General features: G+C 38.5%; 3 protein-coding genes and 1 long non-coding RNA gene across 7 annotated transcripts; 3 read left to right on the forward strand and 1 right to left on the reverse strand.

Annotated features, from left to right (window-relative positions):
• Positions 1–14,263: 14,263 nt before the first annotated feature.
• On the reverse strand, positions 14,264–38,175 carry LOC139940905 (corticotropin-releasing factor receptor 1-like). The gene is made up of 12 exons (XM_071937296.1): positions 37,755–38,175; positions 21,773–21,929; positions 20,946–21,068; positions 20,397–20,470; positions 19,031–19,113; positions 18,435–18,564; positions 17,591–17,753; positions 17,267–17,330; positions 16,506–16,584; positions 15,774–15,874; positions 15,265–15,460; positions 14,264–14,599 (listed from the first exon to the last, which is right to left on the reverse strand). The coding sequence occupies exons 1-12, from the start codon at positions 37,758–37,760 to the stop codon at positions 14,264–14,266; spliced, it is 1,512 nt and encodes a 503-aa protein (XP_071793397.1). The 5' UTR covers positions 37,761–38,175.
• A 20,862-nt stretch (positions 38,176–59,037) lies between these two features.
• On the forward strand, positions 59,038–87,066 carry LOC139940404 (BTB/POZ domain-containing protein 16-like). Of its 3 annotated transcripts, none has more exons than XM_071936635.1 (15): positions 59,038–59,226; positions 67,658–67,933; positions 70,625–70,691; positions 71,902–72,058; positions 73,120–73,297; positions 73,616–73,719; positions 74,491–74,838; positions 77,413–77,527; positions 78,142–78,211; positions 79,616–79,678; positions 80,686–80,753; positions 82,211–82,330; positions 82,824–83,076; positions 84,151–84,252; positions 85,164–87,066. In XM_071936635.1, the coding sequence occupies exons 2-15, from the start codon at positions 67,806–67,808 to the stop codon at positions 85,419–85,421; spliced, it is 2,031 nt and encodes a 676-aa protein (XP_071792736.1). In that variant the 5' UTR covers positions 59,038–59,226; positions 67,658–67,805; the 3' UTR covers positions 85,422–87,066. The 3 variants fall into 3 exon arrangements, with proteins under 3 accessions (XP_071792736.1, XP_071792734.1, XP_071792735.1); XM_071936633.1 differs by lacking the exon at positions 59,038–59,226 and adding an exon at positions 67,283–67,441; XM_071936634.1 differs by lacking the exon at positions 59,038–59,226 and adding an exon at positions 67,283–67,437.
• Positions 87,067–88,017: 951 nt separating this feature from the next.
• LOC139940402 (uncharacterized) lies at positions 88,018–103,585 on the forward strand. 2 transcript variants are annotated; one of them, XM_071936632.1, is made up of 17 exons: positions 88,018–88,368; positions 89,008–89,123; positions 89,523–89,657; positions 90,509–90,692; positions 91,158–91,480; positions 91,830–92,911; positions 93,647–93,820; positions 94,342–94,400; positions 95,023–95,105; positions 95,942–96,237; positions 96,860–97,010; positions 98,384–98,657; positions 99,490–99,745; positions 100,638–100,841; positions 101,407–101,495; positions 101,681–101,758; positions 102,195–103,585. In XM_071936632.1, exons 1-17 carry the CDS (start codon positions 88,130–88,132, stop codon positions 102,418–102,420), a joined length of 3,969 nt encoding a protein of 1,322 aa, XP_071792733.1. In that variant the 5' UTR covers positions 88,018–88,129; the 3' UTR covers positions 102,421–103,585. The 2 variants fall into 2 exon arrangements, with proteins under 2 accessions (XP_071792733.1, XP_071792732.1); XM_071936631.1 differs by having other exon boundaries at positions 95,020–95,105; positions 102,195–103,584.
• A 1,591-nt stretch (positions 103,586–105,176) lies between these two features.
• On the forward strand, positions 105,177–118,742 carry LOC139940997 (uncharacterized). The gene is made up of 6 exons (XR_011786519.1): positions 105,177–105,279; positions 107,507–107,615; positions 108,952–109,087; positions 110,696–110,820; positions 111,385–111,662; positions 112,254–118,742. It is a non-coding gene; the product is annotated as an uncharacterized lncRNA (long non-coding RNA).
• The last annotated feature ends 3,154 nt before the right edge of the window (positions 118,743–121,896 follow it).

Below are 121,896 nucleotides of genomic sequence, written 5' to 3' on the forward strand. Positions count from 1 at the left end.
TAGACGCCTGGTACCCTGCGATTCGTTAGCCCCACCGACCACCCAGGTGTGCGAACAACACACAAGGACCTCGTAATATTACTCACGCTATTTAGATATGGAATTCATATATCAGTCCAAATCACACAGTGGTTGCAGACCCAAGACGTGTTAGGGAATTAATAGCATTGTTTGACGTATGAAAGTTGTTGACCTTCTGTTTTGTTCGTCCACAAGACGACACTTCCGATTTCATTTCGAAACAATTCAAATATATTGTAAAGAGAAATGTGTTATACTCAGTATTTTCCCGGGTTCTGTGAATAAAGAAATCACAGGCATATTATAATAGATTTTGAATTAATGCATCGGGGATAAAGAATATTAATTTGGTATTACCCTTACTCAGTACTTTCCCGAGTTATGTGGAAAAACAACAATAACTTGTCTGTGATTTGGAGTGGCCGTCCGGCCTTGTGATGTTACGCGGCTTTGTACATTTTCTTTTGTTCCACTTTGATAATTGCATCAGATTTTGTTATTTACTTTTTATAGATTAAATTATTTATTTATTGCTTGTATATTTGTTTGTTTTAACTATTGTTAATTTTTGTATTACTTGGTTGTTGTTTTTGTTGTTGTTGTTTTTTTTTTTTGGGGGGGGGGATTTAAATGTGTCACATAATATTAGAAGTTGCCAGGGAAAACTTATGGTAATTTGTGTTATGTCAGCGCTACTGCTTAGACCATGACCAAGTTTCATGAGAAATGTTTCCGTCTTCTTTATTTACCTACTTGAGAGAAAGTACTATCACACCAACAGTAAGTTTCGTATTCCTCTATCCCGGCATCAATCCAACGTATTGCCGATCCTCATCATTTATAAATCATCATTTCTTTGAAGAGAAACTTTATTAAGGATCTCATGTTTTCGCAGACATCAAATTATAGATTTCTCATTAAGATAAAATAATGAACGGAATGAAATGCAATACGACAACCTCTTAAAGAGTAGAGAGCCCCGCGCTGACAGCTTGGTTATTTATTATTTTTTACATGACACTCGTCAAGCGTACAGATGTGTCTCATGAAATCACATCGTTGCTTAAATTACCGTCAGTAATTGGACTGGGGATGCTGTTAGCGGTAGAAGGATACTCAAGGTTGGTCTTTCCATCAAATCTTGAGCCGCTCCGTCCATGCTCAGACGTACCCTTCCCTATTGACAAACAACCTCCACATTTAGTATTGCTGATATAATATATCACAAAGAGGGACTCATTTTCCATTGTAGATGGGTAGCACATGACGTCATTAAAGGTGCTGGGGTCGATTTCACAAAGAGTTAGGACTAGTCCTTATTTAGGACTAGTCCTATAGGAGATATACAAATTGCATGGATAGTCCGAAGTTAGGACGAGTAACTGGTCCTAACTCGAGATAAAACTAGTCCTAATTCTTTGTGAAATCCACCCCTGGACACGTTTGGTAATTGTCAAAGACCACCAGTATTCTCACTTGGTGGTTTATCTGAATAAAGGCCTATGTGCATACATACAAGTAACAAATATGTGAATATGTGGACTTCATTGGTCATTTGGTTGCACGAATTTGTGTGCTTTCAGATGCCTAAAAAGGGATTTGAACCTGTCGGCCTACTGGCAAGAGTATCAATTAAAACTGGACATATGGTGTTTGCGGACAAACACAAAGCTGTCCCGTGTACTCTTGCTTTGGTTAAGCGCGTATGACATTTGAAGTGGTTCTGACCTCGTGATAATAGACCCTTCATCTTTAATACTCCCTTGTTGTGGATTGTAACGTGAGGTCGAGACTTGTAATTTGTCCCACTTCTGTAATTAAGGACTCTATCGGTTGGAAAATGAGTGCATCGCGTAAATAAATTTGTCCTGGTGCAAGATCACATGTGACCCCCCCCCCCCCCCCCTTTGTAAGAAAAGCTACAGGGTTGTTAATTTTTGGGACAATTTCTTTCAATCTGAAAGCTCACTTAAAAAGTTTATCCTTCAGAGAAATATTTCCGTCTGTACTTCTGTCAAAGTCAAGGACGTGGAAACCCAAGACCCACAAATTCCCGATTCTTATTTCGATTGTTGCTATCGAAATAAGCCATCAGTGTTCCCAAACACATTGTGTTTCACAGCAAGACTCCAAACGCACCATAATGCCCCCGCAGATATGGGTGCACATAAATCAGTGTTATAACATAAACCTAGACCAAAGGTTGGCTGTGTGATGTCTTTATCAATTCATGGTTCCTTGTAAAAACTCTCTTTCCTCCCATGGTTGTATGGATGTGTTGATTGGCAATAGGAATTAATTCACTCTTTCAATATCCAATCATGTATTTTCCTCTTTAACGCTGTATATACAAAGAACACAGGTGCGTGAGTGTCTATTCTGCTAATGAAGAACTTGAGATATAATCATGTAAAAAAATACTCGTTTAACTACAGCGGTAGGTTGAAATGAGTGGATTGTCAAAATGAGGAAGATATCAAAAGATGTGGGATTAGAGATATGCCATCATCTCTTTAGCACCTTCTCCCTCTTCAGTCATCTTTCAAGACAAGTGGACTGATGGAGGAAGAGACAGACCGGGGGTGAGGAGATGGGGTGGGGTTATGGACTATGACAAGAAAGGAACTAAGGACATCGCTTTGTGAGCCCATCACAAGATGTTGGATTAGAGATGTGCCATCGTCTTCTCATCACCTTCTCTCTCTTCAGTCCTCTTTCAAGACGGGTGGAACGAAAGAGACAGACTATTGGGGGGGGGGTTGAGGAGAGAATGAGAGAGAGTGTAGACTATGATAAGAAAGGAAAGGAGGACATCTCTTAGCAAGCCGACGTGTCAGGTCGTTAAAACGGCCTGGTGCGCTAGATGTCCCGTCTGTAGTCAGGCCAAGCCTTGTAATTAGCTGTTTAATTGGCGCCCCTACCCCACACCAGCCAAACTCCTTTATAAATCCTCCCGATTCAAACTCAACTCATCCCTGTAATAAATGAAGAAGACAAAATCCAACCTCAATAAAAAAAAGTACCAGATAGAAAAAAAACCTGCTGTATTTATCTAGATAAGGTAAGATTCGAGTTAATCAAACTTGATTACACTTCATTAGATCGAATGAAATCCGTCTGATGATTCGTCAGCGCGACCGTGGAATGAGATTGTCTCCCCGGAGGACCGGTAGGTGTTAACAGCCAAGTCCGGAGTGGGTAGCAGAATTTTTTACTGGACTGGCATTTACCAAAAGGTTTTTGTTTATCCAACTAATTTTCATAAGGACCCCGGTTCTTATATTATTTAGAAGTAGGTCAAGCAATTGCAAAAGTTACGGGGGAGAGAAAAGTGACTATTTAAGTCATCCAAAATAAGTGTTAAAAAAAAGAAGAGCTGTTCGGACCCAACTCATAAAGCTGCTTAAGCTATAGAGTTACCAGCCAAACTACAGTGTCACAAATACAAATTGTGACTGGTAATACGCTAATTTCTGCTTAGCAGACAATATAGTAAAGCAATAATGCGACTGGTATTCTGCTCATTTATGCTTAGCAGACAAGAGTGTGAAGCAATATTTTCTGCTTAAGCAACTCTATGAAATTGTGCCCTGGTGTTTATTTCGCAAGTAGATACGAGAATGATGCGGTTATCATTGGGATTTTATTGTGATAAATCTGGCGGATATAGAGTGGGTAAAGAAAGAGTAAGGGAGAGTGTAAAGTAGACAAAGTCAAGCTTCATCAAGAATTCATGAGGCGAAGATTGCTCGCCATCCGGCGGGGTTAACGCTCCCCATCCAGCGGTGGGGAAAGACGATACGGCAAGACCCATCGGGCAAGGATTCTCCGTGCCGCGAGAGAAGCAAAGAGAAAAGGGGGCCGGGAGGAGATGTGTACAGCCGGCTGTGGACAGATAGCTACGCTCGCTACGAAACCCCCTCGTCTCCATTACCCGATCTAATCCCATCGTTCATGAGCCAGAGAACCCGAAGATAGAAGTTGATCACACTTAATCTGTCAACAGTTTATCAGGCCGCAAACTTCAGTTTTTAACTATGCTGACGTTTATGACTCTGGCTGGATTTTTTTCCCCCTCGGTCTTCCTCCCTTTCTAGCACCGCCCGTTATCCAAATGTTTAGGAGATTGCAAATCTATTGGGAAATTGATACGGGGAACAAAGCAAGGCGAGTTAAGAGATATGAATAAAATGAGTTAAATGCAGTCAGCTGCACGTGTTGAGTGAGTTTGGGACTTCTCAATTTGGTTTTAGATGGAGTGGGGGGTTATATTTTAAACAAACATTCGATGAATAATCCACAAAACGGGACAAGTTATGGCTACACTCAATAACTGCAGGTGACAATGAACCACAGTGATAATCTCCTCTTGAGAGAAGTATAGTGGTGCTGGAGATGAATCAGAGATAAGAAAAGATTTGACGTTTCGAGCTGCGCAGTCTAGGTGTCTTCAGGAAAAATGTAACCAATGGTCGTATAAGTGATGTTTGAAGCTTTGCATGGTGTGAAGGATAAGAATAATTAAACTATAAATAATAGTAAACTTGCGAGTTGAACAATTTTTGTATAATGAGTGTTGGCTCTGAAAAGAGCCGGTTTGGTCTCGACGGTTCGAACTTCAGGATCCTAATAAATTGTTAGCATCCAATTAATTTTAGCTGCGCTTCTTTGTATTCCTTGTTATAATACGACCATCATAATTATAGAATAACCTCTCGTCAGTTCTGTAATGTATACGGGCCATGTTGCACTTGTTCGCCAATGCTGGACCATCAATCACACAGTAACCGCCTCTTCAGTTTCTATACCCAAGTCCAAAGCGACTCAATAAAAAAAACGCGAGTGTCGGCTCTTGACTGCACTATTTTAAACACCTCGTGTGACAGGCCGAATTAGTCCCGTCTTTTAAAGCTGTCTGTGTTTCAATTTGTATATAACTCGAGTTCTTTAACCTCGATGATTGGTCACTACATGCGTCATTATACTATGAGAAAATGCAACAATGTCTTTGTTTGAAAACCTAATTACCCAAAATTATATTTGTAGCTATGTAGAATTCTTTTGTTTTACCCTAACACCGGTGTTTGTAAGCACTGTACAGAATATAGTTTTACTCTGGCGAGTTCTGTGTAGAACAAATCACAGGCATATACCAGGTGGGGTTCGAACCCACGACCCTTGCAATTCTAGAGCAGTGTATTATACCCACTAGACCACCTGGATTGCCGGTATAGAGGCCCATCATTTTAGCATCGGGTAGGCCTGCCCAAACGATTTAAAGACAGTGGACACTATTGGTAATTGTCAAAGACCAGGCTTCTCACCTATAGTGTATCTTAACATATGCATAAAATAACAAACCTGTGGAAATTTGAGCTCAATTGGTCGTCGAAGTTGTGAGATAATAATGAAAGAAAAAATACCCTTGTCACACGAAGTTGTGTGCTTTCAAATGCTTGATTTCGAGACCTCAAGTTCTAAATCTGAGGTCTCGAAATCAAATTCGTGGACAATTACTTCTTCCTCGAAAACTGCTTTACTTCAGAGGGTGCCGTTTCTCACAATGTTATATACTACCAACCTCTCCTCATTGCTTGTTACCAAGTAAGGTTTTATGGCAATAATTATTTTGAGTAGTTACCAATAGTGTCCACTGCCTTTAACACATGTTTTCCTTTCTTCAGGCTCGTCCAACTAACGATGGGGAAGGATTCCGATTATGGCTTTTAAATATAATAAATACAATCTTAAAAATACAGTGGGTTGATGTTCCCGGAAAATAATTCTTCTGATTGTTTGTGTACACTTGATGTGAGGAGGACATTTGCGGAATGGTAAACAAAAACACAGGAAAACAAAGTGCTACCTTGACGGTCGGGTGGTAACTGAGCATTCGTTCATGCGAGTTTGATGGAGTAGAAACAGTACTGTTTGTATGCAAGTTCGCCCCTAAATGCATCTATATGCACAAGAGCCATATGTTCACAATCGTGATGCAATTTCTTTCAGAGACTGCCCCTTTAAAGACGAGCCCGTCTGAGTGACTCTAAGTGACAAAAGCTGACAGTAAACCATAACCGAGTCATGTGGCTAATTAAACCGCTAAATCAGTAACGTTAGATAGATGTATATTACGGCAACTGCTGTGTGATTTATATGGAACTAAAATTTAAAGGTATTATATATATTCTTGTTTCCTATATAGATTTCAAATCACCACAAATTTCGTTTGGCTGTCATTTAAATGGGGGAAAACACCGACAAATTCATATAAACCGATATTTGTTTGCAGCCTACAGCGATTTGGCAAGTCTCTAAGAACTTAGTGCTTGTAAATCCCCCCCCCCCTCTCCCCCAAGGCCTGGAATTTGATCATTCAGAGGGCACGGCTGTTTTCATTTTGCAGGGGCACTTCCATTGGAATATCTTAAATTCTGGCTGGGCAACAGAGACCATGGCCTCCGTGGTCTTATTTTTATTCCAGGCCTTTCCGTTACAACTGACAGTTTAAAAAAAAAACATATTAGCCTTTTCAGAATCTTGCTTTTGACTCCGGATCCGGCTTGGGTCCGTTATCATTGTTGAGACAGTGTACTTATACGGTGTTTCCGGCATCAAACCCGGAACTTTTCCAAGCTCCGGTTCCGAGCTCCATCATTAGAGGGTTAATGTACATAAGATGATCGATGTTGAAACGCTTCAATAGAGAGGCACAGTCCGAAAAAAATCTTGCGATAAAGATTTCTCTTGAAAACTCAAGAAACCCTCACCCCATCCATTTCAACAGTTTGTGGTCACTGCCTCATCTCCAAAATGTGCAGAACCTAGTTGTGTTTCATGTGTTAAGTTCGAAAAAATCTTAAAATAAAGATTGAACATGAAAAGGCAAGACACCCCCCCCCCCCCCCAAACCGGTTTGTGGGGTACCACACGGGGCGCCCAAACACTTACAGCTTAAAACATCACCAGTGTTCGATTTCATAGCAAGTTATAAATCACTTTGATTCGGTGAAATCATAAGTGGAGGGGGTAAAACAAAATTCACGTGACCAAACTGGATGCCCAATCGCTGACGGATAACGTAAACAAACAAAACTAGAGGAATTCCTCGTTATTGTAAATAATATAAAAGTGGGCTTGGACTTGGCGTGCCGACCCCCGGTAGAAAACTCGTTATTCCTCCACGGTCTAAATTGGGACAAACGCGACGGCCCGGGGTGCACATCTGTGACACGGCGGGTAGTAAATAAGGCCCCAGTGGGCTGAAATTTGTGTTAGCGACTTCGGCAAATCGCTTGAAGTACCGCAGTGATGACATTATTTGTAGTCTATCTGTTGATTTTGGAGTGTTGCGCTGTTAAATGAGCACTATTCTGTGTTTACCTTGTCCATCAATCTATCGCATTTCACTCCCAAACTGAACTATAAAAGTAACGTGGAAGATCGCGGTGTCAGAAAGATACTGTATCGATTTCAGAAAGCTACTTATTGAGAAAAGACTTTTGCCTAAATTTTTCTGCTAAGCAAAGCTAAGCAAGATAGCGTTTACATTGTGAACACGTAAAATGATAGGGTTTTTTTCTGGTAAGCACAATTTGGTTGTACTTAGCTTCTTGTGTACTTTAAAGCAGCTCATGAAATTGGACCCTTATCGCTCACACGTATACTTCAAAACTTTTTGCTTGCGAAAAAAACATTGGTTAGCTCAGTGTCTAAAAATGTCTTGATCTTCCCCCAAATCTCGCGTACAGGCTTCGTGACCAGGCTTCTGTCCCCGCCCCTCGGCTATGTACTAAACTTCCTACCCCTAGTAGCCTAAAACTCATCTGGTATCATTCCAATGTCCTCCATACCCATCTTATCTCTTAGCTTGGAATCTAGGTTTGCTGTCTGCCCCTCCCCTCCCCCGTCTCTCTGTTTTTCCTTGTTTTCCCTTCGCACTTTTCAATTATACTGTATACTATTATTAGTACTGACAGTTTGGTCTTGTGGACGTCTTTGGTAAAAGGTTCATGTTTGATTACCCAGTCTCTAACATTGAGTGCTTTACGGAAAAGCCGCACCTACAGAGACGCCCGTTTGTGTACTCAGAGCGCGTTGATGCATTCCCTATAATCGCCGTACCATCCCCAACCTAAAACCATATCCCTTTCCCTAAAGCTATCCCTTTCCTTTTTGAATTTGTCATCTAATAATCAACCCTGGTTCTTATTTTGCTCGCCTCGGGGCCCCTACCACCCTTCTTGCGTATTACTTCACCCCCTTCCCCTCTTCTTAGCAGTCAGAAGGTGCTGCCTCAATCACTGCACATTATTTCACGGCAGCTGGAGCGTGACCCGGACTCACTCAGTCGAGACCGGCGAGGGGAAGATCTCATCATTCCTTCCGGTCGGCCGGGCCTCTCGCGTGTGGCGACAGCGGCCCCCGCTGCCGCACCGGGCTGCCGGCCGGCCGGCGTGCCGTGTGTACCCCATTATACGGTGCCGAGTAAACTCACCAAGAAAGAGAAAAAAAACGGACTCTTAAGTGGAACAGGCTTACGGGGACACTAATTGCCAGTGGGGCGATACGGTGATGTGTTAAGCATCTCCTGTTGTACTTGAAGCGAATGGCCCGAAGTGACAAGTTTCACGTTGGATGGGAACAAACCAAAACCGCTCCCTGTTTTTTTTTCTTTATAATTTCCTTAGCTCAGAGGCATCAGCCCGTATCGTCATGAATACTGATTAGGATAAAATAACCTTTTTCAGATGTGATAAGGACATTTTTCAGACGGATGTGATCTTTGGAGTAGGGAAAAGGGGGGGGGGGGGAAGATAAACTCCAACCATCTGTGCAGCTGCGGTCTTTATTTACGGATACTGTAACAACTTTTAAATTACCGAATTGACACATATTAAATCATCCAACGGAGAATTTACAAACTCCAGCATTTCCCCAGATTCATGGTATGAAGAAATTCAGTAAAAGGTAAATTTCGAAATAATTTGTATAAAATTGATATTTCGTTTTGCATCTTTGAACTGCATATTGTACACCATTATTTTGTTTAGGAAGTTGGTAATTAGGGTTCAAACATTAACAACGAATTGAATAATATATAGGTTAAGAAGATGTTTAAAAATGGTTGTTTGATTTGAAAAGCGTTACTGATAGTAACGTCTCTCAGATTGTGTATATCATTTACGGATTATTTGTCCGGGCGTGGACATTTAAAGGCAGTGGACACTATTGGTAATTACTCAAAATAATTATTGCCGTAAAACATTTTTGTTGTGGACGAGCAATGGGGAGAGGTTGATGGTATTAAACATTGTGAGAAACGGATCTCTCTGAAGTGCCATCGTTTTCGAGAAAGAAGTAGTTTTCCACGAATTTGATTTCAATACCTCAGATTTAGAACTTGAGGTCTCGACATCAACCATCTATACGCACACAACTTCGTGTGACAAGGGTGTTTTTTCTTTCATTATTATCTCGCAACTTCGATGACCGATTACCTCAAGTTTTTACAGGTTTGTTATTTTATGCATATGTTTGGATACACCAACTGTGAAGGCTAGTCTTTGACAATAACCAATAGTGTCCACTGCCTTTAATAGTGTGGAAGAGAACGAGTCCTTGCTATATGGTTAAACCCATGGCATACGGTTTCTGGTTCACTTAGAAAGCACCCCTGTAGACATGTTTCCTCGGGCTTGCAAGATTCAGTGATTATCTTCACGTCTGGTGCATTCTTGGTTTCATTACGAGAAACATATCATGATAATAAAAAGAAAAGAAATACATTTCAAATAAAATCGAACTTACATAAACTATTCGCCTTTGATGAAACCCTAGTCCCTGAAGACTGTTACACAGACTGCCCAATAGCAATGTTTGTAATTTGTTTTATAAATAAGTTATGGATCTCAATCTCACTTACACAATTTGCATGATTGGAAACACCTACAGTAAATCAATAGTCTCCCCACAGACCGTAAAACAATTTGAATCTATCCGTACACAGCTTTCAACAAGTAATACACATCAAAACACATCGTCAGCGACTCGAGTCACGTCTAGAGATGCTTCCGTCTATTCGTTGCAGCCTAACTTATCGCCCTGTATATAATTGAAATGAAAAACCCATTACGGGAAACAATCAAACAATCATTTGAAATTCACAGCATGGTCATCAGCGAAAATGAAACAAGTTGTTAGAAACACTCGGGTATCAATTTTCAAGTGGTGATCATCGGCTGTGTTTCCCCCTGACGTGTACACGGGTCATTTGCTGCGTGGGCCAGGCAGCGATCAAGTGCTACATTGACACCACACTAACGGAGCGGACAGTGTGAAACTCGTTTGCAGAAACCCATTTTCACAGGGATTTTTTGTTGTCTGATACTTTGGAGAAAATTAGTCCGGCTGGCTTAGAGGGTCCCCAATGAATTTGAATTGTACACTTGCTGCTATCAGTATGTATGTATTCATAGGTTTTTCTTCATGTATTCAATAATAACAGCCATTTACAGTGTCATAGTTTGTGGTTAATGCCAGTTGTTTTGGGCTTTTGCACTTTCTTATGACGATACTTTTTATACGGAGCTCAAATAGTGCCATAGCAGTTATCCGGGAAATGAGATAGTTTACCTCATGAATTAACTTCATCCAGTTTTCTTGGTGATACACATTATCAGAACAAATCGACTTATTCAATTTTGTTGAAAATATTGACTAGTGGCGAGAATATTATAGTTTGTCAGTGTAACATCGAACCTGCAAATGCGTTTACATGCTGGAAATACGGTACATCTGCGGCGTTCCTCATTATTGTTTTGACTCACGATCGCATATGACGTTAACAATATGGCACGTTTACCTTTGCCAATACTGTCTAATATCTTTAGCGTACAAATCCACCCACATTCAGTGGAATAAATTTCCTATTCTATTTTTCTGGTAGGCAAACTGGAATGCTACTTGAGTAGTTTGAGGAGCAGACAATGCAGAGAGAGCCATAGTGGTTGCCAGTGGGAGCAAAAACTCTTGCCCACCTCATCAATCTGGTAAGCTTAAAAAAATCAATTCTTCTCTGGGTCGATTTTTACCACCAACCAAGGATTTCTTCTTCTTGTTGGTATTCGTCTGTTTAACGTTGGTGGCGCTGTTGGCTGTACAGCTTAACGCTTTACTTATAGGCCCCTTCCGAATCCACGGCTTCGGATTCGGCTTCAAGCTCCGTTCTCTCGCCTGGGGCACTGTGCAGTGTGTACATACAGTGTACGCAAAGCAAAACAACCGCACGGCCAAAATAGCCTGAGCCGAATCTGGAGCCGAAGCCGTGGTTTCGAACAGGGCCATAGACTGGTCCCCTGTATTGGAATCATTGATTTCATTGGACAAACACGAGTGATGTAAGCTTTACATTTCTGTGTTTTGATTGGTCCAAGGTGATGTTTAGCAGCTGCCCTATCGGTCGTCTGCATCATGCAGCATGCATTATGGGTGCGTTCGTTTAACTTCCCTGGGTCACCCCCGGTCTGCCCCGGTGCGTTCGAATAGCTTTTGACGTCATTCCAGGGGCTCACCCACGTCAGCCCCCAGTGCCCTGCTTGTGGAGTGGATCACTTGGGGGCTGGCCCCAGGTAAACGACGTCACTACGAGAGCGGTGAGTGGTCGTTCTTTTAGCTCTTGTCAGGGGGTCACCCGAGTGAGCACCGCAGGGTAGACCCAGGGAAGCTAACGAACGCACCCTTGTGAAATGAATATAGGTGAAAGATGAGTATGTACGGGGGTTGACGTATAGGCTCTCAACGTCAGATCTCTGGCGAAATTTGCGAACCTCGAAATGTGACCTTTCGATGGTCAGGCAGGATGGTGTTGCTATGTTGATGATTGAGGGCGCTATTTAAAAGACACCACCACTGCGTAGAAACCACAGACATAAAGAACCTATATTTAAACGCAGTCCTCTATCAACTAAACCTGAATATTTATAAAAAGTTTTGGCCCCATAAAAAAATGGGGTTGTATAAAAACAAACTGTGTATTAACTTCTTAAGAAGGAGAGCACAAGTGAAATTAGTTTTCCTTTAATAGTTTTATTTAAACAACCACTATTCTCTGCATAAATACTTTGGTTAAAACCTTGACAATTTATCTTTAAATAACCGTTAAGTGTAACCTGTACAAGTATGGTTATCAAATACATTATGTTGTACTACAATAACAGAAGTTATAAAGTTTAGTGATCTACACCATTAAACGCAAAAAAATAACAGTATATTTGGATAACGATCTAATACAAAAGAACTTATTTAAGGTCAAATTAATACCCTTTTTTAAGAGTACATTCATTTGTATATGTACCACTCAAACAATACAAATATTGGATCAGTCTGAATGTATTGTGTTATTAAGTTAAATGAGAGGCCTGAGATATTAACATTTGGGTAGGAGTCCCCTAACCCATGTCCAAAACTGCCAATACCCCCTATCCCCCTCCGACGAATTATAAATAATGTTCAGTCTGTGAACGTTGTTAACAAACCCTTTATGTTACAGCAAACTTTTATAACCAAATCCTTCATAACAGAATTCTGTAGGTCGTAACATCAATCCAAGTATAGTTTTAAAAGTGTCTCTTGAAATGAGATCATGTATTGTAACAAAGACTCTGCAATGATACTTAAGGTTGTAGGTTCAAATCTTATCAGAGTAGTCTTTGAATTATTGACTTGCGGGAAAACAAATTACAGTGCGCATCCCACTAACACATTAATAAGTTGTGGACATGTTGGTAATTGGCTTCGAACCGGTCTCTAGTCATCAGGCACGCTCGCTTGTCAAGCGGTTTTACACACCTGCTCTAGAATGTGGGGTCGTGGGTTCGAATCCAACTCAAGTAATTTGCCTTCGGGTTTTGTTTCCCACGAAGGACTCGGGGCGGCACTGCGGCACTGTGTTTACAGTTTGAATCCCACCCAAGTAGTTTGTTTTCGGACTTTTTCCGGTAGGTTTCGGGAAAGCACTGTGTTTACAGTTCGAATCCCATCGAAGTAGTTTGTTTTCGGACTTTTTCCGGTAGGTCTCGGGAAAGCACTGTGTTTACAGTTCGAATCCCATCGAAGTAGTTTGTTTTCGGACTTTTTCCGGTAGGTCTCGGGAAAGCATTGTGTATAGTAGTTCGAATCCCACTCAAGTTGTTTGCCTTTGGAATTTTTTTTCCCATGAGTCCCGGAAAGCACTGTGTAGGCTATACTTCTTATAAAACAGCTAAATTATACATATAATTATCAGAAACAATTAAATAATGTATTGTGCAAATGATCTAAACTTTCGAAGTTAAACTTTATGTTATTCATATCACCCTAAACTTCCATTATTAAATAATTAATGATATTAATTGCTAATAACAAATGGCGCATTGTTCTAAAATAAACTTTGCAAACAGTGCGAGCAACGCAGTGTGGAAAGTCTGAAATATATACATAAGACAACCATTAAAAAAAACATAATATGGATTTATTATATAAAAATATATTTGGTATTGATTATATACATTTGTGGGACACCTGGCTTTGTAGTGGTATAACTGACCGGTTATAAATTTAAAATTATGACTCCAATAAACAGAAGACATGGGGTATTTTGTACTCTTCCTAGCTTAATGCATGTGCACAACATAGTTTGAACTATCTACCTCGAAACAAAATATACACTTCCAATGTCAATATATATTCACACTAATATTCGTAGTTATAATGATCATCGTAGTGTGATCATTCCCAGGTTGGGAGAAGTCCTCCTCGGGCAATTTACATTCCCTTTCTATTACTTTTCATTCTATGTTTCCGTCTAATACAAAACAAGTTGCAAAAATCCAGGCCATCTCTGGCAGGCGAGATACTGCATTGGCGTTTAGGAAAGGCTTACATTTTGTGTTATAATCGCCACATTAATTCAAGAGTCATAAAATAAATGGCCAAGTTCTTAGATGTGCACCCTTCTTATTTATCAAGAGTTGATAACAATCAGACAGTGTACTCTCCAATTAGTGTTTCTTCCCTTGAGTTGTGTACAAATTGTGCTGGTTTGGCAGGAAATTCTGTCCCCCATACGTCGAACTGTGCACAAACTTCTTCTGATAGCGCCCTCTTTTGAACCACCCCATGTTAATTAATGTTAATTAAAAACCTGTCTTTAGGGGCCCAGTCTATCTACGCCCCCCCCCCCCCCCCGATGGCATCACGCCCTCTACACGTCTTGGGGCTCGTTGGTACTCAGCCTGGCGTACCCGCGTATACTCCCGTACGACTCTCCCGCAGCCAACGGCACTTGGTTCTCCATGATGACGCACATCTCCCTCTGCTGTGATTGGTTGACGTTAGAGTTGACGTCAGAGGATAGCGTCGCCTCGATCTCGTTGCCGTTTTTGACGGGACGCTTCCCGCAACTGTCGCTGGAAGAGTGTGACTTGCTGTGCCGCGGTGTGGCGTTCTTGCTGGAGCTACGGGATGACAAACGGACGGAGTATTTCATGGAAGACTTGTATCTCCATTGTCGGTGACGATTCTTCAGAGCTCGTCTCACCTAAAATGGAATTAAGCACGCATAATCATGTAAATTTTATACATCTTTATATCAAAGTGTATACCAATCTAAAAAAATAAAAAATAAAAAAATAAAACATTCAACTACGACCCTCTGAAAGTATTAGCGAACAAAGTAAACCCTTGACACAGCAAAACAATAACTAGGCACTGCAAATTATTTTAAACCTCGATAAACCCTAAGATTTTGTAAAATCATACTATAAACATCAGTAACCCTGTAAGCATTTACTGTCAATATAAAACCATGGTAAACCCTTTAAGGACAATTCAAAATACTATGCAAATAATATAAGGAATTGTCAACATTAGCCAACCCTGTAAGCGTAATGGTAGCAACAGCGAAACCTAATCAGGTAAGAACTACGAGGCTAAGTACTAGTGTACCATGTTAGCATAAACCCTGCAAGAATTGGTAAACCAAAACATGGTAAGCCGTGCAAGCATTGGTAAACCCTAAGCTTTGGTCAACACTGCAATCATTGGTAATCCATGTTATCATTGGTACACCTTGTAACGTATTGGTAAACCGTGCAATCTTTCGGCGTAAAACCCAACCCAAAAAACATGCAAACATTAGTAAACAATTAGAATGTACACTGCAAACATTAACAAGCACTCATTACTAAACCATGCTGTCCGTACCTGATCACATACCTCAGCATTGCAGAAGACATAGAATGTACTGACAGCCAGACCCTGCACGGAGGATATCATGGTGCTGAAGAAAGACACCACGTACATTAACTTGTACGGTGGCTCGAAGACGAAGAGTATCATTGGAAGTGGGTAGTAAACACCTAGGAGTAGGATTAGCACAAAAGTTGACTTCGCTGTCCGCCTATGTAAAAAAACAAAATTGTGTTTTGGACAGAAAACACACCAGAAACAACAATATGGAACGGCGATAATATACAGTGGTATTATCAATCGTCCTTCAGATGGGAAGTAAAGCAGTTGGTCCCGTGTGTTGTGTTGTGTTACGCACGTAAAAGAACCCAGTGAACTTATCGAAAAGAAAAGGGGGTTCGCTCGTGTACGCGCCACCCAAAACTCTCAACTAATGAGGGGGCTTCCGATCATTTGATCATCTCGATTGTTCTGTATTGTGACTTCTTATGCAAGGAGTCTTTAAGTTCAACACAATTTCTTACCATGATTTCTTAGTGGACTCCGATATGCCCGTTCGGACGTCGTCAGCCTGAAGCTTGAGCCAAAGTATCCGCATGACAACGATAACAACAACGTAATTAATCTGAAAAAGTCAGACAGACACAAAATTCACTCTCAAAATATTTACTTCTTGTTAATTTGTGTTTTAATAGAATGTTAAATTTGCATCGGGGATATAAAGAATATTAATTTTTGCTTTCTACCCATATACACCGATGTATGTAGCACTGTATACTCAGTACTTTCCCGAGTCCTGTGAATGTGAAACAAATCACAGGCATTTTACTCGGGTGGGATTCGAACCCACGACCATTTGTGTTTTGTTTGGTAAAAACTCGGGCTGTGACGTTGCAAAAGAAAAGTCTTCTGGACCCAATTTCATGGTTCTGCTCATCGTGAGCACAGAATCGGCGCTTACGGAAGCATGGAATCCTGTGCTTACGGCAAGCGTATTTCACGGGTTAGCGGCGAATTTTGGCTACTGCGCGTGCGTACTCCACGTTACTAGGCATTCTACGCTTACAAGGCTAGCACAGAAATTCGGCGCTTGCACGTAAACGGGGAATCGTGATCGTAAGCTAGGAATTCGGCGGTAAGCATAACCATGAAATTCTATACCATTTCAATAGATCTTGTAACGTATAAGAAGCCATACCTCCTTTGTCAAAATCAATAAGAAACGCTTCTCAACAACATGTACAGTGTTATCTTACCAGAAGAGCTAAGAATATGGGCCCAATAATACAGATGTAGTTTTCGATCGCTCCATTGCTAATCTGTAGCATAAAAGTTCTGTAAAAAAAAAAAAAAGCAAATAAGAGTGGAAGTTTTTGTTAAATAAGAAACTTTCGTAGGTTTCGTTGTTTATATTGTGCTATTCATGAGGAACAGGTTTAAAAAAGAAACACTAATTCTAATCGATAGTTATTTTTGTTCTCTGTTGTTTAAAAACGCAAAAATCGCAACAACAACAACTTGTAATTAAAGCAAATCACTTTTTTTTTCTTTTCTTTTTTTGTAAAGTCAAGGGCATTAAAAAGTTTCAGGGGACAGAAAAAAATCGTAAGAAAAAAAACGTGAAGATCACAGGTTTATATAAAACTTGTACACGGTCTAATGGTGATGATATTAGAAAACATCCCTTGAAATAATTTTGTCCGAAATGTCACATTTGATGAGAAAAAAAGTTAAAATAATTTCCCGTTTGGAGTTTATAGATCAGTGAGCGTTTTATTTTATTTTTTTATCGATGTCATGCAAAGTGTGATATTTTTCTCGTGACTCAGATGGCCGATAGACCTCAAACTTCTACAGATTTGTCTGTTTATACTTATGGTGGATTACATAAAAAGCTTACACTGCCAGTAACTGCTGTGATAGCAAAAGCCAATTGTGTAATGTTCATTTAAGAACTGTCTTCAAAAGATGAGTCTTCCACAAGCCCCTTTAATATGTTTGACCATTTATCTCTCACCTGTCGGCCGGTGTTGACACTTGTGTAGCAATAATCCAAGACACTACAAGAACAGCTGGTACTCCTTTGTGGTAAAAATGGAAAATTATTCATCAATTTACCACAGCAATAATAGGGGGCTTTGGTAGGCTTGGTGGCAGCAGACTACCCAGGTAAATTCCAATATCGCAAAGGCTTCATAAGAACTCGTCAAAAGTTTAATATCTTAATTATTAAAGTTGTCATAGTTTTGTTATATTACTATTATCTAGTCTCCTAAGCAGTAAAAACGTTTATTCGCCGATTATGTCTGTAAATAATAGCTCTTCTAATAATAAAACTTACCCCATCCGAGTATAAACCACTTCACGAAAGCACGCCCTCTTTGCGCCCCTGGAAAAGGCGTCGCGACCAGGACCAACAGAACCCCGCCCTCTACGAGCATCCAGAAGAAGTTTGCTACGACAAGATATACTAACAGAGCACTGATGATGTTCATCATTATGGGCTGTGTGAAGCAGAAATGTGAAATATTATTTTCATTTATACACTGCAAAGACTTGGGTGTTAGAATTCACACCATGGGTTTTGTCGTGTCACATAATATGGATACCCATAAGGTAATAAAAACTAACGCCCTAAAAGATATGATTGTGTTATTTTAACAAACAAGTGTCGTGGCGCATGGCCGAGTGATAAAGAGTCACGGACTCAAGCTCTGGTATTTCTGATCAGCAGAGTGTGGGTCCGAATCCCAAGCTGTGACACTTGTGACCTTAAGCAAGACGCTTAACCATTGCTTATAAATGCGCTTTATAAGTCGTGTTTGTTTATTATTCGTCCTTCGGATGGGACGTAAAGCCGTTGGACCCGTGTGTTGTGTAAACGCACGTAAAAGAACCCTTTGATGTCAAACAATTAAAAGTCAAACAATTAAAAGTGCACGTGTGTTTGAGCGCTGCGCACGACGCTCAGCCAAAGATAGCTCTTCATTTTACCTCAGTGAGGGGACTCTGTTGGGCTTGTGACGTCATGCAAGGGGGTTTATTAATTAACATGTCCATGCAACTACGCCCCACAACACCCTTAGAAACATTCTTAGGCAATGCTGTAGCTGCCAATTCGGCATTCATAATGATCATGGAGGTAGATATGATGAGGAAGGCCTATCAAGGTTAAAGAAACTCACCGAATCTCTCAGAAGATTTTGTTGAGATGTGAAGAAGGCAACGAGGAAAACCACGTGATATAAAATGAATGACGTAATTAGGTTCCAGTGTATATGATACTGGTAGTGTCCTAAAGTCCGCAGGGAAGACCTGAGTAGAAGAGTACAATGTTTAATTTGAGTGCTTTAATTTGAATTGTGAAGAACCGCCAATAGAAACTTTGAAACGCTAGGTGGCAGCAGACTTTAATACCAGGTTTTTTCTTCTTCATTTTTTATGTAGTTCTGAACATGCGCAAATTACCAAGAGTGGGTCGTTACTGACAATGTTTTATACTATCATCTCCAGTGCTCATTTATACCTAGTAAGTTTTGTATGCATATATATATTTTGAGTTATTACCTTTAGTGTCCAGCCATCGATTTCACAAAAATCTTCTTAACTTGGGATGAATCCTAGTACTTAGGACGAGTTAAATTCCGTAACGTTAGGACGCTTTCAACCCATCCTAAGTTGGGACACTCGTCCTAACTCGAGATAGGATTAATCCTAGCGTTTCGTGGAAATCGGCTACAGTGCCATTAATAATAATAATAAAAATGACATCCGAACTTACCTTGTTAGGAGAAAAATAATGAAGGCGACAATACACGCCAGCAGCGACACGGAGTAACCGATGTACACAAAGAAGTTAAGCACCTAAGGTTAACAAAACAAAAACACAAACAATATTGTGTGTTGATTTGGGCCTACGCGAGAAAAAGGGAGAGTATTATAATTCGTGACACAAGCGAGACACTTAACCATGATGATTCGTCCTTCGGATGGAACGTAAAGCCATTGGTCCCGTGTGTTGTGTAACGAGCGTAAAAGAACACAGTGCACTTATCGAAAAGAGAAGGGGTTCGTCGCCCCGATGTTCCTGGTTTGATTGGCTGCATGTTGCATCACAGAACCTTGTAAAAAGGAGTAGTTTTCGTAACTCGAACGTAGTCCCACATTACCTTGCAGGAAAATACTTTGAGGTTTTTTTTCTTACCAATTATGAATGTTCCTTTAATATTTCTATACGGATGCTAATCTTTAAAAAGCTTTCGAAGTCATTGCGGTCATTCGTCTGTGTGAACTGCACCGCGAATTTCGCCTCGGGGCCCCGCTCGTGAGAGCAACAACTTCGACGCTTAATCCAAGAGACCCACGAGATTGGCAAAGTTTGATGAGAGACAAAAGGGAACACCAGTTTCTCGAGTTTTGATCGATTAAAAGCAACCTATTTAAGGATCGATTTTTCTCGTTTGGTTAATCTTTTTGTGCAAACATGTTTTCCCGTTGGCATGCGGGGGGGGGGGGTTAATGTATGGAGACTGGACTTGCTGGGTTTCACAACTATTAATTATATTAATAACATTTGTTTCTTGTAAGAGTAGCATTATTTCATGTTCAGTTATCACAAAACATGTAATAAGGACTGATTTACCAACTCGATCTCAGCTATAATAGGTACGAATGTGTTGAAATTCCTTTTAATAGCAGTTTTTAATTTTGGTAATGTCAAAGACATGTATCCTCACTTAGTGTGCCCCATGATATGCATAAAATAACAAACCTGTGTGAAAATTTGTGCTTAATGTTTGACTTTTGGGACGCTAGGTGGCAACAGACTTTCTGGATAAATTGATTGTTTTGCGGTAATGTGCGCAAGCTCAGAACTACGTAAGCAATGGAAATTTACCTGGTAAGTCTGCTGCCACCTAGCGTTCCCATTGAAGTTGCAAGAAAGCCACCCTTGTTGCAAATAGAGTTTTGTGCTTCCAGATCTCAAGTTCAAACCTTTAAAACATTTCCTTCTTCTCGAAACCTACATAAGTTCAAAGGGGTCGTTTGTTTTAAGTCAATTGTTTGGTCATTAATTTTTGGAGTGGTTACCATAGGTATCCGTCACTTTAATAACTTTTGAGGTGTTTGAAAAATGGTCGACTCACCACATCGCTCGGACATCGTTCCGGCTCTAAATATACTTGTCCCCATTCACCTCCATCTTGGCACACCCTCACGGCTGCATGAAGACCACAGATTGATATCAAATAACATTATCACATCGACAATTCTTGCATGCATCTGTAATGTAGTCTTGATTCAAGGCGTTATACAGATTTAAGACGCCTACTGTTGGCGTGCTCCCAACGCCTGTTAGCACAAAAACTTGCTAACAGGCAAATCTTGCGTCGCAGAAACAGGTTACAAGTAGAAATACCAAACAGTTTAAACTCCCTGCGACTGGTATCCCATCATTTCTTGCTTAGAACAGAGATGTTCTCAGCATAATTTGTTTTTCTTAGGAGAAACTCTTTCAGTAGAATTTCTTGATTAATAACAGCTTTATGAAATAGGGCATTGCCAAGCCGCAAGAAATTGCTTAGCACGGACAAATCTTGCTTAGCCGAATTGGATTACCAGCCAATATGCCATGTCATTCACATTGCCCCGCTATGGTTTTGCTTATCAAATAAATTTCGCTTAGCAATTGTTACCTTCAGAACCACAAATGCTCTTCTCTATCACGATTCGGACAGAACTTCCAAATGTTGTCTTTGGCCACGTGATGTCTTGTCCAGTTTCGTTCGAGAAGAATTGTGGACAGTTTGAACCAGTCCCTGTGGGAGTTTAAAAAGGACAGTCATGTGAATCATTAAAATTACCCGAAATTCGGCGCTTTTAAACTTTATCTAAAAGCACTGGACACCTTTGGTAATTGTGTATCTCAACATATGCATAAAATAACAAACCTGTGAAAATTTGAGCTCAATTGGTCGTCGAAGTTGCGAGAGAATAATGGAAGAAAAAACACCCTTAGCACAAGTCGTGTGCTTTCAGATGCTTGAATACGAGACTTCAGCCGAGGTCTCGAACTCAATTAAATTTGTTTAGTGAGAATTTACTTCATTGTTTCTCAGGAACTACGTTACTTCATAGGGAGCTGTTTCTCATTATGTTTTGTTTAATCAACAGCTCTCCATTGCTCGTTACCAAGTAGGTTTTCATGTTAACTTTTTTTAATAGTAATTACCAATAGTGTTCAGTTCCTTTAAACTCGTCTGAGGGTTCTAGATTAGAGTAGACATTTTAGTTGTTACATTGTCTGTATACATGTCAAACCACAGTTGACGAATGTTTGTAAGTCAACATCCCATGGGCACATCTTTTTGTCACTGTATCCATCTCTTTGTTTCTGATTACAGTATTTCGAGGGCCTACAAACAATCCAGAGCTCAACGCTCTGTTCATCTATAAGGGTGCACCCTTAGTAATTTATGTTTTACTTAGCGGGAGAACAACCCACAGAAATGTGCACACTTACCGTTTGTATCCGCCCCATTACTAGCTCCAGTAGTCACTGCGTCCGTCAGTGAGTCACCGTCACTTAGTATGGTCCCCATTTCGATGACGTCACCGCTGACGTAATGATGACGCAACACACAGATGAAGACCAGAGACGAAACGTATGCTAGAAAACACTTTATAAAACAGAAAGGAAACAACCGTTAGTGTTGTGTAATGCGTACAAATGGATTATTTACTCATCTGTTTTTACATTTTTAGAGGAACATTACATATAATTGGTAAGAAGAAGAAAGCAAATCTTCTAAGATAACAGATTGATATAAAACATCCATTGCAATATTTCTGTCTGAAATGTCGTATTTGATGAGAAATAAATCAAACTAGTTTCCCGATTGGAGTTTATCGCTCAGTGAGCGTTTTTAAATCGATGTCATGCAAATAATGTGTAATCGGATTTTCACTATTTTCTCGTGACCCAGATGGCCGATCGATCTTAAACTTCTACAGGTTTGTCAGTTTATGGTGGATTACATGAAGTGCTTACTTAGCCAGCAATTGTTTTGTAAAACAATTCTGTAAATTTCCTTCAAAATCAAATGGATGAAACCTTATTATAATAATTCTTCCCACTAATCTGCCACGCATAGGGTAACATTAGCAATAGCAAATATTGAACAATAACTATTGTGTACAAAGCAGAAAGCCTTGTGGTGTCAGATTTTCAAACTACTGCAAAACAATATTGTGGGGAAACTGCGGTAGATTAAAGGCACAGCAGCCGATTTCACGAAACTCTAGGATTAATCCTAACTCGATTTAGGACGAGTAACCCATCCTAACTTAGGATGGGTTCAATGCGTCCTACGTATTTGGATACGGAACTGAACCCGTCCTAAGTCCTAAGATTAATCCAGAGTTATAGGAAGAGTTTGGTGAAATCGACGGCTGGACACCTTTGGCAATTGTCAAAGACCAGATTCTCACATAGTGTATCCCAACGTATGCATAAACAAAAAATCTTTAAAAATATGAACTCAATTGGTCATCGAAGTTTAAAGCAAAACATCCTTGTTGCAGAATTTGTGTGCTTTCAGATGGCAACAAAATGCGTTAGGCCTGAAGCCCTTTACTATTTTGAATGGGGAATTACCTCATTGTTACTCCTTTTTTTCTTCGATTTTCAGTTTTCAAAATCCCATTTCCTGTTATGAATCACAGCTCAACACCCCCCCTTTATAAACTGTCCTTTTTTTATATCCCCCTCCCCCCCCCAAAAAAAAAAAATAAAAAAAAATCGTGACATTAAAAAGTCACGAATCACCGAAAGCCAAAGAGAGAGTCAAAAGTTTCTCGAAATGTGACTCATCAAGTAGTTTTTTAAACAAAATAAAATAATACTGTTTACAACTGAGATTTTCATGCAGGATTCAGCGACATGGGGGATTATGTGAGTCGTGATAGTATTTGTTCCAACGGCCGTTAATACTGATAGCAGTGTTGTTTCAAGGATGTTACTGTCATGATGAATAACCAGGCTAATTAAATCAATTACTAGAATGGCCTACCAATGGCATAACTATGCTCTTATAAACTCAGGCGTAATTGAACAGTTTTGTCAGCACTGGGATCGGGCTTTCACATTAATGCTTGCATGTAGCTTGAACGTATGAAGAAAACAAAACCACGCATGCATATGACAGCTTTCCTGTCGTTGACATCAGTAAAATATTAATAACTAAGACAGTAACGCCTCATATTACTCAAATTAGTTTTTGCATAAAAGCTGATTTTTATTATTATTTATATAACCACACATAACTTCGACGTAAAAAATATCTCAAAAAATACTTTATATAACTATCGGAAGCTTCTATAGGCCCTAAAGCAAAACATTGTTATTGCTGTCAATTTAAACAAAAAAAATTACTTTAGGGCCAAACGTAACAATCCCTCTCTCGGTGAAAAAAAAAGTTGCAAAATGGAAGAAAATGACAACGAAGACATTGAACTTTTTTATTATTCTTAAGTTAGACAGAGCCAATCCATGTTCTGATGATTGAGAGCGGTCTTTGCCTTAGGTAGGCATATTGGATATGGAGATATTAGAACGATAAATCAAGGCAAACCTGACAAGTCAATTTACGCAGGAGTCGTCTGCTGACGGACCGCTCCTAATCAAAAACAGCTTCTTATTAAAGGCTCTGGACATGTTTGGTAATTGTCAAAGACCAGTATCCAAACATAAAAATAAATATACATAAAATAACAAATCTGGGAAAATTTGGGCTCAATTGGTCATCGAAGTTGCAAACAAATAAAGAAAGGGACATCACCCTTGATGCACAAATTTCTGTGCTTTCAAATGCCTGAGAAAGGCTTCAGACCTGAAGTCTTTCTCGGATTCAAATATTTGAGTGAGTAATTACCTCTTTCTCAACAAAAACTACGTTACTCCAGAGAGAGCCGTTTCCCACAATGTTGTATACTATCAACAGCTCTTCAATGCTCGTTACCAAGTAAGTTTTTATGCTAACAAATACTTTGAGTAATTACCAATAGTGTCCAGGGCCTTTAAGAAAGGAATCGTCTATACACTCCTAATCAGAAACAGCTTCTTTTTAAAATACCGGTTCAAATAAATTTCAGACGGCCATCGCTCGGATTGAAAGAAGTCGGTCGGGATATGAAGGTTTTTTTTAATTATAAATTGCATAAATTAGACTTTGAATCCCTTAGTCCTTTTGCGATAAAATGAACACTAGGAGAGCGGTTATGTCATCCCAGGAAGAATAATCCGTAACTGGAATACACAATCTGAGGAAACGTTTTTGAATATATCTCTCTTAAAGACACTAGACACTATTGATGATTTTTATTGTCAAAAACCAGTCTTCTCACTTGGTGTATCTCAACATATGCGTAAAATATAAACCTGTGAAAATTTTAGCTCAATTGGTCGTCGAAGTTGCGAGAAAACAGTGGAAGAAAACACACCCTTGTCACACGTATTAAGTTGTGTGCTTTCAGATGCTTGATTTCGAGACCTCAAAATCTAATTATCGAGGTCTCGAAATTACTTCTTTCTCGAAAACTACGTTACTTCAGAGGGAGCCGTTTCTCACAATGCTTTATACTATCAACCTCTCTCCATTACTCGTGTACCAAGTAAGTTTTTATGCCAATAATTGTTTCGAGTAATTACCAATAGTATCCACTGCCTGTAAACCATATTCATTCGAAGGAAATTGTTTCTCACAAGTGCATTATCAACAGCTGTAGTCGTTCTTAAGTTTGTATGGACATTGATTTTGAGGAGTTTTACCAAAAAATACCTGTAGTTTTGCTCGAAACAGGAAGATGAAAATAATGAACTTCCTCTTTGCATGTATTGAACTCCTTTCTGAATAATATTAACACTGTGGATGAGGTAACCACTTTTTACTGGGTCAAATTGTCGACTATTTGTATGGAAACAATCCCATCATACTCAGTCATGGCCAATGAACTGAGAAACACACCTTTGTATGTTTTTTTAATGTTGATTTCCGTGTTTGTTATTCTCATTGCCACATTTCACTGTTTTTATTTCTTCTTTAAATGCCGGCATTTTTCAAAGCCGCGGGTTCCTTTCTAAATAATAACAGACAGAGGTAACCACTTTTAACCTTTTCAAAATGTTGACTATGTTGTAAGGAAATGGGAAAAACTCTTTCGAACTTAGTCATGGTCATTATGAAACAGAAATGCACCTTTTTTATATTTTTAAGGTGGTTTCCGTGTTGTTGTTTTTTATTCCCATACTTCCACGTTGTCTTTCGTCTTTGTTAACTCATAATGACCGACGGTTTTCAAACCCCAGTTCGTTTCTAAATAATAACGTAAAAGAATAAAAACCACTTTTTACATTACCGAAATCTCGACTAATTGTATGTAAAAATCCCTTCAAACTAAGACATGATCGTAAACAGACTTTTCTTAATTTGTTAAGGTGATTTCCGTGTTCGTATTTATTCCTTTTATACAAATTTACTATCCATTGTGTCTGTGGTCTTTATTAACTGTAACCGCCGGCATTATTTAAACCTCGGGTCCAGATAGCATTAAACACGTCTGAATTCCTCCCGAGTGTACAATGCTGTTTTTTTTTTTAAACCAATGACCTAGTCCGTCGTAAAAACCCAACAAATCCCCCCAAAATACGTGAGAGGGACCTTTTGTTCACAAAGAGTTAGTTAAAAAGCACCCACCCCTTTCCCGTTCATCACATTGTCTTGCTTCTATAACTCCATAAAAAAAGTAAATCATAGCAAATAAATATCGAATAAATCAATGATTAGTGATTTATATTCATTTAATGGTTTTAGAAATTTTATTCTGGCTGTTAACCTTTTTTTCCTAAGCAAATTTTTTTTTGTGCTAAGCAAGTTTTTTGCTTACATGCTGCATGAAATTCGGGGGCATAACGTCTGGCAAAATTTTGCAGACATTTTCACTGCGATGGCAAGTCCCACTTACCCGAGACCTCTAAACATTCTTTGAATCACCCCACCCTCATATTCAAAACACTCTATTCAGGCAGGTTTTACTACACAACAATAGACAGGTGTTTTAACAAAGAATTATGGGGAACACCAGGGGAAATTGTAGGAATGCAAGGGCAAAATAACAATACAAACTAAGTCTATTTAACGATAAATAGATTGTAATTGCATTTTTTTTATTTCTTGTTCCGGGTCCCGTTAAAGTAACAAGTTTTAGAGAGCTGTGTTGGGTTGTTTTTGTTTCCTGAATTCAAAAGGCGAGAGACCTTTATTTCTCAAAGTCACGACCGGGGTTTATGCCATTTTGGTGAACTTTCGGCAGACCATGGTGCAAGAAGAAACAACAGCTCTTTACACAATTGAAATAACTGTAAATAGTTATACATTTTATAAGAGTTATCTAACATAGTCTGTGTCAGACATACTATACCTTCAGCCCTTTAAAGCTATTATACACTTTCGGTAAACAGTATAGTCCAAGTCCCACACTTCGTGTATCACAACTTATATATAAAACAACAAACCTGTGAACATTTAGGTTCAATCGGTCATCGGAGTCGGGAGAAAATAACGGGAAAATCCATTCTTGTTGCGTTTCGCCGTGTCATGACATGTGTTTAAAATCAATCCGTAATTCTCGCTAACGAGAATTTATATTGATTTAATGTTTTCTCAAAAAGTAAAGCATTTCATGGAACAATATTTCAAGAGAAGTCTTTCACCATTACCTTCTGTAAACCCTGTAAATTATTTGTAAATCTGTGAACTTTTTTTTTTTTTACTGTACCGAAAGTGTGTAATGGCTTTAAAGGCAAAATATATGTTTGGTTTTTTTGACCGATTGGTTGTTTTAGTCCTATATATGTAAATATTGATATACAATAACATGTAGTGAACATTCCTTTTCAAACCGTGGACACGTTTTGGGGAAAATTGCCCGGAATCCGGAGCGGTTGTGTCCACGCAGTTAGAATAATCGCAATCTCTGAAGCTCTACTGTCAGTAACGCTTCTAAAATTAATTTGTTGAGGGTAATAAACAGTGATATCTTTTTCTATTATAACCGTATTACTTCGAAGTGAAAAGTTTCTAAAAATGCATTCTATAAGCTGCTTTGCAATTCTGACCAAATAAGTGTTTATTGCCACCAATCTTTAGAGTCACAATCGTATATATACACACACAGACCCTTTAAAGCTCGTACACTTTTAATTGTTTGATTGAGACACTATTTGTATTTTTTGTTTCAGTGGATTCCGTACAGTCAATATTGTGTTAAGCCTTTATACAAGGCTAAAAAGTGAGAAGGTTTTAAGTCTCACGTTTGCTAAATGAGTAAATACACAAAACGGACGCCAGCAGAATTCCTGTACACGAAATTATTAAAGGGAACAAATTGTTGACATTTCTTAGAAAACGTGACCACATGACGAGATGAAATCTAATTAGATGGATAATTGGAATGAATGCACTGTTCCAATTCCTAAAAACAATTACTGTGTTATAAATTTAGGAGCAAAGACATCCTTACGGTAGCCTTGGATTGAGTAGTTCTTGGCCACAGAAGTAGTAGACAATGCTCTGTCTCAGTCTAGCCTATTTCGCTCCACTGCAGGAGAAAAGCCTTTTCACCAATTCTCCATTTCACTATTATCCTTAGCTATATGTTGCCAAGCAATATGTACTTAGTTCATCTCACTATCTTCTGTTATGTCTCTCTCTTTTACCTTTGTAATACGGATGGTATTAATGTCGTTGACTTCAATTTACCAAATACTTAAAGACACTGGACACTACTGGTAATTGTCAAAGACTAGTCTTCACAGTTGGTGTATCTCAACATATGCATAAAATAACAAACCTGTGAAAATTTGAGCTCAATCGGTCATCGAAGTTGTGAGATAATAATGAAAGAAAAATAATCATTGTCACACGAATTTGTGTGAGTTTCGACGGTTGATTTCGAGACCTCAAGTTCTAAATCTGAGGTCTCGAAATCAAATTCGTGGAAAATTACTTCTTTCTCGAAAACTGTATGGCACTTCAGAGGGAGCCGTTTCTCACAATGTTTTATACCATCAACCTCTCACCATTACTCATCACCAAGAAAGGTTTTATTCCAATAATTATTTTGAGTAATTACCAATAGTGTCCACAGCCTTTAACAAATCCATCAACACGTTCTGCAACAGTGACCATTCATCCGTACATTAATGTTACCTAGAAACGATGCACAGTCCTGCGTTCATATGGAAAAATGATGTGCACGAATAATTGAAGAGATGTGAGAAGCTAAAAATACAATCTTGGTGGAATTATACTTTACTTGGAGTGTGAAAATTAATTTCTTGGATATTAAAAGGGAAAGTATAAGGGGTACAGGCTTTGGGTAATTTAGTAGGTCACACAGTGCCGTCATCATTGTCTAATGAGATTGGGAGTCCAGGCTTTGGTATGATGTCACATGATGCCGTCATGATTGTATTTTAATGAGATCATGGGCTGGTTTTACAAGGAGTTTAGATTAATATAAACCGTGTATAAATAATATTGATTGTTTCCATCGTTTCATATATGGGTTAAGTATGCAGCTTCCTCAAGCATACATACAGTGAGGGGAAACAGCAACTGGAGTACATTGAATACATGGATCCTGCAGGATCACTCAGCGTGAATGGCATGTGGTTTAGAGGGTCTTGTTTGTATTCTTAATTTGAACTTTTCCTCTTGCTTCTTAAAGGCACTGGGTGGATTTCACAAAGAGTTAAAACTAGTCTTATCTCAAGTTTGGACGAGTTACTCGTCCTAACTTAGAACTAGCCTCAAGTTTGTATCATCTCCTATGAGACAAGTCCTAAGTTTAGAACTAGTCCTAAGTTTAGGACTAGTCCTAACTCTTTGTCAAATCGGCCCCTGGACACATTTGGTAATTGTCAAAGACCAGTATGCTTACTTGGTGTATCCAAACGTTTGCATAAAATAACAAACCTGTGGAAATTTTGACCCAATAGGAAATTAAAGTTGCAAGAGAACAATGAAAGGAAAAAACACCCTCGTTGCACAAATTTGTGTGCTTTCAGATGCCTCATAAAAGGCTTCAGACCTGAAGTCTTTTAATATTTGAGTGAGAAATTACCTCTTTCTAAAAAACTACGTTACTTCAGAGGGAGCCGTTCCTCACAATGTTTTAACCATCAACAGCTCTCCGTTGCTCGTTACCAATTTAGTTGCTTAGGCTAACAATTATTTTGAGTAATTACCAATAGTACCCAGTGCCTTTAACGATGTCCCAATCTCGCCATAGCTCTGGATCCTTCAGCGTAATTGGCGAAGATGGCATGTGCCGAGACGTCCGTTCTTGTTTGTCTTAGCATCCAATGAGGGCTTTTTATTTGTTTTATCTGGATGATTTCCCACTGAGTTGATCAAATTCTTCGCTTGTTAATCAGCGAGTCCATAAGAATAGCTAGAAATGTGATCAGCTCATATACTAAAGGTTTTGAAGTTCTAGAGAGAACATTGTTTCATCCATGACAGAGTTAAGTCATCACACTGATTGCATTTTTTGTTTTTAATCGGGGTCTTAATTGCACATTTATGAACTCAAACAGTGCGTTCCTCTGACTATCCTATTTGCAACACACTGTGATTAGTTTGGCTTTTGTTTGAACAAGCATCCATCGGTTGGTGATTGAAGTTAATTAGAAAATTCGCTTTGAAATTGTCCATGTTCGTGCAGAAACGTTTCACAGATTCACTTTGTTTTCAGTGGAGACTATTGTCAGCTTAAAATCGTACTTGGTAACAAGTAACGGGGAGCGTGTGAGAAACGGCTCCCTCTGAAGAAACGTAGTTTTCGAGAAAGAAGTATTTTTCCACGAATTTGATTTCGATACCTCAGATTTAGAATGTGAGGTCTCAAAATCAATCATTTGAAAGCACACAACTTCGTGTGACAAGGGTGTTTTTTCCCCATTATTATCTCGAAACTTCTACGACCAAATGAGCTCAAATTTTCACAGGTTTGTTATTTTATGCATATGTTGAGACACAGCAAGTGCGAAGACTGGTCTTTGACAATTACTCAATAGTGTCCAGTGTCTTTAAAGGAGATTTAATATACATAATCAGTTTAATAATTACTGCAAAGTTTAAATATGACCAGAAAAACTTACTTTGTAAGAACGCTACAGCTGTTGATAATGCATAACGTTTTGAGAAACAAAAATATATTGTGGTAGCAAACACTACTGCATGAAACTTTTCTCAGATATATAGTTATAATTATGAGATTTAATATGAGATTATCAAGCCATTATAATAATGGTATTGTCTTTTTTCAATGTCGCTTCTTTGGCTGAACTGGAAGTTTTACAACTGTAGGTGACCACTACTGTGGGTGCGTTCGTTTAGCCTCCCTGGGTCGACCCAGGTGTGAGATTTTTTTTCCAGGACGAACGTGGGTAATTATCTGCACACGTTCGTCCTGGAAAAAGAAAACGCCACACACCGGGGTCGACCCGGGGAAGCTTATCGAACGCAACCTGTATTTTGCGTTGTGACATTCGATAGAAAGATCAATTGTTAATATTCTTATGGATATCTTTGTTATATCGAGGGTGGTATTAATGTTGAAACGCAGAATGTGGTTTGAACGAGGGACAATAATTCATCGCTTGTCATGTTTTTGTATCTGTCTTTAGCTTCTTTGGGCCACTGTGCTTCGTGGCCCCAACCGGGCTGGATCTATCCATAGAGTATGGACAGTCTATACAATCTATCTTATCGAGGTGATTCTATTCATAAAGTTATTTTCTTTGTAAATATTTTACTCTTACCCGAAATTTTGCAGTATTTTGGGTAGGGCCTATCGGAGGGTATAATTCATAGTTTTTCAAGGTTGAAGTGCAGTCATTTCGCTTGTCAATTATTACCAGTCTTTAGATTATTTTACCTGTCTTTAGCTTCTTTGGGGAGCCACTTCGTGCCCCCCCCCCCCGGGGCTTGATGTATCTTATTAAGATGTTTCCGGCGTCAATATTAGTTGTGTTCAGTTATCTGACTCTTGACGAAATTTGGCAAGGGGTATTTTTGGTACGTAGTTGAAGTCATGCGGTGGGAAAGTCGAAGTTGGACGTGAAGTGAACGTTTTAAAATAATTACAAACTTTTAATTGCAGAATTGACCCCATATCTGCTTATTCTCGCGACTGAAAGTTTGCATAGAGTAAATAATTATTTTAAAACGTTTACTTCACGTCCAAATTCGACTTCCCCACCATGACTTTAACTACGTACCCAAAATACCCACTTACCAAATTTCGGCAAGGTTTAAATAATTAATCACAAATAATTATTGCTATACCTCGGTAACAAAAGTTTGATTGGTCGAGAACCAATCACGTGCCGTGCAACTAATACGCACCATCCACGGCTGCACAGCGCAGCGGGTAACATGAGTGGTACTAACCGGCGTACATCAACTTCGACGACCAATCGAGTTCAAATTTTCACAGGTATATGCTATTTTACGTATATGTTCAAATTTACCAAGTAACAAGACTGGTCTTTGACAATTACCAATAGTGTCCGGTGTCTTTAAAGCTCTACAAAAACATTCCTTTGAGGGAAATTGTTTCTCCACATTTTAAACAATAATCAACCTTAACAATTAGGTGTGGTTTCTAATTTGTGGAATAATTACCAATGACCCCCCCTTTAAGTGGTACCTTGGGAACGGAAATTAAAACCTGACATATCCGATTTCAAAATTATGCGCCGCCACACACACACGTACACGTCCGCAGTATTTTTGAAAAATTACAGTCATTTATTTACTTCATTCAAGACCGACAGCACTTGTGTAAATTTCCCACAATAGCAATACATTGTTTACTTCAGAGTGATCGATGCTCGTGGATACGTGATGTTAATTGTAGATAGGCGGTTGTATTTTGACTCGTAAGAGGAGAACGTACACATTTATCAAGCATATATTTTGAAATGTTCCTTTTCTACGTAGCTCCAGAAGTGCCATATCACAGAGCTTGTATAATTCGATATCCCACGAGTGTCTGGATCGAACTGGCTTATTGAACCTTAGACGACATGTTGAATTTTTATTTTCAGTATTTGTCATGGCAAATGACGAGCTCGTGGACCTAAAGACACAGGACACTATTGGTAATTGTCAAAGACTAGTCTTCACACTTGGTGTATCTCAAACCTGTGAAAATTTGAGCTCATTCGATATCGAAGTTGCGAGGTAATAATGAAAGAAAAAACACCCTTGTCGCACGAAGTTGTGGGCTTTCAGATGTTTGATTTTGAGACCTCAAATTCTAAATCTGAGGTCTCGAAATCAAATTCGTGTCAAATAACTTCTTTCTCGAAAACTACGTCACTTCAGAGTGAGCTGTTTCTCACAATGTGTTATACTATCAACCTCTCCCCATTACTCGTAATCAAAAAAGGTTTTATGATCAACATTATTTTGAGTAATTACCAATAGTGTCCACTGCCTCTAAGTTAGTTTTTGAGTTGGATTTGAAACTTTGCGTGGTGGAAGTACGTTGGAAGGTTTGCGGTAAAGCCTATGGGCTAAGCACAATAAGAAATTGCTTAGCACTCACAAATATTGCTGAATAGAAACGGGTTACAAGTCAAAATTACATTAAGTTTTCATTGTTGTGACTGGTTTCCCACTCAATTATATGTATTTTCTGCTTATTGCTTTATGAAATTGGGCCCAGATCCATCAGCAAGCCAATATCGACCGCAAAGTGCAATCACCATCATAAAACCAATCCCTTCGTGACCAAAACACATCACAGCATTATTTTTGATCACTTAGCTCATGAAATGTTACTCCAGTGAGACTCTAAAATAAATATTACAGAAAACCACAAGCCCATCGTTAAATCTGATGAGCGTACTTCATATCATGCGATTAAAATCCCGTAACACATCTCACGACGACGGGTTTAGGTTTTAAAGGCACATGGTAGTTGGTTATTTATTCCAGATAATTGTTAGCATGAAATCTTACTTGGTAACGAGCAAATAGAGAGCTGTTGATAGTATAAACATTGTGAGAAACGGCTCCCTCAGAAGTTATAGTTTAAACAAAGGGCAATTTCTTACTCAAATAATATTAGACTTCGGCTGAAGCCTTGCATCTGAAAGCGCACAAACAATGCAACAATGGTGTTTTTCTTTCAATATTTTCCTGCAAATTCGATGACCAGTTGAGCCCAAATATTCACTAGTTTCTACTGTTGGGCTACACCAAGTCAGAATACTGGTTTACAGTTACCAAAAGGTGTCTATGTGCCTTTAAGTGTCGTGCTCATCTCGAGGGAAAAGAGCGACGGGCTCCGGGGGTGAACATCAACCCCTTGATGTCACGCTTCATGCTTGCCTACGAACCCCCCCCCCCCCGATACCTTCGGGCAAGTGGGAAGAGACTGTGGGTTATTTTCTTTTTAATTAGCCGACTTTTTAATTAGGCGGGGATATGCGTGGATTTGGGTGTTTTTATGGTGAGGGTTGCCTTTTTTCTGGCGTCACTCTGACGGTTCCTGTATTGTGTAAATCTATTTAATTATCATAATCATTATCTACGGAGATGTCGTAATTCAAGCAGTCAACTAAAACATGCCAGGTTTATTCTTGTCAATTTATGAAATGGAAAAAGGGTTAGCATATTCCTGCATGGTGTAATAGGTAATTACATTTAGTATACGGTAGATTTGAAACAATATGGATGGAAATAAACATGAAGTCAAGCAATCAGCGGCAACATAATTAATGCCAGGTTAATTCTTTCCAACATTATGAATGAAGATAAGAATGCGTTGAAGTCATTATTCATGCAACCAACATGAATATTTTAGTGTCTGGTTTTTATTTATTCATATTTTTTTTACAGTTCTTTTACACAGCCTACATTCTGTGTTTGTTGTTGGTGTTTTTGAATAGTTAATTGTCTACGTGTTTCCTCGTGTATGTGGACATTTTTATCTCTCGTATAACCCTCTGTGTGTATGAGCCACACACACAAAACCAAACAATTTTGTTAACACAAGTTGTATAGAGAGACTTGTGCCGCCATCGCTAAAGCGTCTTTAACAAACATTAAATCGTTCTTGATATAAATTACAACATAAAGTGTCCATTAAGTACCTGTTGTGACAATCAAAGTGGTGCAATATTCCATTGATTGAAATGCTGGCAAATCTAGATCAGACCGATCATTTTAGACAGAATGCACTTATTTCATCACCATTAATCTCTGCGTTTTGAGTCATGGAAGCATGTTTTAAGTACAGTCTGGCGCCTTGTCGTATTCAAAAACACCAATAACAAACACAGAATGTAGAATGTGTGAAAGAACTGTAAAAAAAAGGTAAATGAATAAATAAAAACCAGACATTAAAACATTCCCGTTGATTGCCTAAATTATGACTTCAATGCATTCTTATCTTCAAAACGGGGTATCGGTCTTTTACGGAAAAAAGTTTCGCAACACAATGCTTTGGCATACGAGGGGAAAAACTTTTACAAAGATTGTTGTGTCTTTCAAAATCCTGTCAGGGGCAAACACAATGTTCTGTGTATTGTTGAGTTCACTGATTTTGTTTAATGGGGATTTTTTCTTGCGGTGTAATCAGATTGTGTAACCCATGACCTTGCCATACGGCTTGACACTGTGGCACAACGTCATGTCAACAGTTCTGTCAGTCTTTTCCTTTTTTCAACAACAATGGCAAACGAATAAAAAGGGGAAATTTCGGGGTTGGTCGAGCTGCCAAAATAATCCCTTGCGAATGCAGTTCACATTGCTCAATATTGCTAGAGTGAGCAGTACATTGGTGTGGAATAATAAGTATACCTTTCGATTATTAGTCAGAATAAAGTTTTATTATTGTCTTGTACCCTGACGTGTGTCTTGTACAACTTAGTAATCCGGGAAAACAAACTTTGTCCGACTGTTTACGTTATTTTTAACAATCTGGCTTTGTTTTGGGGTATTTTAGCCGGTAAATATATTTAACCCTTATTTAAGATACCTTTGATTTTTGAAACTGAGATTTGAACTGAGCGACAGGTTTCAGAAATCTGAAATCACTCAATTCTTTGCAAAAAGTGTTTTGTCTTTCTTTCAATGTACTTTCTTGCAAATTTGATGCTTTTTATAGTTTTAGATACACCAATTGAGAATACCGTTCGACAAAACGTATACCTTCTCTGTAAACCAGTCGTTCATGTTTATGATAAACACTTCGGATTCAACCAGGATCGATGACCTTAATCCCCCTTGGTAATACATTTTAACATTTAAGGAGCTGAATGAGCTCGAGTATCTGATGCTAATAATCGATCTCAGTCAGCCACTGGCCCTGTTCCACTCTTATAAACTGAATGCTCTTGGGGTGGTATGGTGAGACGAGCGGGTGGTGGGGTTTGGGTTAAGAAGTAAAAGGGCTCTCGAAGGGGAGGGGTTAGGGGTCAGGTCAGGTTCATCAATTCTCTCAGGAACCCTAATTTTGAACAATGTAAAGAGAACTGGGCCCAATGTCATGGCACTACACTAGCCCTGTCGGCCTTACACTTTCGTATTGTACTACAGTGACAGAGAAAGTGTCCTATATAGGGCTAGACACTACACCACCTTAATCTGTGCTTAGAGCACTGCCTATAGCGCGCGTTTCTGCGGACTATGAGAACAGTGCCAAGATATTTTGCTGTCTACTTTTATAGGACATAGGACATAAAAGGCATAAGAAAACATTAATTGATCTCCAATACGAAGAAATTGCATTGCTCTTACGGGTCATTTTAAAAGCACCACAAAGGGCATGTTCTGACTGCGGTTGTTGAGCTTATGTCATAGTAAATTGGTAAAAAGGTACACGTTCATTGCCTCCGAAACGAACACACAAGAGAAAGCAATGATGACATTTATTTCAGTGTAAATATTTCACCAAAACAATTTGGTTTGAGTATTGAGTATTAACTTCATGTTTAGGTATGCTTTCACACTAATTTTAATCGTTATACCAATCATAAAAGGGACAATTACTTCTGTATTTCTTGGATTTCAAGCAAATATATATTTTTAATTTCGTTCATTCAACTTGTTGACATTGTATTGTGGAAGAATTTGGCTTAAACAGTATGTCAACAAATCACTAACGTGTGAGGATTTCTGAATAGGCAAGCTGTTTTTTTTAATGATCACATCCAATAAATCATTTTCAAAATATGTAAACAAAATATATACTAATTGATGCATCAATAATAAATCATTACATGCGTTCACGTTCCGTTTACATTGTTTACCAACAATTATCTCATTTACATGCCTACTGTGCGCAACGTTAAATACAGCTGACATTTTCATAAGTTGAATAAAGTTAATAATATTAGATTCCAACATTTGCTCGAAAAAGTCCGCCAATTATTAGCAGCAGTGAAATAAAGTGCTCAAAATTAGTTTTTGTCGGGATCCCGACAATACACCACGTGACCAATTCTTATGTGTTTTATAAGAAACGTTTTAATTTTTTGTCACGGTTCCTGACCATTAAAAGTAAAAGTTTAACTTTTACTCTTTGAAATACCATCCAATAAATTTTTTTCTATTTTTTAATGTTTTGGGGCCAAAAATCTGACATATCATCTTTAAAATACCTATTTGATCACGTGCTTCACAAGGACATGGTGCAATTTTGGTAATTACACAAGTTGATGACCATAAATACTCATCTTGGTAGAGAGCTTTGGAGAGTTGTTGATAGTATACAACATTGTTTGAAACAACCCCCTTTGAAGTAGTTTTAGAGAAAGAAGGAATGTTCAGCTACAGATTTGACCTAAGCATCGTAAACACTTGTGAATGTTAATGTAAAGTGTTCACGGTGGTGTTTGTCCAAATTCGCAATATTCACGTAAATAGTCACGTTAAAATAATGTTTGCGATTTAGGCCCAAATCGTGAATATTTACTCTCTAAATGTAAAAGGGTGAAAAACACCACTCTTTACATTTCGAGCTGTCCCTCAAATGGCTCTTCAAAAAAGAGTGGTGTTTATTTCACGCTTTTAGAGGGGTTTCACTCCAGGATAGAGTGAAAAATCACTCAAAAAGATGCAAACTTCAATCTAAAAAATGGGCACGGAAGTTAAGACCACTCGAAAAAGAGTTGTCCTTCATATGGCTCCTTAAAGAGTGAGTGCCTTTTCACTCTTTTACATTAAGAGAGTACGTGAATGTTCACGTAAACATTTACGTATGATGTTCAGGTAAATAATTACGTAATTGTCACGTAAATGTTGAGGTAAAATGTTCACTTAAATATATAGGTAAATGTTCACGTAAATATTTAGTGATGATGTTCACGTAAATATTCATACTCGTAACTGTCGTCATGGGTAACTTTCCCACCATCGACTCACCTTCATGCTTCAGAACGTCTAAAGGCTCCCCTCGCTTCAAAACTTCGCTCAATCTCCACTTCACTCTGGGCAATATTGACAGCGCACTTGGCTTCTTGCAACTTCAGCGGATATCAATTTCAAAAAGCCCAAAGTCCTCCACGTTTGTCGTGAATACTCTCACGATCGAGACAAGAAAACGAAACAGATGAAATACAGTGCTAGCTGTCAGACACTTTGTGTTCTTCTTCTCAACGCACATTAATTAAAAGGAGCTCGTGTGCGGAATAGTGGAGAAGATGATGTATTGTTGATCACGTACGGAGTGTATACTGCGACTTTATTTGCAGGTCCAACCCTCCTCGTCGAGTCCCGAGTGCCGATTCCGCCAAAATGAGGAAGTTGCTCCTAATAATACAGGCGGCTCATGCCATGGCTGAGTGAGTAGGTGAACACAGTCCAGTCCGACGCTGATGAATGAAAAGCTCACGTCACAAGCCTTCACTCGTCCCCAGTGGAGTTCAGTGATGTTTGGTTGAGTCATCATCACTGATCATGGTTGGGTAAACTCCTGAGCATACACAAACCTGAAAGCAAGGCACCAACCTTCATTATCTCTGCAGATCCTAGGAAGCGGATACGCCGACCGCGTCAACATGAGTTCGTGATGGAGGAAGCAGCAACAATTGTCCCGCGGCGGTTTTCTTTAGAAGACAGCACGAACGAGAGTGCATCACAAGCTCTTCATGTTACAAAATGTTCTCCATTTTCAATATTTTGTTCGGGTCATTATGTGTAGATGAAAAACGGAACACGCCAGGGGTCGTGATTTTGCTCTGGTTGGCCCGTCACAGCGAAATTGTTATTTTAGCTCTGTGAGGTGGAATGCACTCGCCACCCACAGTTTACATAAACAATGTTTCTCTTAAAATAAACATCATATTCCTATAATATTTTTCTATCGATGGTTTTCACCCAAGATCCCATGTGACTATTTTGTTAATTTGCTACAACTATGATTTTACCCTTTTTGGGAGACTGTAACCTATTTAAGAATATTGTATACAATCTTATACACATCTTAATCTTTATTCATATCCATATTTTTTTTTTTTTTAATTTAGCCTGGCTTTTGAAATGGATCCGTAATTAAAGGAACACGTTGCCTTGGATCGGTCGAGTTGGTCTTTGAAAATCGTTTTGTAACCGTTTGTTGTAAAATGTATGTGGTTAGAAAGATATTGTTAAAGTAGAATACAATGATCTACACAAATATGCCTCGAAATTGTGTGGTTTTCTTTTTACCCTGTCGACTAACACGGTCGGCCATTTATGGGAGTCAAAATTTTGACTCCCAAAAATGGCCGACCGTGATAGTACGCGACGTAAAAGGAAAACCGTGCAGTTTCGAGTGATACTTGTGTGGATCATGATATTCTACTTTTAAAACATCTTTCTAATCAAATGCATTTCATAACAAACGGTTTCAAACGCTTTTAATAGACCAACTCGTCCGATCCAAGGCAACGTGTTCCTTTAAGAACGCGTGTATTTTACATCTACATATGTTGTGCGCTTTACGGATTGACTTTGTGGATTGACATTTGTGAATTATTTTGTGGTCATGGTTATTATGTGGATTGGCTCTGTTTGACCTTTGAACTGAAAAAAACCTTTTAATCTGATTAAAAACTTTGCAGATGTGTAATGTTTGTTGTCAAAATAATTTAAAGTTTTGTTTTCCAAAATATTAATATGTATATATTTAGCAGTCTTTTTCAAGTATCTTTCATTTCAATATCTAAAAATTTATTTTTGTCAACAAATTTGACATAATATTCATTTTGTGGACTGTAAAAGTGCAGTGACAGATTAATTAAGGGTTCTCTTTTGGGGAGTATTTTTTAAAGCCTTCAATTGCAAAGAGCGATTGGGGTTAAGCGCGACAAGCTGACTTTTAAAAAGTTTTGAAAATATAATAACAGGTGTGTGTGTACCAACACCCATCCTGAAAAGATTGTCTCTAGGCATCTGTCGTCTCTTATGACAATGCTTGATATTTTGATATAATCCTGCTAAGCACAACTCTTACATGACCTTCTTTTATGTGTTTAATTAGTTTATTTATTTTCATTTGAAAGTACAAAACAAATCCTTGATGTTGCAAAGTGCATTTTGTTTGTATTGCAGTCAGGCTTACCATCTCTAAAGAGATCTACCCGTCAACATGCCAAAGACTGGCCTATAAAAGAGCGGATGGCACTATCCAGAGGTAATTTCCTAAAAAAGTAAAGATTTAAAAGTTATACCCAAATTGAGCCTTCTAGTTAAGCCTGGTTCATACTTAAAACAGAATGCGACACAAATTTACATGATGCAAACATCAGTAAGTAGGACATGTTTTCCAATTGTAGGTTGAACTGAGAAAAATTGACCAGATCATCAGCACTTGAACCTGCGACCCCCAGCTTAGCATGCGTGGAGTTTCTAACTGAGCTATCGAGCCCTAATGTTGACACTGTCTCCCTATTTTGCCATACAAACTGTAACCGCCATATAGCTGGGGATTGCACCCAAGTCTACAATACAACCTGGGAAGCAGGTTTCTTTTTTTCCAATATCAAGTAGGCCTTATAAACCACAAGGGAAACTGACTTGTCAACTTCGTAGGCTTGGGTGTGATCCCTGGTCCACTGATAACGAAGTCTAAGTTTTTGAGGCAATCTGGCTATTTTGCGGCAATCAAAATAATCTTTTTGTCTTTAGTGTTTTTTTTTTTTGTTTTTTTTAAATGAATCTTGGACCTTTTTTTTTTTTATGAACCAGCAGACAAGATCCTAAGGTAAAAGCAAATTATCTGACACACTACGTTAACGATGGATAAAGTTTTGACTCTTAAATACACTGGACACTTTTGGTAACCAGTCTTCTTCTCACTTGGTGTATCTCAGCATATGCATAAAATAACAAACCTGTGAAAATTTGAGCTCAGTTGGTCGTTGAAGTTGCGAGATAACTATAAAAGAAAAAACACCCTTGTCACACGAAGTTGTGTGCTTTCATATGCTTGATTTCAAGACCTCAAAATCAAAATTTGAGGTCTTGAAATCAAATTGTGGAAAATTACTTCTTTCTCGAAACTACGTCACTTCAGAGGGAGCCGTTTCTCACAACGTTTTATACTATCAACCTCTCCCCATTACTCGTTACCAAGTAAGGTTTTGTACTAATAATTATTTTGAGTAATTACCAATAGTGTCCACTGCCTTTAATTCTGCGAAATACACATTTTATTTTTTTTTATTGCAGTAAGGCTTTCCATCTCTAATGAGATCTACCCATCAACAAGTTGTTTTTCAAGACTGGCCCATGGTAATTGAGCTTCAAGCAGTCTCCAGTGAGGTAATTTCCTAAAAAGCAAACCCATTCCCAAATTGATCTCTTTAGTAATTGTGCGGAATGTCTACCTGATGTTGCTGAGTTTTTTTATCAGAGAGGTTAATAATTATTGGAAAATGCTCTTTTGCGCAATCAGTTGCTCAGCATGGAAAATCTTGCTTAGCTGACAAGTTACCAGCCAAAATAACAGAAGGATTATATTGTTGTCAATGGTTCCCACCTAACAGCTTTATGAAATTTGGCCCTGCTAAGTAATGGCATAGGCCCAATTTCACCAATCTGTTAAGCAGGAAGTTTTGTTTGTTTGTTTGTTTGTTTGTTTGTTTGTTTGTTTGTTTGTTTGTTTGTTTTATTTCCATTTGTACAACAACAAATACAACAATGATGATTTCAAGTAATTAAATACTGTTATAAATTTAAATTAAGTACAAATGGGGGTTGCAGCCAGAGGAGGTAAAAACCCTCCTGTAGTGGAGCACCCGAACTGCTATAAAAAAAATAAAAATGAAATGCTGCACTGGTTTCACAAATGACAGGTGTAATATGAAAGTAAATTATAGTAACCCTAAAATAAAATAAAGCACATCTTTGAAGAACAATAGTGTAAAGCAAAGTATAGGTATTAGGCCTAAAAGATATGAACTTAAAGAAAAAAAAACTGTACACATAATTATTTAAATATAAATATATATTTTTCTTTCAATGTCCTGCTTAATGACATGAGTTACAATTCAAATTAGTACATAGAAAATCTTTATACTTAATTAAATAAAAGACTTTCAGTTGTTTAATCAAGCGCTTTTTTGGAACATTAATAAAACATTCCCTAAGTTCATTAGGAAAAGAATTATAAATTTTTGGAAGGGTAAAGCGATAATTGGATGAAGCAACGTCAGCTCTACAAATACAAAAGGCGTGAAGTAGACTGTCTTGTCTTGTGGAGAAAGCATGAAAATCTCGATTCAATGAAAAGAAAATGGGATTGCTTAGATTTTCTGGACGTAAATTATTCCGATAGTCAAAATAATGAGTAGCTATTTGCACATTAGAAATATCTTCCAATTTGAGAATATTGTGTTTATAACAGAGAGGTGTAATATGTGCGTTATACTTGACATGACATGCGTTGCGAATACATTTCTTTTGTAAAGTAATAAGCCTTCTATAAAATGAGGGGTAAACTTTAATCAAGCCACCCCATGCCAAGATACCATAATTTAAATGAGAGTTAACCAATGTATTATAAATTGCCAAACTATCTCTCAGCCTCAAATTGTTTTTAGTCCTATTGATAATATAGTTAGCTTTGGAAATTTTATTACAGACCCTGTTAACTTGATCCTTCCAGAGCATATTTTTATGCTACTCGGTTGATTTCTTTGCTGCTGAGCAAAAATTTACAGTGTAAATCTTTGGCCATTTTGGCTGGTAACCAGTGTGGTAAGGAAGATTTGGCTGTGCTTAGCATTTTTTTGTGCTGACAGGCTTTAGGACAGACTTTTGGCCAGGAAAACGTACCATAATGTATCTTGTGAAAATAAAAGATCAGAAAATAAATGGGGGCAAGCCTTTTACAGATAACTCTTTATTTAAATTATTCCTTTAAAAGAAAGTTCTGTTCCACATTTAAAACACACTGAAAAAGAATTGTCCTTTGTTGTTGTTCAAATACAACAGCTCTTATACAATACACAAGTTAAACAAGTAGAGATTTGCTATAAAAAAATTAAACGTTTGTAATATATTGTGTATTGGAGGGAAAATGCCTCTTTAGCTGCTCATACTTGTTATTTTGATTATACAAATAATGACTTTCATGGGGCTATGATGAGCCAAGTTACACCCGTTTCAGACAGGTGCGTCATAGTCGCGCCAAACCAAATAGATTAGGAGCGACTCTAGGTCGACCCCAAAAACTTCTGGTTTCAGACAGGTGAACTTAACACAACATTTACATTGGCTCGGCTCATGACAAGATCGACGTCTGAACCCAAGACCCTCCAGAGTCGTTCCGAACGACTGCAACAGTCGATCTTTCGACTGATAGCGCATCCAGTCGCTCCTAACTGCTTCAGACGTTTAACTTTTCATGTACTTAATTCAGAATTTGGTTCGACGCAACTCTGGAGCGCCTGTCTGAAACAGGCGTTCGGTTCAGAAATACTTTTTTTTGACCAAAGTGTGTTTCTTTTGTTTTTTCAGTCTCCAAAACACCTACGTGTCAACAATTGAATGTCTGAGACCCAAGTATCAGCATACAGCCTGCCATAACTTTCTGTGTAAATGGGGTAAGTTTTAATTTAAGAAGGAATAGGGATAGTAGGGTTCAAAATCCTCCAATTTCAATTCCTTCTTCAGTATCCAAAGTGAAGGATTCAGACTGGGGCCACTATAGGCTCAAGTAACAGCTGCTTATCACATGGTCTCGTACCAATCTTATTAAGTACACACATTTTGATTCGAGTGACAAAGAAGTAGAAGATATGGAAAGGTTGATGAGGACACATGCTGGGAAAAATTCCTAGTAATACTGCTCTTTTTGCTTCATTTTCACGTAGACACTCTAAATTACATTAAAACCCTATACCATGAAGGTGGGGGGGGGGGTAGGGTACATGGTGCCGTCTACCATATTTGTGCCTGTTCATTGCTGCATCTTACCCCCATTAAATTGTCTGATTTTAAACAATAACTATCTAAGGTCATAGATAAAATACCAATCTTAAAGTGAACAAACAAAATTGTTGTCAGAAAAAAATGTGATAGACCAATAATTACAGCGCCTACAACAGTGGTCAATAAACAACCAAAGGTGCCTTCTGATGATGTTTAAAACTATTTATATCATTCAAATCCCATACATTAAAAAAAAAACGTCATCATAACAATAACTCTAGAACTATTTGCCCCCCCCCTTTCTTCCAAAGTCTGAAAAGCCCGTTCCTGATGGGTTTAAGTGAAACTTGTTTGTGGAAGAGTCAAATGGACCCAAATCAAAGTTCATAATTTGACTTTGTTTTGGTTTGTTTTGGTTTGTTTTAACTGACAACAAAGTTTACACCAACACCAAAACCTCCTGAATTGTTTTCAGGAATTCATGCTTGTATGTAATAATCTTGTTTTGCACAAGTTCCTAAGTCTTCCAAATCGTTGGTGTTTTGCAAATATTTTTGGAAAAACAATGCTAAAGAGAAAGCAATTCATTTGAAAGTAATTATTTGAAGTCTACCGTTTGTTTTGTTACAGGAAGGCTTTCGATGCTCCCCATGGCAAAATACACTTCACTTTTGTTTCTGTTACATTTTTTTCTTGTGCTTAAGAAAATCAGTTTTGTAAAAGTTTTTCAATTTCTCTCTGTTGCGTTTGCTGTTAATTGGAGTTTAATTTGCACTTAAAACTCCTCTCTGCTGTTATTGAAAGTGTTGCTTGCAATTTGTTAGAGTTCATGTTGTTGTTTTGGGTTCTGTGTGTTTGGATGATCACACTTCTTGGTTCGGGAATGCCACGCTCAAGGCATGTTTCCGCCGCCCCAAAACCGACTGCGATTGGTAAACCTAAGCGCTGTTAATTGGAGTGTCATTTTCAGTTTAAACTCCACTCTGCCTCATTTTGGTGTTATTGAGAGTGTTGCTTGCAATTTGTTTGAGTTCATGTTGTTGTTTTGGTGTCTGTGTGTTTGCATGATCACACAGTTATTGGTTTGAATACCACGCTAACGGCGCATTTTCGCTGCCCCAAAACCGACTGCGACGGTTGGTAGACCTAAGCGGCAGAAACGCGGCTTATCTGGGCATTTTGCTATCGCATGACCTCTACTCCTGTTGTCAATGTGGAGCCTGCATCGAACGACAGCAATTAGGTTCTGTTACTGTGTTAAGACTCGGAACCGGTCCTTTCTGGAATGGGTGAGTTTAATTCTGCTTCCAATTTTGATTTAAAAACTGCACTCTCTAGTAAAACTTAAATTCTTAAAAAGAAAATTAGTAATGATTATTTCCATGAAATAAAGCTCCTAGTTAGGCTTGATGTATACATTAAACAAGATCAAGAAATGGGAAGCAAATTTTACATGATTGCAAATAACCAACTTGTCTTGGTTTTTAATTGTTATTCTTTGAACGTCGCAAGATGTCAGTGCTTGAGAGCAGGTCCTTTTATTTTTTTCTGCAAGAGATTTTGCTCATTAAACTTTTTGGCATCCATACAATTTCTTATCTGTAAACTTTATCTTTCAGAGCCAGAGATTCAGCAGTTCCCCGAAATCAAGTGCAGAGGGAATCAGCTCCACTGACCTTGCTGAAGGCTACAAAGTACAAGGAGAGCAACGAATACGAAAACATCAGCATCTAGTCATCAGAACACACTATAGCTGTTCATTGTCAAGTTATGAATGAACAACACTGTAATTTGTCTTAATTTTTTTTATTTATTCTAAATGTGTTATTAGGCCTGATATGTTTTAATGGCGTTTTTCAATTAAGTTCTTAAACTACTTAAAACATTTCTGTAAATAAGTACACCATTGCAAGCAAGCACACATCATGCGTTTTTATGCGCTACTTGGCGATCTTAGGGCCTTGGTGGTGCGGCGGTCGAATTGTTTGGAATCCGGAGGTAGAAAGCATGGGAAATTCCAGACTTGTTGCGAAAAGGGACTTGGACACATGCACGAGGCATGTGGGGTCTTAACCCGGCCGGTTGTTTCACATCTGGTGGTTGATCTTAAAGGTGCATCATTTGGTGTTATCACAAACTATGGTTGACCAAACGGGTTAGTTCCTAGTCTAGGCCATGGGACTAGGGACCGCTCTCGGGAGTAGGGGGTGCCCCCCTCAGACGGGGGCATGGACCTGGGCGCTCTTTAATTAGAGTACGAGGGACCTTATGATCTCCCGGGCGTGTCGGGGCTGGTATCCTGGGACCTGCACGTGGTGGCCCTGCTTTTAACTAGCCTTACCAGGATGATATAGGCAAAATTATGAACCAAATAAATTAAACGCTTGCGATGGTGCATTTATACAATACCTTACCCTTTACTCTCATGAATGTAATATCCAATGTAATACTGGCACAACTTTTTAGGTCATCAATTTTCTAATTGTGGTTTTTCAGCTGTACTGTTTGAAAATAGATTAAAGTACAATGCTGTGCCAGACATTCCCTCTTTTGCTCATTAAAATTTTGGTTGCATGCCTGTTGCAGCTTGTCAACAGAAAACACACATGTTTGAGTTCACTCTTTGGCTCTCACGATGAATAAAAAAGAGAGAACTTGAGAAAAAATTAAAATAAGTGCATTGTCATGAATCTGAAGTAATGTTTTTTGTTAACAAATTGCTCAATAAGTTTATATAATCATGTTGAGTCTGTCTTTTAATTTAATCTTGTTCTCTTGACTGATTTGGGACCATTTTATTTTTCGGTCAATTTTTAAAAATGGGCCTTTTTGGGTCAGGATTTCTGGTTTAAAGGCAGTGGACTGGACACTATTGGTAATTACTCAAAATAATTATTAGCATAAAACCTTTCTTGGTGACGAGTAATGGGGAGAGGTTGATGGTATAAAACATTGTGAGAAACGGCACCCTCTGAAGTGTCATACTTTTCGAGAAAGAAGTAATTTTTCACGAATTTGATTTTATGAGTCTCGAAATCAACTATCTAAACGCACACAACTTCGTGTGACAAGGGTATTTTTTCTTTCATTATTATCTCGCAAGTTCGATGACCGATTGAGCTCAAATTTCCACAGGTTCGTTATTTTATCGTTATGTTGAGATATACCAACTGTGAAGGCTTGCCTTTGACGATTACCAATAGTGTCCACTGCCTTTAAAAATCTGCAAAGGGGTTAATCCATTTCTAAAAATTGGCCGAAAAATAAAATGGTCCCAAATCAGTCAAAAGAACAAGTTTAACCCCTTGCAGATTTTTAAACCAAAAATTGTGACCCAAACAGGCCCATTTCTAAAAATAAAATGGTCCCAAATTATTCAAAAAAAAACAAGTTTAACCCCTTGCAGATTTTTAAACCAAAAATCCTGACCCCAAAATGCCCATTTCAAAAAATTGGCCGAAAAATAAAATGGTCCCCAATCAGTCAAAAGAACAAGTGTAACCCCTTGCAGTTTTTTAAACCAAAAATCCTGACCCAAAAATGCCCATATTTAAAAATTGGCCGAAAAATGAAATGGTCCCAAATCAGTCAAAAGAACAAGTTTAACCCCTTGCAGTTTTTTAAACCCAAAATCCTGACCCAAAAATGCCCATTTCTAAAAATTGGCCTAAAAATAAAATGGTCCCAAATCAGTCAAAAGAACAAGTTTAACCCCTTGCAGTTTTTTAAACCCAAAATCCTGACCCAAAAAAGCCCATTTCTAAAAACTGGCCTTAAAATAAAATGTTCCCAAATTAGTCAAAAGAACAAGTTTAACCCCTTGCAGATTTTTAAACCAAAAATCGTGACCCAAAAAGGCCCATTTCTAAAAATTGGCCGAAAAATAAAATGGTCCCAAATCAGTCAAAAGAACAAGTTTAACCCCTTGCAGATTTTTAAACCAAAAATCCTGACCCAAAAATGCCCATTTCTAAAAATTGGCCGAAAAATAAAATGGTCCCAAATCAGTCAAAAGAACAAGTTTAACCCCTTGCAGATTTTTAAACCAAAAATCGTGACCCAAAAATGCCCATTTCTAAAAATTGGCCGAAAAATGAAATGGTCCCAAATCAGTCAAAAGAACAAGTTTAACCCCTTGCAGATTTTTAAACCAAAAATCGTGACCCAAAAAGGCCCATTTCTAAAAATTGGCCAACAAATAAAATGGTCCCAAATTAGTCAAAAGAACAAGTTTAACCCCTTGTAGATTTTTAAACAAAAAATCGTGACCCAAAAAGGCCCATTTCTAAAAATTGGCCTAAAAATAAAATGGTCCGAAATCAGTCAAAAGAACAAGTTTAACCCCTTGCAGATTTTTAAACAAAAAATTTTGACCCAAACAGGCCCATTTTTTAAAACTGGAAGAAAAATAAAATGGTCCCAAATTAGTCAAAAGAACAAGTTTAACCCCTTGCAGTTTTTTAAACCAAAAATCCTGACCCAAAAAGGCCCATTTCTAAAAATTGGCCTAAAAATAAAATGGTCCCAAATTAGTCAAAAGAACAAGTTTAACCCCTTGCAGATTTTTAAACCAAAAATCGTGACCCAAAAAGGCCCATTTCTAAAAATTGGCCGAAAAATAAAATGGTCCGAAATCAGTCAAAAGAACAAGTTTAACCCCTTGCAGATTTTTAAACAAAAAATTTTGACCCAAACAGGCCCATTTTTTAAAACTGGAAGAAAAATAAAATGGTCCCAAATTAGTCAAAAGAACCAGTTTAACCCCTTGCAGTTTTTTAAACCAAAAATCCTGACCCAAAAATGCCCATTTCTAAAAATTGGCCGAAAATAAAATGGTCCCAAATCAGTCAAAAGAACAAGTTTAACCCCTTGCAGTTTTTTAAACCCAAAATCCTGACCCAAAAAAGCCCATTTCTAAAAACTGGCCTTAAAATAAAATGTTCCCAAATTAGTCAAAAGAACAAGTTTAACCCCTTGCAGATTTTTAAACCAAAAATCGTGAGCCAAAAAGGCCCATTTCTAAAAATTGGCCGAAAAATAAAATGGTCCCAAATCAGTCAAAAGAACAAGTTTAACCCCTTGCAGATTTTTAAACCAAAAATCCTGACCCAAAAATGCCCATTTCTAAAAATTGGCCGGAAAATAAAATGGTCCCAAATCAGTCAAAAGAACAAGTTTAACCCCTTGCAGATTTTTAAACCAAAAATCGTGACCCAAAAATGCCCATTTCTAAAAATTGGCCGAAAAATGAAATGGTCCCAAATCAGTCAAAAGAACAAGTTTAACCCCTTGCAGATTTTTAAACCAAAAATCGTGACCCAAAAAGGCCCATTTCTAAAAATTGGCCAACAAATAAAATGGTCCCAAATTAGTCAAAAGAACAAGTTTAACCCCTTGTAGATTTTTAAACAAAAAATCGTGACCCAAAAAGGCCCATTTCTAAAAATTGGCCTAAAAATAAAATGGTCCGAAATCAGTCAAAAGAACAAGTTTAACCCCTTGCAGATTTTTAAACAAAAAATTTTGACCCAAACAGGCCCATTTTTTAAAACTGGAAGAAAAATAAAATGGTCCCAAATTAGTCAAAAGAACAAGTTTAACCCCTTGCAGTTTTTTAAACCAAAAATCCTGACCCAAAAAGGCCCATTTCTAAAAATTGGCCTAAAAATAAAATGGTCCCAAATTAGTCAAAAGAACAAGTTTAACCCCTTGCAGATTTTTAAACCAAAAATCGTGACCCAAAAAGGCCCATTTCTAAAAATTGGCCTAAAAATAAAATGGTCCGAAATCAGTCAAAAGAACAAGTTTAACCCCTTGCAGATTTTTAAACAAAAAATTTTGACCCAAACAGGCCCATTTTTTAAAACTGGAAGAAAAATAAAATGGTCCCAAATTAGTCAAAAGAACAAGTTTAACCCCTTGCAGTTTTTTAAACCAAAAATCCTGACCCAAAAAGGCCCATTTCTAAAAATTGGCCTAAAAATAAAATGGTCCCAAATTAGTCAAAAGAACAAGTTTAACCCCTTGCAGATTTTTAAACCAAAAATCGTGACCCAAAAAGGCCCATTTCTAAAAATTGGCCTAAAAATAAAATGGTCCGAAATCAGTCAAAAGAACAAGTTTAACCCCTTGCAGATTTTTAAACAAAAAATTTTGACCCAAACAGGCCCATTTTTTAAAACTGGAAGAAAAATAAAATGGTCCCAAATTAGTCAAAAGAACCAGTTTAACCCCTTGCAGTTTTTTAAACCAAAAATCCTGACCCAAAAATGCCCATTTCAAAAAATTGGCCGAAAATAAAATGGTCCCAAATCAGTCAAAAGAACAAGTTTAACCCCTAGCAGATTTTTAAACAAAAAATCGTGACCCAAAAATGCCCATTTCTAAAAATTGGCCGAAAAATGAAATGGTCCCAATTCAGTCAAAAGAACAAGTTTAACCCCTTGCAGATTTTTAAACCAAAAATCGTGACCCAAAAAGGCCCATTTCTAAAAATTGGCCAAAAAATAAAATGGTCCCTAATTAGTCAAAAGAACAAGTTTTACCCCTTGCATTTAAACCAAAAATCCTTACCCAAAAAGGCCCATTTCTAAAAATTGGCCGAAAAATAAAATGGTACCAAATCAGTCTAAAGAACAAGTTTAACCCCTTGCAGATCTTTAAACCAAAAATCCTTACCCAAAAAGGCCCATTTCTAAAAATTGGCCGAAAAATAAAATGGTACCAAATCAGTCTAAAGAACAAGTTTAACCCCTTGCAGATTCTTAAACCAAAAATCCTGACCCAAAAAGGCCCATTTCTAAAAAATGAAGAAAAAAAGATCAGTCAAAAGAACAAGATTAAATAAAAAGACAGACTCAACTTATTGAGCAATTTGTTTACACAAAACAAGACTTCAGGTGTATTCACGACAATGCACTTTTTTTATTTTTTTATCAACTTCTCTCAAACCCCCTTTTCCTCTCTTTTTTTATTCATCATGAGAGCCAAAGAGTGAACTCAAACATGTGTGTTTTCTGTTGACAAGCTGCAACAGGCATGCAACCAAAATTTAATGAGCAAAAGAGTGAATGTCTGGCACAGCATTGTACTTTAATCTATTTTCAAACAGTACAGCTGAAAAACCACAATTAGAAAATTGATGACCTAAAAAGTTGTGCCAGTATTACATTGGATATTACACTCATGAGAGTAAAGGGTAAGGTATTGTATAAATGCACCATCGCAAGCGTTTAATTTATTTGGTTCATAATTTTGCCTATATCATCCTGGTAAGGCTAGTTAAAAGCAGGGCCACCACGTGCAGGTCCCAGGATACCAGCCCCGACACGCCCGGGAGATCATAAGGTCCCTCGTACTCTAATTAAAGAGCGCCCAGGTCCATGCCCCCGTCTGAGGGGGGCACCCCCTACTCTCGAGAGCGGTCCCTAGTCCCATGGCCTAGACTAGGAACTAACCCGTTTGGTCAACCATAGTTTGTGATAACACCAAATGATGCACCTTTAAGATCAACCACCAGATGTGAAACAACCGGCCGGGTTAAGACCCCACATGCCTCGTGCATGTGTCCAAGTCCCTTTTCGCAACAAGTCTGGAATTTCCCATGCTTTCTACCTCCGGATTCCAAACAATTCGACCGCCGCACCACCAAGGCCCTAAGATCGCCAAGTAGCGCATAAAAACGCATAATGTGTGCTTGCTTGCAATGGTGTACTTATTTACAGAAATGTTTTAAGTAGTTTAAAAACTTAATTGAAAAACACCATTAAAACATCAGGCCTAATAACACATTTAGAATAAATTAAAAAATTTAAGACAAATTACAGTGTTGCTCATTCATAACTTGACAATGAACAGCTATATTGTGTTTTAATGACTAGATGCTGATGTTTTCGTATTCGTTGCTCTCCTTGTACTTTGTAGCCTTCAGCAAGGTCAGTGGAGCTGATTCCCTCTGCACTTGATTTCGGGGAACTGCTGAATCTCTGAAAGAATAAGTTTACAGATACAAAGTTGTAAGGATGCCAAAAATTTAAATTAGCAAAATACCCTGCAGAGGTATCAAATCTGGCTTAAAAAACAATGCATAATGAAATTTGCAAATTGCTTGCCATTTCGATTGTGTGTAAAATATACATCAGGTCTTGACTAATTTGCTTTTAAGGAATTTACCTTTTACTTGAGAGTGCAGTTCCTTAATCAAAATTGAAAGCAGAAACTCACCAATTCCAGAAGTGACAGATTGTTGTTGTCCAATGAAGGCTCCACATTGACAACAGGAGTAGAGGTCTAGGTTTAGGCTGAAGCAGACACCGATAAACTCATGCATCGTGGTGACCTTAGCAGAATGCCCCAATGGGCCGCGATTCTGCAGCTTAGGTATACCCATGGAGCTTATAGCTCCATGGGTATACCAACCACTGCATTCGTTTTTGGGGGCGATGGAAATACGCTTTGAGCGGCAGGAATTCGCATTCACAAACAAAACAATTTAAGCATGCACACAAACAGGAACACATCAACAAACTCATGCAAATTGCAAGCGAAAATATAAATCACAGGAAAGGAAGCAGATAGGTTTTTAAAATTTAACAAAACTGAATTGTAAAGCACAAGAAAAAAAAGGTAACACTAGGACTGCTCAAATAACAGTGAAGTGTATCTTGCCATGTGGAACGTCGAAAGCCTTCCTGTAACAAAACAAACAGTAGATGTAAAATAATTAATTACTTTCAATTGAATTGCTTTCACTTTAGAATTTTTATCAAAAATACTTGTAGAACACCAACAGTTAAGAAAAACTTGCCACAATTGTACATTTTACAACTTGTCCTTACTTGAGATAAGACTAGTCTTTACTCTTCATGAAATCCACCCCAGGTGACTAACACTGCCACTTTCTTTGGAAGAACACGTAAAAAGTTTGTAGTAAAAGACCCCAAAATCATTTGTTTTATTTTAATCAGTTGTCCCAAGGTCAAGCAAATGCTTGCCATGCTGGCAGCTGATCATGATAAGAACTATTTTTGTTAACAATTATTACCGTAGATAAGTATTGCTTAAAGTAAACAAATGTGGTGGTGGTAAGATGCAGCAAGAAAAAGTGGGGATCATTTTCTTTTTGGGTAAAGAGCAATAGGAATTTTTGCCAGCATGTGGCATCTTCGTTTCCATGTCCTCTTCTTATATGTCACTCCACAAATTGGTTGTACTTTATAAGATTGGAATGAAACCCTACTGGCCCAAGTCCTTAATCCTTAAGTTTGGACACTGGAGAAGAAAGTATTGGGATAGTAGGGTTTCAATTAACCTGTTTACAGAGAAGGTAGTTCTTTATGCCAAGATGTATGATGATAAGTGGGTCTCAGACATTCATGTTGACATGTTGAACTTTTGGAGACTGGAGCTGCAGGCAGGAAAATGAAACAAAAGCATATTTTTGTTAAAATAACTAATAAAAATCTGACAGTTATTTCATTGTATCACCACTAAAAGTCTTTTTGTGGTTACTCTCAATTTTTCTGGAAACAATACAACCTTGATTAATAATGAGAGCGCAGAACCTTTATTATAATAGATGTTAAATTTTGCATCGGGATAAAGAATATTAATTTTTGGTTTTTTACCCATACACCGATGTGTGTTAGCACTGTATACTCAGTACTTTCCCGAGTCCTGTGAAAAAATATCACAGGCATGTTACTCGGGTGGGATTCGAACCCACGACCCTTGCAATTCTAGAGCAGTGTCTTACCAACTAGACTACCGAGGTTGCCTGGTAGCTAGAGGCAGTTTGAATCCTATGTTTTGGCAGCGGGTACCGCAACGATATAATAGATGTTAAATTGTACAAGAACTGCTGGATCCTTACCAACATTAATATGTAATAATAAAAAAATGTAAGGAAAACTGTTATTAATATCTTTAAATTTGAATTAAAATGAATAGGGAAGGTGGCATTAGCTTTCGATCCAAACCGGACCTTCTTCAAATTTAATTTGAATTCAAATATGTATTAAAGGAGTAAATTAGTAAAACCCGGTGCCTCATCAATGTGATTTATCAATGTGATTTACTGTTAAAGGCAGTGGACACTATTGGTAATTACTAAAAATAATTATTAGCATAAAACCTTTCTTGGTAACGAGTAATGGGCAGAGGTTGGTAGTACAAAACATTATGAGAAACGGCTCCCTCTGAAGTGGAGTAGTTTTCGAGAAAGAAGTAATTTTCCAAGAATTTGATTACGAGACCTCAAGTTTAGAACTTGAGGTCTCGAAACCAACCATCTAAACGCACACAACTTCGTGTGACAAGGGTGTTTTTCTTTCATCATTATCAGGCAACTTTGACGACCAATTGAGCTCAAATTTTCACAGGTTTGTTATTTCATGCATATTGCATATGTTGAGATACACCAAGTGAGAAGACTGGTCTTTGACAATTACCAATAGTGTCCACTGTCTTTAAGTGGAGCAAACAGCTTTAGGTTGGAAAAAAACCAGACATTTGTTGTTATTTTGTGGGGGTGGCTAATTTATCACAACATGTATAAATGGGTTGGCACAAATTAGCCCTTTGTGGTAAGTAGGCCTGGGCGAATTATTTCAATATCCGGTTAATGGAGAATAGGTTTTCCTATCCACAACCGCGAATGCCTTTTTTTCTTAACCGGATATCCGCATAGGCGAGAATAGCTATTTATTTCAATTTCAATTTCAATTTATAAACCAGATAGTTCTGTAATTACAACCGAGTAACCGGACATTATAAGTTATCTCACAAGCGCGAGTGGAATACGGGAAAATATAGCGCTTCTGGGTCCCATATCCAACGTGGCCGAAGGCCGAGTGGGATATGGGACGCAGACGCGCTATATTTCCCGTATTTCCACGGAATGTCTGGAATTAGGTGCGACCTTTGTGTGAATATGAAGTGAAATGTAATTGAGTGGGCCAGGCGAGTGAATGTGGTTTGACCAAGAAACACCCTGCATGCATGGGCTCAATTTCATAAAGCAGTTCAACTACAAAAAACTGCTTAGCAACTTTGCTAAGTAAAAAAATGAGTGGGGCATCAGTTGCTCAAGCAAGACTTTTACAGGCTTTATGAATTTGGGCCCTGATCTATAACACTACATGCAGTGGTTTCACCTCTATCATGAAACATCCCACTTGCTCATCAGCAGTATGAGACAAGGATAAACTGTCAATTGACCAATCCATCAAGTTCTGTTCCATTGCATATTGACCATCACAACGGTCTGACAAATAAAGTCTGACGTTCGTGCGCATATGCTTGGCAGAGTTGTGCAGAAAGGCATTGTAGAGGCTCACGTGTTCTTGCTCACACGTGCGTCCTGAGCAGAGCCTAATGGATCGGTCTATTGAGCCTACTGGCCCAAGTCCTTCTGAATCCTTCACTTTGGATACTGAAGGAATTGGGATTGTAGGGTTCCAACTTACCTGTTTACAGATAGTTACAGGGTTTTTTTGATGCCAGGCTGTATGATAAGTGGATCTCAGAGAGTTACTTGTTGACATGTAGATGTTTTGGAGACTGGAGCTGCAGGCAGGAAAACAAAGCACACTTTTTTGTAAAAAACATCTTGCGGCCCCACAAAATCATTTTGTATGAGAAAACAGGTATGCATAACTATAAAACATAGAGATTTTTTGCTCACTTTCCACTTTCTGAAACACTACAGCTGTCATCAATCATGAGGATATCGAAATTGTACCCAGTCAGTTTGCCACATTGTTTACAATTTGGTATTTATAAGTGTTGGGGTCTATCAGGTTAATTTTCGTCTCAACTTATTTTTCCACTTCAAGATTGACATTCTCAATGGCCCAGGGTGAAAAACTCAAAAAACATGTGGAAAGTAAGACCAAAAGACATGGAGGCTGTTGGTTCAAATCCCACTCTAGTAATTTTTCTTTGTTCAACCAAACAATTAAAAAACAACACATACATTGTTTTTCATTCCTAGATTTTGTGTAATGTTTACATCAGGCCTAACTGACAATACTAATTTGCTTTTTAGAAACTTTGTTTTTACTAGAGAGAGCAATTCCTTAATGGGATACCCTACCGGGCGAGTTGGTCTATGAAAAGGGTTTGAAACCTTGTGTTATGAAATATTTTAAGATATTTTAAAGGAGAATGTATCATAGTGCACACAAATATGCCTCGCATCAGGGCTTTCCTTATACCTCGTGAACTAACACGGCACACCATTTTGACTCCACAAAATGACCGACTGTGTTGAAAACACAGTTTTGAAAACATCTTTCAACCATATTCATTTCATAGTAAACGCTTTTCACAAACCGATCCAAGGCAACGTGTCCCTTTAATCACAGCCCATCTTCTTTTTGAGTGTAGGCGTCTTTGGAGATGGCAAGCCTTGCTGTAACAAAAACAAACAGTAGACTTTGCAAAATTAATGTTTCCATTACAAATCATTCAATACTTTCAAATAATAAGCTTTCACTTTAGAATTTGTAGAACAATATCTTACAGTAACCGAACAACAAAGCCAGGAAAAACCATGTAGGTGTAGATCAAGAATATTTTGATGTTGCAATCAAAACATGCAACAGTGATTGGAGGAGGTTTAGGAGGAAAATTCCTGAAACAGTTTTCTTTTTATTATCAGTTATATAACAAACCAATCTTTTAGTTTTAATTCATTGGTGAATTATGTTGGCTTGATTTTGGTCAAATTGATACTTTCCTCAAAAATGTTTCACTTTAACCTATCAGGACTGGGCTTTTTCAGACTAACAGAGAAGGGGGCACTGTGGTGACCCCCTTTTTATTTCCCACTATTTGGTGCGCTATAATAACATGAGACACTGTAATGAGCATAATGGTCTTTAAGGCCTACTGGTCCCAGTTCTTCTGAATCCTTTACTTTGGATAGCTGAAGGAGGAATTGAGCCTGTAAGGGTTTCAATTTACCTGTTTACAGAGAAGGTAGTTCTTATGGTCAGACTGTTCGATGATTGGGTCGCAGACTTCTTGGAGCTGTCGGCAAAGGAAACAAACATACCTTATTGTTAAAAAGTAATATTTCTTACCCTTACTTCATCGTGGCACCACAAAAGTAATGTGGTACAATCAAATACAAATTTAATGGCTCTGCATACCATAATCAAATAATAGTGCTGCTTCGTGAAAAAAAAAATATATATATATATATATAATATATAGGACACTTTACAACCATACACATGTCAATGGGAAAGTACACAACCATACACAAGTCAATGGGAAACTACACAACCATACACAAGTCAATGGGAAACTACACAACCATACACAAGTCAGTAGGACACTTTACAACCATACACAAGTCAATGGGAAACTACACAACCATACACAAGTCAGTAGGACACTTTACAACCATACACATGTCAATGGGAAACTACACAACCATACACAAGTCAATGGGAAACTACACGACCATACACACGCCAATGGGAAACTACACAACCATACACAAGTCAATGGGAAACTACACGACTATACACAAGTCAGTAGAACACTTTACAACATTACACATGTCAATGGGAAACTACACAACCATACACAAGTCAATGGGAAACTACACAACCATACACAAGTCAGTAGGACACTTTACAACCATACACATGTCAATGGGAAAGTACACAACCATACAAAAGTCAATGGGAAACTACACAACCATACACAAGTCAATGGGAAACTACACAACCATACACAAGTCAGTAGGACACTTTACAACCATACACAAGTCAATGGGAAACTACACAACCATACACAAGTCAGTAGGACACTTTACAACCATACACATGTCAATGGGAAACTACACAACCATACACAAGTCAAAGGGCACTTCACAACCATACACAAGTCAATGGGCACTTCACAACCATACACAAGTCAATGGGAATTGACACAACCATACACAAGTCAATGGGAAACTACAAAACCATACACAAGTCAATGGGAAACTACACAACCATACACAAGTTAATGGGAAACTACACAACCATACACAAGTCAATGGGAAACTACACAACCATACACAAGTCAATGGGAAACTACACAACCATACACAAGTCAATGGGAAACTACACATATATATATATATATATATATATAATAGACATATTTTGCACTTTTTTTGTTTCATTAAGTAGCATGAAACTTCTCTCCTGTCTAGTTTCATGATTAATTATGCAAATGAGTAAAATAAAATGAATTTTTAAGTTCAAGTCATCAAGTTAAGTGTCTACATTGAAAAATTGAAATTGGAAATACTTTGAAGGAAATAATGGAAATAATTTTGAAGGAAAGCAGGTTTCTAAAAAGTGTTCAACTTCAGAGGCCGTTTTCTCTGATTGTTAATTTTTTTTATGGTATAGCAGTGCGTGCTACTTTGTGAAAACGCCGACGATATGCTCTGAAATATTTAGGATTCAAATATTGTTTGATTGGGTTCAAACCTTCCCCTTAAACAAGCCCCACCAATAACCATAGCAGGACCCTTTTTGTACTTATTTGGGGTGGGGGGGTGGCAACAGGCAGGGGTTTTGGGACTTGCCATAAATTTTCATTTTACAAAGTTTTACATGCTGACATCAACATAATTAAAACAAATTACCATTATGGGTCAATGTTTGTTTTTCCTCAAGTTTTTGGCATTTCATTGAATGCTGACGTAACTTTGCCAAACACTGATTTGTACACTTTTACACGCTCTAAAAACAAAAGAGTTGAATCCAAAACTTGCATTAGTTTGGTGAGTGACTACACTTTGAAAGTGTTGGATCCAGCATTTTATATGTTAAATCCAGCATTTTTAAGTATTCGGTCAACAATTTAAGTGCCATTTTAGCGTTTAAAAAGCTGATCCAACAATTCAAATAAAAAAAATTGAGAAATGCTGAAATAACACTTAAATTGTTGTGTGTGGGATCAAAAAATTAAAAAGCTAGATTTAACAAACAAAACGCTGCGAGTGTTGGTTTTTAAAGTGCATCTGTCAAATCAAAGTTGACAAATTGTATTTCAATTTGTACTTTCCTCCAGGGTGTACAAATAATATTCAACAGTGTATAAAGTTCATAAAAATGTGAAGATACTTAAATACATGCAAGTGGCAGTTTGAATTAGCCCTAAGTAAGAATAACCAAGTATGTCTTGAAGAAGCCCTATGTGTGAGTTGTGCAGTGAAGCACGGGTGAGTGGGCATTGAGAGTTGCAAGTGCCTAGACACACACGCTGCATGTGATCTATAATAAAACAAGAATGGTGTAACTTCACTCTGCAATGTTTAACTGTTGGGCACACGGCTCCATGACATTTTCCTTGGGATTTGTTCTACAAATAAGCAATGGGAGACTCAGATGAACTTGGGAGCTTGAGGCCAGCATAATGTGATGAAGAGCAGACAGCAAGGCAACTCATTAAACAGCAAACCAGTAAGGTAATTTGCTTTATTAGGTGTTCCGGCCAACAGCGCGGAACACCTCTTATTTTTGTTCGGCTTTTACTTCTTATACTTCTTCTTCTTCTTCTGAATCTTCCTTGTCCCCTAACAAAAACACCTTTCCCAAGCTCGTATGAACTTGAAACTTCGCACATACTTAGATGACATCATCCGTTCTTGAGTTATGAAAATTCAAAGTTTGCTATTTCAAAAAATCATAACTTTTGATCTACATGATGGATTCTCGATACATCATCGGAAAGGTGGTTAAAAACTCTGTTAACGCCTCACAGACATGACCCCATTTTGACCTTGTCTTCCGGTTCAAAGTCGAGGGTGAAAATTCAAAAACTCATGTATAAAGAACTACGAAACTCCCCCATTGGTTGCGCGTAAAGATTTTACACGTACTATGTACAGTACATTGTACACCACTGTATGCTGTTCACTGCGGTGCATATTGCGCTGCGTGTTGTTCGAATTTCGAGCAATAAAAACCTCAAGCGTGTTTCCCACGCAACTTTGTTGAAATGTGCCCTGACGTTTTTATTTAACGAACTATAGTACAGTGTAGAAGGCGTACCGTCTATAGTCTGACAGCAGTGCTGGTACCGTGCACATGTACACGATGAATGCATGTGTACATGTGATGTACACCAGCGCGCTGTGGTAGACCCTAGAGTGCACTACAAATCTAGTCGTGAGGTTTTCGATGGGATTTCACGCATTCCATGTACACACAAACAGTATCGCCACACAACAGTACAAGGGGTGTGTAAAGTCTAGTGTACGAGTACGCGTATCCCGGATGTAGGCATGTAAACACGTCCGCTTCCTCCACACGTATGTGTGACAGCGCGCTGGGTTTTTAACTTGAATGAGATCTGTGTAAATTTTAAGATGGCCTCGCAACGTAAGCTGGACGACTTCTTTTGGAAAACGTAAAAGATTGGAAGATGATATAACAGTATATCGTACAGATTCAGTTATAGTGCTGAAAATGAAACTGTACCTGAGACTATCGAGACAATTACTCCACCTTTAAAGTTCAGCTCAACTTTATCGCCACAGGATTACAACAAGCAAACAGCAGAAACTATTTCACAAACAGTCCGTTCACAACAAATGCATCACAATTATTTTGTATCACACATTTTTGTTATAACTATTGTAATTATACTTAAAAATTGTGATTCTTGGATCTTAATGTGTATTTGGCACAATTGGAATGTTAATATAGACCTGAAAACAACCCTTACAACAAAGTATGTGGGCACTGCTCGCAATCTCTGACCAAGTTTAAATTCAGCTGCACCCACCACTAAAAATGTCCTAGCTACAACACTGTTTAGGACAATTGTTTCAAAATTGTATACATAATCTCCTTCATAATGGCAACATATCTGTGGAGTCTTAGCTTGATGGCGCCCGTCATTTGTCACATGGTATTGCATGTTCGACTGAGGTGTAACTTGGTGTATTGTTAGTCAAGAACATTAACATCTTGAACTCAAAATGACGTCATGATGATGTCCTCATGTTATTTTGACAATCATTTATTACAAATCTTGAAGAAAGGTGCCATATTTGTTTTATTTACACCAGTTTTTTACTACCGGAAACCGAACACCTAGAGTTTGTTCACAAAGTCTCAATGTCTAGTTTTAAAAAATTTTGATCAAGCATGAAAGTGGAGATCCTAAACCATGCAGACATGTTTTAATTTTAATCACAGTATATTTACTTATAACCCTTTGGTCTACAAATTAATGTTACTGTTTTAAATGTAAAATTAGAAGGAATAATGCAACTATGGTGCTTGGTGCTGTAGGCCTACCTAGTTAAAATACAGATCTGAACCAGTGAAATTATTTGTAGGCAAGACGATAATCCTTGAAAATAATGAAAATTTAAGCAACGTTTGTATAATTATAATAACCATGGCAGCGCCCAGACAAAACCGCATGTGGAGAACCCTGATGCGAGCTTGCACCTGTGCTTATAAGAGTTTCTTCATTCCTATTGGACCAGAGCAACGCCCCGGACAGTTGTGCCACATCATTCGATACGCGCGACGCGCACAATCTCCTTTTAAGGAGTTGTTTATCCGAGGGTCTTACCATTTCATAGCTGGAGGGGTGTTGTGTTGAAAGAAATTATTGACCAATTATAAATTTTGCATTTATTTTACTTTTTGACCAACAAGTGTTGATGTTTTTTGACAGAAAAGGTATTTATGAATGGAAATCAAAGTGTGTTGAATCGGTTTTCAACTAGTGGTTTAAACGCACCAAGGCCTGGTTCTTGATAATTTACCTCGACTTTGTCTCGATAAAATTATCAAGAACCAGGCCTCGTTGGGATTAAACCACTAGTTGAAAACCTCTTCACCACGTATTGATTCCCTTAGGGCTAACTTAAAACCATAACATGTTCAACCATATAATTATTAGATGTTAAATTTGCATCGAGGATAAAGAATATGAATTTTTGGGGGGTTTTATCCATACACCGATGTGTGTTAGCACTGTATACTCAGTGCTTTCCCGATTCCTGTGAAAAAAATATCACAGGCATGTTACTCGAGTTAAACCAACAAAAAATTAATATTCTTTATCCCCGATGCAAATTTAACATCTAATAATTATATTGTTGCGGTACCCGCTGCCAAAACATAGAATTCGAACTGCCTCTAGCTGCCGGGCAAGCTCGGTAGTCTAGTTGGTAAGACACTGCTCTAGAATTGCAAGGGTCGTGTGTTCGAATCCCACTCGAGTAACATGCCTGTGATATTTTGTCACAGGACTCGGGGAAAGTACTGAGTATACAGTGCTAACACACATCGGTGTATGGGTAAAAAAAAAAAATTAAAAAAAATTAATGTTCAACCATGTTTTTCTTGAAATTTTTCGATAATTCCCCCTATTGATTATTACATCAAACAAAGTTTATCAACAATTGTTCTCAACAACTGAATGAGGGCAGCATATGTGGACTTAATAGTTGAGTAATTAACTGTCGAACACTGTCAAACTTTGTGAAAACTGCGTGGGGAGTACAAACAAATTTGTAATCGACAAGGGTCTGTTTATTGAAAATTTGTCTAGGTCAAACAAATTGTCCCTTTGTGAAAACTAAAACTGCAGAGTAGTTGTTTTTTGGCCCCTATACACCTGTACTTTGATATACAATTTTAAAATTGGGAAATCTCAGTGTGTTTGTTCGTGACAACGTTAAAGAGGGAATCACGACATGCAGTGAATTTTTACCAACACATCATTTTTACGATGTCAACTGAGGGATTTAAAAAGGGTAACAATTTAAAATTCTTTTATAATCTTGACAAGTTTCCAGGCATCTTCACCTTGTTGACACGTATGCTTCCCAGCATAGGCTCGAATGTGGGGTAAAAATAAGATTTCAAAAGACTGCAGGGCTTGCGCTATAGCAAATTATCGATCAGAATTGTTTTTACAAGACCAGAATAAAAATGAGAAAGAGCTTTCCAAAAAGTACAGTATTTTTTATTATTTAGTTGAAAAACACAAGACTACTTGACTTGTTTGGTTATGACTTTACTGACCCAATGCTAAATTATTGGACCCATGTTTGCAGTCCATTCGAGCCCAGATTCATTGTGATATTTTTTATAAGATACATCATGGGATAATAAAAGCAATATCGCCCAAGCTTAATGCAGAACTTCATTCTTTACAAATAAGTTATTGTAGCGTCGACCGGGGGTTGCAATGCACACAGTTTAATGACACAAGAAGGTACAATTAACTGGCTATTCTGTCATCGTTTCGGAGCTTAATTAACACTCAACAATTCACTGAAATTACACGAGAGAGAAAGCCTAAGCCAGAGAGCGCCCTCTCTGGCGAGCAGACTTGCCAATCGACCGGCTTAGGCCAACAGCAGTGCTCCAAAGGGGAGTCGAGCCCCCAACCGGTCGATCTGCACTGCCACTACATAATGCATGATGAGTATAACACAAAATGCATGATCATGTGGGGGGGGGAAGGAGTTAAATTGCCATTAAGTTGTCTCATTAGAGCGCCACCTATCAGCAAGAATATGGGCACAATTCATCACAGCGTTGTTGTAGTTAAACTTTGACGAGAGGGAATAGTCTGCTTAATTTGTTCACTTGGTATAGGATTCTACATGTATTCAAGATTGTCTCTTCCAAAAAATTGCGCAATTTGGCAACAATTCCAAACAGGTACATATATCGATGAATTTTTTGCTATCCCCACGCTTTACCAATGGCCTTGAAAGAGCCCGTAAGCAACTCGTTTTTGAATCACCCTTTGTGGCCAAATAATAGCATGTTTACAAGTTGTTCACTTGGTTATGAATATTTAAGGTCTGAAGGCATTACTAACTTAAGAAGTAGGTCAACATGGCACAGGCAACAGCTCCATTGAAATACTTTAGCTTCTTCTGGGAATGTGTTTTAAAATATGTTTGTAAGAGCTAAACCGTCATGACAATATACATGTCAAATTATTTTAACAATTTTCAGCACAATTTGTTTTAAACAATATTCAGTGACACCAGGCATGCCAGAGCCCAATTTCATTAAGCCTGTGGTAAGTACAAAATCTTGCTAAGGGGAAAGCACTGACTTTCTTTTGGCAGGAACAGGAATACCAGCAACTTGTTGACCATAAACATGATAAAGTTTATATTATTGTTGCGACTTGTGCTACACGCACTTTTTACTTAATAGCAAAGAAAATTGGTAAGCAGCATTTTCTGATAAACGACTCTTTATCAGAACAAACTCAGGCCCAGTTTCAGAACAAACTCACTTCACTTGGAAACGGGGTTGTGCAAAATTTGACAAAAACTCGGCCTCAAAAAATGTTTAAAAAACAAGGTTTGTGCGGCAAACTCACACAAACGGAACACAGTACTTCTTTTCTGAGGGCACGTTGCACTTGGGCATGCTTTTAAAAGAATTTTAGTTGTGCACATTAACACTTTTCAATTTGGAGAAGTTTCGGACAGCGTAGGCCAATTCGGTAATTCTAAACTGCAAATTTCAGAAATGTCGTCTGCGCACCGAATTATTGAGTCAATACATGTGCTTTTTTTTCTTACTTTTCGGCCTACGGGTTGTGTTGTAAAATCAAACATTTCTTCAAATTCTGCGAATGAAAATTCTTTGCAACACTTTTATTCTCATCACTAAACAAATCTCAACTCACCTTCGCTTATCTGTAGTCGTTTGAACTCGGAAATCCGGTGAAAAAATGAATTTCTTGGAGATAAAAGACATGGAAACTTTTCAAAGTCGTCCATTTTTTCTTTGAAATGTGCAAATCATGCAGATTTTCAACTACGACCCCGGCCGGCGTCCGCCGTCCAGCCCCCAGCCAATCAGCGAACAGCTTTATATTTGCATAACAAAGCCGGATCCTCTAGAATTTTCTTGGCCAACTTTTGTGACCATATTTGGTACTAAATGGGCGGGGCTTGCAAGGGATAAAACTATTTATCTAAAAGGGTTGATCATTTACGTCTTCTTGCTTGGGGTAAACTCGTTTAATTATAAACCAGTGTTTACATGGTGAGATTATTATTGACTGATAATTAAGTGAACAATGCGACCCTTGAAGAAAATGGAAGAGACAAATTAATAGAGCTGAGATTTGTTGTCTGAAGGCCGGTTTACACGCCTCTCTAAATATTATGCATGAGGTACGTCACAATGCTAACTCAAAACGAGGCGATGGGCGCAGCCACTGCAAGTGATTGGGAACGTGCGCCCATAGCCCATAGATATAGAATTAAAATAACTAGATCGGCCGCGCGTACATACGCGCCATTGCCTGTGTAGAAAAAGTTTTTGTTCGCCATGGACGCGGTAAAAATTTCACGTTCGAAAGGCGACGCGCGGAAAATGCACACGGGAGATAGGCCTTTGACGCGCTAAATGTCACGTGCTGACGGCAACGCACAGAAAATGTACTCGGGAGATAGGCAATGGCGGCCCCCATGCCAGAACCCGCGTATGCACGCGCGGCCGATCTAGACATTTAGCGCGTCAAAGGCCTATCTCCCGTGTTCATTTTTGAGCGTCGCCTTTCGAACGTGAAATTTTTACCGCATCATGGCGAACAAAAACTGTTTCTACACAGGCAATGGCGCGTATGTACGCGCGGCCGATCTAGTTATTTAATTCTATATCTATGCTTTAAACTGGCCTTGATGCACGGAAAAAAGTTCATGTCATTGTGCATGGATGTGCTGGCGTGAGGGGGCAGTTCAATCCACAAAATGACCATCACTGCATTAGTGCAGAAAAATGTACAAAATCCCCATGAGTATCATGTTCAGGGGTAGTCTGGTTCCCAGACCCAAAAATCTCCGACTAGGCTCTGTCGAGATTTTTGTCAAGGAATCTTTGGTCAGGGGACCAGACTAGTTCAGGGGGGGGGGGGGGAGTTTTCGGCACTTCAAAGAGTCCATTGATCATGTAGATGTCTAGTGTTCACAATGCCCCCTGATCAGGCTCGTTAACCAATTCCGTAATAAATCGCAAACCAGCATATTATTTTTTTATCAAATCACTGTTAATAAATTACATTACATATTACAATAACAAGTTGAATGCGTTAGCGGGATGTTGCATATCATCTATCACCGCCAACTAATGACAGAAAATGACATGCTGAATAAAATGTAATCGTAACAGAAAACTTTTAAAACATTGCGATTAACTGAGATCAATGTATTCTTAGAATTGGACACGACGCCACGAAGTCAAGCCAAGGCTCAGCTGATATTGCCCTGTCGTTTGAAGCTGTTAAAGCCTTTTGGTCGAAACGGTTTTAGGTATAGCCTAATTTGTTTTTCTGATTACCAAAGTTTACTTTGCTACTAATGTTAATAGTGATTACTGAACGTATACTTTCCCTTTTTAAAGTATTATTTCGCTCCCTCGAAATTACAAAATGAACAAGTATTAAATTCAACTTGCTTATTATTCTACATGTCTGATTGTTAACAGTGCAGTCTGTTCATATTTTACTTTATTAACAGACAGGGCTGTCTGTTAATAAAGTAAAATGTGAACAGACTGCACTGTTAACAATCAGACATGTAGAATAATAAGCAAGTTGAATTTAATTAAATAAGTTATTGCAAAAAATACTTAAAGGCACTGTACACGTTTCTGGTAATTGTCAAAGACCAGTGTTCTCACTTGGTGTATCCCATCATAAGCATAAAATAACAAGCCTGTGAAAATGAATTGGGCTCAATATTGGTCATCGAAGTTGCGAGAAAATTATGAAAGATAAAAACACACTTGTTGGCCGAATTTGTGTGCTTTCAGATAAGAATAAAAGATGTTAAATTTGCATCGGGGATAAAGAATATGAATTTTGGTTTTTACCCATACACCGATGTGTGTTAGCACTGTATACTCAGTACTTCCCGAGTCCTGTGTGTCTTTATCCCCGATGCAAATTTAACATCTATTATATCGTTGCGGTACCCGCTGCCAAAACATAGGATTCGAACTGCCTCTAGCTGCCGGGCAACCTCGGTAGTCTAGTTGGTAAGACACTGCTCTAGAATTGCAAGGATCGTGGGTTCGAATCCCACCCGAGTAACATGCCTGTGATATTTTTTCCCAGGACTCGGGAAGTACTGAGTATACAGTGCTAACACACATCGGTGTATGGGTAAAAACCAAAATTAATAAGAATAAAAGACTTCTAGCTAAAAGTCTTTTATTATTTTAGTAAGAAATGTTTACATAACAATCAAGTTTGTTTAAACTACAAGTTATACTAAAGAATGATTCAGCCATCCACTGATCAACACACTGACAAAGATCTTTGATAGCGCCCTCCTTTGGGTGGCTCAAAGTGTACCTTAACAACAGTAACCAAGTAACTTGGGCTGACCTTGATTGAACTCAATGAAGTTTCTTTTGGGTGGTTCACAATGTTTACCCAACGAAACCAGCATAGTGCCGAGTACCTGTTTGCAAAAAAAGTTAGCGCATGTGCTGTAACGTAACGTGGATGTGTTTACGTTTGTGTCGTGTGTGTCGTGTACATGTAGTTCACATGAAATTCTACTTCTAAGTTCTAGTGACATTATTTTGCTCTCTCTGTTTTCAAGTTGTGATCTACACCGGTAGTGAAACATGATAATCTATATAATAATGGTGGCAATATTCCAGTAGGTATGCATAAAGAACACGTTGTATTATTTACAGTTTACAGAACATTTGTTTGACTTTGAACTGACAACTGAGTGATGAAAGAAAGAAAGTGAAAGTTCGAGGTGCGGTGGTTGACCGTGAGAAATTGTTTGTGCTATCAATCGTGTGTAGAGGTGGTAAAACACTGGTAGGTACCTTAAAATGGAATAATAACGTTTTCATTCGTTTTATACACAGTTACACCACAGTCAGCAAGTACCCGACCCGAAGCTCTGAACGTCCAACTGCAATTGAACTTCACTCTTCACTATCAAGTTGTACATTGACCTGCTGTGGCACTGGTTTAGATTAGAACTCATCATTGCTGCACCAATTTGTATTCAACATGGCTGAAGTAGGAACAATGATGATGAATAATTTCTCTGCCACATCAAAACATTCCACGGGGTTGCCGTACTTACCATCCTCGCCTCCCAAAGCCAGAATGTCCTCGGTGGCAATGTCATACACAAGGTATGTGTCAAGTCAAATAAATCAACTGTCACTGTGTCACTGTCAGTGTCACTCTCATCATACAGATAGAGTATAATTTAGCAAAACATTTTTGAGTAAAACCAGTTTTATGTGTCAACTAGTTTTTTTTTTAATAACATTTGTTGAGGAGACTACACAACCAACAAGAGTTTGATAAACATCAGTCACATTATGTGCACAGTTCGGTCAAGTGTAAACCCGAATCAAGAACACTAAACAACAAGTAACTTCTCAGGGCATAGTCTATGGAAATATTGACTGCTATGCTTTTAGGGGCACAGTTAAAAACTATAGACCCAAGATGGTGTCAAAACCATGACTCTGCCCGAAGCAAAGCCTATAATTTTAACTGTGCCCCGATTACTAAGCAGTCAAAATTTATTTTATATATCGAATAAAGATTCTTTTAATCAAAGACACTGACGGTGAAAGGTTGTCTGCGAAGAAAGGTCGCTCCGTGACACGGAACACTAATCGTACATGTACATCATACAATACACATGAACGACCTATTTGCGACGGTTTTATTCACTATCTTGTCTGGTCATCAATAAAAGGGCCTCGGCCTGCACAATTTGGTTTGGATTGTTTACCAGAACTTAAAGATTAGACGGAGTAGATAAATAAATCTCAACGTTCTCACACACTCATCCCCGTAGCTGGGGGACAGGGACAAAAGAGAAACTAACAAATAATTGTCATTACCAAGTCGGGGGGGGGGGGGGGGAACGAACTGTCAAGACAGTCAAGAACATTCGGCTCCCAAAGACAGCAATTAAGACTCCAGTCGGACCTCTCTGTCGTCCTAGGTTTGATGAATGATCCACAATGTCTCAAGAGTATCGGCATGTCACGTTCTCTAAACAGGTTCCAATTAGTGTTTGAAAAGTCAAGACTTGCATGGGCATGCTAAGTGTAGGGGGTTTGTTTTGTAAACGAGCTGTGTGCACACTTTCTGAAAATAGATCTGCATGTATACCTTAGGTGGATGTTTGTTCTAGGGAAACATTTGAGTAAATCGTGTGTTCGTGTTAATAAAAAATAAGCAAGTGGGCATAAGTGTGCAATACTTATCTTTTGCCTATTGATATTATGTATGTTTTGATTTGCTCAATAAAGATTGATTGAACAACTCGATTTAAAGACAGAGGACACTATTGGCCATTACTCAAAATAATTGTAAGCATAAAACTTTACTTGGTTGCGGGTAATGGGGAGCTGTTGAAAGTATTTAAACATTCTGAGAAATGGCTCCCTCTGAAGTATGGTAGTTTTCACGAAAGAAGTAAATTTCCACGAATTTGATTGTGCATGGAAATCAATTTCAAAAAGAAATCCTCTGAGCCGCCAATCAAAAGCACACCACTCTCCAGGGTCTATTACATTCAGCCAAGCTATTCATGATACCTCAAATTCTTGTCTAAACACATTACGGTGTTTGCTGTAACAATAAACCAGCAAACCCAATGCACCATACCTTTAATAGTTGAAATGTTTATAGGAGTTCTTTAAATGGTAGCCGATCCTCTTTCAAAAATGTGTAAACATCAGAGAGTGCTGGACAAACATACCATTACGACCCTCTAAAAAAGCTCCTTAAGCACTCAAGTTAAATTCATAGTTCCGTTGTGTTCTCTTATGCTTACATTTACTTACTGTTTGTATTGGGTAGACCTGCTGTTGGGGGGGGGGTGTCTTTAAAGGAACACATTGCCTCGGATCGGGCGAGTTGGTCTATGAAAAGCGCTTGAAACCGTTTGTTATAATGGTTAGAAAGGTGTTTCAAAAGTAGAATATAATGATCCACACAATAACCCTCCAATTGGATGGTTTTCCTTAATGTACGCCATTAACTATAACGGCACTCCAATTTATGGAGTAAAAACAAACATGGTAGGCCATTTTGTGCACAAAATGGCCGACCGTGTTTGTTCGCAAATTAAATGGAAAACCATGAAATTTTGAGGCATCCTATTTGTGTTGATAATTATCTACTTTAAAAACATCTTTCCAACCTTGCATTTTATAAAAAAAGGTTTCAAACGATTTTCCAAGAGCAACTTTCCTGATCCGACATGTCCCTTTAATTTGTTAATAGTTTTGTTTCTGTTTTTTTCTTTAATGTGTAGTTAAATGGGAAGCGCAAGGCTGTCAGTTGTTACTAAGAAACCGCACTTGAACCTCGATCAGTTTATGTTCACCGACTGAAGGTTTATTTTTAGATTAACATAGTTATGGCAAATGGACCAAGGTTTTTTTCAATAATTGTTAACGCTCACCGTGTTATGAACCTCTCTTTTATTGCTTTCAGTTGGTTTAAACTAAATACCCATTCAATAGATTTTGAACCAAATAAAGTTTGTGTGCACTGTGCGTTGTAAGTGGTTTTATTTTTTGGGGCTGTGTTTTTTAATTACATTTAGAGTTTTATAGTCCGGGTGTCAAGACAACTTGAAAGAAAGTTAAAAACATTTGAAGCTAAGTTTCTACTTTCACCTTTTTTTTTACTTGTAATGACAGAGAATTGTAAAAGTTTCAGACTAATGTGGCATTTAAATTGTGATACTGGTTATTGTTCTTTGTGGTGTGTCATTGCCACAAGTAATAAATAATATACACTAATTCTTTATTTTTTAAATATTGTTTTATTGTTGTTGTTTTTATTTACAGTGCTTTACAGACTGCTCCGTACTCTGCACTGGTTGGTGTAGTTGTAGACTGCAGACAGCCTTCAAGGGTAAGACACACAAATATTAAAATAAATATTGAAATTCTGAGCGAAACAAACTGAAACCTTTCGTAGCGTACAACAAATTGACCAAATTGCCTTTTGGTAATTTCTAAGTGTGGGGTATTTTAGAACTGTTATTAGTTTAATATTTGGGCTTTTATTTTTCTTCCCGACAATTGTCAAGCTCTGGTTTTTCTTATCAGCAAAGTGTGGGTTTGAATCCCGATGATGACACTTGTGCCCTTAAGCAAGTAACTTTTAAAACCTCTATTGCTGCATTCTTCGGATGAGACTTACAGTGTAGAGCAGTAGGTCCCCAGGTGTTATGTAAGGCATGAAAAGAACCAAGTGCACTTTCGGAACGGAGGGTTCGCCACCATGTTCCTTGTCTGATAAGCTGGATATGGCACCACATCACTTTGTATTAAACCATTTAAATGGTTTGCAATGCACAATATCATAAGGAATATGTCTCATACTTCAAAACGTAGCTCCACATACCTTGCAGGAAAAAAAAACTGAGCGCTTAGATACACACCTAGAGGGGTGAAATAAAGTACTATTGAACCCTTGGACGCGCGTCACACGCGGCGACTGATGCCGCGCTCACCATGTTGGTGGGCAGTTAGGTTTACATGTTTTAATGCTGCGTCGCCTAAAATGCACACTTCACTGCATAACACACTGCACAGAGTTTAAATATGAAAATGCACAGTGTAATTGCCCACCAGTATGGCGCATTCAAGATTTTTCTGATGACGACGTCAGGGGAAATGGGTCAATACAGGCATGTGAGACTTTGTCTTTTAAGCTGATTTCCTCTTTTGGTGTTTTGATTTTCCTCTTTTTTCCTTCACTTTCTGTGTACTACTAAAGTATAGGAATATTATCTTTTCCTATTTTTTTCTTGCCCGGTTTTCTCTTTTCCTCTTTTTATCATGGATAGTTACTCACATACCTGGAACCGATTTCACAAAGCAATACAATCCATCGCAAAAACAAAATTGTCAGTATTACCACAGTGATTTGTATTGTGACATCACACTTAACTTAGCAACTACGACTGACTTACAGTTACGATCAATCTTAGCTCTTTGTGAAATCGGCCCCTGGCTATATAAGAACTGAGGAAATATTATTATTAACTGTAAATCCTCCTTTATGGCTGCATGTTTGTTAAGCTGAAGATTGAATACTATTTTTAACCAATACACAGCATCCTGCGTCACCCCGATACCGCATCCGGCGACAGGTAGGAGGAACAAACCGATGGAGATTGCCAGAATCCTTGGGAGGAGACCTCCTTGGTACAGCCCAAGCCATTAAGTCTCTGAACGAGCCTTACAATGACAGCATGGTTGCTGTCATGACAGGTAAGAGGTTGCTACAAATAAACATCACATCAACAGGGCTTAATTTCATGAAGCCTGTAGACACAAAAACTCGCTCAGCACAGAAAAGTATTGCTTATCAGAAAATAGGTTCCCAGCCAAAATGTCATTAAGTTGGTGCCCCACTCAATGTTTGTTTATCAAAGAAATTTGTCAAGCACTGTTTTCTGCTAATTTACAGCTTTATGAAACTGGGCCCAGCTGTTGTCTGCACTTTGTATTTACACAGCCCTATGGCCCAATTTCATTAAGTAGCTAAGCGCAACAAAACTATGGTTACCAGAATAGGGTTACCAGCCAAAATACCATGTCGCATGTTCAATCTGTGACAAGTATCTGACTTATTTCTGCCTAGCAGAAAATTGATCAGCAATATTTTCTACTAAAGCAGCTCATGAATAAATTGATTAATTTTTGCCCGCAGAGCTGGTGTATGCATAAATTTGACAGAGTAGGTAGAACTTCTGGGTACTAAAATCACATGTAATGTGAAGTAGTGCAGGCTCAATTTCATGGCTCTGGTTACTGTAAGCAAAGAAACATCGCTTCTGGAAGCAGGGAAACCTCGCTTATGTTCAAGCGTATTTCACACAAAGGCAACCAATTGCACAGCACGCACAAAGAGCACTTTGCCAGTAACAGGAGACATTCTTCTTTCTGTAACTCACTGTCCCCAAGAAAATAATAAGAAAACTGAAATGTGAATAAAATTCCTTCTTGGAGGTTGCCTGGAACTGGCTGCCTGTAAATTGCCTCTTGTGTGACATGGCCTTCAGGCTTATGGACAATTCTGTGGTGGGTCAAGTTACAAATCTTGAGATTTGCAATGGTTTTAACTATAGGCTGTATCCAAATTGGCGTCTTCAGCTACATATACAGCTACGGCTGTTGCTAAGGGTGTTGCGAAGGACATCCTATACTTAATTGCATGACACGGCAAACCAGCTGTATCCATAGTGGCCATGCCATGAGCGTCAAGACCTAGCGGATAATAAGAGTTCTTCTTCTTCAATATTATTATTTTCTATTCAACCACTTTACAGCTGAGAATCCAGCCACAAGCATCAACAGCGACCCAGAGAGGCCATACCAGTTTCCGAGCAGAGATATCTTAGAAGACCGGCCACACACGACACTTGATGCCCGGACAAGCAATCGTTGGTCAACACAGAGATCACTAGAGCCGAGGCCACCAGGCACTGCACCGTGCAGACTCAGCAGGTAAACCTCAACCCATCTTCAAAACTGCTTATTCTTATCAGATTCAATGGGAGACTTTGGAACGCTAGGTGGAAGCAGACCTACCAGGTAAATTTCCATTGTTTACGTATCTTCGAGCATGCGCACATTACCGAGAACAATGGAATATACCTGGTAAGTCTGCTGCCACCAATCTTTCAAAAAGTCTCCTATTTGTATTTCCAGGCCTGCTTCTCCTAATATTTGTACAATAGAGAATTTCATGGCTAAAAATCCTGTACGTGAGCGAGCAATCAAAAAGTTGACAACTCACTTGCACTTTGTTTTGTTTGTCCACAGTCCGTCACCGATTGAAAGGTTCCAGCCGTCATCTGCCCGCTCACCGACACCTGTAGACATCTTTCATTATCACTCTGCACCCATTCACAGTGTACTCGGACCAGGTAAAGTTTGTCTCCTTGTAACTCCCCCGGAGTTCCTAACCCATGGTTTCCTGGAGCATTTTCACACTGTCCCTTCGCCTACATGTAGGTCCCTATTCCACTGGGTTCCAGCTGCACGTTTCAAGAATACCCTGGGGTTTTACTACTTACCCCTACTCCAGAGTAGGGGTGGCTATTCCCATTTGTCGGGCAGGTCGGGGGTAATTGTATCATAGTGCGAAAACGCCAGCCGTTATTCCCCTGGGTCAACCCCGGGAAAAGAGTAGGGTGATCATAAGTGCAGAATTAGCAGTAAGCCAGCAGAGCGATGAAATTGGGCCGAGGACCAGGGCCCAATTTCGTAGAGCTGCTAAGCACAAAAATTTGCCAGCATGAAATTTTTGCTTTGATAAAAATAGGATTGCCAACCAAATTTCTATGTGATTTCCATGATAACCATACAACAGCTTAATACCAGTAACTAGGAAATGCAACAAAATGGAAATTTGGTTGGTAATCCTGTTTTTATCAAGGAAGAAATTTCATGCTCAGCAAGTTTCGTGCTTAGCAGCTCTATGAAATTGGGCCCTGAACTAAACCTAGAGCACAAGAGCAAACACACTGCCCCTGACATCCACAAGGTAGTGAGAGCAAAGTTGTCATATTGCTAAATAGAAATCTAATTATCTTTCTGGATGCAGCTTCTCATAATCTACAAAGAAGCAGTTCCAACATAATCAACCAGAATTTTAGCGGAAAGTCGTTTTAAAGTCAAATTTTTTTAAATTTCAGACATTCTCCTGCAGTGTCTAGACACAAACTGGGAGCTCCATCGTCCGTACATCCAGAAGTCCTCCACCCTCACCGAGCTCCTCTGCAAGGCGGAGAACAAACCCCACTCGGAGCTCTACTATCGTGACCCAATGTCGGCAACCCTTGACCAGTACATCAGTAAGAGTAACCACTACAGCACGGAGTACCAAGACATCAGTCATAGCCTGAGTATGACGGACAGCCCACGGAGTCTGGACGGTGGGGAGAGGAGGCGGATTGACCACCCGGCACACATCGTCAAGGCTCGGACCAACACCATGACCAAGCTCAAACTGAAAGTCAGGGATTCCATGGTGACTAGAGATGGTGAGAATTTCCTCTGGGTTTTTGTTAAAGATAAATATTGTTATGTCAGGGCCCAACTTCATAAAGCTGTTTAGTACCCGTAAGCAAATTTTTGTGCTTACTGCGCCAGAAAAATGTGCGTAAGCATGAACATTTCACCATGATTTCTCAAGTAAGCGGGTTAGCCAAACATTAACCCTTGCTTACGGTAAACAGCTTTATAAAATATAAATTCTGCTAAGGGAGGCTCCGTAAATAAGCAAAAAACGGCTGCTTGCATGTTTTACGAACATTCATTGCTCTACCTCAAAATTCTGCCCTTAAGATCACCTTTTTCTGCTTACTGTGATAGCACTGAATATATGCACTAGCTGTGAAAGCAAATAATGCGCAAAAGTAAAAATTTCTATTAACCTGTGTAATATGCTTGACCTTATAAGCACGGAATTCCCTGCTTCTGTAAGCGCTGATTCTTTGTTTACGGTAAGCAGAGCCTACCTTCTTGCATTGATGTATTTTGTTGTGTTTTGAATAATATTCAGCCCATGTGCTGCAATGTTTTTTTTTTTAATAAACCAATAAATGTATAACAAAATATTTTAAAAACTTGCTTAGCAATGTTGGTTATTAGCTAAAAAAGCAAGAAGATGCTTATTTCTTCTGACAGGTGTCCTGCTGATTTTTTGGTTAGCAAATAATTATCCCGAGCGGTACTGCTTGATGATATAGAAACCTTACACTGGGTTTAAACCAAACGAACAATGATTGCTGACGGCGAATCACTCACCACTTTCTGCAGATGGCTTTTAGATTGCCGTGCAATTACAGTTCAATGTTCTTGGAAGCCTGTCTGGTGGTAGACAAATAAAAAATTTATAAATGGGAGCAGCTTGTCAGCTTTGTATTGCCCCTGGGAATCGGTTTGAAATGGCTTGCCAAACACTGCTCTGGAATCGTTTATTAATTCAAACATTTTTTTTTGAAGGAGAAGGGAAATGACAAATAGATAGAAGCCCTCGTGAGTGGGGGGGAAAATGAGTGGGGAACAAATTAAGTCTCTAACCTCACATTAAAGCCATTATACACTTTCCGAACAGAAAAAAAATTAAAAGTTCCATATTTACAAATAACTTACAGGGTTTACAGAAGGTAATGGTGAAAGACTTCTCTTGAAATATTATTCCATGAAACGCTTTACTTTTTAAGAAAACATTAAAACAAAGTAAATTCTCGATAACGAGAATTACGGATTTATTTTAAACTCATGTCATGACACTGCGAAACGTGCGGAAACAAGGGTGGGTTTTCCCCTTATTTTCTCCCGACTCCGATGACCAATTGAGCCTATATTTTCACAAGTTTGTTATTTTTTATATAAGTTGTGATACACAAAGTGTGGGTCTTTGGACAATGCTGTTTTCCAAAAGTGTCTAATGGCTTAAAGTGGTGTAAATTGCCATTGATGTGTTTGAACCCTTATAATGCAAATTATTATATCAATATTTCATAAAGCCTGTTAGCAAAAAAACCTGCTAAGCACAGGGAAATCTTGCTTAGCAAAAACAGGTACCCAGCCAACACTTAAAAATGTACACTGTTGCGACTGGTGCCCACTCAATTTGTGCTTAGCAGAGAAATTTGTCGAGCAGTATTTTCTGCTAAACAGCTTCATGAGATTGGGCCCGAGAGTTTCTTAAAAGCACAAAAAGTCTATAAGCATAGCAACATTATGCTCACTAGAATAAGGTTACCAGCCAAACTATACATGTCACAAGTATGAATTGTGCCTGGTATCCTGCTCATATCTGCTAAGCAGAAAGTTGTAAAGCCGTGTTTTCGGCTTAAGCAGCTCTATGAAATTGGGCTCTGATGACAATATTCTGAGAGAATGAGACTCTACATTTTTGCACAGGGTTAATTAAAGAATGTTAGTTTTGGTCTACCCATATGCATCGATGTTTGTTAGCACTATACTCAGTGCTTTCTTGAGTTCTCTGAACAAAATCACTGGCATATTACTCGGGTAGGATTCAAACTCATGACCTTTGCAATTCTAGAGCAGTGTCATACCAACTAGACCACTGTTGTTTTAGTTAATTAGAACAACGTGAATACCATATTCTTAAAGGGATGCTGCAGTGAATTAAAATAAAACAGTTAATTTTGCTGTCATTTATTTCTGCTATATGTATTGGACCTCAATAAAATGTGTTTTGTTTTTTCCCCGACATATCTCACTTGTGTAATTAGCGAATAAGTCATGCCCCCCCTTTTGTGGATTGTTACCGCCCCCCTACCATCGATGTCACCTCGGGAATTCAAACATATCGTCGGCAAAAAGAGTCTGGTCCCTACACGCGCCTAGGTACCAGGCCACACAGTGCACATGTCTCTATATGCACACAGCCAGGGGGCCCGACGGCTCGGGTTCCCGACATGACGTCACGTTTATGCCCCTTTTAGGGGCGGGGTGGGTTCTCCTAATCTCTTGAAAACCATTTTTAAAATACTTGCGCATTTAATTAAACAAAAAAAACACTGCAGCCACCCTTTAAATAGTTTAAACTTGGTATGTTTTTTATTTGTTTTACCCAGCATTTGCTGTTGCCCTGGGCAACCTGTACCATGACGACATCGACGTTGAGAAGTGTGACGTGGTGGGAGTTCTAGCATCTGCCCACTCTTTAGGTTTTCTGGACTTGGAAAGAAGGTAAATAGAACAGTGGGATCGTGTGTTGATCTATCGAGTTTGAAGTTAAATGAATCCAAACTGATCAGATCAGGGCCATATTTCATAGAGCTGCTGTTAAAGCACAAAAGGAAGCTCAGCACATTAAAATTATGTTTCCCATAATGTGGTTACCAGCCAAACTTCCACGTCTTATGTACATGTCCTGCTCATGTCTGCTAAGCAGAAACCTAAGCAATATTTTGTGCTTTTAAGCAGCTATGAAATTGGTCCCAGATCAGCTCTTGCAAGACCTTTCTTCGTATCAAAAATTGATAAGGATATTTGTCAGGTGCAATTTTCATAAAAACTTTACCTGCCGTCGATTTCACAAAACTCTTCCTAACTTAAGACTAATCTTAGGACTTAGAACGAGTCCCAACCCTGCACTGTAGCATGCAGACCTTAAGATTAATCCTAAGTTAGGAAGAGTTACTTGTCCTAACTCGAGATAAGACGAGTCCTAACTCTTTGTGAAATCGACGGCTGAATATAACTGAAATTCTTATTAAACAGATTTATGTGGTATTTTTCAACAGTGAGCCTGGGGAAAACATTGTTTGATAATTTTTGTGAATAATTATTTTCTTGAACAGATGTGCTGATATTATGTTGAGGAACCTGAGTTCAATGACTGTTTGCAAGTATCACCAGGCCGGGTTGAAGGTACTGATCTCCCCTTGTCCAATCAAACACACTCAAATATTTTTAACATTATTTTGTCAGACGCGTGTAAGCAGTGTATGTTGCCAACAACCCGATTAGAGAAGATAAAAACCTTGCGCCTATTTTCAAAATCTGTATAAAACATAAGTTTGGCAGTGACTTAATGGAGGGAAATTGGGAAAATTCTGCGATCAACATTTGAAAGGAATGCTAGGTTAAAATCAATGAATTATGAAAAGATCTGTCCCTGCACAAATCTAACTTAGCAGATGTCTTTGTGCACACGAGCGCACATTTATTGCGTATCTATTTTTTCTTTCTTTTTTCTTTTTGAAGTACATGTATTATGAGCGTTAAATGCAAATTATACCTTGCCAGTTGTGTGTGCGCAGTGATTATAGGAACCCACAAACATCAACCAATTATCTTTGTGTGTGTGTATGTTTGTAATTTAACCTCCAAGTTAGAGACAGTGTAACTTCTTCATGTGGCCGGCTCCAAAGGATGTTTAATTTACAGACGTCACTATTCTTTGTTTGCACATTGATTATTAGGAGGCTTCAAAACAAACGACTTGTCTGACAATTGATATTATTCATGGAGTATGCAGGCCTTGAATTTAGTTCTTCGAAGGGCATTCAATGTTCCTCTCAAAGCCATTATACACTTTCGGAACAGAAAATAAAAGTTCACAGACTTACAAATAACTTACAGGGTTTACAGAAGGTAATGGTAAAAGACTTCTCTTGAAATATTATTCCATGAAATGCTTTGCTTTTTGAGAAAACATTATAACAATTATAAATTCTCGACAACGAGAATTACGGATATATAGTAAACACATGTCATGACACGGCGAAACGTGCGGAAACGGGTGGGTTTTACCATTATTTTCTCCCGACTCCGATGACCGATTGAGCCTAAATTTTCACAGGTTTGTTATTTTATATATAAGTTGTGATACACGAAGTGTGGGCCTTGGACAACACTGTTTACCGAAAGTGTCCACTGTCTTTAACAGGGGCTTTTTATTTAATGTGAAAAATTAAAACTTGTATTGGAGCTTTGCAAAGGGCACCAGCGAAGCACAAGGCACCACATCAATTTGCTGTGGGTGCTGTGGGCTATTTCCAGGCCTGGGTATATGAGTTAACCATCTAACATGTAAATAAGGTTTATCGCAAATAGCAAAATATTAAAAGAGGGCGCTGTTGAACCCACACAAAGGTATAGGTGTTGCGCGCGCGAGTCGTAGAAACTGCATAGAAACCGCCCCATATTCCATCCCACAATGCATTGCGTTTCTGAATCGCGATTAACCTGTACATGTATGTCTCTATGTAAATTTGAGATTTGATTACACTTTTGTGGTTACAGTTTTGTTTTTTGTTTTTTTTGTTTTAGTACAAAGTGGGGCAAGTGGTCAATGCATGTGAGAGATGGTTGGAGCTTAATCTTATTCCCCATGTGAGTATTTAAAACTGTTTTGTTTGTTTACCCAACACTTTGAAAACCATAGTGGCCCGTAAATAGCTCGGTTGTCATACTTGTGTCCTTAAAGACAGTGGACACTATTGGTAATTATTCAAAATAATTATTAGCATAAAACCTTACTTGGTAATGAGTAATGGGGAGAGGTTGATAGTATAAAAACATTGTGAGAAACAGCTCCTTCTGAAGTAGCGTAGTTTTCGAGAAAGAAAATTGATTTTGAGACCTCAGAATTAGATTTTGAGGTCTCGATATCAAGCATCTGACAGCACACAACTTCGTGTGACAAGGGTATTATTTCTTTCATAGTCATCTCGCAACTTCGACAACCAATCGAGCCCAAATTTCCACAGGTTTGTTGTTTTATGTTGAGATACACAAAGTGGGAAGAATAGTCTTTGACAATTATCAATAGTGTCCAGTATCTTTAAGCAAGGTATTTAACCATTACTGCTGGATTGTGTTGGTGGGGCGTAAAGCCGTAGCTCCCATGTTCTGTGTAATGCACATACAAGAATCCAGGTTCTTATCGAAAAGACACAGGGAAATACTTTCCATCCGAATTGTAAAAACAAATCAACCTTGTAGCATTGAGTAAGCCCAGGGTAATTGTTTAACAAAATATTTGTCATCATAGTGCTAGTTGGAATTTGTCACATTTCACTGTGGTCAAGTGAAATGCAGAATTTGCAATCACAAGGGTTCAAATCCTATGAAGCTAACAGCTGATTTCACAGTGACTAGAATATTAAGGTATTGTCACCCAGTTACTGATCCATATTTTCATGATTTGTGCAATTCAAAATCGCAGGGGCTGAACCGATAATGTTTGTATGCGATAGACTGGCTGTTGCCAGCTTGGTGTTTATATCCCCTAGTGGGAGTTTGCCGAGTTCCCTTGATGAGAAGATCATCTTAGCAAACAAACAAACACCACAACAGGGGAACAAACAAACTGATTCCACTCTATTTTTTTGTTTCAGCTTTCGGTTCAAATCCAGTTGAGGGATCTACCTTTGGAACTCCTACAGAAAATTATCAAATCCAGCCGGTAAGAAAATCAACTAGAAATGTATTTTTTTAATATCCTGTTGACTTTTGGAATTTTTTAATGAACCAAGTGTAAATAAGTTTAAAGTTTACCCAGTCAGTTTCCCTTGAGGTTTTTTTATATTTGATGCCTGAAATAAAAAGTTCTATTCCCATAGGGTGATCCCCTCGCTGCCGCTTCCCTGGTTGTATCGTAATTTGGGTGTGATCCTCGGCTATCTGGCAGTTATCGATTGTATGGCTTCAGACTGACACCCCCTCAATATAGATATTGACAAAATACAAAGCCCCCCAAATGGGACTATATTGACCCATTTCACCTGACGTCATCATCTTGAATGCACCATACTGGTGGGCGATTTCACTGTGCGTTTTCATATATAACTCTATGCATAGAATATGCTGTGCTTTATGCAGTGAAGTGCGCATTTTAGGCGACGCGATGTTAATACATGTAAACCTAACTGCCCACCAACATGGCGAGCGTGGCATCAGTCGCTGCGTGTGACGCGCGTGCAAGGGGTCAATAGCTCATTTGGCAGAGCGCTGGCATGTTACTTCACAGTATTGAGGAGGCTTCCAATTGTGTCGGGCTTCATATAAACACAGGAAAAACGAAGACTCTCCTCGGGAACATTCCTCCAACATCCAGTATACAGACTCTCGATGGTACGAAACTTAAAACTGTTTCAGATTTCAAATACCTCGGTTCGTCACTACCTGACTCATTCCAAGATTTCAAATGCAGGAAAGCGCAAGCATGGTCAGCATGTAACCAATTAGATAAGATCTGGAAGTCTGATCTTGACAGAGCTATCAAAATCAAGTTCTTCACGGCCTGTGTTGAAAGCATCTTGCTATATGGAGCGGAAACATGGACAACAACACAAAAAATTAATGATCGCATCAACGGTTGCTACACTCAACTGCTGCGTAGAGTTCTCAACATCCACTGGCGGGACCATACTACAAACAGGGAGGTTTATGGCAATCTACCACCACTTTCCGAGACCATAATGCAGAGATGTCTCCAGTTTGCTGGCCACTGTTTGCGAACAGCGGATCAACCTATAACGCATCTGGTCTTCTGGAATCCCCCTGGCGGACATCCAAATCGCGGCAGGAGGAAAATGAGCTACACTGACACCATCACCGGAGACACGAATCTCAATCCAAACGAGACTCAACAACTCATGAGGGACAAAGCAACCTGGCACCACTTCATCAAAGCTGCTTCTGCTATTCCGTCTAAGGACGACTGATGATGATGATGATGATGATGATGGCATGATGATGGCATGATGATGGCATGTTAATTCAGAGTTTGTTGGTTCGATTACCACTGTAGTCAGTTTGTCTTTGTTCAACTTCAAAAAAATTTGAAGAGATAAGGAATAATTAGCAATAATTCTGTGTAACCTCACTCATTAGAATGTTTTGGATTTGTTTTGTTTGCAGGTTTTTCACATTCAGTGAATACTACTTGTACAAGCTCCTCTGCTATTGGATCTTCCTACAGCAAAATTCACATCTTCAGCTGATGCCATCACATAGCACCATTGTAACATTCTTCAATAGGTATGGTACATGTAGTAGATGAATTCGTTAAGCCATGCCCCTGTATGGTCTACCTTGCATCTAAGCCCAATTGCGTAGTGTTGCTTAAAGCCATTATACACTTTCGGTAAACAGTATTGTCCAAGTCCCACAATTTGTGTATCACAACTTATACATAAAATAACAAACCTGTGAAAGTTTAGGCTCAATTGGTCTTTGGAAACGGGAGAAAATAACGGGAAAACCCACCCTTGTTTCCGCACATTTCGCTGTGTCATGACATGTGTTTAAAATAAATCCGTAATTCTCGTTATCGTGAATTGAGTTTGTTTTAATGTTTTCTCGAAAAGTAAAGCGTTTCATGGAATAATATTTCAAGAGAAGTCTTTCACCATTACCTTCTGTAAACCCTGTAAGTTATTTGTAAATCTGTGAACTTTTATTTTTTTTTTCTGTTCCAAAAGTGTATAATGGCTTTAACAAAACTTTTTCAAATGTCCTCTTATCCCACCAGTCTGAGCAAAACAACTGCTTTTGTGGACCGCGAGCAAGGCCAGAAGTATGCCGGCCTCTTCCGCTCCATCCGCCTCGCTGGAGTGACGGACACTCGTCACCTTGATGACATGCTTAGGATGAACGTCATACCACAAGAGTGGATCTTAAAGACACTGAGTATGCATTACCACGCCCTGCAGGGAGGCGGTGACATGTCGCTCATGTTGAACTTTGGCAACGACGCCATCAGAACTGGCTTCATCATTGAGCAGGTACTGCATTCATTATTGATGCAACTCACTAGGGCCCAATTTCATGGCTCTGCTTTCCTTAAAGACATTGGACGCTATTGGTAATTGTCAAAGATCAGTCTTCTCCCTTGGTGTATCTCAACATATGCATAAAATAACAATTCTGTGAAAATTTGAGCTCAATCGGTCATCGAAGTTGCGCGATAATTATGAAAGAAAAAACACCTTTGTCGCACAAGTTGTGTGGTTTCAGATGCTTGATTTCGAGACCTCAAGTTCAAACTTGAGGTCTCGAAATTAAACGTGTGGAAAATTACTTCTTTCTTGAAAACTACCTTACTTCAGAGGGAACCTTTTCTCAGAACGTTTTATACCATCAACCTCTTTCCTTTACTCATTACCAAGTAAGGTTTTATGCTAATGATTATTTTGAGTAATTACCAATAGTGTCCACTGCCTTTAAGCAAAGCCAAAGCAGGGAGTTCTGCGCTTATGTCAAGTGTTATTGCACGGGTTAGCTGGAAATTTTTGCTTGCGTGTGTGCATACCCCATTAAACAAAGCATCTTTTTCAAAATCCTTCGTATAACTTACCAATCTGTCAATGGTTCATTTACCCAGTACCTTCAGCAACTTGTATCACCATTAAATCTGATGCGCCAGTTACTGGTTCTATCTGCCAGAATGAAAGCTTCTAAGTCTCTCAGTTGAAGCTCACAATCTATGGAACACTTTGCCAATAGACCTTATGCACATGGCGTCATTTCAGTACAGCGCCCTCGCCTTGAGGTCAAAAGGAGGTTGTTCATTGGCCAATCTATGTGCGTTTCGATTGTTCCGTCACCGTTTGACCTCAAAGATGGCAGCTGGATGATGTCAATGCATAAGGTCTATGACTCTTATTCACGTTTTAGACAGGTGATCTAGAATTGCGCAAAAACAAATTTTGAATTTACCACATGAAAAGTTTGACGTCTGAAACAGTTTGGAGCGACTTAGATAGTTTTTGAGATGCCATTGCTATACAAATCTTATTATTACTTTAAAAGTAGTATTATTATTATTATAATATGTTTTGTACACCATATAATTACAGGAGCCAAGGTACCACAGCGAGGTTGTATCCATCCATGGTTTTCACTTTGAGCTGAAGGCTCATCGACAAGGCAAAGACTCAACTTATCAATTCTACATGCAGGTAAAACAACAATTAGAATCTCAAATAAAAGTATATCTCGCAGTTTTTAAAAAGTCCCCTTTAAAGCCATTATACACTTTCAGTAAACAGTATTGTCCAAGTCCCACACTTCGTGTGTCACAACTTATATATAAAATTTAGGCTCAATCGGTCATCGGAGTCGGGAGAAAATAACGGGAAAACCCATACTTGTTTCCGCGCCTTTCGCCATGTCATGCCATGTGTTTAAAATAAATCCGTAATTCTCGCTATCGAGAATTGATATTGTTTTAATGTTTTCTCAAAAAGTAAAGCATTTCATGGAACAATATTTCAAGAGAAGTCTTTCACCATAACCTTCTGTAAACCCTGTAAATTATTTGTAAATCTGTGAACTTTTTTTTTTTTCGTACCGAAAGTGTATAATGGCTTTAAAAATATGTGCTAAATTTCTTGCCTGTTAGAAATTCAAGAGGAATCATGAAATTTAATGTTCTCATAGAGAACAGAATTTTTGAGTACGACTTTTTCTATAGAATCCATTTGTGCATTGAGTTTCTTGTCACATTGTTAAATTTACATCCATTAAAGTTACAATTTCATAGTGCTAATGGTAAGCAATAATTGGTGTTTACTATAGCAACCTTTTTTGCTGAAGCGTAAGCGTAAGCGTATTTCACAGTTTAACAAGACAATTAGAAAGCCAGCTTCAAATTGGACAAAGATTTTCTTCACAAAGAGGTTGTTGCTTTTGGTAACCTCATTAGTTTATAACCACAGCTCCAGAATTATATTTCTAGTGGTATAGAGAGTCTATCAAAATGTATCTCAAGTCCAAGCCGAGACTGCTACGAATTGTTTGAGGATTTATAATTTTTCTAACAATTTTTGTATATATATTAATAGTCTTATTAATTCTGATTCCACCCCAGCGCCTAAAGCCACATGATCCCACCTTATCCTTCCGCATCTGTGAGCGTCAGACGTTCTCACTTCGTCAGGACCGCGAGGTGCTATACAGCATTCGAGCACAGTGTCGCATCCAGGGCCAGGACTACCTCTTCAATACGGGTATATTGGGCAAGAAGTTTGGCCTGGGGTCTAAGACGAGCAAGAGCGAGGTGTTATCGCTGGACGGACTGTGCCTTCCGATCTACGTCACATTCAGTATTTTATTCCCGCCGTCCTAGATTGCTCAGGATTAGAATCTATTTTCCTGGTGTTACCCGTTGGTAATTTTTAGGTTTTCAGAAAAGAAATTATCATAAAATCAAAACAAACTTAAGTTGCTCTACAAAAATCGGGCACAGATGTTGAACCAAAAGAGAGGGGTGGGTTCCTCACTTACCCCCCTCCCCAGTCTTTGATCTGAAAATAAAGCTAACCCTGCAACAAGTTTCTGAAATTTTTTGTTTTGTTAAAGTATGGACGGGTTTCCAGGTTGCTCATTATTGTCGTACACTTCCAGAATCACCATGAATGATTTCTGGTCGTGTACAGTTTGTGCAATGACGATATCTGTGTTATGCCAAAGGGTCCCAGGAAAAAACTTAAAGAGTGAAAATATGCCAGTATCAATTTGAAAAGACGGTTTTACAAATGTGGAGAGAAAAAAACAGATTTGATTCCAGGACCTTAAAGCACTAGACTGAAGCGATAAGAACTGCATTTTTTTTAAAGTACACATCAATTGTCAATGAACCTGTTTTAGATGCCAAAAAAGTAAATTCAATTCCTAACTTTCATTTTAAAATACTTGTTTCTACTTTGTACTGATCTACGCATCTGATTTCTGTATGTCTTAAAAAAAAGAACTTTTTTGTCCTGGTAAATATTTTAAGTTTGAATTAGCTTGTGATTTGTAGATAGTATACGATTGACTAGTGTACTTTATTTCATAAAATGTTTTTAAAAAAATGTATGAAGTCAAAATGTATAAAAATTATAATTGAAACCAAAGAGATTTGCAGCTGTAAAATTAAAAAAAAAAGAGATCAACTTAAATATTGGTGGCCAAAAAAATAAACTGACAGTTTAAGGTGAAAATGTTCATGTTAAAAGTCTAATATTAAAAACTAATTTCAATTTCGGAATGCATACCTTTTTAGAGAAATTGTTTTTGCTCTAATTGTAAAGCTTCTGTTCCATTGAGCTATGTCCAAAGAAAGAAAGAAATTACTAATTTATTACTAAGCTGAGTTTTCAGTGGAATTTTATTTGGTTAAGGTTAATTGACAAAGTATAACAATACTTAAAAAGGAAAAATATAAGCCGCTGTTATAAATCTTACCCTATTAGTTTTGTAACTTTTGTTTTTCAGCATGTTGTTTAATAAAAAATTACATCTATTAAACCATTACTGTTCCTTCTGCTAAAACACAGGATTCGAACTGCCTCTAGCTACCGGGCAACCTCGGTGGTCTAGTTGGCAAGACACTGCTCTAGAATTACAAAGGTCGTGGGTTCAAATCCCATGCGAGTAACATGCCTGTGATTTTTTTTTCACAGAGCTGGGGAAAGTACTTAGTATACAGTGCTAACACACATCAGGTTTTATGGGTAAAGCCACAATTGATGTTCTTTATCCCTGATGCAAATTTCCATCGACTAAGTTTTATTTTTTTGTGATTGTGTTCAAGTGATAACTGGGTATTGTTAGCTTCACATTGATTGTCTTTTGCCTCCAAGTTTGACATTATTCAGAAACATCATAGCATTTTATACAGACAGCATTAATAAATGGCAATTCTTTGTCTTTTTGTATATTATTTCACATGTTCCATAATACTCCATTTTAAAAAAGTGGACCAAAGAGTCTTTCAAATAATGTGTATTGTATTTGTGAAGAATTTGTATACGAATAATAATTCAAATGCAAAGGAAATGCGTACTTTTTTGTATAGATATTTCTAAGTGTTAAAAGACCATCTTGAACAAAAACCAGCAAAAGGTGATCTTTGCTGAAATTCATTTAAAGTCCTGGACACTATTGATAATAACTCAAAATAATTATTAGCATGAAACCTAACTTGGTAAAACGAGCTGTTGTGAGAAACGGCTCCCTCTAAAGTAACATAGTTATCAAGAAAGAAGTAAATTTCCACGATTTGATTTCAAGACCTCAGAGTTAGATTTTGAGGTCTCAAAATCAAGCATCTGAAAGCACACAACTTTGTGTGACAAGGGTGTTTTTTCTTTCATTATTATCTCGCAACTTTGACGACCGATTGAGCTTAATGTTTCACAGGTTTGTTATTTTATGCATATGAGAAGACTGGTCTTTGTCAATTACCAATAGTGTCCAATGTCTTTAAAATATTTTCAATCAAAACAGATTCTAACTGTATAGAAACGCCTGCAGTCGTACCCTTCTCCAATGCTTGTCAAAAGGGTTCAGGAAAAGCCAATAGGTCATCACTCCTTTTATGTAATTTCAATTGTTGGAGCTCCATGTTGTTGCAACAGTTTTTTAAACCTAAATTTGGGGGCATAATTGTTTGATTGATAATAGACTTTTATGTGGTTGGGGTTAAGGTAGGTGCCTCCCCATTTTCACTAGTGTTTTGACTGGGTATGTTTTAAATTTAAATTTAAAAACAGCATATTTATTATGTACATGTATTTAATTTTGCAATATTTATGAAACCTTAGATCATTAGATAATGGCATTTGGACCCCCCCCCCCCATTCGATTCCAAACACGCCCATGAATTCGGATGTAAACATTCAAACCCCTGTGATTGGTCGAAAGTTCCCTTGGATATTGATGACGTCATTGAATGTAATTTGGAAGGTCAAAGGTGAACACAACACAAAAAGGCGTCGGCAAGGCAGGTTTCTGCCGGTCGAACGTTGCACAATTTGCACAATACGACCCATTTCCAGCCGGTGAAAAACCATGGAAATTGGAAATGGTGGATCATTGGATTCTCAAGAAAAACTTGAGAAAGATGACAAGGAAACGAAGAGTTCGAGCGAGTCGTTTGGAGAGGGTGTTGTAAGCGGGACTGATGTCGACGCTGGTGTGTTGTTGAGCGTACGACGCGGGTCGGTGACTGCAGCGGAGAGGCCCCGACCGATGACCGGTGCGCGGGGCGGGAGTAGTCATGTTGGCTCACATTCCTTCCATTTCGTTGGGTGAGGTTTTATATTTCCATGTGATTTGTCACAATTTGGAAAATTTTCCTTATCTTGCCACCACCTTTTCACTCATTTTTACAAAAAAGGAACGGCTCATTTGACTGAGTGAATTCAATTAATTCAATTGACATTTAAATTGTAATATTTTGCATGTCGACAAGACGACAATGCCAACTTTTAAGCAAAATTTTAAGCATACAATTGAAAACCATATCAATGAGTATAATAATGAAAGATGGATGCCACATTCATAGAAAAAATTTGAATAAACACTTTCACAGTTTATGTGCCATCTTGTTCAACTTCAATTCAAGGGACAGATCTCGGGGCGTATTTCATAACTCAGGAGTCTGCTTACTGTTCAAAATAAGCAAAGAATCGGCATTGGCAGAAGCAGGGAACTCTACATATCACGTGTTATCATACTCCTAATAGGCTAGCGGTGCTTACACAGCTAGCGCAGAAGAGCCGCGCTTTTGCCCTGCAAATATGACATTTCAGACAAATTTTTCAAGGGATGTTTTCTACTATTATCATCATCATTAGACATTGCAAGTTTTTTGTAAATCTGTAATCTTAGACGCCTTTTTTTCTTACCAATTCGGTAATGTTCCTTTAATGTAAAACAATGCGCAGGTCTAAGAAGCAGGACGCTTCTTTTGCTGATGTTGGGTTTGTGAGACCACACCACAGCCGTGCAGATGTGAATATCTCCAAGCAGGGAGTGAACGAAGGGGATGAGGTTGCAATTGGTAAGACAGAAATTATCATCTAATCAATTACTTGAAATGCAGCGACAAAGAAATCAGAACTAGAATGTCTTTAAAGTTTCATTTTCTTCAGAGTTACTGATTTGTGAATGATGCACAAAGGCATGATATTCTTCTTACTTTAGTCTGATTTCAGACTGTTTTTTGGGCCAATGGATAAATCTGAAAAATTGTAAATTTGAAAGTGTTTTTACATGTAGGTCAGCCTGTGTACTTGATAGAGTATTCCTATTTTTTACCGAGGACCAAGTATCATACGTCTGAATGCACATCAAGTGCTCTGCTACTGCCCTCAAATAGATAAATATTATATCATTATAGCAAAACATTATAAAACTTATTATCTGAATATTGTTTTGATTTGCGTATAAATTTTCCAAGAGGGGAACTTGTCGACAGTTGAATCCAGCAAGTCTGATACTGAACTCCTGATGCAGGAAACAGACGCTGAAGTTCCTAATGTCAGGCTAGATCAACTCTCTAGTGAGATGGCTAAAATAGTCACACTGGCTTCAGGTACGGACTACTACAACATTTTAGCGCAGTACTTCATGGTTTATATCGCTTGTGCGTTTAGTTTAGTTTTTTTTTTTTTCAGTTAGTTTTTTTCAGTTTTTTAAACCAGTGTAATAAGTTCCTTGTTAAAGACACTGGACACTATTGGTAATTGTCAAAGATCAGTCTTCTCACTTGGTGTATCTCAACATATATGCATAAAATAAAAATCCTGTGAGGTTTAGCTCAATCGGTCCTCAAAGTTGCGAGATAATAATAAAAGAAAAAAACACCCTTGTCACGCGAAGTTGTGTGCTTTCAGATGCTTGATTTTGAGACCTCAAATTCTAAATCTGAGGTCTCGAAATCAAATTTGTGGAAAATTATTTCTTTCTTGAAAACTACATTACTTCAGAGGGAGCCGTTTCTCACAATGTTTTTACTATCAACCTCTCCCCATTACTCATTACCAAGAAAAGTTTTATGCTAATAACTATTTTGAGTAATTACTGATAGTGTCCACTGCCTTTAAGCGCTGTAGGTTTATATTTTAGATGTAAGGCGCTGTATAAGTTATACTTATTTTTAATAACTTTTATTATTATAATAAATTCTATACACATACATCACTTCTTGAAAATGAAAAAAAAAAATCAGCAGAGCACTAGTGTACAAATAGTATTGAGATATTGCAATAGGCCACTTTGTCAAAATTCTACGCTTCCAGATAGGTCAGTTTGTGAAAATGCAAATGTCACACACACCTGCTGACCTTATGGGCTGTGGCGCTTTGTATATAATTGGTATAGTGGCATATCACTTCGGGGAAATACAAAACGGCAAATCTAGTGATATGTTGTTCATTTTTGTAGCCAGCGAAGTTGTTCGTCAGTCAAACTCTTGCGACCAAGTCTCGGCGTCTCATCTCAACAAATGCAACTCATCCTCTCAACAGGCACACTGGGCTGACTCAGGTCATAATGTTGATCTGAGAGGTCAGAGGTCAAATGGAGGAATCAAGGGGAAAAAGAGCAGTCGACCCGTAGAGGGCAAAAGGTAAAGATTAGAAAAATAAAAAAAAAATTAAAATAATTGTGTTTATTATCATTGCAACCCTTGAAACAATGGCACTGGTTTCAAAGAACCAAATGATATTCCACAATCACACTTTATTATCCAAAAATTAACTTTTAATATTAGCTGCTATTCCCCTTGGACAATAACTTAATTTTAAGTTGAAACTAAGTTTCTTTTTATTGCTTTGGCTAGTATTATTTCAGATTTGGTGTTAATCGCTATGTAGTGCCCATTTTAGGTGACTGTACCCCCCCGCCCACAGTCAGACCCCCACGCTATTTTTACATATTAAGTTGACTCCCAATGTTACAGACCATTGGCAGACAATAGCCATGTTTGACGCTCATAAGACCTTGCATACATAGGGCTGGAGGGGTAGATAGTCGGTCTTGAATCGGTTCTGCTTCACAAATAAAGTCTCTTTACTGTCATTCTCACACACAGGTCTAGCAACACCATGCTCGGACGCATTAAAAACCTGAACTGTCTGAGCAGCTCCGATGATGGCCGCAGCAGAGAGGACTTGACTGCCTCCTCGGAAGACGTCTCAAAGACTCCTCGATCCATCTCCAAGATTCCAAAGAAGAGGAAGACCAAGAAGAAGAAGAAACAGGGCGAAGGAGAGGAGAGCGAGAAGGGTAACTCTGATGAGAAGAGCAGCAGCGGGACTGAGGTTGGGAGAGCGACGGCTGAGGAGGAGGTTGTTGGGACTGAGAAGAAACCGAAGGAGGCGGAGCAAGACGTTGTGCTTGGAAAATCAAATGAAGGTAAGAGAAATAACACAATCTTTTTTTTAACTAGTTGAAAGCCAAGTTCATACTTCCTGCGAATGCGAATGCAAAGCGAATTTTGGTGTGAAGCAATAATTGTGGTGCATTAATTTGTGAGCGCTGTTTTTCCAATTGAGTCTGCCTGGAAAAGCACAACAGTAGGCATGAGAATTTAAAAGTAATGGCCAAAAAGCATTCACAATCCAGGTTTGCCAGGACAGACAAAAGTGCCTGAACTGTCACCAAGAGGTGTGTCAGTCTAGCCTATATTCTTAAGATCTTTAAAAAGTATTTGTACCTTCATAAAAAGTCGTGTTTTGAAAGCCGTTTTGTTTCGCTATTACAGACGTGTCTCTGCCATCTCCGCCAGATGTGTTGAAGGAGATTAAGACAGGTGCCTCTCCTGTAACTCATCAACAACCAACTCAAGATGATAGCAGCAGTCAGGGAACTAGACCCTCGGAACCAATTCTAGACGATTCCAAGAAAAATGTGGAATTGTCTGGATCCAGTATTGAGCTCCTAAAAGAGTACGAAGATCACGTCGATGATGGGGAAACTGTGCTTCCTGCCGTCCTCACCGGCGACCAGTTGCCCTCCGGAAATATAAAACCTACGCACTCTGTGGAGTTTGACACGCCACCTAAGAAGAAGATGCGTGCTGACGCCGCAAGAGATCCTGGCGTTGTTGACCATTTGAGCACCCCTCCGATGCTGCTGCACCTTGTGGAAGAGGTTCTGAGGTCCAAATCAGACATACCCTTGAAGGCTGTGCGGGAGAGATGCAGAATACTCAGCCAGCAGAGCGGCGCTTTGCCTGGAATCTCCATCGATGAGACACTCCGCCTGGCAGTCTTGGGATCACTCTCCTTCGCAGCTGAGAGGGTCCCTGGACACCAGGAGATCAGAAGAAGAGCTGCCAGTGCTCCAGGACCCCTCGAGCATTTATCCCAAGCTTTCAATGCCAGCGAGATATCAGTGGACCCGAAGATAGAATCCGGCATTTCCAGTTTTGACAGCGCTCTAAATGAGTACACGGGATTACTCAAAAGTAAAACAGACTCGGGATCCAGTAGTGGGATAACTTTCCGGCAAAATGGCGACCAGACGACGAAGAGTTCATCATCTGACAGCAGCCAGGATGAATTCGTCCGACGAATGCAGAGAGCTCGACATTCTTCAAAGTATCAGGCTTCCCCTTCCCCTACCCCGCAGCAAGTCCACTTCTTAGACAACACCAAGAAGGGAGTGACTACCACAGGGTACCAAGACACTAAGGGAGACAGCATTGGTAGCATGATGGCCGCTTCCTCTGGCTACGGTAGCAGCCTCCAGGCCAAACTTACCAGACTGGAGACGGATCTCAGCAACGATAAAGATTTAGGAAAGCCGTACAAGGTGGATGAACCACTAGAAGAAGATTCTATGGTGAGTCAGCAATTCATTTATTTCATTTATTCAATATTTTTGGTTGTGAATTAGGCAAGGACTCTCAGAAAAGTGACCTCATCACTGTACTAGCCCCACAAAAAAACATGGAGAGTGACAAAGAAGGAAGTTTCAATTGTATATATGGGAAGAAACCCCAGAGAATTGTTCTAGGGAAAACCAAGGTCGTCAGGTCGTAGGGACTCGAACCCAATCCAAATAGTGCCCCCGGGGATTTGACCGGGGTCCTAGAGGTGGAAGGCGAGGGGACACCACCTATGCCAACCTGACACCTTCTGTCAATGAGCTACTTCTTGAAAAATCAAAATTGAAATTTGAAAATTGAAATCCTTGGCGTGTTGCAAGTGAAGGGGACTCAAGTTCTGGGGTTTTATTTCAGAGTGTGGGTTTCGTAGCCGGTCATGGTTGATTGTCCTGAGCAAGACACTTAACCTTTTAAAATACAAAATGGCGGACTATATGATGTAAAATAAAATCACACAATTTTTAAAGGATTTTTGTTTTAATCCTTATCTTCTACTTTTAAAACATCTTTCTACAACCATACTCATTTTACTACAATCCTTTTTAAAGCCCAAAGTGCCCAATTCAAAGGCAATGTGACGTCCCTTTAAACTTTCAGCGGCATTCAACAAAGTGGTATTGTGATACTTTAAAACTCAATATAAGTATAAAACAAAATGTTTAAATGGTTTATTGGTTTCCCAACTTCAGAGGAGGAAGGAATTGGCTTTCATCTTAAAGATGCTTCAGAAGGACAGTGGAGGTCATCACCAGGGTTCAGATGTCACGATGGATGCCAGCCCTCTAGAGGCTGCTATTAGTTATTTATACTGGAGCAGACACGATGCGCAGGATCTACTAAAGAAACCTCAACAGCATCAGAAGGTAAGGGTTTTTAAAAAAAATTTTTTAGTAGTCCAGGGAAGTTGTTATTTCCATCTGGGTCCAATTTCTTAGAGCTGCTTATCCACCGAGGAGCATAATTTCATACCTTAATAAGCCTTGAACTTCATACTTGCAGGGGCTCTGCAGTTTTCTTGGGGGCACATCTATGAAGAAAATGTATTTTTGTACCACATATCACATACATGTAGGGCACCACGGCAGCTGCTGTAGGTGCCATGTGTTAAATTGAAGTCTGCTACACTACATTTGTGGATCAATTCCGCTGAATTTGTTATTAATCTACAATGAAACGTGTCCCCCAAAAAGCACACCTGTTTTTGTACATGTGTTCTATTAAACTAATAATTAAATGGAGAACCAACTATGTAAGTTCACTGCTAAAACTACTCTAAAATTATGGGTGTTCATTCCATAATGGGTGTTCATTTTTTAATTGAAAAATTTTGTAAAAGTAACATTATGATTTCCAATTGACTGTCCCATTATTTTGCTTGGTTTAGGTTGTGATTGAAGACAAGCTAGAGGCCCAGAATCTACAGTTGGATCTACCTCCACATAGGTATAATTAGACTGAAAGATGCATAGACAAAAGTTGTTCAAATAAGCCACTAAGGGTCATAATGCCCAGAAAGTAGTAGTTTTCCTTTGAAAATATCATTGTCACATTTAAACCCTGACTTATCAAAGGAAAGACAACATATCAGCACCAGTATTTTTTCCTTGTGTAAAAGTATGAGTGTTCGTTCACTATGAACCACACATTTTGGTGTAATATGCAAAACATATCGATTAAGTATCGCAATAATGCGATGTATTTCCTAGCTGAGACATCTTGCCCCCCATAGGTTTGGAGTAAAACCAGAAGAATAGGTCATTAGAACACTTTCACAACTTTCACTGGGAGTTTGAAGACTGATGATGTCAAATTTATCGAATATCGCGATATATTGTCGGCGATAGGCCCTATATGGTGAATAAAATAAATCGATATCGCCCAAGCTTATATACTCACAATAGAGATTTATATGGTGTCACCGCAAACCTTTTTATACTGAAGCCATCAAGTAAATTTTACCTGCTTTTATTTTGATCTTGAAAGTTAATTAGAGGTCCTTTCAATAAAAGCGTTAGCAAAGCAACCAGTTCTGATGTGCTTATTTTGTTGGCTTATGTTTCAGCAGGGGAAATGATAACTTGGAGCACTTGAAGATTGAGCTCCAGCAAAGAGTCAAGCAAATAGATGATGCCATCGCTAAACATGAAGGTATTAGTCTCATACTGTTGCATTTCAGCATTTTAATAAGGGTATCATTGTGTGGTGAAGAGGTTTCCAACGAGGCGTGGTTCTTTGATAACTTTACCTCAGTTGCGAGTAAGATGACTAGCCTTCCACTTTATTCTTATTAAATATTAATAAATACCTTGGACGGTTTCAAGTCTCTGATTGGTCAAAACCCGGTCACGTGTGGGAGTGTTAACGGTGGTATAAAGACCGGCAAATAGCGAAATAAGATTGGAAAATAGCGAATAAGTGGCCACTAAATCAGCATACATTGTGTAAACCTTGCGCGTTGCACTGTATCGCACGCTTATTTATATCCCTGTTAGTTTCATTGCAACTTCGCGCACTTACGCGTACGCCCGCTGAAAATGTATCAATTTTGAGGGCGCGCGTGTAACATGTGCGCGCGTATAAAATGACGCCGAGCTCATGCGCGCGTGTTAATGCACAAGGAACAGCTATCGTCCAATCATTTGCCTCCTTTGACCCCAGTGAAGGCGCTGAACAGATCATTTTTTGAAAGAGTCACTGGTCTCAAAGATCAGTAATGTGATTAACGCACGAAAGAGATGGGAACCATCAAAAGCTCAAATATGGCCCCTGATGAACATGTCTGGAAGTACCGCCGAGAGAAAAGTCACACAATTTGGACAGTTTAAGCCGTTTAATTCGCTAAAAAAGGTATTTATTAATGGGAATAACAGTGTCCGTTAACAGCGCCAGCCACCAACCCGGTCATTACCACGCAGTAAAGACCGGGTACGAACACTGTTAGTCCCTAATTATTATATCTTACGAGTGTATTCTTATGATTGCAGCAATGGCCAATGCAGTTACACATCAACAGCAACTTGAAAGCCCTGGACCCATCTTAGCTGATCTCATAACATCGAGCCCTGACAGCAAATCCTCCTCATCCTCTTGTGAAGACAGCCGACCCCCGAGCAGCTTCCAATGTAACCGCTCCGTGGCCTACATGTCCCCAGGGGGCGCTCTTGGGGGTGGGATCCCCAGCGTGGATGAGTGTGAATCTGCTAGGAGACTCAGGAGGGAGTCGGTGGAGAAGATGATGGACCTATCGAAGGAGAAAGAGCAAATGTCGGCACAGTTGAAGGTAGGGAAGATCATTGATCAATACTTTGGGGGTTTTAAAGACACTGGACATGTTTGGTATTTGTCAAAGACCAGTATTCTCACCTTGAGTGCGTTTTGGCGACCCCAACCAAAAACTGTTTCTGACGTCATAACCAAAACGTTAACCGAGCTCACAACTCGGGTATTGTTCAGTCTGAACAGCAGAACCAACGACCAACAACCAAAACAGTTTTTGGCTGGGGTCGCCAAAACGCACTCTTGGAGTATCCCAATATATGCATAGAAAAACAAACCTGTGAAATTTGAACTTGATTGGTCATCAAATTTGCAAGAGAATAATGGAAGAAAACGGGCCCTGTTGCAATCACTTTGTGTGCTTTCGGATGCATACTTAAAAGTTTCATCAGAAGAGGCATTACCTCTTTCTCAAAGACTACTTTACTTCAGAGGGAGCCGTTTCTCACAATGTTTCATACTATCAACAGCTATCCATTGCTTGTTACCAAGTAAGTTTTTCGTGCCAACAATTGTTTTGAGTAATTACCAATAGTGTCAAGCGCTATTAAGTACTTCTTTAATAAAAAAACATTTATTTATCCAGACACTTTTTATTCCTGATATATTTTATAATGACTTTGCAGGAGCAACGTCTTGCTGCTGTTCAGCTAGAAGCGCATCTTCTGTCTCAACTGACCACCCTCACCAAGGAATATCAAGGTCTTATGACCCACGATCAAGAACAGCAAAAGATTGTTAGGGAGTACAAACAAAAGCTGGACAAGAAGCAAAAAGGTTTGTACTATGATTTGAAGATGCGTTCAGCAAATAAACTGTGCAAGTGTTGCGTGTATGCATACATGGCGACATGCATAAAGGGCACAACTTTGTTTCCTTCAAGTTTTAAAAGCACTGGCATGGCCTCTGGTAAACAAAATCTACACAGAGCCATGGTAGTACAGGGGTTTTAGATTGAATGTGGAAAGGGTGTCTTAGTAATTTATTTAAAGCAGTGCCAAGCTTGGCATTGCTCCCTTGACTACTCACTGATTTTTTGTCATTGTGCTCTCATCATGCCATATTTTAGCTGTATATGTGCCATGAAATAAGCCTAGTCATATCGTGACATCTTGGTGCTTTAAGTTTTTGCTGTCACTGTATGATCATCTTGCAATCTTTGTGCTGTCACCTTACAATCATCGTGCCTTGTATGTGCCGTCATCGTACGATCATCGTGCTTTCTGTTTCATAATCGTTGATCATCTACTATCTATGTGTTGTAATTGTGTCCTCTTTGTGCCGTCATCAGAGATTCTTCCTGCCAACTTTTTGCTGTCATTGTATGATCATATGGTTCTTTGTGCCATCACCGTATAATCATAGACCATCTTTGTGCCATCATCAGATGATCAGCTTGCAATCTTTGTGCCCTCTTTGTGCTGTCTCTGAATGATCTTTATGCCATCTGTGTGCCATCATCGTATGGTGTACTTGCCATTTATGTGCTGTCATTGCAGGATCATCTGTCAATCGTTGTGCTGTCATCGTTCGAATCATGCCATGTTTGTGCCGTCATCATACCTTCTTTGTGCCGTCATCGTTCGATCATCATGCCCTCTTTGTGCCATCATTGTATGATCCTCATGCCATCTTTATGCTGTCATCGTACAATCATCTGGCAATCTTTGTGCTGTCATCGTTTAATTACCGAGCCATGGTGTCGACATTGTGCCGACATTGTGCCATCTTTGTGCCATCAACCACAATCTTCTCGCCATCTTTGTGCCGTCATTGTATGAGCACTTACAACCTTTGTGCTGTCATGTCATACTCATTGTTCGAATCATGCCATCTTTGTGCCGTCATCGTGCCGTTTTTGTGCCGTCATCATACGATCCATGTGCCATCTTTGTGCTGTCATTGTACGATCACTGAGCCTTCTTTGTGCCAACATTGTCCATTCATTGTGTTCTCTATGCCTCAACATTGGACAATCATTATTGTGTATTTTTTGAGCCACTCCTTCACATACCCTATTTATTTTAAAGGCAGTGGACACTATTGGTAATTACTCAACATATTTATCATCATAAAACCTTTCTTGAGTAATGGGGAGAGATAGTGTCCACTGTCTTTAAGTTTAAACTGTTCATTATTCCTCTCATTAGATTTAGACCACATCGAAGCCCAGCTGGCCGATCGAGGACTTGATACAAAGCAGGTCCAGCAAGAACTAGACACCATCTCCTTCACATTCAAAGAGAAGATCCACCAGCTTCAGACCCAACTCGCTGGAGCAGAGAGACAGAACTTGGACCTGCAGGAGAGCCTCGGATATGCCGGGACGATGCTGGAGACCATGAAGGAAGAATCCAAGATGAAAGACAGAGAGATAGTGAAGCTTCGCGAGGAATTTATGACAGAGCTTAAAGATGAGAGAAGGTACCTTGGGCCGATTTCACAAAGCAATCAAATTCATTGCAAAAATAATTCCTATGTTGTCATAGTGATTTTGTATTGTATCACACTTTGACGTGGCAACTATGATTGGTTTGCAGTTCAGATCAACCTTTAGCTCTTTGTGAAATTAGCCCTTGACTCATTTATAAAATGATCTGAGTCAATTTCACAAAGCTGATAGCAAAGTATTTTTGCTAAGCAAAAATGAGCATGGAACCAATCACAAGCAATATACATTAAGGGGTATTTTGACTGTTTACCTGTTCTGATAGCAAGACTTGTCTGTGCTTAGCAATTCTGAGTGCCTTGAAATTTGAATTTTCGTTTGACACCCTACATAAAATATGACGTCTCAATCTCAAACACATTTTTCATAGTTTGACATTTGGCAACGGCAGCCAAAAAAAGACCCACAGCCAACCAAATAAGAAGCATTCTATTCAATTCAATATGATGTTTATTCCATACTCTTTTTTGAAAAAAACTCTATTTGAAAATATATCAGTACAAAAAAGCTCATATTTTAATACGCGAAATTAATATACTAATAGAAGAAACAAGAAAAGAAGTGAGAGCATGAGGCTGTTAGAAGAGTACGCCATGGCTTATAAAAAAGAACCTTTCCTTCTGTACGGGATAGCCACACCAGGCGTTTGTACAGTAGCTGACAGATGCAGATGCAGATAGATGAACCATTATACAGACAAACAAACGAACAGCGAATTACGAAACAAGGACAAGACAGACAAGAGGAACAACGACGGAACGTTACATTCCTTCTTTTTCACCCTTCCTTCCAACCTCCTCTCGACAGTTACCGCTCTCAGCTTGATTCCAAGCTCATCTCTCAATCCAACGATATCCACCACATGGCCATCTCCCTGAACGACCTACAAGAAGAGAACCACACCCAAGCAGATGAGATGCGCCATCTCCACCAGGCACTGGAGGCGTCGCATCAGAGCCAAGCTGAACTACAACAGCAACTCCAGCAATCTGCTCAGAGATTGGAGACTGAAAACCTCAAATGGAGACAACAAAGACAGCAACTGAAGGAACACTTAAATGAGGTACAAGCCAATAGTAGGGTGTCAGGGCAGAGTGGTCAAGAGCATCGAGTTCAAGTTCAGGGCCAAATTTTATAGCGCTGCGTAGCGGCCGGTTTTTTCTATGTCATAGCGCTGCTAGCCGTAAGCAAACGAAAAGGCATGCGCACGAAAAATAAATGACGTCACAATGCAAATCCATGTTTACCATGCAATATGGCCGCCCAATTTTTCTGCTAACCTGTGAAATACGTTAAGGCTTAAACAAATTTTCTGCTACAGTAAGCACGCAAATTTGCTTACCGTTAAGCAGCGTTATGAAATTGGGCCCTGGTGATTAAGTCATCGGAGTGTGGGTTTGAATCCCAGTTGTGTTGTGGCCAAGTGGTTAAGAGCATTGAAATCAATTTCTGTCAGCAATTGATGTATTCAACTGTTTACAGAGTGCCGAGTGTAAAGTTCGATTTAAGACAACAATGCAATGGCTGAGATGTTTAGAGCTGAAGTTCAAGTTCTGGTGGTTAAGACATCATAATGTGGGTTTGAATCCCGGTTGTGACACTTGTATCCTTGAACAAGATACTTTACAATAATCGCTTCTCCTCACCCAGGGGTTTAAATGGGTACCTGCGAGGGTAGAGGTTGATATTGTGTATGAAAAAGCCTTCTGAGCGCATGGTAGCTCAGGCTGTACACTCCCCAGGGAGCTGAGAAATATTAAAGGAATATTGGCCCAATGACCGTTTGAACTAACGTAAAGCGCATTGATTCAGTTATCAAAAATGTGCTATATCAGATACATGTGCATGAGCAATGATCATTGCATTGACACCTTACACATTTTTATGATTGATTGTTGTTTCTTGGCACATATACTGTAAGCATCGTTTTAACATTCTCCTTTCTACATTATTAGACCAAGGCCTGTCTGGAGAAATCCCAGCTTCATCTGAAGACCTTGTCTCACACCAACCAATCCCTGTCCTCCACCACCAAACAGCTTCAGACCAGCTACAAGGACCTGAGTTCCCAACTGGAGAAGGAGAAACTTGCCAAAGAGATGACCTGCCAAGACCTGGAGAGACTCAGAAAAGAACTGGAGTCTGAGAGAAAGACTAGGGTAAGTGAATTGGAAACTTTGCATGGTGGAAGTATAAGTAAGATTCATCTACTTCAGTTTGATAAAGACACTGGACACTTGATAATTGTCAAAAACCGGTCTTCTCACTTGGTGTATCTCAACATACTGTATGCATAAAATAACAAACCTGTGAAAATTTGAACTCAATTGGTCGATGAAGTTGCAAGAGAATAATGAAAGAAAAAACACCCTTGTCACATGAAGTTGTGTGCTTTCAGATGCTTGATTTCCAGACCTCAAAATCTAATTCTAAGGTCTCAAAATCAAATTCATGGAAAAATATTTCTTTCCCAAAAAGAGGGAGCCGTTTCTCACAATGTTTTATACTATCAACAGCTCCCCATTACTTGTTACCAAGTAAAGTTTTTATGATAACATTATATTTTATTTTGAGTAATTACTAATAGTGTCCACTGCTGGATATGTTTGGTAATCCTATTAAAAATTAGTGCCAATACAAATTTACTTGGTTAAAAGTAGGCCCTGATATAAAGGTAGATTTTGTTTGTATTTTTCTGATGTTTCTCACTTTTTGAATTTCCAGTCTGATCAAGTGAATGCCCAGCTGTCCCAGTGGCAAGGAAGTCTACAAAAGAGTACCAAGAAGCTGTCTGCTGCCCTCAATAACAAAATGTAAGTTTGCCTTCCGAACGAGCAAGAGTTATTTTATTGCAATTTATACAAGCTGCTTGTGGCTGCTACTTCAAATATTTAAATACCTGCAAGATTCACACATTCTAGAAATGAATACTGAGAAAGTTTTCGCACATCAATTGAAACTTGAAGCATAGTGACCTAGAAAACGTTCCTTTTTACAGACAGCAGCAACAGAGCGAGTTACAGCATATAAGAGATATCAATACTGAACTGGTTGCTGGTCTTCAAGATGAACACAGGTAAGTGCTTTGGTCATTACCATGGAAATTAGTGATAACGGTGTGAATACTACTTGAATTAAACCACACTATACACAATTGCACACCCAAGATATGGCGTTGTGGCCGAACGATAAGACCACCAGCGAACTCTAGTTGGTGCGCTTCTGATCAGCAGAGTGTGGGTTACAATCCTGGTTGTGACACTTGTGTCCCTGAGAAAGACACTTAACTTTAATTGCTTCTCTCCACCCAGGGGTAATGGGTACCTGTGGGGGCAGAGATGGTTCTTGTGATTGATAAAGCCGAGTAGCGCATAGTTGTTGCACAGGCTGTATACTCCACAGATGGTTTAGAGAATGAATTAAGGCCCAGTGACTACGAGTAATAATGTTTGAACAATACCACAATTTGCTTTTTCTAACAGAAAAATATCTATTATTTATCATAATGTTAGTTTCACCAAGCCAACGACAAGTGGCCAACAAAGCGGGGCTCAGCATGTTCAGTTTCCAGAGTTTAACTCATCATCCCAGAATCCATTGCATCAAAAACGTCATCAGTTCCAACGCCAACCACCGTGTTACTCTCAGCAGAGCGACTGGACATACCTGAACACCGAGGGCATTGTACCCGATACTAGACAAGAGTGCGGCTCCTACCAGCAACACAGAAGGTGTTAAAAATGATCTGGAACCTCAGAGGATTTCTTAATGTGCTTAGCCACAATCATGGGTACATATTTTGTTACAAAACCAAAAGACACCAAAAGGCACAATTTTTTTGTTTAGAGATACTGAACGAACTCCATAAAAATATTGTGATATTGTGATGCCCGTGAATTTGTTCACTGAACTTGGGCATTACCAAAATTAAATACTGAGTAAATCTCTGCAGATAATGTATTTGACAAATGCGAGCATTATTTATTCATCATTGTCACAGCAATTTTTCATTGATAAAAAGCAGTGAGATACATGTAACTGCTACATCAGGTTTTAAAATTGTTTTTCAGAAAATAGATACAAAAAAAACCCAATATGTACCCATAATTGTGGCTGTGCATCAATGTAATTTTTCCGAAAAAGTTACAACATTTTGACTGAATATACACCCGGAGGGATCACATTGATTTAGCAACATTTCATGTATTTTATCATTTCACTTAGAATCCCCAAACAAATTCGTCAGATTAAATGATTGTTTGGACTGTTGGTTTATTGCAGTAATCGTTGTCATCAATCAAGTGAACTTTTTAAATTGTGAGTTTAATCCAAGTCAATGTTTTGTTCTTTATACTTTTATGCGCATGTGTTATCACAAAGTATGGCCTATTTTTTTTTTTTTTTCACAGATAAGGAAGGACCACAGAACAAAGAAAACAATTTGAAATGATAATTATAATAATGATAATTACACAGCATTTGTTAAGTGCACTTTATCTCTGTGACATTCAAATGCCGAAACCTTTTTATTAATAAAACTTTGCGAAGATAAAAGCCTCGCACCTACAGGGATTGAAATTATAATACTATTCTCTTTAACAACTTGTGTACCATTCATATTATCGTAACATGTGGATAGTACATGAGCAGTGTGAGCTCCGATCACTTATTTAACCACTAAAAAAAGGACATATGATGGAAACTTAAACAAAAGGTATGAATTATCAAATCTAATTAATCAACCCAGGTTGCCCTCTTTGATAATGAGTTATTTGGAATCCATTCAAACATCAGTTAAATTTCTGAAATAAACCTGATCATGGATGACAATAACCATTTGGAGATTATTGTCTTTTGATGAAATAATAAAATAATAAGAACATGAAAAGAGAAGTGACTAAATTCTTGTTCATTATTTACAGTGAATTTGTGATGTGTTGGACGGACGTTGTAACACATCAAATAAATTGTGTTTCCTAAACTCTTTCGTTTTACTTGGCACGTTTGAAAAACGGTGAATTTTTAATTGTTTTTTTGAGATCTATCTTTGCCATCCTAAACAAGTTAATAAAGTTTCCACAATTTGCTTGTTTAGAAAACATCGAAAGGGATCATCTTACAAATAAACTCGGGGGTAAGAATTCCATAAACGAATACTTAAAGGCAGTGGACACTATTGGTAATTACTCAAAATAACAAGACTCGTCCCCTATAGACCCAGTAACTGGGGCACTGTACTCCTTTATCCTTTATTTATTTTGACGACAGAAAATGTTAAAATTCAAAAAAAGGAGTACAGCGCCCCAGTTATGGTTACTGGGTCTAATCGCCCATATAAAAAAATAGTATATGAAATAAACACCCACGCAGATCCTTGCCATTTGGTTAGAGGATTGTCTGTCACGTGATAGCAAATAAAAGTACCATTGCACGCCGAGTCACTCGCCATGCTTTTTCGTTCCATCCGAAAAGTACTATTGCACGCTGGGACGCTGCCAGCGTGCAATGGTACTTTTCGGATGGAACAAAAAAGCCGAGTAAAAACATCACTGCGTGCGCGTGTCTTTGGTAACGCAGCAGTGTTACTGCAAGGCATATTACAAAAATTACTGGCATTCGGCTTCTACTATTAAAAATTGTAGGCCTACGCTTTGTTTTGAAACTTTGTATCTTTTAATCAAAATGACAAAGATCAACTTACATGTAGTACTTGGATGTTATATAAAACAAAAAATGAATGTTTTTAATTCGTGCAATGGTGCGAATATGTTCATAAGTTGAAAGCTGGAATGTTCCATTCAACTCGGCTTGCCTCGTTAAACAGAACACTCCATCTTTCAACTCATGAACATATTCGCACCATTGCACTCATAAACATTCATTATGTGTATAATCCCATGGCGCTAATTCACTGAACTGAACTAAATCAGCAGGCATAGTCATGATTTTTTTTAAAGGAATAGGCATTATCATCAACACCTGTGACACGTATAGGTTTTAAGGAGGGTGTGGATTAAACCAAAAATAATTACGACTAGATAGCCTGTAAAAATGGTTGCATGTTACTAAAAAACGTAAACAAACTTATTACATTACGATTGCCCTGCAAGTGCAAGGGCGCCAAGCGCAAGAGGGTGTCACTTTCAAGACGTTTTTTCCCCCACTTTTACACATCCTATACTACTACAACGTACTTCATTTTATTCCATACATTTGTGGAATTAATATAACACATGACAAGGCTTACCAAAGGTAACTTTGTCCACATGTGATGATTTGAAAATTACAAAAAAAACAAAAACACGTTAACTGTTAAGGGGGCCGCCATTTTTAAATATGATTCTCCACTGCCTACGAGATCAAGAGAGGGCGCCCGGTTATTCATGACTTCACGCTTTAGACAGGGTACCAGTGTAGCTTACAACGCGACAAACAATGCAAGAACTGCGGTTTGGGCACCAGCCGACGAAATCGGTTCCCTTTTTCGAGAAAAAATTCGAGACATCCGACAAGAAATCAATTTCTACTCCACTTTTCGGTAAATTTCTCCGTTTTATCGAAACAGTTCCGGTCAAAAAGTATTTTGAAATTAGCACGGTGAGTTTCTCATTATCTTGGTGGAGTATATGATTTGAAAATTTGTATTTTTTGATGAAAAATCTGTACTTTTACTGTTGGGTTTTCGACCAGAGGGCGCCGATTTTTAAAGACCACGAGGTCCGGCCGGAAGGGGCGTGGTGCTAGGGCATGTTGAGCGAATGGGCCGTGGATGAGTCGTTTATTTACTTTCCGACAGGCGGCTTTTTTCCCTAGGTGTTTTTTTTTTTTTTTTTTTTGGAGGGGGGGGGGTCTTAACAATCAATTGGTCCTCTCTTGACAGATATTGCACAATTCACCTGGTTTATGTCTGTTGATGAGATATTATTTATTCAGCTTAATTAACAAAAAAAAGAGTGAAAAATTAGCTAGTGACAGGATAGGGAAATTTCTTTTCAAGACATCGATATATTTTACAAACTTATAATTATATGGGCTGGTCGCGCTATGCCGATGCGTGCTGCTGATATAGTAACTTGGCAGTTACTTGGGTTTGCATGACCCGACCCCAACAAATGTGGTGTCAAATTGAATGTCTCCAAGAGACATATCCAGCTAGGATGTCAAAATTATTCTAATCAGTTGTTTAAAAGTTAGGGAATCTCCCTAAGGCCCAGTAAAATAAGTAACATGTTGCTCGTCCCCGCCCGCCTCGATTTTGGCAGCCGCACCAATTTTTTTGTTATTTGTTATGAAAAAAAAAAAAAAAAAAATTGAATTCCATTTACATCTTATTATTGATAGCTATTTCAATTGTACCCTTCATTTTTATTGAGCAATTTCATCTTACATAGGCCTACAAAAAGTGCTATCAAAACTCATAATGAAAAACTTGGTACTTTGAAACATTTTGCCCTTCACATTTGCATGCCACCGTTATATGCACCAGGGCGTGATGCCACAGTCACAGATAACTTTGGTGCAAAAGCAAGAGTAACTCTTTGGAAAGAATAACAATAGACACAGAGGATAACTTTCCGTATGGCGCCACCACTTTTTCGGTCATTTTTACAAAAAGGGATATATCAATCAGGTAAATTAGATACAATATTATTTTATTTCGAATGAAAAAGTGGTGGCGCCATATGGAAACTTTTCCGACACAGAATATACTCATAAAACCATAAAACCATCTTCAAATCTGATATTGTGGCAATCTTAGACATGGTGGCCATCTTGAAAAACAGTGACGTAACCAGTGGGGGGGCCTGCGCCCATGTGTCGTCGCTGTCCATTTTAACATGTATTTTTTTGGGGGGTGGAGAATCAAATAGTGAAGCCACTTACCCATCCCCACCTTCGTATGATGTTGGTATTTGCAGCATTCCAACCTTTCGATGCCACAATCTGTGAGGTCTCTCTTATGACAAAACTTGATAATTTGCTCGATTTCATGTGACCGTGTTCGTGATTCCGATCGTTTATTTTGCATTCATAAATACCTCAGACAGTTTCGCTATTCCTATTGGTGGAGAGCGCGTCACGTGGGTGTGTATAAACCTTTGTTTATGACTGGTAAAAAGTGTAAATTCATGGGCGTGACACATGACCTTGCACCCGTTCTTATAAGACGGTTTCTTCATTCCTATTGGTCGAGAGCAATGGCTGAAACAGTTGTGCCACATCACGCGATATCGGTAAAAGTAGAATACAATGATCCACACAAGCATGCCTCAAAATTGTACGGTTTTCCTTTTACCTCGTCGACTAACACAGTCGGCCATTTATGGGAGTCAAATTGTTTACTCCCAGAAATGGTCGGCCGTGTTAGTTCGCACAGTAAAAGGAAAACCACGCTATTTCGAGGCAAACTTGTGTGGATCATTGTATTCTACTTTTAAAACATCTTTCCAACCATATGCATTTTATAACAAACAGTTAAAAACGCTTTTTTATAGACCAACTCGTCCGATCCAAGGCAACATGTTCCTTTAATATATTTCTCAAACCATCTCATCTTCCTGGGGAGTATACAGCCTGTGCTGCCAAATATGTATCGCACTATAACCTAATCAATTTCTGCTCTGGCAGGCACCCATTTACCCCTGGGTGGAGAGAAGCAATTATAGTGAAGTGTCTCGCTCAGGGACACTGTCACTTGTGACACTTGTAAGTGTCACAACCGGGATTCAAACTCACACTCTGCTGAACAGAAACCCAAAAGCTTGAGCTCCCTGCTGTTAACCGCTCGGTACTTATTCTAACATGTTTTGTCGTCAACTTACAGATCAATTAACACAGGCTGGCTGTCCATCGCACTCAGCAGAGATGTGTCAATCTATCAATGTTGAAGCAACGCAGAGTAGCCAGCAATCTATGATAGCTCACATCTAAAGGTACAGACAAAATGATTGAAATAAACATGGGTAATGTTTTTAGTATAGCAGCTTCATGCTGCTCTCACACTGGCGGATTTGAATATTTGAGGGCGTCTCAAAGCACTTCCAACATTATTACCCAGGGCTCAATTTCATAGTGCTGCTTAAGCACAAAAGTTTGCTTGAGCAAAACAAATCCTTGCTTAGTAAAATCAGATTACCGGCCAAGACTCCACTCAGTTATTATGCTAAGTAAACAACAGCTAAATACCAGTCACAAGCAATGTATATGGCCTGAAATTTTGGCCAGTAACATGTGTAAAACAAGCGAGCTATTTTCGCGCTCAAGCAAATTTTTTTGCCTAAGCAGCTCTATAAAATTGGCCTCTGATCACTGGGCCTTAATTCATTCCATAACCCATATGTGCCTATTCACAAAAAGGGCTGTATTTGCCTCAGCGCCTGCACATACACTTGTTGTTTATTCCTACATCAGGAAGCGTGGACAAAAGAAGACGAAATTCTCTTTATTAGGATATCAAATAATGATTTTATAAAGATTTACAGTTGCAGGAAAAATTATGAAATTTAGATACTTGAACGACTGAAAAACATGAAGTCGTTTCTTGGAAAGCAAAACAAAATACTGAACATAAACAAAATTTCACAAAAGAACATTGCCTGAAAGAGTGTTTCCTTAGCTTCAAAATTATACATAACTTGTCAACATGTATTCTTCTAACGTGCAACCATTAACAGTTCGAACCTGTGTGCTAAGAACGCACGGCATTTTTCACCTCTTCCTCTGAAAATTTAGACTGCCAAAAACGTAATTTCCCAGCAAAAACATTGATCAAAAACATGAAACTCAGCAAAACCTGTGTGTGATTGTAGTGTGTGTTGAAGCAAAGGATTGTGTGCTAAATTTGTAGTCTGTAGACTGCCAAAGTGGTCAAACTTTGAAGAACAAAACGTGCAAACAGTCTTTTACGGGAAAAACCTGAAGGTCAACGTTTGTAGCGGTTTTTTTTTCTGATACAGATTTTGATGTAGCTTGGCGGATACAAGTTAAACAAACTCAGCTCTCTGTGGAGATTACAGCCTGTGCATCACCAATATGCGCTATCTGCTAAATCAGTCAAAAGAACCATCTCTGCCCTAACATATACCCATTGACCCTGGGTGGAGGGAAGCAATTATACTAAAGTGTCTTGAACGGGATTTGAACCCACACTCTGCTGAACAGAAGCATCAGAGCTTGAATTCGGTGCTCTTATCCGCTCGGCCACTACATCCTACTCACTAAATGTTGAAACTTGTACTCATTCTAACATGTTTTGTCATCAACTTACAGATCAATTAACGCAGGCAGAGCGTCAGATCTTCAATCACGATGGCTGGCCGTCCATCGCACTCTGCAGAGGTGTGTCATCAATCAATGTTGAAGCAACACAGAGTGGCCAGCAATCTATGACAGCTCACATCTAAAGGTACAGAAAAAATGATTGAAATTGAACCATCAGGGCAATGCAGCTTGAGGGCCTTGTCATATGAAGAAACCTTTACAGACAACCAAGTGCAGTGTACGATACAGGGCTGCTTTAGTAGCACACAAGTTATTTTTTGAATAGTAATATCGTTGTCTTTTATAGCGCACGTAACTACCAAACAAGGTACTCAAGGCGCTGAGCATACACAAACTTTCAGAAAGATAGGTTTTTATTGAAGTAATGAATTCTGAGACCCAATTATGTAGCACATTATGGGTTTTCAAGGTGCTAGTAGGGCCCATACAGCAGCCACAGCCAGGAACACTGGGGCAAACCCCCTTCTCTTTCGATAAGTGACTGGGTTCTTTTACATGCGTTACAAAACACATGGGACCAACAGCTTTATGTCCCATCCGAGGGTCGAAGGAATGGTTAAGTGTCTTGCTAAAGGTCACAAGTGTCGCGGCTGGGGATTCTAAACCACACTCTGCTGATCAGAAACACCAGAGTTAGAATTCGGTGCTCTTAATCCGCTCAGCCACGCCGCTTCCACTTAAAGCCATTATACACTTTCGGTAAACAGTATTGTCCAAGTCCCACACTTCGTGTTTCACAACTTATATATAAAATAACAAACCTGTGGAAATTTAGGCTCAATCGGACATCGGATTCGGGAGAAAATAACGGGAAAACCCACTCCTGTTTTCGCGCGTTTCGCCGTGTCATGACATGTGTTTATAACAAATCCGTAATTCTCGTTAACGAGAATTTATATTGTTTTACCGTTTTCTCAAAAAGTAAAGCATTTCATGGACTAATATTTCAAGAGAAGTCTTTCACCATTACCTTCTGTAAACCCTGTAAATTATTTGTAAATCTGTGAACTTTTTTTTTTTTTCTGTACCGAAAGGGTCCAATGGCTTTAAAGGTAAACATTGAAATGTGAGTGGCTTTTCTTCTCGGAGATTGCCTGGAACTGGTTGCCCATAAATTGCCCCTAGTGACACGGCCCTTAGGCTGAACTTCACTCTTGAAGGGGCACAACAATTTTCCTCTAGTAACGGGCACTTCTATGAGTTGAATGTAAAATTGTATTGGAACCTTGCAGAGGGCACTACAGCAAAAGCACAGGGCACCACTGCAAGGGCTGTGGGAGCCGTGGGTTATTTCAAGGCCTGCAACTTACTATGTGAAAATAATTACTAATTGTTCTGGACAATCCCTCTTCTGTGAGAGAATTGTATCCCCGTAACAGGCCTGATACTTCTGATCAGCAGATTGTGGGTTCGAGTCCCGGTCATGACACTTGTGTCCTTAATGATTTGGGTACTTTTTGTACGTCTATTATATCGTTGTGGTACTCGCTGCCAAATCATAGGACTTGAACTGCCTCTAGCTACCGGGCAACCTCGATAGTCCAGTTGGTAAGACACTTCTCTAGAATTGCAAGGGTCGTGGGGTCAAATCCCACACAAGTTTTATGCCTGTTAATTTATATTATGTCCAAGGTCTGGTCGCTACAAGTGACACTGTTTTTCTTGACTGCATAAATAGTAAACAAAATAGGCATTGAGTTTCATTCTCGTTCCCTTTTTTTTTCATCTACAGATCAAGTGAGCCAATTCTCTTTTGGTCAAATTGAGCAGAGGAAATGTCTCCAAGCTATCATTGTTGAAGCTCTGGAGACCGTCAAGCAAGCTGCCTTGACAACTCAGTCAACTTCCTGTGCACAGGTACGAAATAAAGTTGATATTTGTAATCAAAATGTATGAATCATATTTATGAGTAGACATTGTCAATGTTTACAAAAAGTTTACAACCCACAGCAAAAATAGAATTTAAAGTTGAACTGTTTTTCAAAAGTGTGCTAGTTTTACTTAGTAACAATAATAATAATTGTTTCTTTTAATAGCGATATACACCCGAATGGCGTCTCAAAGTGCTCCAACATTAGTACCCCTGAGCCAGTTTAATTTATTTTTTAAACCATCTCAGCTCCCTGGGGAGTATACAGCCTTTGCTGCCAAATATGTAGCACACTAGCTAAATGAGTCAAAAGAACCATCTCTGCCCTCACAGGTACCCATTGACCCCTGGGTGGATGGAGAGAACCAATTATAGTCAAGTGTCTTGCTTAGGAAGACAAGTGTCACAACCGGGACTCAAACCCACACTCTGCTGAACAAAATCACCAGAGCTTGCCCGCTTCTAAAGTAAACTTTTTTAAAAAGCTGAAATCTTCCATGTAAGTGTGTCTATGCTCTACCAACTTTTTTCCCTTCTTTCATTTTATTCAGATCAACTAATCCATAAATATCTCTCCACTGAGTGAGAAAATTAAGGAGCATCTGTTGCTCTTTGCTGGTCACTGCTTACGACACACAGAGCTACCAGCCAATAAAGTCATGGTGTGGGAGCCCACCCAAGGCAGACCTGTGCCATCCCGGAAGACCACCAAGACCATGCTCAAATGTGCGGCAACGAGACAACTTGGGTCGACTGAGTGAGTGAGTAATCCAGACAAGAGAGTGTTTAACCAATCATCGCCTCGAGCAATCCTCCAACCCTTTTGCAGGTAAGCCTTCATAATTTTGACAGTGATAGTAAAGCTTGCCATTTATAAGGAAAAATTGTATCTAACTTTAAGTTACCCTGGTGTAACAATACGTACATTTAGGCCCAAATTTGATATAACTGCTGGGGTCGATTTCACAAAGAGTTAGGACAAGTCCTAACTTAGGACTAGTCCTAGGAGATATACAAACTGCATGGATAGTTCTAAGTTAGGACGAGTTACTGGTCCTAACTCGAGATAAGACTAGTCCTAACTCTTTGTGAAATCCACCCCTGGACTTACATGTACCCCGTGTGATTTTATCAATTTTAGGCACAGATTTGATAAAAATCCTGGACTTGCCCCTTGTTATTTTGTTCAATTTTAGGCCAAATTTTGATAAAAACTGCTGGACCTACCCCTTCTGATTTTTTTAATTTTAGGCCCAAATTTGTGCCAGACTAGCCCCTTTGTGATTTTTGTTTTTATTTTAGGCAAAATTTAATAGAACTGCTGGACTTACAAACTGTGATTTGTTAAATTTTAGGCAAAAATTTGTGTGGTGATTGGCATATTATCAAAGCTGATGAGTTTTTTTTTTGTCTTCTACAGATCAAAATCCAGACAGAGAGTGTCGGATCTCGCAAGGAGTCAGCGACCATCACTGGTAGAGATGCACTCCCTCTTTATATACTTTGTAATTATTTGTGTATTATACGGATATAGTTATAATTAATTGTGTGGTGAATCACTCACACTTTTTCTTGAGTTTTGAATTGCTCACACCTTAGGTTGTGTTTTGAATCGCTGACACTTTTTGTTGTGTGGTGAATCGCTAACACTTTTTGTTGTGTGGTGAATCGCTGACACTTTCTGTTGTGTGGTGAATCGCTCACACTTTTTGTTGTGTGGTGAACTGCTTACACTTTTTGTTGTCTGGTGAATCACTGACACTTTTTGTTGTGTTTTGAATCGCTGACACTTTTTGTTGTGTGGTGAATTGCTAACACTTTTTGTTGTGTGGTGAATCGCTGACACTTTTTGTTGTGTGGTGAATCGCTGACACTTTCTGTTGTGTGGTGAATCGCTCACACTTTTTGTTGTGTGGTGAACTGCTTACACTTTTTAATGTGTGGTGAATCACTGACACTTTTTGTTGTGTGGTGAATCGCTCACACTTGACTCTATGTGATGATCCATACTTCCCTTGTGTGGTGAATCATCAAACTCACAAACTGAAACGTTGTCAAAGGCTCTAATTAGTGAATTAAATTTAGATGTGCTGATGTGTGGAGTTGACAAACTTGGTTGCCATGTAGTGGAGCCGGATGGGAATTTTTCCCCAAGAGGGTATTAGTTAGGCGGGGTTTTGCCCATCTCATACATCAGCAACAGGCATGCAACATCTGATTTTTATGGGTTGGGTTTTTAATAACCATTAAACAATTTAAAAACACAGTACAAAACCTTGCTGTGCCTGGATTTCTGGAAATATCAATTCTTTTATCAAAATACAGAATTGCATGCCTGAAATAGGAGACACTTAAGTGTTTAAATTCTTAGAAGTCAATCAAAAATTGACTAAGTATTTCCTGTTTAGTTATTAGTTGAATAATAGTTTTAAAAGTTTTAGATATGTCAACGTTTCAGGCTGTGCCACACTTTGTGTGTTAAGTGACAGACACTTTCCCTTGTGTTACTCTGAGTTGCTACAACTTCCTTCTGAGTGAGCAACTGACACTCCCTTGTGTAACTCTGAGCTCACACTTCCTTTGTGTAGTGAGTTACTGACACTCTCCCTTGTGTTACTCTGGGCTCACACTTCATTTGTGTAGTGAGTAACGTCACTCCCTGGTGTTACTCTGAGCTCACACTTCCTTTGTGTAGTGAGTAACTGACACTCCCATGTGTTACTCTGAACTCACACTTCCTTTGTGTAGTGAGTAACTGACACTCCCTTGTGTTACTCTGGGCTCACACTTCCTTTGTGTAGTGAGTAACTGACACTCCCTTGTGTTACTCTGAACTCACACTTCCTTTGTGTTGTGAGTAACTGACACTCCCTTGTGTTACTCTGAACTCACACTTCCTTTGTGTTGTGAGTAACTGACACTCCCTTGTGTTACTCGAGGCTCACACTTCCTTTGTGTAGTAACTGACACTCCCTTGTGTTACTCTGAACTCGCACTTCCTTTGTGTAGTGAGTAACTGACACTACCTTGTGTTACTCTGAGCTCACACTTCCTTTGTGTAGTGAGTAACTGACACTCCCTTGTGTTACTCTAGGCTCACACTTCCTTTGTGTAGTGAGTAACATACACTCCCTTGTGTTACTCTGAGCTCACACTTCCTTTGTGTGATGAGTAGCTGACACTCTCCCTTGTGTTACTCTGAGCTCACACTTCCTTTGTGTAGCGAGTAACTGACACTCCCTAGTGACACTCTGATTTGTGTTTAGATTAACCCACACTTCCCCCTGTGTGCTTAGTTACTTAATTTTCCTCTAAAGTTAATAAAGATCTATCCCTTTTACACTCGAAGGTATATGATTCAGATTCGTACATACCAAATTCACACAAACAAATCTTTGAATATAAAAAATAAATTCCCTTGCAGATAATCAGGGCACTCTGAATGTCTTGTTGGGAAACAGTTTAACCAGTCAAAGAAATTTAAGCAATCTTTTGGCAGATATTTTGGATGAATATAAAATCGCTACCTTCCCTTGCAGATAATCAGGGCACTCTGATTGTCTTCTTGGGAAACAGTTTAACCAGTCAGAGGTCACTCTGACTGAAACTCTTCAAAGACAATTGAACAATCTTTTGGCAGAAATTGTTGATCTTGATTTGAAAAAACCCACTATTTATTAATTATTTTTACAAACAATACATTCTGAATCATATGTCTTTGTATTATTTAAGTTAAATGTACGAGTTGCTCCTACCGAAAAATGAGACTATTTAACATAGTGAAACTTTAAACAAATAATGACTTTGCTTGCAAGCAAAGCTATTAACTTTGTTTCACTGACCCAAAAAACAAAAACAAAACTATGGAAAGCTCTGTATCTTGCAGAGATATAGAAATTTATACCAAAAAGAAATGCAATTCCAATGAATTTTGTAATAAAATGTTGTTTTTTTTTTTTTATAGTATTTGTGTTCTGAAAGATATTGGCAATATCTTTCAGATCTTAAGGGAAACGATGTTTTGTTATTATGTTTTTCTCAAGTTTTTGGTTCAGGGCCTGGGTTTGAAAATGAAATTTTCAAGATTTAAATTATGGACTCATTGTGTATGAGCAGCTCATTGTGCTATGTTAGGGCCTCATCCAAACCCTCTGAAAAACTCGCAGAGTTGTGCAAACACCTGTGCTTGTTGGTGGACCCCCTCGGCTGCCTGGAATAAGTGTTGGTCCTTTGGGCCCGGGTGCAATGGAAGATATGTTTTCCGTTCAGTGAAATTCTTTTAGTTGCACGGCTTGTGTTCTCCTTCACTGGTGTAATGCCTTACAAAATTTGACGAGCTAGAGCGAGCATTTTTGGAAGCATGCGTTTGTACTAGGGCCTGAGCTGGAAGTTAGTGGTTGGTCCCTAAAACGTTCTGGTCGGCAAGATCTCTCAAGACGTCGGGATGAGGGCCCCTTATAATTTAGCCTTTTGTTGGTCACGTCATTCTTTTGTTTTTGAGTAAACAGGTTTGTACTGGGGATCTTTCATGATCAACAAAGGTGCCAAGAGATGTCTTCGTTTGAGCCAATGGAATCTGGACTTGGTGGATGATGAGGACTTCTATCCAGTTGATGATATGAGGGCTGGAGAAACATTTTCTGCTTGGTCATGCCACTTCACATTCAAAATACCTAGTAAGAACACCAATTTTATTGCCTTTTGATACCAAAGATGACATTGGATTCCTATAATTTATAGTTGTTTTGAGTTGGTTGTTTTTAGAAGAGACCAAAGGTCAGGTCTATGTCAAGGTTCTTAGGGTCTGGTCGTGGTCAAGGTATTTTACTGCAGGAGATAAACAAGTTTTCAAAGCAATGCCAAACAGAAACTTTAGATCTAAAGTTCTCTAAAACTTTGCAACATTCACATCTAAACCTTAACATTTCCATTACCATGGTTTTAAAAATCATACTAGGTAGATCTAAACTCCCTTTAAATCACGTCAAAGTTTATTATAAAAAAACTGCTCTCCAAAAGCTTGGGAAATTCCAACTAAATCTTATTCTAGGGTAAGAATGATTAAAATCAAACTAAATGTGGATCTTGCCAGGTAAACATTTAAATCTTTTTCATAAATCAGACTAGGGTAGAACTTAATTAGTTTTCAATACATCTAAACAAAAAGGTTACTGATAAAAGTTTATACTTCTCAAAAATGCTTGGAAAATTCACAACTAAATCTTATTCTAGAAACCATGTTTAATTTTTAAATTAAACAATAGGTAGATCTAAACACTTGCAACGTTAACATTCAAATCATTCAAAGAACTAGATAGAACTAAAAATCCAAATATAGTATTGTTTGATAAAAGCTGAAATTTTGTGAGGTTTGGGTAATTCACAAATAAATCTTATTTTTGTATTTAAGTTTAAAAATAGCACAAGGTAGAATTGAATACCCACGAATAGAAAGTTTTGTTTTAATTGTTTTAACTTGGGACATCCCACTCAAATCTTACATTAGGATAAAATCAGATCAAAAAGAACTAAATGCCTTAGACATTTAAAATCCTACCTGAGGATATGGCTTTTAAAATCAGACTAGGTAAAACTAAACTGCATGTTCTTCAAGTTCAAGTTTTGAGCAAGCATGTATAGTGAAATTTTCAGCATTCGTTACGTTCTAACTAGGGATAATTACTTGTTAACTCAATCTCCATTTTGTGTCAAAGGTCAAAAGTTGATCGGTCAAAATTTAAATATTTGCATGGAAGGTCATAGGTCATTTCAAGGTTTCAAAGTGATAAATTGGTCTCAAGTTTTGTAGGAAAATTTACAGCACAAAGACATCAAATTATAGGGCTATTCTTTTCACCAGTGATGCTATTTACAGAAAAAAAAATTAGTGAACTTATGTGTTACCCAAAACTCGCGAGTTGAAACAAGTTTCTGTCCCATTGAGCACTTTTTTTAAGTCAATCTTTGTCAAACAGTGAAACCAGTCCCTCATATTGTTTGATAATAATTTGAGGGGGAAATAAAGTTTTGTCGTTCTTCGAGGCTATTTCAGTGCAAACCAAATGAACGTATCATTCAAAATTTTCAATTTAGGAAACAGTTGTGTGCCAAATTGCAGAGAAATTCAGTCACTCATTTTGTTAGGTAATGATTCGAGGGGAAATAATTTATACACAAGTTTTGTCATACTGTAAAATCAATAATATTTCAGTGAAAAACTAAGCAAAATTTACTTTTTCCTACTGCAAGACCAACAAGTATTGTAGTCCCTCAATTTATTAGATAATAATTTGAGGGGGAAACAAACGAACCAAGCAAAAGTATTCCTTTTAAGAAACTTCAATTTAAAAAACAGGTGTGCCCTAAATTGCAAAGATCTTTAGTCCCTCATTTTGTTAGAAAATGATTTGAGGGGGACATAAAGTTTACAAAAGTTTTGTCGTACTGTAAGGTCAATAATATTTCAGTGAAAAACTAAGCAAAATTTACTTTTTCCTACTACAAGGCCAACAATGTTTGATTGTAACCAAGGCAAAGTATTCCTAATAAGTCTGCAATTTAGGAAACAGTTGTGCCTTAAATTGCAAAGTATTGTAGTCCCTCATTTTATTAGATAATAATTTGAGGGTGAAGAACTTGGCACAAATTGTTTTTTGTTTGTTTCTATTCTTTCTCTCTCTTGCCAGGCAAAAAGTTTTCAATGCAATCCAAGCGAAAGTATTCCGACCAAGTTTCAATTTAGAAAACAAGTGTGACCTAAATTTCAAAGATCTTCAGTCCCTCATTTTATTCGATAATAATTTGAGGGGGAATTAATCGTCAAAAATTGTTTTGGTTTTTCTGTTTCTGCAAGGCCAAAAAGGCCGACGCAAACCAAGTTAAAAGTATTCCTTTTAAATGCCAATTTAGGAAACAGGTTTTTTTTCTTCTCATGTAGACAAGCATCTCTTTGCGTTATAATATTCCTCTTTTTTTTTTCAATAGTTACAGTGCACTTTTTGAAGTGTTTACTTCTCTTTTTTATTACTATGCTCCAAATCTTAGGTTATAAATAACTCAAAAGGTAAACAAAAAATTAGTTGAATTTTAGTGAGCTAGAAATCATTGCTGTGTTGTGTAGTAGTCTAGAAAGTAAATCAAATGCCTCAGTTCTTGATCCATCTTAGCTAGTTGAAATGTTTTGTCGTTATGGTCAAAGTCGGTCTCTTTTAGAATGGTAGGCGTTATATAAATCCAATGTCATCTTTGTTATCATTTACTGGCAAACAGTGAGAAAACGTCACTATTTAGCTTACTAAAACTGTTTAAAAATTTGCGACATTTGTGCAATACGTCAAGCATTTTTCTCAAAGCCTTTGGTACATACAATGTGTTTTACACTAGTCAACTTTGTTTTTAATCAAAGTTGGTAAAAAAACAAGTTCACATGTAGCCATTTTGTCAGTTGACTACATCTGAACGTCCAAATTGCAGCCCAATGGAAAGCAAGGGGGAAATTAGTGGCCATTGCAGAACTTGTTTCTCCAACCAGCATATCATCATCTGGATAGAAGTCGTCATCATCTGTAGAGTTAGGATCCCATTGGAACAATCGTCGACAACTCTTGGCACCACCAGTGCGGCTTGGTTGCAAGACAACAATCGGTGAAATCTTAGGCCCTTGAGGGCACCAGTTCATTTAAGCAAGCAACAACTACCTTCTGCTCAACACTTGCGTCAAAAAACAAAGCGCAGAATTGCGTCTAGCTCGTTTATTTTTTGTGAGACATTACAACTTTGAAGTAGACACTAGGAGTACATCTAATTGAACTTCACTGAACAGAAAACATATCGACCATTGCACTTGGGCCTTTAGATCATCACAAGTTCCAGGTGGCCGAGGGGGTCCACCGACAGGCACAGGTGTTTGCACAACTCTGCTTTTTTTTTGGCCAAATTTTTCAATAAAAAATTGGACATGACTCTCCTTGTAACTTGTGTTTTATTTGCCTTAAGCCTAGCCCCCCCCCCCCCAACTTAAATATTTAGGGCCCACCTTATCCCGAATAGACCCTCAGGCTGTCATTTTTACCCACAGTACAATTGGGTGTGTATATCACAATCGCTTTTAGCAAGTCATTTTGCGCAAGGAAACTCCTATTAAATTAATACACAGCCAATTTATTGCATTGTGGGAAAACATGGCGGCCAAGTAGATAATGAGACAAATAATGAGACAACAGTTTCGAGTTCAGCAAATCAACTAAAAGTTGACTTGCCCGTAAATAGCATCAGCCTTTATTCTTGTACATATAGAATAACACTCACAATTTGATAAAGACACAAGCCAACATTTACAGCAAAATTGGACGTTGTGGAATTTTTTAGCAAAATTTGAGCCACGTTGGATAAAAATGCAAGGCTATAGTCTTGTGGAATTTTTGAATGAAAATTGGATAAAAACGCAAGGCTATAGTCTGGTGGAATTTTGAGCGAAATTGGATAAAAACGCAAGGCTATAATCTTGTGGAATTTTTGAGCAAAATTTGAGCCATGTTGGATAAAAACGCAAGGCTATAGTCTGGTGGAATTTGAGCAAAATTGGGTAAAAATGCAAGGCTATAGTCTTGGGGAGTTTTGGGCAAAATTTGAGTAAAGTTGGATAAAAACGCAAGGCTATAGTAGGGTGGAATTTTGAGCGAAATTGGATAAAAACGCAAGGCTATAGTCTTGTGGAATTTTTGAGCAAAATTTGAGCCACATTGGATAAAAACGCAAGGCTATAGTCATGGAATTTTGGGCAAAATTTGAGCAAAGTTGGATAAAAACGCAAGGTTATAGTCTTGGGGAATTTTGGGCAAAATTTGAGTAAAGTTGGATAAAAACGCAAGGCTATAGTCTTGTGGATTTTTTTGAGCAAAATTGGATAAAAACGCAAGGCTATAGTCTTGTGGAATTTTGGGCAAAATTTGAGCAAAGTCGGATAAAAACGCAAGGCTATAGTCTTATGGAATTTTGGGCAAAATTTGAGCAAAGTTGGATAAAAACGCAAGGTTATAGTCTTGTGGAATTTTGGAGCAAAATTTGAGCCACATTGGATAAAAACGCAAGGCTATAGTCTTATGGAATTTTGGGCAAAATTTGAGCAAAATTGGATAAAAATGCAAGGCTATAGTCTTGTGGATTTCTTTGAGCAAAATTTGATAAAAACGTAAGGCTATAACTGGTGGAATTTTCAGCGAAATTGGATAAAAACACAATTTCGCTCAAATTCCAGTCTTGTGGAATTTTTGAATAAAAATTGGATAAAAACGCAAGGCTATAGTCTGGTGGAATTTGAGCGAAATTGGATAAAAACGCAAAGCTATAGTCTTGTGAAATTTTGGGCAAAATTTGAGCCAAGTTGGATAAAAACGCAAGGCTATAGTCTTGTGGAATTTTTGAATGAAAATTGGATAAAAACGCAAGGTTATATAGTCTTGTGGATTTTTTTGAGCAAAATTGAATAAAAACGCAAGGCTATAGTCTCGTGGAATTTTGGGCAAAGCAAAATTTGAGCAAAGTCGGATAAAAACGCAAGGCTATAGTCTTGTGGATTTTTTTGAGCAAAATTGGATAAAAACGCAAGGCTATAGTCTTGTGGAATTTTGGGCAAAATTTGAGCAAAGTCGGATAAAAACGCAAGGCTATAGTCTTGTGGAATTTTTGAATGAAAATTGGATAAAAACGCAAGGTTATAATATAGTCTTGTGGAATTTTTGGGCAAAATTTGAGCAAAGTTGGATAAAGACGCAAGGCTATAGTCTTGTGGAATTTCTGAATGAAAATTGGATAAAAACGCAAGGCTATAGTCTGGTGGAATTTGAGCGAAATTGGTTAAAAACGAAAGACTATAGTCTGGTGGAATTTTGAGCGAAATTGGATCAAGTCTTGTGGAACTTTCGAGCAAAATTTGAGCCACGCTGGATAAAAACGCAAGGCTATAGTCTTATGGAATTTTGGGCAAAATTTGAGCAAAGTTGGATAAAAACACAAGGCTTTAGTATCGTGGAATTTTGGGAAAAATTTGAGCAAAATTGGATAAAAATGCAAGGCTATATAACTGGTGGAATTTTGAGCGAAATTGGATAAAAACACAAGGCTATAGTCTTGTGGAATTTTTGAATAAAAATTGGATAAAAACGCAAGGCTATAGTCTGGTGGAATTTGAGCGAAATTGGATAAAAACGCAAGGCTATAGTCTTGTGGAATTTTGCGCGAAATTGGATAAAAACGCAATTTTTGAGCAAAATTTGAGCCAAGTTGGATGAAAACGCAAGGCTATAGTCTTATGGAATTTTGGGCAAAATTTGAGCAAAGTTGGGTAAAAACGCAAGGTCATAGTCTTGTGGAATTATGGGCAAAATTTGAGTAAAGTTGGATAAAGATGCAAGGCTATAGTCTTGTGGATTTTTTTGAGCAAAATTGGATAAAAACACAAGGCTATGGTCTTGTGGAATTTTTGAGCAAAATTTGAGTAAAGTTGGATAAAAATGCAAGGCTATAGTCTTGTGGATTTTTTTTTTAGCAAAATTGGATAAAAACGCAAGGCTATGGTCTTGTGGAATTTTTGAGCAAAATTTGAGTAAAGTTGGATAAAAATGCAAGGCTATAGTCTTGTGGAATTTTTGGGCAAAATTTGAGCAAAGTTGGATAAAGACGCAAGGCTATAGTCTTGTGGATTTTTTTTGAGCAAAATTGGATAAAAACACAAGGCTATGGTCTTGTGGAATTTTTGAGCAAACTTTGAGCAAAGTCGGATAAAAACGCATGGCTATAGTCTTATGGAATTTTGGGCAAAATTTGAGCAAAGTTGGATAAAAACGCAAGGTTATAGTCTTGTGGAATTTTGGAGCAAAATTTGAGCCACGTTGGATAAAAACGCAAGGCTATAGTCTTATGGAATTTTGGGCAAAATTTGAGCAAAATTGGATAAAAACGCAAGGCTATAGTCTTGTGGATTTTTTTGAGCAAAATTTGATAAAAACGTAAGGCTATAACTGGTGGAATTTTCAGCGAAATTGGATAAAAACACAAGGCTATAG

Source organism: Asterias amurensis, chromosome 8 (genome assembly GCF_032118995.1).
Source record: "Asterias amurensis chromosome 8, ASM3211899v1".
NCBI lineage: Eukaryota > Metazoa > Echinodermata > Asteroidea > Forcipulatida > Asteriidae > Asterias > Asterias amurensis.

Bases quoted from the DNA above. Each gene is read 5' to 3' on its own strand.
- LOC139940402 (XM_071936631.1), top strand. From the start codon at position 88,130: ATGGAAATTGGAAATGGTGGATCATTGGATTCTCAAGAAAAACTTGAG. The intron at 89,658-90,508 runs GTACGGACTACT...TCATTTTTGTAG, and splicing joins AATAGTCACACTGGCTTCAG to CCAGCGAAGTTGTTCGTCAG. The intron at 99,746-100,637 runs GTACAAGCCAAT...CTACATTATTAG, and splicing joins TGAAGGAACACTTAAATGAG to ACCAAGGCCTGTCTGGAGAA.
- LOC139940905 (XM_071937296.1), bottom strand. The intron at 19,114-20,396 runs GTGAGTCGACCA...TGTTAACCTTAG, and splicing joins AACGATGTCCGAGCGATGTG to GTGCTTAACTTCTTTGTGTA. The intron at 17,754-18,434 runs GTGAGTTTCTTT...TGCTTCACACAG, and splicing joins AAAATCTTCTGAGAGATTCG to CCCATAATGATGAACATCAT.
- LOC139940404 (XM_071936635.1), top strand. From the start codon at position 67,806: ATGGCTGAAGTAGGAACAATGATGATGAATAATTTCTCTGCCACATCA. The intron at 77,528-78,141 runs GTAAATAGAACA...TTTCTTGAACAG, and splicing joins TTTCTGGACTTGGAAAGAAG to ATGTGCTGATATTATGTTGA. The intron at 83,077-84,150 runs GTACTGCATTCA...ATATAATTACAG, and splicing joins CTGGCTTCATCATTGAGCAG to GAGCCAAGGTACCACAGCGA.